Source organism: Scyliorhinus canicula, chromosome 5, assembly GCF_902713615.1.
Source record: "Scyliorhinus canicula chromosome 5, sScyCan1.1, whole genome shotgun sequence".
Taxonomy (NCBI): domain Eukaryota; kingdom Metazoa; phylum Chordata; class Chondrichthyes; order Carcharhiniformes; family Scyliorhinidae; genus Scyliorhinus; species Scyliorhinus canicula.
This window is the reverse complement of record NC_052150.1, coordinates 98,987,762-99,131,940: the sequence shown is the minus strand read 5'-3', so window position 1 is coordinate 99,131,940 and position 144,179 is coordinate 98,987,762. Positions and strand designations below refer to the sequence as shown.

Here is a 144,179-nt window from a genome sequence, read left to right as displayed (position 1 = left end):
TAAAACTGATTCTCCTTTAGCTTCTCTAGAGGCTTTCCTTTGTGCCCATTACTCCACTGTATAGCTTTTCTGCTTCAGGCAGTGCTGAGAGATGATCCCTCTCTAGCTTCCTATCCCCAACTAACTTGATCCAGATAAACAATAAAACTCAAAAGGCCTTCTGTCTAAAAGTGGCCCTTGTTGCTGAACAACATCCCGACCTATAACTTCCTGGTTCCCCAGCATCACACTTAGGGGATGCCCCAATGATGTGTTGGGGAGTCCCTCTAGGAAGTTCCACGTAAGGGTTTACGTGGCAATTGTCCAGAAGCGCTAACTTCCTCTAGAAATTACACTGGGCTGGGAACCATCCGGCAGAAGCCATTTAAATCATTATTTCGGATAGTGCTTCCAGTTCTACCATGGTAGTTACTTTGAAACAGTTAGAGGAAAAAAATCACTTCTAACTCCAAAGCAAATACTTTTTAAATCCAGACCCAGCCTCGCATAAGACCATTAGACATATGAGCAGAATTACGTCACTCGGCCCGTTGAGTCTGATCTGCCATTCAATAATGGCTGATATTTTTCTCATGCCCATTCTCCTGTCTTCTCCCCATAACACCTGATTCCCTTATTAATTAAGAACCTACCTTTCTCTGTCTTAAAGACACTCAGTGATTAGGCCTACACAGCCTTCTGCGGCAAAGAGTTCCACAGATTCACCACCCCCTGGTGGAAGAAATTCCTCCTCATCTCAGATTTAAAGGATCGTCCCTTCAGTGTAAAGTTGTGCCATTTGGTTCTAGTTTTTCCGACCAATTGAAACATCCTCTCCACGTCCACTCTATCCAGGCCTCGGAGTATCCTGTAAGTTTCAATAAGATCCTCCCTCATCCTTCTAAACTCCAACGAGTACAAACCCAGAGTCCTCAACCGCAGGGGACACCCCCCACATACACCACCTCAGGCGGCACATCAAACCACACCCATCACCAAACCGACATGACACTCCCCCTCATGGCTTGACCCCCCCACCCAACCCAACCTGACCATCCCCCCAGCCTGATTCAACCCATCACCTGATCCGACCAACCTGCAGCCCGACTCCCCTCCAGTGAGACCTGGTCCAACCCCATCCTCCCTCCCATTGTGACAAGGTGCAACCCCTCCCCTGCCCGGATTGAAAACTCCACCTCCCATCCCCTCTCCCGAAAAGACCCCATTCCCTCCCGGACTGACTCCCCACTGCTGGCTGACCCCACCCCTCTCCATTGCAACCCCAACGTCTCCCAGACAGATGCCCCCCCAGATTGACCCCCTCTCTCTCAGTCCGATCTCCCCTCCTCCCGGATTGAACCCCCCCTCCCAAATTGAACACCCTCATCCTGGTCCGTTTCCCCCATTCCCCGGAATGATCCCTCCCACCCTCCAGACTGACATCCCTGCCCCTTCCAGGACTGACACTCCTCCGATGACTCCCCCACTCCAGGTCCAACCCATCCCTCTCGGGACTGACAACTTCCTCACTCCAGTCTGACCAGACCACCCCCGCCGCCCCCCCACCACTCTCCAGCCTGACCTGGCCACCCCACCTGGCCACCCCCTTCTCCAGTCCGACCTGACACCCCCTCCCCCAACCTCTGGTGAGACCCCCCACTCCACCCCCCTCTCTTCTCTCTGGTCCGATTCAACCCCACCCCCCCTCCATCTCTCAGGTCCGACCCGCCTCCCTCTTGCCCCCTCTCTGCCCTCCCTCTCTCAGATCTGACACGAATCCCCCTGTCCCCTCGCTGTTGTCTGAACCATTTACCTTTGAATTGTCCCATCAAACACCTCCTTTATGGCAGCTAGTGACATACAAAGGGGGCATTTCTTACTTCTCTGTGCCCTAGTTACTCCACACCGATGCAACCACAGACATTCTTTGATGCTCCTGTCTCACCCAGCCTGAGTTTGGAAGGTTGGGTGAGACAGGGGCTTTGGAATCCCAATGAAGATAAGTCCGTCCAGGGTGGCAATCGATGGAGATTGCAACTCTGCGAAATTTACGGGCCCTCATTCTTTCGCCAAGCTTATGTTTACTTTTCCAGTTGTAAACTCTCTCTCAGCACAATAAAAACACATTTTGAACTGAAACCAAAACACCCATACACGCAAACACTTTTGTTGAAACTTGATTCTAATTAGAGTTTTATTCTTTCTTACACAAATAACTAAGGCCGCGATATTACCGCCGTGTTGTGCTTGAGCAAGAGCGCAATGAGGCTGTTAGATCATGGGAGTGGCCAAAATCAGGAACCGTGCAGGGCGCCGCTAGGTTGCAATCTAACTGGCCAGCTCCCATTGGCAAAATCAGGACCCTGCCATGGCGTGCTGTGAAATCAATAATCATCACTTAAAACAAATCTCCAAATTAACGGGAACGCCCCTCTATCTAACGGTGATCGAAACGCCTCACCGGCATGTGGTCGCACAGGCGGCAATCAGTATATCTTTTTAAATATGTGAAGCTGGTGGAATGGCTGCTGTGGGGATCTGAGCAGGTCTTCGACCCCGGGCAGTGATCCCAGGGGCAGTGGGGTTGCTTCCCCAGTTCTCGGAGCGGGGGAAAGCCACCATGGGGGAAGGCGTCAATCGGGGGCTGGGGGGGAGGTGATCAGGGTGTGTCAGATGGCAGGGAATGAGGAGGGGAGCCATGAGAGAATGCGGGGTTTCGGGCTGGTCACCAGATTGACACAGTCCCCAATTCCTTACAGATATTACACGGGATGGATGATATCTTGGATTGCGTGGAGGCATCCCTCATGGTGCTGTTGTCATCCCAGGCGGCCAGACATCAGAGAAGACCGCGACAGGAACGTTGACAGAGGCTCGAGGCAGCAGCCCATGTGCAGGGCCCGGGAGGACCCAGCCACCCACTAGGCCAGGGAGGGAGCCACAGGGGAGACCGGTGATGGCCCAAGGTGCACAGGCTTCGCTGGTCTTTCAAACAGATGAGGACAGCTCGTGCTGCAGGAAGCTCTGCCTCAACAAGGAGATGGTGAGCATCTGTGCCATGTCCTCGCGAACCTGGCTCCATGTGGAGGAGGAAGGTACCCGATCCCGATGGCCATCAAGGTCACCACAACCTTGAACCTTTACTCCTCAGGTTCATTCCAGGGCTCAAGCGGGAACTTATGCACCATCACAAGCTGCAGCCATGAGGTCATGGATGCCCTGTTTGCCCGGGCAATGAACTATATAAACTTTGACATTGACCAGGTCCACTGATGCACCATCGATTGCACGTGAGGCGAGTGATTTACCAAAGTCAGGCTTTAATTAACTAGAACACAGCCTGGCGATTGTCTACAGTGGAAAGGGACGATCGTCAGGCTTCTGAGCATTTATACCTCGTTGATAGAGGCGTGGTTAACTCAGCCTCTCGGCCAATCGGTCGAGAGACACATGACCGACCAGGGCCAATGGTAAGCCGACGTTCTGGCCCAATGGCAGGTGAGTATGCAGATCATATCATCACATTCACCCCTTACGGAGAAGGAAGGCGGGGGGGGGGTGTGAACGAGACCCGGGGTGGGCGGGGGGGAAGAACTGATGATATGAGTAGCCGTCGGGAGAATAATTTTCTCACCGTACCCTTGTCGTATTTGGGGGCTTGCCACTGGCCCAGACATAACAATATTTACAAAAGGAAGTCCATGGGACCGTAGAACTCTAGAAGGATTCGATCAGTCGTTTGGTGGTCCTTGACGTCCTGGCCGAGCGCCGTAGTGGAGGAGGTGTCGTCGGATCGGCTGATGGTCCTGCTGATGTCCTGGAGTCCGGGAGCGATAGACTTCGAGTAGTCTCCGTCACCTGAGCTGGCCGTGGAGATGCCATGGATGAGGGATGGGGAAGCTGAGTGGGGTGCTGGGGTGAAAAAGGGGAGGGGGGGTCTGTGATGGGGGGGGGCTGCACGCCGGCGGGTGCCAGGTCCCGGAGGGAGACCGTGTCCTGCCGACCGTCGGGGTGCTCCACATACGCGTACTGCGGGTTAGCGTGGAGTAACTGGACATGCTCCACCAACGGGTCGGACTTGTGCACCCGCACATGCTTCCGGAGCAAGATGGGTCCGGGGGTGACCAGCCACGTCGGGAGAGGGGATCCGGAGGACAACTTCCTGGGGGAAACAAGAAGACGTTCATGAGGTGTCTGATTAGTAGCAGTACAGAGCAGTGAGCGGATAGAGTGCAGCGCATCGGGGAGCACCTCTTGCCATCGGGAAATAGGGAGATCTCTGGACCGGAGGGCCAGTAGTATGGTCTTCCAGATGGTACCATTCTCCCGCTCGACCTGTCCGTTACCCCGAGGGTTATAGCTGGTCGTCCTGCTAGAGGCGATGCCCCTGTCGAGCAGGAATTGACGCAGCTCGTCGCTCATAAATGAGGACCCCCGGTCGCTGTGAATGTACTCGGGGTAGTCAAACAGGGAGAAGATGGAGAGGAGGGCCTTAATGACGGTCGATGTGGTCATGTCGGGACAGGGAATGGCAAAGGGGAAGCGGGAGTGTTCGTCGACAACCGCCAGGAAGTAAATGTTGCGGTTGCTAGAGGGAAGGGGCCCCTTGAAGTCAATGCTGAGACGTTCAAAGGGGCGGGATGCTTTGATCAGGTGTGCGCGCTCGGGGCGGTAGAAGGGCGGTTTGCACTCGGCGCAGATGTGGCAGTCACGGGTTACTGACCTGACTTCCTCGATGGAGAAAGGCAGGTTGCGGGTCTTAATGAAGTGGTGTAGGCGGGTCACCCCTGGATGGCAGAGGTCCGCGTGGAGGGAGCGGAGGCGGTCTATCTGCGCGCTGGCGCAGGTACCGTGGGACAGGGCATCAGGAGGCTCATTGAGCTTCCCAGGACGATACAAGATATCATAGTTGTACGTGGACAACTCGATCCGCCACCGTAAAATCTTGTCATTTTTGATCTTGCCCCTTTGTGCATTATCAAACATGAAGGCTACTGACCGTTGGTCTGTGAGGAGGGTAAACCTCCTGCCGGCCAAATAGTGCCTCCAATGTCGCACGGCTTCGACTATGGCCTGGGCTTCCTTTTCCACATAGAGGTGGCGGAGTTCGGAAGCCTGGAGGGTTCTGGAGAAGAAGGCCACGGGTCTGCCCGCTTGGTTCAGGGTGGCCGCCAGAGCTACTTCAGATGCGTCGCTCTCGACCTGGAAGGGGAGGGCCTCGTCGATGGCGCGCATCGTGGCCTTTGCGATGTCCGCTTTGATGCGGCTGAAGGCCTGACAGGCCTCCGTCGACGGCGGGAAGGTCGTGGTTTGCATGAGGGGACGGGCCTTGTCCGCGTAGTTGGGAACCCATTGGGCGTAGTATGCGAAAAACCCCAGGCAGCGTTTGAGAGATTTGGGGATATTGGGGAGAGGGAGTTCCATCAGGGGGCGCATGCGTTCGGGGTTGGGGCCTATCACTCCGTTCCGCACTACATAGCCGAGGATGGCTAGGCGGTCGGTGCTGAACACGCATTTATCCTTATTGTACGTGAGGTTAAGGAGTTTTGCGGTTTGGAGGAATTTCTGGAGGTTGGCGTCATGGTCCTGCAGGTCGTGGCCGCAGATGGTGACATTATCAAGGTACGGGAAGGTAGCCTGTAATCCGTACTTGTCGACCATTCGGTCCATCTCCCGTTGGAAGACCGAGACCCCATTCGTGACACCAAACGGAACCCTAAGGAAGTGGTAGAGGCGCCCGTCAGCCTCGAACGCGGTGTACAGTCGGTCACTCGCGCGGATGGGGAGCTGGTGGTAAGCGGACTTAAGGTCCACAGTTGAGAAGACCTTGTATCTCGCGATCTCGTTTACCATGGTAGAGATACGGGGGAGAGGATACGCGTCCAGTTGCGTAAACCGATTGATGGTTTGGCTGTAATCGATGACCATCCGGTTTTTCTCCCCCGTCCGGACCACCAGCACTTGGGCTCGCCAGGGACTGTTGCTGGCCTCGATGACCCCTTCCGTCAGCAACCTATGGACCTCAGACCTGATGAAGGATCGGTCCTGGGCGCTGTACCGTCTGCTCCGTGTGGCGACGGGTTTGCAATCGGGGGTGAGGTTAGCAAACAGGGAGGGAGGGTCCACTTTGAGGGACGCGAGGCTGCAGACAGTGAGGGGGGGTATAGGGCCGCCAAATTGAAAAGTCAAGCTCTGCAGGTTGCACTGGAAGTCCAGTCCTAGGAGTGCCGGTGCGCAAAGGTCAGGGAGGACAAGGAATTTATAATTTTTAAAAACCTTCCCTTGGACCGTGAGGTCCGCGATGCAGCACCCGGTGATGTGGACGGAGTGCGAACCTGAGGCTAAACCGATTTTGCGTGTTACGGGATGGACAGGGAGCGCGCAGCGTCTTACTGTGTCAGGGTGAACGAAGCTTTCCGTGCTCCCGGAGTCCAGCAGGCAGTCCGTCTTGTGGCCGTTGAGGTGGATCAGCGTAGTCGTTTTGGCGAGCGTGCGTGGATGAGACTGGTCGAGCTGAACGGCCGCGAGCCGTGGAGAAAATTCGTCGTCGCTGTCCGATTCCATGCTGGAGGGACCTTGCGTGGCAGATGTGGAAGTCGGTGGCCAGGATCCATATGTGAGGTCTGTTCCCCAAGATAGCGGCGCCCAGGACCCGCACGTGGGGTCGGGGCCCCAAGATGACGGCGCCCAGGACCCGCACGTGGGGTCGGCACCCCAAGATGGCGGCGCCCAGGAAGCCCTCGTGGCCACTGGAGGCGGAGCTAGCGTTGCCGGCGCTGTGAGCGGAGAGGCGCGCAGGCCGGCTCCAGGACGCCGGCTAGGTGCATCAGCTGTGGGAGGAGGTAAGGCGCGCGGGCCGGGTGCGGGGGGCCGGGGGCGGGGGGAGCCGAGTCGCGCTGCGGGCAGGCAGGGACCGGGGGGGCCCGGAGAGGCGAGCCGGTCGGCCGCCGGGGCCCGGGGGTGGGGGGAGCCGGGGTCCGGGAGCGGGGGAAGCAGGGCCTCTGCGGGCAGGCAGGGACCAGGGGGGCCCGGAGAGGCGAGCCGGTCGGGCGCCGGGGCCCGGGGGCGGGGGGGAGAAACGTGCGCGGCGGGCAGGCAGAGGCCTGGAGGGGCCGGGGAGGTGCGCATGTCGGCCGGCGGGGCGCGAGTCGGGAGCGGCTGGAGGGGCCCTGGAGGAGAGAGAGAGGCACACAGGCCGTTTGCAGAGGCCTGGGAGAGGGGGGGAGAGTGCTGTGCAGCTTCCAGAAACGCTGCAGCCAGCGTTTTGGCCTGGCAGACCGTGGAGTAGTGGCCCTTCTTCCCGCAGCTCTTACAGAGGGCGGAGCGGGCTGGGCAGCGCGAGCGAGGGTGCTTAGCGTACCCACAAAAGCGGGGCCCCGCGGATTTATCGGGTCGCCCCGCGGCACAAGCCTGAGGGAGGCCGGGAGCGGTGGGTAGCTGGTGGGAAGCATGCCAGGAGGCGGCCTGGCCAGGGTCATAGGTGCGAGCGCTTAGATCTGCGACCTCCAGGGAGGCGGAGAGAGTCAGCGTCTCCGTTAAACTGAGTTCGTCTCTTTCCAGCATCCGCTGACGGATCACGGGAGACAGCATCCCAGCCACGTAAGTGTCTCTGACGAGTAGCTCCATGTGCTCTGTAGCGGACACCGCTTCACAGGCGCAACCTCTCCCCAGGGCACAGAGGGCCCGGGCGTATTGGTCTAGAGACTCACCGGGGACCTGCTTTCTGGTGGCCAGCAGATGTCGAGCGAATACCCTGTTGGTCGGTTTGATGAATTGTCCTTTTAGCTTTTGTATAGCGTCATCATAATCTGTTTCGTCTTCGATTATTGAGTAAGCGTCAATACCCACGCTGGAGTGGAGGACGTGCAGCTTCTGTGCCCCGGTGGGGGGGGTGGTTGTAGATGCCAGGAACCCTTCGAGGCAAGTCAGCCAGAGTTTGAAAAGTTCTGTAGAGTTCGGAGTTTGCGGGCTGATGCGAAGGCATTCGGGCTTGATGCGGAACTCCATCTTCAAAGTTGTAGTTAATTAAATTGATGCACCATCGATTGCACGTGAGGCGAGTGATTTACCAAAGTCAGGCTTTAATTAACTAGAACACAGCCTGGCGATCGTCTACAGTGGAAAGGGACGATCGTCAGGCTTCTGAGCATTTATACCTCGTTGATAGAGGCGTGGTTAACTCAGCCTCTCGGCCAATCGGTCGAGAGGCACATGACCGACCAGGGCCAATGGTAAGCCGACGTTCTGGCCCAATGGCAGACGAGTATGCAGATCATATCATCACATCCACCAAGATGCCTGGGCAGCGGGCTTCTCCGCCATCGACAGGATGCCCCAGGTCCAGGGGCTAACAGATGGCACCCATGTTTCCTTGCACATGCCATGTGTCAGGGAGTGCCATACACCAACAAGAAGGAGTTCCACGCCCTGAACATCCAGCTCATGTGCGGCCAGCACATGAAGGTCCTGCACATGTGTGCATGTTTCCCGGGGAATGTACATGACAACTACATCCTGGGGCAGTTGGACAACCCCGGCCTCTTTAAGGAATACCCCAGTTAGACCGGTTGACTCTCAGAGGATAGGCGGTATGCGCACAGCACCTGACCAATGACGCCAGTACGGAAGCTGGTGACTGATGTGAAAGCCCATGCAGCCAACTAGTCTATAATTGAGCGGTGCATCGGATTCCTCAAAATGCAGTTCCATTGGCTGGACCGCTCTAGTGGTGCACTCCAGTACAAGCCCCAGAGGGTCATCCACTTCCTGGTGGTCTGGTATGCTCTCCACAACTTGGCACAGCAGCAGGGCGACGTGTTGGAGGTGAAGTGGGAGGCTCATGCGGCCACCGCCAAGAAGGAGGATGATGAGCCACCAGATCAGAGGGGCTGGAGGACGTGCCCGGGGAGGACCTGCAGGACCAGTCGGAGGTGACAGCAGCGAGGACCCAGCAAGCTTGGAAGGCCAGGGAGACCCTCATCCTCTCCCACTTCACACAGGATGTGGCATTGTCTGACATCTCGCCCTCTACCCCACCCCCACCACTCTGTTCCACCCTCCCAGATTCTATGTAACTTCACCCCAGGGTGATGGGACATTGTCTGCACTGTCAATAAGTCATTGTTGAAGGCAGGGAGGGTAATGATAAACCCCTGGGAGCTGAGAGCTAGCACTCCTCAATATATGCCATAGTCTGTGTCCTGCCTGTCTGGTGACCCCTTCCTCCCTCACCCCCCTATCCGCTTCCCCCTGTGCCCGCCCAGTCATCCTTGACCTGCTCAGACTTCTGTGCTCTACCACTGCGTCCAGGTATGTCACCATGATGCATATCAGGGGTAGAAGCAGCCTGCTGCTTACTGCATCCCGTAGCCTTTGATGCCCCTGGTGGGAGTCCTCTGGGAATCCTGGGGCCAGAGGGCCCCGGCCCACGTGCCAGCCCACATGCCTCACCGCGTCACCCTGTTCGGGGGTCGACTCCGAGACGTGCCGTTGTCAGGGGGAGGATCTTGGGAGAACTAGTGGTCACTATCGCCATTCCATAGGATAGCTCCAGGTTGGCACCCAGCACCCTCCTCCTCCCGGTTGGTGCCCATCAGGTCATAGAACATACAGTGCAGAAGGAGGCCATTCGGCCCATCAAGTCTCAACCGACCCACCTCAGCCCTCACTTCCGCCCTATCCCCGTGACCCAACAACCCTTCCTAACCTTTTTGGTCACAAAGGGAAATTTAACCTGGCCAATCCACCTAGCCTGCACGTCTTTGGACTGTGGGAGGAAACCGGAGCACCCGGAGGAAACCAATGGCGACATGGGAGGAACATGCAGACTCCGCACAGACAGTGACCCAGCAGGGAATCGAACCTGGGACCCTGGCACTGTGAAGCCACAGTGCTATCCACTTGTGCTACCGTGCTGCCCGTCCTGGAGTTCACCTCGGGACGGAGGGGCAGTGGGACTCAGCCCAGCTGCCACTGCGTCATTTGGCTCTGCCAGCCCTGGCGGTTCCCCTATGTCTGCACCAAGATGTCGACACTCTCGGCAATGCTCCTCAGTGACTGGGACATGCTCTGGAGTACCCCAGCAAGGTCCACCTGTGACAAGAACAAATCCTCTACCAACTGGGGTATGCTTTGGAGTGCCTCAGCAATGCTCACCTGAGACTGGGGCATGCTGCACAGCATCTCAGAAAGGCCCACCTGGGACTGGGACACGTCCCCCAGCGAGTCGGACAAGCTGCCGAGGCACTTAGCTTCGGCTGTCACTGACTGAGCCACGCCTTGGACGCCACCCCTCATGCTGCTGACGTTGTGCACCAGGCTCTCCACATGTGGTACTGGTGGCCGTACTGTAATTAGATTTCCAGAAGACATTTGATAAGGTGCTATATCAAAGGTTATTGAGTAAAATAAAAGCTCATGGTGTCGGGGATAACATATTGACATGGTTAGAGGATGGGCTAGCTAATGAGAATGGCATAAATGGGTCATTTTCTGGTTGGCAGGATGTAACAAGTGGTGCGCCACAGGGATCAGTGCTGAGGCCTCAACTTTGTACAATTTAGGGCAGCACGATGGCGCAGTGGTAGCACTGCAGTCTCACGGCGCCGAGGTCCTAAGTTCGGTCCCAGCTCTGGGTCACTGTCCGTGTGGAGTTTGCACATTCTCCCCGTGTTTACGTGGGTTTCGCCCCCACAACCCAAAGATGTGCAAGGTCGGTGGATTGAACACGCTAAATTGCCCCTTAATTGGAAAAAATGAATTGGGTACTCTAAATATATTTTTTAAACTTTGTACAATTTATTTGGATTACTTGGATGAAGGCATGGTTGCTAAATTTGCTGATGACACAAAGATAGGTAGGAAAGTGATTTATGAAGAGGACCTAAGGAGGCTAGAAAGAGACATCGATAGGTTAGGTATGTGGGCAAAAATCAGGCAAATGGAGTATAATGTGGGTAATGTGAAATGGTCCATTTTAGCAAGAAGAATAAAAATAAACTTATTGGGCTGGATTCACTGGTGCCCCAGCTGCATGTTTTTGGCAGGGCACCATTCGCTGGTGGAAGGATTCTCTACTCCTGCTGCTCGTCAATGGGATTTCCCATTGTGACCACCCCACACTGCAAGGAAACCCACGGCGGGGGGCTGCTGCCGGCAGCAATAGAGAATCCCAACAGCCAGAAAGTTCCAGTCATTATCTAAATGGTGAGAGATCACAGAGCTCTGAGGTGCAGAGGGATCTGGGTGCCCTTGTGCATGAATCACAAAAAGTAAGTATACAGGTACAAAAAATAATTCGAAAATCTAATAGAATATTATTATTTATTGTGAGGGGTACTGATTAGGGAGGTTATGCTCAGTTGTACAGGGCATTGTTGAGACCACACCTGGAGTATTGGGTTGGATTCTCCCGCCCCGCCCGCTGCAAAAACACCACGGGCAGACGGATACAATGGAAAAATCCATTGATCTCGGGTGGGATTCTTCGGTCGCCGGATGCACGTGGCCTGAGAATCCCATCCACTGTGTACAATATTTCTCATCTTATTTAGGGAAATATGTAAATGGTGTTAGAAATAGTTCAGGGAAGGTTTACTAGACTATTACAGGGATGGGCAGGTTATCTTATGAGTGTGATGAATGGTTACTGTACCCTTAACACCATGGAGGGGATGCCCCTTTAAGACCGGGTTTGGAACCCTGGGGGCTCCGCCCACCAGGGAGCCGTATATAAGGTGACACCCTGTAGGCAGCACTCAGTAAGCACACATCTCGGTAACTGGCTAGTTCTCTGCTTATTGAAGCCTTCATTTACCATTCCACACACTCTTGTGTTGTTATTGAGGGTACTACAATGAGGAAAGGTTGTAGAGGATTGGTTTGTAGCAACTGGGATTTAGAGGAGTACGAGGCAACTTGATCGAAGCTTATAAGATCCGGAAGTGTACGGACAGGGTAGATGTGGAGAAGATGTTTCCTCTTGTCATAGAACCTGGAACTAGGAGGTTACTGCTTAAAAATAAGGGGTCAGTTATTTAAGACAGAGATGAGGAGAATGTTTTCCTTCACAGAGTCCTGAGTCTCTGGAACTCTCTACCACAAAAGGCAGTGGAAAGGAAGCAGAGTCTTTTAATATTTTTAAGGCAGAGCTAGGTAGATTCCTGGGCTGGTGTCCGGAGGGTCGTATGACCATGCGTTCCCGATTGTGGGAAGCAGTGCCCAATGGCCACAACGGCTTTTTAAAATGTCAGTTGCGATCAGCTTTACAAAATGTCGGTTGCGACCGGCTTTCAGAATGTTGGCCGTGCCACGCATGCCTGCCGCTTATCAGTGCGCAGGCCTGGAGCCCAGTGGGAAAGACCCCCTTCTCCTGACATCAGTGCACTGACCCAGGAGAAGATTTTTTTTAAAAATTTGATGCAGACTTCCTGCCTGAAGCGATGGCAGAGAGCAGGTCAGGTGCTCTGAACACTGACATCACATGCTCTGGGCACGATTACAATTACTCCATTTTGTTAGGAGCAAGCAAGCAACAGGACTGTAAAATTTAAAATGGATTGTTTTGTCATAAGGAAGGGAGGGCCAGAGACACAAACAGGCCAGGATCTCACAATTAAACCTGCTGGAGAGAGTGGCTCAGGCGAATCCACAGCAGGACAAAGCAGTGTTGGTGTGAGCTGTTCAGGAGGGTCCACACCAGGCCAAAGCAGTGCTGGTGTGAGCTGTTCAGGAAAGTCCACAACAAGACAGAGCAGTGCTGGTGTGAGCTCCAGGACCTCTGATGAGCAACCCATACAGAAATGTAATATTGAATAACAAAGCAACTGAGGTTGTGTGGACCGAGCAGGCTCATCTGTCGCATTAAAGTTAAGCGAAAATGGTGGGCCGAGAAGGTCGGCCGGCGTAGGACGCGAAGGTTGGTTGGTTGATAAAAACGCGTCTCCAGAAAAAAAGTTTGAAAAACACTGTTGTAGGCGGAGGCAAAGACTCCACAAGAGGCCAGGTTGACAGGCTACAACTCTCTTTATTCTCACATCAAACACGTCAATCACTCCTCTACACTCCCCGCAGTGTCACCTTCCCCAAACTGCTTCCAAGTTGAAGTTTATGTCCTGTGGTGGTGGGGGGGGGGGGGGGGGGGTCCTCCAATTGGGAGTAAGCTCCACCCTCTAGTCACCTGGTTAGCTCATACTCCGAGGTGTTAGAGGGGAATCGGATGCAGTGCAAGTTCTGTCCCCGTAGGGGGTCGTAACAGTAGGTTTGAGATTGCAATCAGAGCAGCCTTGAACTTGTTGAATGGTGGAGCAGACTCTTGGGGCTGAATGACCTGCTCCTAATTCATATGTAGCTGCTAAAACAGTGATTTTAGTTGAAATGGCACACAAACTGTTCTGCTTTGTTTTAAATGCACAGCACTGAAGTGACAAAAGACAAAATAGCCCTGAGTGGATTGGAGGTAACCTCAGGTCAGTCAGACAATGTACCTGATTTTATCTTGTCCCACGCATTGCTGCAGTTCAGCGGAGTAAGCCAATATCAACTATGTCATATCTTGCAACACCTTAGATTATCATGTACTTTCATTGACTCTTAACACTTTCTGTGTATTAGACATTGACTAACCACATCAGCAATTTGCATAGCCATATGGGACATTACTGGCAAGCTATTTCACATCTTTATTTTCCTAGTGTCTTCGATGTATTTTTTTATCGATTTAAGCCCTTTCTGATAGGCTGAAGAATTTTGGAATGGTTGAAAATAACTCCCTGTTCAGTAACGAGTTAATCTCTGTCAGTTTCAGGATTGTCAGAACTCAAAGTCAGCTTTAGGTTTTAACATCACTTTTCTGCTTTAAGCTGAGGCGGCAAGCAGGATGGAAATTGCAGTCAAAATTCCACTAATTTTCCAAATTGATTTCATGGTTAAAATTTCTGATCAAACTCATTAACACAATCCTACATTTAAATTCATCCCTGAGGCGTTGTTGGTTGGGCAGTGTTATAGAACATAATTTTGTTGCATGAAAAAATATTCCTTGATATTTAAGAACGGTAACCTAGAGCGGTTTTATTGACACAGCTCAAAATGAATTTAGGATAAAAATAGCATTATTAATAAGACTACCTTGTTTTTGGCTCATAGGTCTTTAATTATTCGGCTGCAAGGGCTCTGTCATTAGAGGCGGGCTTACACTTTTGGAGACCCTGCTTCCTCTCTCTTTGCCAGGTTGGGCCAGGTTGTAATTAGTAAATGATAATTGGTCCTCGGGTGTCTGGGTAGGTGGGATCAGGAGGGCATCAATGTCATTGTGGGCGGGGCTTGACATCATTTGGTGCGTGCCACCACCTCACCAGAGGGCGGGGCATGATGAGGGGACCTGACAAAATAAATAATAGTAAAGGACAAATCGGCCCCACCTCCACTCCGCAGCCACCACATAAAATTAAAAGAAATATCTCTCTCACTTCACATTGATTTATAATCATTTGAGCTTTGGGGCCTAGAAGCAAGATACACACAGACACACACAACAAAAAAACCTTGGGGCCAAGCATCTCTGCCACAACAAACAAAAAATAAATAAAAGGCCCAATGTCTATATTTTTCTTTGCATGTATAATATTTAAAATTTGAAAACTCCCACCTGATGACCGAGACAAGTCTTGGTTACCGTCTCACTCTCCATGTAAAAAAAAAATTATAAATGTGTATATATTACATAAACTTTCTGTTGCTTGGCAAGATGCTTCGCCCTTATTTGAAACTGATCCTGTTGTGTTTCTATGTTTTAATATATTTAAATAAATACACATTTGGCACTCAACTCCTGCTCGAGGTGGCAGTTGGTGGTTGCAGCTCTCTTTCCCCCCTGTGTTAATCCACTGGATTAATGTGTAAAAAAAACGAGCTGTTCCAGCCTGTTTGTAGTCTTTTCCTTGACCTCAATCTCACAACAGTTTTGAATCCTCAAGCAGCCATTATTATATGCATCTGTAATTTATAACATTTGACTGTAATTGCACGGAGAGGGTACTCAGTTAAGCATTGATTAATTTCAAAGCTCAAGAACCTGTTTGTAAGACATGTTTTAATGACCATCTAACTTAGGTTTTGAATTTATAATCGGTGGTCAACTGCTTACTTCAAGAGTCACTCAGTCATGATCCAAACTTAGCGACAGCAGAGGCAGACTTACATTGATTGGTGTTCCTACTCCCACACCACAGCCAAGTCTCATAATGGGGCCCTCCCAATGGCTGGGGCCCTGTGCTGCAGCGCTGTGAGTTTCATGATAAGTCCACCTCTGTCCATCATTCTCCACCAGGACATCCTGCCTTATGGCCAAGTGGGGGCTAACAGCTCTGCAGTCCTGCAGCTCGATTGGGAGCAGTTGCCACTGTTGATACTGCAGGAGGGAGTCCTGTGAGGAAAAGAAGTCAGAGATTCCCCAGGACCCTGGCATTAGCAACTATGCATGTCTGGTTTGTCTGGAGGGGCTCCTGGGCCACTGCACATAGATAATACCTCTTCTGGCCTCCACCTCCTGTACGAACCCCCCAGTATAATATTTTATAGTCTTGGAAGCAACTATGCCCCCCACATCAAATCACTTTCAGATTACTTTCACCACCTACTCCAGCCACAATGCATCTCCCCTTTAAGTAGCACAGGCTGACTTGATATTGTTCAGGCTAGCTTTAACTTGTGCTCGCCTCTCTTTGCTTTGTTCCCCTTACTGGTCTTGCAGGCAATCAACAGTGCTGTCATAATATACACCAGTATATCATGGTGCAGACATACACTGATGGACACACACAGGGACCAATCAACATGTACAAACACCGCAGCCAATCACCAGTTAGAAACACACACTATAAAGGCAGAGGGCACCACGGTTCCCGCTCATTCTGGGTGCTGCCTCTGAGTGTAACAGGAATTCATTCAGCCCAGCACAGACTTACAACACGTGCTGAGAGAATCAACTGGTTCGGACAAGGCTTAGGTCTCTAGTTTAAGTTAGCATCATCTAGACCCACAGTCATCGTGTGTTAGTTAGTTAGAAGTAGTTAATAAAATTGATTTGAACCTTCATCAGTGTTGGAAGTGTCTGTTAATCTCTCAAGTCCACACTAGCCAACGCTTCAAGTGCTCTTAGCATTACCTGCATGCTATAATCATGCATACCGTCTGCATTCGGTGGAATGGGCATGGGGTATACTGCACTGAGATCCCCATGTCTGTTTGGGGCCTTGTCCAGTTTCATGACCTTTCTCTTTTGTAATGAATATCAGTTTTCAATTTCTGTTATCATTTCACTTAATCTTGCCTGCAACAATTGAAGCCAGGGTACCATAACACAGCTATTAGTTCACTGCATCTCGAACTTGGATTGCAAATAACTAGTTTTGGCTCAACGCATTGACTTTATCGTGTACCCTATCTTTCAGTCACTACAGTTTTGCAAGTTAAGTAATATGTACTGAGTTCCTGCTGCGGTTTCATGTACTTTTTAAAAATAATTATCTTGAGGTTGAGGATCACCACAAATTTCATGGAAACACATACTGAGAGAAACCTTTTATACCCAATATTGCTCTATAACTGTAGATGCTTTTTTGCTAAGGGCATATGTGCAAATACTCAGGAGGCATTTGCTCAGGGTTATTCTCTACATCACCCACCCCACCCCACACACAGCCAATGATAAGGTTGAGCCCATTCCTGAACTGTAAGTATCAGTGATAATCATCACCAGGTGTTGGAGCTGTTGAAACTCCCACCACGCTCGTCAGCTCTTTGCCACAATATGTACTTTACAAGTAGCTTTCTCAGCAGATTGCCGGGTCTGACAGCTCAGCCTCAAACTTGCCTCAAAAGTTTAAGGCAAGAAACTATTTGTGATCTTTTCCTCATTTTTCTTCACATATGTTTGACTGACTTCACCTTTTACAGCAGCCTGGAGACTTCTGTTTGGAAATCTAAATCCAATATAAATGTCAGATTACACATAGAATATTCAAATTCACATTCAGGTTAAAAATGTGTTCTGCCTACAAAACAAAACAGCTTGTTTTCGTATTGCTCCTTCAAACAAATAAAACATGCCAATTGGTGCTTCACAGACGCATTATAAATTCAAATATGACACAGTGGGTGCAATCTATCGGCTGCACTGTGCCTGAAAGGCAGCGCGGCACAGCCAGTAGATACCAGGAGATTTCTATTCCAGGATATACCTGGTTCATCATTCCTCCCGATATCTAATGCAAACTCGCGAGACTGAATCCCGCACATTTTGGAATTTTGCTAAGCTGCATTTTCAAGTGAGACAGATAGTCTCACAATAATATGCTCTCCCATCATGTACCCAATGTGTTGAGATCGAACCCCTTCACCTTGGAGACCTCAGGTGAGTGCTGTTCAGTGCTACTCCTCGCAAACGCGGATTGGACGGAACAGCAGAAGTCTCACAGAGGATTAGAGATTCCCAGATGCTTGCTCTCTGGGCAGGGTGGCACTGCTGGTGCTACCTGGGTACCTTGGCACAACCAGCCTGGCATCCTGGCAGTGCCACCTTTGTCCCAGAATGGCATTGCCAGGGTGTCAGATTGGCAGTGCCAAACTGGCATTTTTCCTGCGATGGGTATTGGCACTGGGAGTGCCCTGCCCAGATGAGGTTAGATGTGCCCAGAGGTGGAAAAAGCAATCCTGGTATGTAGCCAGATGATCATCTCATGGTTGCATATGAAGCCAATGTTGCAAAAATTCTGATTCAGCCTTCTGTAGTTGCAAGAGAGAGGGATGGAGTCAGTGGCTAGAGATCATAGTTTGTAGCGGAAACCAACGACAATGGGCAAGATTTTCTGGCCCTTCCGGCAGGTGGGATTTTCCGGGTCTGCTGAGGTCAGCCCCCCAAGGTAGATTCCCCAGCAGTGGGACCAGCGAACCATGCATATTGTCATTAACTTTGGCAGGATCAAAAGATCCCAACAACGGCCAACTGCTTGGCCGACTCCACCACAAGAAAACCTGCCGTGAGTGAGGGGCAGGAGAGGGAGGGGGAGGACGATTTCTGGTCAATGGTTTTGGGCTTACCAATATTCAGTGGTTGGAAATGTACACTCATTCAGTACTGGATATTGGGAAAGTGGTATTATAATATTGAGACATGGAGGAGTCAAGAAAGGTGGTGGTGAGGTAGAACTAAGTGTCATCAGAGTAAATGTAGAAATTGATGCTGCAATTTCAGAGAATGTCGATCAGCTACAACATATTTTTACAGATAAAAATAGGAGAAGGCAAAGGGTAGACCCTTTCGTCATGCAGAGGTAATGGCACAAGGGCAGGAAGAGAATTCAGTGCAGGTGATTCTCTGGCTATGATTAGATATCTACGAATAGAGACAGGCAACTACAGTCCCATCCAGCTGGAATACAGTGGAGAGGCCTTGATTTGTGGCTATCTGTTCAACCCTGCATCTCTTAGATTTGGTGAACATGGGGCTGGCACCTGGAAAATCACCAGGGAGGGAGAGCATAATTGTTTTAATGAGGACGAGTGCATTGAAAGTGGAGGTGTGCCTGATACCCAGGTGGCGTGTATGATGCATACATCTTGGCGCACCTGTTGGTTCCTGGTGCATTCGAGGCCCTCCCTCGGGTGACGGGTTGACGCTTGGGTGACAAGGGGTACCTGCTGAGGCCTTGGCTAATGACACTTGTCCTATGGCCCGAGACCAAAGTGGAGAACCGGTATAACTAGGTCCATGCTGCAATCAGGAGCATCATTGAGTGGTGCATCGGTATCCTCAAGATGTGCCTCCGAAGCCTGGAATGCTCCGTGGGCCTCGCCAATATAGCCCCGGGGGGGAGGGGGGGTCTCTAACATTGTGCTGGCCTGCTGCTTCCTGCACAACATTGCACAGCAGGGGGGGAAACATGCTGGAGGAGGAGGACGAACACCAGGCCTCATCTGACGAGGAGGATGAGAAGAATAGCCAGGAAGAACTAGGCATGGAGCCTGGGCTGGCATGGCAGGCTGCCCAATGTGTGCTCCAGGGCTGCCACACACTCATCACATCCAACTCGGAGCCTTGTCCTTCAGCACCTCCATCACCCTGTCCCACCTCTCCATTCTCTCACCACCTCCCCCACCAGCTTCCAAGTGGTGCCCCCTTCTGTATAGCAACTCACATCCCTCATTTTCCCTCCTCCCTTCACTCCCTCCCACCACCCCAGCTCCCCCTTCCCCTTCCGAAGATGCTACCAGTATCACTACAGGGTGTTGGCCCTTGGTAGGCAGTCTCAGCGGGTCTTGCCCATGGGACGAAGAATGGTGATGACTCATTGTGAGATGAGCTCTAGAGCTCCTTATCGTTTGACAAAGTCTGACTCCCGTCTTCAGGATCACTTTCTACTGTCCGCCTGGGTGATCCCTGCGTGTGTGCTGGCCATTCCATCTCATAGATCCATATATTCTTTGGGGTGGTGGGAGGGTGGTGGTAGGGGATGCGGTTATGGAAATAGTGAGCGGTGGTGGGTCACTCACTTGGTAAGCTGTCCTACAAGGCGGATTCACACTTCTGGCCCCATTCCCTGTGACCTCTGAGGGTAACCCCAGGTGGAACGTTCAATTATCCTAGGGGCCCTACCCCTTGCCATTCTCCATCAACTACACCCCACACCACCAACCTCCCACACTCCCCACCCGGTAGAACCTCTACATCCAGCTCAGCCTTTCCCTCACACCCTTCAGACAGAGGATTGAGGTAGGTCGGAATGTTGGTGAAAAGATGTTTAATCATGAACATACGCAAATGTTGTGCCCTGCCCCCTCCCTCTAACCCATGTGCTGTCCCCCTGCCAACTTAACTGATGTCTAACTTCCTTATTTTACATGGCCTACTGCTCCTCCTAGGTGTGATCGCAGACAGCATATCTGACGTGGAGGCAGCCTGCTGCATATCTCACACTGTGACCTGAATGCCTTTGGCAGCCGTGCTCTGGAGGGCCTGGACCTGGATTGGCCCGGCCGACTTTAGGGTGTCAAGATGCCACCCTGTTCTGCCTGCTGCGCATGAGATGCACCAGTGTCATGTGGAAGGGGTTCAGAAGCGCTGAGGTGTTCCGGCACCACGCCTGCGGGAGGCACCGGCATGGGCTCCCTCACTTCCTCCTCCCTTGGAGTGCTCGATGGCCCCAGGGTTACTCCATGGGGCAGAGGTGAACTCCAGAGGTCCAACATCACCTGGTGCTGCCAGTCCTCCTGGAGGCCCGCTCTCGTCTCAACCAAGCTGCCCTAAGGAGGTTGTTCATCTTCTTGCAGCACTGCGTGGCAGTCACCTGGTAAGGCTCACAGCCCCAACTGCCTTGGCCACCTCTGCCCTGGCCCAGTTGACGACCGTGGGTGGAAGTCTCCTGCTCACCCACACCCACCTCTCCTCTGCAACATCCAATATGGTATCGAGCGCAGCATCCATGAAGTGTGGTGCTGCTCTTCTCTGGGTCATCTTCTTGGCTGGAATGAAAGTCTGTGGGGAGTGGAATGCACATGGGGAGTGCAATGCTTATAAGCAGCTCCAGCTTGTCAAGCAGTGGTTAGCACTGCTGCCTCATGGTATCGAGGACTCGGGTTCGATCCCAGCCCCAGGTCACTGCCCGTGTGGAATTTGCACATTCTCCCAGTGTCTACATGGCTCTCACCCCCACAATCCAAAGGTGTGCAGGCTAGGTAGATTGACCATGCTAAATTGCCCCTTAACTGGAAAAAAAAAGAATTGTAACACAAAAGAAAGGAATGAGAATAACTCTAGATTGACGTGGGCAGAGTGTTGGCCCATTAGCCTGTCCTGAATTGCTCCAGAAATAGCATCTCCAATGGGAACGTGAACCACATGCAATTCAGCTTTGGTGTCAACACTTAGGGAAAAAAAGAGTCGTGTTTTGGTCCTGCAGCGCCGAAAACGACCCTGCTTTCCAACAGGACTCTGTTTTTTGGCCTCAGCGAGGACGGCTCCGCCGAGGCCACACTTACCTTCGCGATAAGCTCAGCTTGTCAGTGCAGGAAGAGATCGAGGTGCCAACTTTAAATGCCAATCCCTCGCCCCCCCACCATGGGTCCCGAAGCCCCCTCAGTGCCCCAATCTTATCTTTACGGGGTCCTCGAGGCCCATCTTCACCCCACCTTCTACGGGCATGGCACCTCCGGGCCCAATCCCCAGCATGGGCAAGGGCACCCGGGCACTTTGGCACTGCCCGTCTGACAACCTGGCAGTGTCCCTTACAGCCTGACAGCACTACCCAGGCACCATGGCAATGCCAGGTGCCCCGGTGGTAGCGCCAAGATGCAGACTGGCAGTGCCAAGGAGACCAGGTGGCAACGGGGATGCCAGGGCCCCGTCCTACCCAGAGCCGACTACCCAAAGGCCTCCAATGGCCAGGGAGACCTCCAGGTGCTGTTATGTCTAGTCCACGTTTGTGTGGACCAGTGCTAAACAGCACTATCATGCCCTTAGTCTCCCAAACGGAGAATTTCGCCCAAAATTTATTAACTGCTTGAATTCTCATAGTTTACAATATAATCCTCCTTGATGACAGCATTATTTTGGCCCTTTTCCAGGTTTTAGCAATTCTGTGAGTTCTCACCAAAACAATATTACTATATTGAATTGTAACATTGTATTAATAGTTAATAAGCAAAGGTCATGCATGTTTAAATATAAACAGCATGTCAGCACACCATAAAGCTGAAAATCTATTTTCAATTACACAATCAGTCATCCAATAAATGTATGTATAAACTGTTCCAAGTCAGAATGGATTTAGGGTCTATTGTGATGTACAATATTTTAATTGACATTAACTACAAACCACAGGATCTGCTGTTCCAGTACTCTTTCAGGTTTACTTTAGTTTAAGTTTAGGAGAAAATTCACCTGATCAGTTATGTGGAACAACTGCTGATAACCAATTATTATTCTGATTAAGACACTAATGGGTTGCAGCAATTACTTCAAATAGAATTTTTAATTGAGTCATAATTCTTAGCTAGTGATGTGCAAATAGCTGGATCTTTCCTGGATTAGGAGATTTAGATATCTCAGACAGAAATATTGATTTTGTCTGTACACATAATAGTTACCTGATTCTGTGAGCCTTCGTGATGAATGTGAGTTTGAAAAAATTTAACAAATGTTGTCTACTTAAGAGATTGAGTTTATCTTAGATAAACTTAAGTTGGTACAGTACAATGAATAAAATCTCTAAAAGTTGAAAGGCCATTTTTACAGCTTAATATTATCCAATACCAGCTCTTACTTTATTTCAGCATTTAACTCAAACACTCATGGGCAGTTTCTCAAGAAAACTGTGGGAGGACAAGAATTAGACCAGAAAATAAATTGTTCTGTCGCCGCTACTATTAAAAGTCAACCATCCTCTCATTAAGCTACACTCACTTTCTTGTCAACATTATTATGGATTGACCACTTTACAAAAAACCTACTTTCCATTCATCTGGTATTGTCAGCACTGATTTCAGTGAGCATTTTTTTACCCTGTGAACTAGCCAATTTTTATGTAACCAAGAACAAAGTAATCCTACAGCCCTAAACAAAAGTGTTTAATTTGCCTCAAGAGATAGCAGCTCTATCCTATCTTTCTCCAAATGAGCCAGAACAATAACAAAGATTCAGCTGAGCAGATATTGAGAAATTACTTTTTTACTAGGCAGTGGAAAACAAGATATCACCTCAGCAGATTTTGCCGAACGAACAGCAAGTTTTCTCCCAGTACTAACTTAGAATGGTATCCCTCTTGGATTTTTTTTAAACGGTGATTTTTTGTAATAGTCAATTTAAGAGCACCACCGCAAAGGAATAAAACATTTCAAACGCGATTGGTGAATGCATGGCTTCCTCTCCAGGAGCGGGGGCTGGGGTTGGGGGGTTGTCATTTTGTGCAGCAGCGTCTCACTTCAGGGGCTGGATTCTCCCCTACCCGGCGGGGCAGGGGGTCCCGGCGGGATGGAGTGGCGTGAACCACTCCGGCGTCGGGCCGCCCCAAATCCGCCCCAGGATTTCTCCGCACCTTTAGAGGCCAAGCCCTAACCTTGAGGGGCGAGGCCCGCGGCGGAGTGGTTGGCGCCCCGCCGGCCGGCGGGAAAGGCCTTTGGTGCCACGCCAGCTGGGGCCGAAGGGACTTTGCCGGCTGGCAGACGTCCGCGCATGCGCCGGAGCGTCAGCGGCTGCAGGGGAGGGGGTCACTTCCTTGTCGGCCATCATGAAAGCTATGGCCAACGCGGAAGGAAAAGAGTGCCCCCACGGCACAGGCCCGCTCGCCCATCAGTGGGCCCCAATCGAGGGCCAGGCCACCGTGGGGGCGCCCCCCGGGGCCAGATCACCCCCCCAGGACCCCGGAGCCCGCCCGCGCCGCCAGTCCCGCTGGTAAGGGAGGTGTTTTGACTCACGCCGGCGGGACTGCCATTACAGCAGCGGGACTTGGCCCATCGCGGGCCGGAGAATCGCCGGGGGGGGGGGGGGGGGGGGGGGGGGGTGGGCGCCACCGACAGGCGTGGCGTGATTCCCGTCCCCGCCAAATTTCTGGTGCCGGAGACTTCAGGAGACGGCGGGGGCGGGATTCACGCCACCCCCTTGTGATTCTCCGACCCGGCGGGGGGGTCGGAGAATCCAGCCCCAGGTGTCTGAGGGTGGAAGTGGCCTGGGACGGGCCAGGCCTTCGGAAGTTTAATTTCTCTAGCTTGGTGGGGAGGATGAAGGCTGGCTGGTCCTTTGTAGGAATCTGTAGGATTCCTCTGTCGTTGGTGGGTCAGGTGCAGGTGGTGAACATTCCACCATGATTTTTGTTTTGATTTCAGTGCCTGCCGGTCGTTTTGCCTGAAGAGTTTTTCAAGGTGGTGGACAGACTGATCTCTTCATTTGTGTGGGAGGAACGGTGACCAGGATAAGGAAGGTTTTGCTGCAGAGGGGGTTGGGGGTGGGCTTGGCCTCCAGAATCTGATGTATTATTATTGGGTGGCGAATGCAGAGAGATTCAGGAATGGAATAAGGAAGCGGAGGCTTTGTGGGCAAGGATGGAGGCCAGCTCATTTAGGGGATCGGGGTTGCAGGTGTTGGCAACTGCGGCGCTCCCGTTGGTCCCAGGGACGTGTTCAGTGAGTCTGGAGGTGGTAGCCACGCTGAAGATTTGGAAGCAGTTTCGGCAGCATTTAAGGTTGGGAGCAAGGTCTGGGGAAGCCAATCAGGGAAATCATGGATATGAGCTGGGGAGAATGGATGCGAGGTTTCGGAGATGGGAGGAGAAGGTAACTAGGGGGATGAAGGATTTGTTTCTGAGAGGATGGTTTGTGAGCTTGGAGGAGTTGAATGAGAAGTTTGGGCTGGAGCGGGAGGAGAATCTCCGGTACATGCAAGTGCGGGACTTTGCGCGGAAGGTCTTCCTGACCTTCCTGATAGCACCTGCCTCCTAGTGGTGTTGGACCGGCTGGAGTTGCAGATAGGTGCAGGGGCAGATGTCTTAGCCTTCGCCTCGCTGATTGCTTGTAGGCGGGTCTCGTTGAGGGTGGAGGTCAGCTTCTCCACCCTGTGCCTAGATATGATGGGAGGGGGACCTGCTGGAGTTCTTAACCCTGGGAGAAGGTGAAATTTGCTCTTAGCGGCGGCGAGTGATGGGTTCCACAAAAGTTGGGGTTTGTTCATTCTGCATTTAGAGAGTTGGTTACTGTTGACTGCTGAGGGAGGGGTGGGGCAGAGGGCAGGAGGGAGGGGTGAGGTTAGGGTGGGTAGGAGGTTTAATGTGTTGGGTGGATTTGTTGTTGTCGCAAAATGTAACAAGTTGAAAATTTGGAATAATAATACTTTCAAAAAATATATTTATGTCTTTGAAAGTTTGTCCACTACCTGATCAGAGACTGTGACCTTTCTGCACCAGAGTGCAATATTTGCAATTCTCCAGTCCTGTGGCACCACCCCCATATCTTATAAGTACATAAGTTCATAAGGTATAGGAGCAGTTAGGCCATTTGGCCCATCGAGTCTGTTCCGCCATTCTATCATGGCTGATATGTTCCTCATCTGTTGCCTACAGTGCTACAGACCAAGAGCTGGATTGCAAAATCAGCCAGAGCATCTCCTTCCGAGAACATAGAACATAGAACATAGAACAGTACAGCACAGAACAGGCCCTTCGGCCCTCAATGTTGTGCCAAGCCATGATCACCCTACTCAAACCCACGTATCCACCCTATACCCGTAACCCAACAACCCCCCCCTTAACCTTACTTTAATTAGGATACTACGGGCAATTTAGCATGGCCAATCCACCTAACCCGCACATCTTTGGACTGTGGGAGGAAACCGGAGCACCCGGAGGAAACCCACGCACACAGGGGGAGGACGTGCAGACTCCACACAGACAGTGACCCAGCCGGGAATCGAACCTGGGAAGCTGGAGCTGTGAAGCATTTACGCTAACCACCATGCTACCCTGCTACCCACATGACCTCTGAGCAGGAGCAGGCAATTTAGCCTCCCGAGCCTAAACACCTTCAATTTGATCATGGCTGGTCCCATCCTGGCCTCAACTCCACTGTCCTGCCTGTTCTCCATAACTTTGCAACCCAATACCAATTAAAAATCTGTCTAACTTCTGTTGAATTTACTCACTGCCCCTGCATCCACCGAACTCTGGGCTAGCGAATTCCACAGACTCACAAACCTTAGGATTGGTGACGGAGACAGGGAATGGGTGACCAAAAGGCAGAGAAAGAGCAGGAAGGCAGTGCAGGTGTCCCCTGCGGTCATCTCCCTCCAAAACAGGTATACCGTTTTGGATACTGTTGGGGGAGATGACTCACCAGGGGAAGGCAGTAGTAGCCAGGCTCATGGCACCGTGGCTAGCTCTGCTGCACAGACGGGCGGGAAAAAGACTGGCAGGGCTATAGTCATAGGGGATTCAATTGTAAGGGGAGTAGACAGGCGTTTCAGTGGTCGGAAACGAGACTCCCGAATGGTATGTTGCCTCCCGGGTGCTCGGTTCAGGGATGTCTCCGATCGGCTGCAGGACATACTGAAGGGGGAGGGTGAACAGCCAGTTGTCGTGGTGCATATAGGCACCAACGATATAGGTAAAAAAAGAGATGAGGTCCTACAATCAGAATTTAGGGAGTTAGGAGATAAGTTAAAAAGTAGTATCTCAAATGTAGTAATCTCAGGATTGCTACCAGTGCCACGGGACAGTCAGAGTAGAAATTCAAGAATAGTCAGAATGAATACGTGGCTTGAGAGAGGTGCAGGAGGGAGGGGTTCAGATTTTTGGGATATTGGAACTGGTTCTGGCGGCGGTGGGACCATTACAAACCGGATGGTCTACACCTGGGCAGGACTGGAACCAATGTCCTAGGGGGTGCTTTTGCTAACACTGTTGGGGAGGTTTTAAACTAATGTGGCAGGGAGATGGGAACCAGATTAGGAAGTTAGAGGTCAGTAAAGAAGCAGCAACAAAAGCCAGTAAGGTACGAGACAGTAAACTCAATGTGACTAAGGGGAAGAGTAGACAGGGAAGAGATGATGAACGCAAAGGTGATCTGAGGTGCATTTGTTTTAATGCAAGAAGTGTAGCAGATAAGGCAGATGAATTTAGGGCTTGGATCAGTACCTGGGAATATGATGCTATTGGTATTACCGAGACTTGGTTGAGGGAAGGGCAGGACTGGCAACTGAATATCCCAGGGTATAGATGCTTCAGGAGGGATAGAGAGGGAGGTAGAAGGGGTGGAGGAGTTGCATTACTCGTCAGAGATGATATCACAGTTGTGATTAAGGAGGGCACGATGGAGGATTCGAGCACTGAGGCAATATGGGTGGAGCTGAGAAATAGGAAGGGTGCAGTAACATTGTTGGGACTTTACTACAGGCCTCCCAAAAGCGAGCATGAAGTAGAGGTACAAATATGCAGACAGATTATAGAAAAATGTAGGAGCAATAGGGTGGTTGTGATGGGAGATTTTAACTTCCCCAACATTGAATGGGATTCGTGTTGTTTTGGAGGCGTAGATGGAGCAGAGTTTGTAAGGAGCATCCAGGAGAGTTTTTTAGAGCAGTATGTAAATAGTCCAACTCGGGAAGGGGCCATACTGGACCTGGTATTGGGGAATGATCCCGGCCAGGTGGTTGATGTTTCAGTCGGTGATTACTTTGGGAATAGCGATCACAGTTCCGTAAGTTTTAGAATACTCATGGACAAGGACAGGAGGGGTCCGAAAGGAAGAGTGCTAAATTGGGGAAAGGCAGAGTATAACAAAATTCGGCAGGAGCTAGGGAATGTGGATTGGGAGCAGCTGTTTAAGGGTAAATCCACATTTGAAATGTGGAAGTCTTTTAAGGAAAGGTTGATTAGAGTGCAGGACAGACATGTTCCTGTGAAAATGAAAGATAGAAATGGCAAGATTAGGGAACCATGGATGACGGGTGAAATTGTGAGACTAGCTAAGATGAAAAAGGAAGCATACATAGGATCGAGGCAACACAAAACTGATGAAGCTTTGGAGGAATATCGGGAAAGTAGGACGAATCTCAAACGCGCAATAAAGAGGGCTAAAAGGGTTCATGAAATATCTTTGGCTAACAGGGTTAAGGAAAATCCCAAAGCATTTTATTCGTATGTAAGGAGCAAGAGGGTAACTAGAGAAAGGATAGGCCCACTTAAAGACAAAAGAGGGAATTTATGCGTGGACTCAGAGGAAATGGGTGAGATTCTTAATGAGTACTTTGCATCGGTATTCACAAAGGAGAGGGACAAGACGGATGTTGAGGCTAGGGATGGATGTTTAAATACTCTCGGTCAAGTTGTCATACGGAAGGGGGAAGTTTTGGGTATTCTAAAAGACATTAAGGTGGACAAGTCCCCAGGACCGGATGGGATCTGGTTACTGAGGGAAGCGAGGGTCGAAATAGCTGGGGCCTTAACAGATATCTTTGCAGCATCCTTGAGCACAGGTGAGGTCCCGGAGGACTGGAGAATTGCTAATGTTGTCCCTTTGTTTAAGAAGGGTAGCAGTGATAATCCAGGGAATTATAGACCTGTGAGCTTGACGTCAGTGGTAGGCAAACTGTTGGAGAAGATACTGAGGGATAGGATCTATTCACATCTGGAAGAAAATAGACTTATCAGTGATAGGCAGCATGGTTTTGTGCAGGGAAGGTCATGTCTTACAAACCTAATAGAATTCTTTGAGGAAGTGACAAAGTTAATTGATGAGGGAAGGGCTGTAGATGTCGTATATATGGACTTTAGTAAGGCGTTTGATAAGGTTTCCCATGGCAGGTTGATGGAAAAAGTGAAGTCGTATGGGGTTCAGGGTGTACCAGCTAGATGGATAAAGAACTGGCTGGGCAACAGGAGACAGAGAGTAGTGGTGGAAATGAGTGTCTCAAAATGGAGAAGGGTGACTAGTGGTATTCCACAGGGATCCGTGCTCGGACCACTGTTGTTTGTGATCTACATAAAGGACCTGGAGGAAGGTATAGGTGGTCTGATTAGCAAGTTTGCAGATTATACTAAGATTGGTGGAGTTGCAGATAGCGAGGAGGACTGTCAGAGAAAACAACAAAATATAGATAGATTGGAGATTTGGGCAGAGAAATGGCAGATGGAGTTCAATCCAGGCAAATGCGAGGTGATACATTTTGGAAGATCAAATTCAAGAGCGGACTATATGGTCAATGGAAGGGTCTTGGGGAAAATTGATGTGCAGAGAGATCTGGGAGTTCAGGTCCATTGTACCCTGAAGGTGGCAACGCAGGTTGATAGAGTGGTCAAGAAAGCATCAGCATGCTTGCCTTCATCGGACGGGGTATTGAGTACAAGAGTTGGCAGGTCATGTTACAGTTGTATAGGACTTTGGTTCGGCCACATTTGGAATACTGCGTGCAGTTCTGGTCGCCACATTACCAGAAGGATGTGGATGCCTTGGAGAGGGTGCAGGGGAGGTTCACCAGGATGTTGCCTGGTATGAAGGGTGCTAGCTATGAAGAAAGGTTGAGTAGATTAGGATTGTTTTCGTTGGAAAGATGGAGGTTGAGGGGGGACCTGATTGAGGTCTACAAAATTATGAGAGGTATGGACAGGGTGGATAGCAACAAGCTTTTCCCAAGAGTGGGGGTGTCAGTTACAAGGGGTCACGATTTCAAGGTGAGAGGGGGAAAGTTTAAGGGAGATGTGCATGGAAAAACTTTTATGCAGAGGGTGGTGGGTGCCTGGAACGCTTTACCAGCGGAGGTGGTAGAGGCGGGCACGATAGCATCATTTTAGAAGCATCTAGACAGGTATATGAATGGGCGGGAACAGAGGGAAGTAGACCTTGGAAAATAGGAGACAGGTTTAGATAGAGGATCTGGATCAGCGCAGGCTGGGAGGGCCGAAGGGCCTGTTCCTGTGCTGTAATTTTCTTTGTTCTTTTTTCTTTGGGAGAAGTAGTTTCTCCTCAAATCTGTTTTAAATTTGCTACTTTTAATTCTAAGATTATGACCCCTCATTTTAGAATGCTCCACAAGTGGAGGCACCCACTCCACATCTACTTTATTCATAGCTTTTAGCTTCTTGTATATATCGCTTTGATCTTCCCTCATTCTTCTAAACTCTAGAGAGTATAGGCCTAACTGTTCATCTATTCGTCATAAGGCAAACCCCTCAGTTCTGGAATAAATCTAGTGAACCTCCTTTAAACTGCCTCCAACGCCACTATATCTTTTCTCAAACTAGGGGACCAAAACTGTGCACAGTACTCCAGGTGCGTTCTTACCAATGCCTTGTATAGTTGTAACAATATTTCCTTGACTTTATACTCAACTCCTTTTGCTAGGAATGCCAACATCTATTTGCTTTCCTTATTACCTGCTGTGCCTTCTACAAAGAAGAAACTTAACTTGGGAACAAAGCAATATACCGATAATTTCTTGAGGTAAGATTTTGCCAATTGTGCCAATGCAAATAAGGATACAAAGCCCTGATATGTTACATGCAGCGAAGTACTGGCAAATGAGAGAAGAAGTTTCAGATTTTAAAAGAGAGGTGGTGGATGAAAAACTTACTGAGTTTGACACCCCAGAGTCAGTTATTAATTTATAGCTGACTCCAAACGAAAAGACGGATTTGCTGCACCTGACCTGTGACAATACATAAAAAATAATATGCCAAAAGTCCATGAGACTGTCAGCATTCTGGAGAAGTATCTCCCAGGAGTAAGTGCTAACCAAACCAAGCATTTTGTTGCTCTTCACAATGACCTACATGTGTGAAGTTGGTTTTTCCGTTCTCATAAAGGTGAAGACAGCACAAAGGAAATGACTGAACTCTGCACCTGATATGTGCATTGCCCTCGCCCCCTGTGAAACTGATTAGAGTGAGATTGTGAGGATGAAGCAGGCTCCCAATTCATATTAAAGGTAAGTGAACGTGGCATGTGTTGCGAACGTCAGCCTGTGTGGGTCTCGGTGATTGGCTGCCATGGTTCCCAAAGGTCAGTTGGTTGGCAAAAGTGGGTTCCGGGAAACAAAGTTTGAAAAAAACTGGCCTAAGGGATTAATAGCTAGGAAGGTAATATATTAAAACAGCAGGTGCGCTTAGTTAGCTGGAGAATTGGAGACACGGGCTGGAATTTTCCACCCCCTCCATGGCATGTTTTCCACTTTTGCCAACTGTTGGCGCTTCTCCTGCAACCGATCGCTCCACGACCCTCTGACTCCTGCCCGTGACCCACTCCTGGATTTCAATCAGCAGTTTGAAAAGCCTTGCCATGGTCAACATGCTCACAACTTTTCCAGTATAATTGTCTTCAAGCTGCTTTAGTTAGATTTATCCCACTTTCAACAGTTAATCATGTACCTTTACAGAACAAAAACAACGCTCTGAAATATTACTATGAATAATGAATTATGTATTTATAACAGTCCCTCATCAGTCCCACCTTTTTATTGACTATTTATATATTTACAAAGACCTTGCTTTCCCTGTGATGTTACCCATTAACTATTATCATATATTCTCTTCACCCCCACTTTATTCAATTTCAGTTCTCTTTACTTTCTGTGTTCTGTATGGTTCTCTATGAATTCTGAGTCTGACATTTACTCAAAGCTTTCTTTTTTTTTAACCTTTATCTCTTCAGTCATCTAAAGAATTCTAATTTTGATTGCTCTTCCTTTCCTCCTTGTGGGAATGTATTTACTCTGTATCTCTTTTTTGAAAGGTCCCATTGTCTATTTACTGTTTTTATTCATCAGTGGCCAAGGACAGTATTTATTGCCCGTCCCTAATTACTGTGGTCAAGGTTGTGATGAGTTGCCTTCCGAAATACAACTGGAAGGCGTGCGAGGTCATTTCAGAGGGCAGTTAAGAGTCACCCATTATCAGTCTGGAGTCAGGTCTAGGCCAAACCAGATAAGGACAGCAAATTCCCTTCCCGAAAGGATATTCATTAATTTGTTGAGTTTTTACAACAATTCCATAGAATTATAGAATAATTGAATTTACAGTTCAGAACAAGGCCATTTAGCCCATTGAGTCTGCACCAGCACTTGGAAAGAGCACCCTACTTAAGGCTTTGCCTCCACCCTATCCCCATAACCCAGTAACTCGACCTAACCTTTTAGACACTGAGGCGCAATTTATCATGGCCAATCCATCTAACCTGCACATCTTTGGACTATGGGAGGAAACCGGAGCACCCGGGGGAAACCCACGCAGACACAGGGAGATCGTCCAAACTTCACACAGCCAGTCATCCGAGGCAGGATTTGAACCCGAGTTTGTGGAGCTGTGAGGCAGCAGTGCTAACCACTTTGCCGTGTGCCGCTCCAGTCACTATGGGCGGCATGATGAAATAGTGGTTAGCATTTCTGCCTCACAGTGCCAGGAACCTGGGTTCAATTCTGGCTTGAGTCACTGTCTGTATGGAGTTGGAACGTTCTCCCTGTGTCTGCGTGGGTTTCCTCTGGGTGCTCCGGTTTCCTTGCACAGTTGAAAGATGTGAAGGTTCGGTGGATCAGCCATGATAAATTGTCCCTTAGTGTCCAGGGATGTGCAGCTTAGGTTATGGGTTTACGGGAATAGAGGGAAGTGGGTATGGGTCGAGTGCTTATTTGAAGGGTCATTGCAATTTTGATAGGCCGAATGGTCTTCCTCTGCAGTGTAGCGATTCTATGATTACTTGGACTAGCTTGTTAATTCCAGGTGTATTTATGTAATTTTAATTCTCCAGCTGTTATGATGGGATTTGAACTCATGTCTCTGGGAGATTAGTCCAGTAAAATAACCACTATGTTGCCAGACCCCTTTTACCTACTAGAACATAGAACAGTAGAGCACAGAACAGGCCCTTCGGCCCTCAATGTTGTGCCGAGCAGTGATCACCCTACTCAAACCCACGTATCCACCCTATACCCGTAACCCAACAACCCCCCCATACCTTACTTTTTTTAAAAAGACACTACGGGCAATTTAGCATGGCCAATCCACCTAACCCGCTGAATCCACTGAACCATGAGTCTAAATTACCCGGACCAGATTCCTTTTTAACTTTTGAACTGAGAACACGCACGAACAGACTCAAAAACAGCTTCTTCCCCACTGTCACCAGACTCCTAAATGACCCTCTTATTGACTGACCTCATTAACACTACATCCTGTACGCTTCAACCGATGCCAATGCTTATGTAGTTACATTGTATATCTTGTGTTGCCCTATTATGTATTCTCATGTATTTTCTTGAATTGTTTAATTCCCTTTTCTTCCATGTACTGAATTATCTGTTGAGCTGCTTGCAGAAAAATACTTTTCACTGTACCTCGGTACACGTGACAATAAACAAATCCAAATCCAAAATCCAAATCAACCCTCTTCTAGCGAATTTTTCCCATTTGAATCTTCCCTATCCTACTCTAAAACTAATGATATTATGATCACTCTTTCCTAAATGTTTACCCACTGTAACATGTTCCACGTCCATGGCTTCATTCTCCCAGAACGAGATTCAGCTTGATCCCTCACTGAGCTAGAAACATACTGATCAAGAAAATGTTCTTGTGGGAATTCCTCCCCACATTTGAGGGTTATGGAGATACTGATAAATTAATTTGATTGGTATGATGGTAGGAAAAAGCATAGAAGATATCCACGATTATGAATTGGTTTGAAAGGACAAATTACGTTTAGTATTCCAATTTTTCAAGGCTTTTTTTTCAAATTAAAGACTTTAATTTTGGAAGCAGTTTGAACGGAAGAAACAGTTCATTGAATAAAGATTTTTTTTAACACAAATCATATAATCAAAACCTTGGTCTCCTGCTCCTTTTAACCATTCTGTAGTAAACGGTTATGGGTAGCACGATAGCACAGTGGTTAGCACAGTTGTTTCACAGCTTCAGGGTCCCAGGTTCAATTCCCGGCTTGGGTCACTGTCTGAGCGGAGTCTGCATGTTCTCCCTGTGTCTGCGTGGGTTTCCTACGGGTGCTCCGGTGTCCTCCCACCGTCCAAAGGTGTGCAGGTTGGGTGGATTGGCTATGCTAAATTGTCCTTAGTGTCTAAGAAAAGGTTAGTGGAGGTTACGGATAGGGTGGGGATATGGGCTTAGGTAGGGTGCTCTTTCCGAGGGCCGGTGCAGACTCGATGGCCTCCTTCTCCACTCTAAATTCTATGATTTTATGATTCTATAAAAACATTTGGTTTACGACATGAAGCATTCCTCGTTCCAAGAATAATAATTGCCCTTAAAGGTAAATAATACCACTGTTTTTTAAAGAAGAATTTATCTGAGAGGTGCCAGACGTGTGTTCTGAAAACGTATCGAATAGGCACAGAGGAACAGTCTGATTCACAAAGGTGTAAGCGGTGAGGTCCTTCTGCACCTTTAAGGAAACTATCGTCGAGCACAGGCTCTGCTCCGCGTTTCTGTGGCAACAATGAATTGGGCTTCAGAGAATCTGAAAGGCTGAGTGAACGTGTCTGGAGAAGCTGCGGCTTCAGACGTCGCGGGGGCCGCTCTCTGAATGCGCTGTTACAACTTTGCATTTTTCAATTCATTCATCTGCTTGCTGAAACAAAAATAAACGGTTGTCTCTCCGTCCTTCGTGTGAGAAAACTTCTGAGGAGGGATCACAAGAGTGTGTTGTATGGGCTGCGGGGGGAGTAGTTTGTTCTCTTTCTGACGTCCCCTCGACTTACGATAGGCTTTCTCGGTGAATGAGTGGGTGATTAAAGGGATTTCCAGGGCTCAGTGCACAATAGACAGAGAGGGAGAGAGAGCAGGAGGAGAGCTCCGTCCCTGGGCAGCTTGTGCTGTGCGCGCCTGGTGCTCTGGGGATGCTCCATTCCTGCGGCCGGAGCGCGCCTCTCTGCAGCCCGACGCCTCGCTCGTCCGCTTTGCCCGGCTACTTCTTTACGCCATGAAGCAGCGCGTATTTGTCATCGCAACCGGCTCCTTTCCAAAACCTAGGCACTTCCCGGCGAAAACATTTTTAAGCGTCGTTCATATTTTGACCATCGCAGTTGCAGCCGGCAAGACAGGTGGTGAGTGCGAGCCTTGATGTAAGGTTTTATTTTGCGGTGGGTTGCCGTTTTAATTGTCTTTCAGAAAGGATTGATGGTTCAAGAGCTGTTTGCGTGTTCAGTTTAAATAGATGAGCATTGTAAATTGTGCACTTTGGCCTTCGTCAAAACACGCGAGCCTGTGATTGATTGTCAGAACTCCCAAAATGAATTAAAGTGCAACGTTTTAATTGTTCACATTTTTCTCATATTCCAGTAAGGAACAAATGCACTACTGATAAAACAAACCGATGCACCGAGTGCCTCCGCCTGGGTCCTGAATGTGGATGGTGTTTTCAAAAGGTGACTTGATGGTTCATATATTGTTCTTGATGCAAAATTTTTACAATAACTTTTCCAGTCCTTCCTAGAATCAGCTCAGGCTATAATGATCCAGAGCAGGAATAATCAGATTCAAGCTCATTCCAGTTTATTACTGAGATGCAAAACATAAAGAAGTTGAATATTTAATCTTGCATAACCTTTACACTTCAACAATAAATAGCTTTGAACAATAAAACAGTTCTACTATGCTGAAGCTTCATAGCAAATGGTTATTCTGTGTTACTTCATATTGATTTGATTAGCTTCAATGCCAGATTTCCCATTTACACTGAGGCACCCAATTTACCTCACTGTGATCTCTTCACTGGTTCTGATTTATCATGCTTTTTTTTGACATACAGTAGTTGAAGAGGAGAAATTTCTTCCAATTAAATATTGGGAAGAGCAAAGCTACTTTCTTTGATCACTGCTGCAAACACATATTACTGGCCACCCTTGCTGCTGTATTGGGGCAGAACAATATTGTTGGCAATCCTGGCCACCTATTTGATCCTGAGCTGAGCTTTCGACCCTACATCCTTTCCATCATCAAGATTTCTAGCTTTCACTTCCATCACATTGCCACTTGTGTTCACTCCTCATCTCATGCATCTGCTGCTGACACCCTCATCTATACCTTTGTTCCTCTCACCTTTCAGTGCATTCCTGCCTGTCCCCGCATCCCACAAATGTGATCTCATCCAAGACCCTGCTGCTTGCATTCCACATTGCATAAAGGCATGTTCACCCATCATCCCATGCTTTCTTTATGCATCGGATGCCACACTTTATTTTCCTGCATTGTCCTTGCTTTCAAATGCTAGCATGACCGTACTCCTTTCTATCTCTTTTCACAAAATAAATTTAGAGTACCCAATTCATTTTTTAAAATTAGGGGATAATTTAGCATGACCAATTCACCTACCCTGCACATCTTTGGGTTGTGAGAGCAAAACCCACGCAAACACGGGGAGAATGTGTAAACTCCACACGGACAGTGACCCGGGGCCGGGATTGAACCTGGGACCTCGGTTCCGTGATGCAACAGTGCTAACCACTGGGCCTACTCCTCTCTATCTCTGCAATCTCTTCGAGGCTCACATCCCTCTAAACACCTCTGTGCTCCTCTGACTCTTGTCCCTTGCATATTCTCAATTTTCTTTGTTCCCTGGCTGGCAGCTGCGTTTTCAGCTGTCTCGGCCCTTCCCTAAACTCTGGAATTACCCGACTAGACCTCTTCCCCTCTTTTAAGGCACTGATTAGCTCTTTGGTCAAGCTTTTGGTTCCAGATCCTTATGTGACTGGGTATCAAATACCAGTTGATAATTGCTTCTGTGAAACACCTTGGGATGTTGTTGACTTCATTTTGGAGCAGCTCCAGTAAAGTTCATGAAGTTGGATTAGTGAATAGAAAAATTCAAACCAAAGTAGTCGCCATTTATGTGCATTCAATTGTAATTAATTTTCGATTTTCAGTTGTGCTGCATTTATAATATATAAAATTTTGCATACTAGGATTTTCCAGATGCGTTGCTGCATAGGTGTGACTTGATTACCAATCTAATTCAAAAAGGCTGCAATTCAGATTTCATTGAGTTTCTTGAAGTCAAAAAAATCATGGAAGAAGAATCACAAAGTTCCCAACTGAGCCCAAGCAAAGTCTCTTTACAGCTACAACCAGGTTTGATTCTAACTCTTTTTTCCTAATAATGTATAAGGTATTTATAAAGTAGCTGAACACATTTTACATGCTGCTTAATATTGCCGATATAGCTTGCGCTAGTCTTGAATTCAGTGAGCTTTCCTACTGAAAATCTTTAATATGTAAGAGTAGTCCAAACAATGTGAAGAGAATTTCATATTTTCAATGTTATAAAATGTTGTAGCCAGTTACATGTTCTAGAAAATTCTATGAATGATGGGATGGTTTAGTAATTCCATTGAATAATTAGTTCCTTGCAATTTCACAAAGTTTGGCATTCAATGTTCACTTGTGTTTTCCAAAGCATGTCATGTTCTGTCTTGTTACTGGTTTTCATCAGTGTCGTTGCATCAACTACAAATAGTTACCAAATAGAAAAGAAATACCATTGCATTTTCAAGTATATAGAAGAACACTATTACTCTTATTCAAAATATTATATCATGCTGCTAAAAGATCTTCTTGGCACCTTTTTTTATGGACACAAAGATTATGCAAATGCAATTCTGTTTTTGGGGAAGTAAATGGGTGATGTTCTCACACCGCCCGCTCAATCTGCCTCTGGATTGCCCTCAGCCATTTTAACGTCTGGTCCTCATTTCCATAATCCAACAAGATGTTAACACAGATTGGACAAGTTTTACACATCCCAGAAGCACCAGGGAACATTTTACTCTATGAAAAGGCTCTATATAAATGCAAGTTATTGCATTTGTAAGCAGCTCACTGGTCAATGGGAGCATGAATTCCAACAGTTTCATTGCAATGCCAAGGCAGAAATCTTCTCCGAGATGGAAATGGAGGGCTGTCAGTGGAATGGAAGGGTTTTGGAGGACAGGATGAGCTTGAAATCCAGTCTCCACAAAAAATTTGTTTTGAAATCAGCTTGCCTTTTGCTTTAACCCCTTGTTGGAGTACTCAATTGCCGCTATGAATGAACAGAGTGTGCATGGTACATGTGCCAACCATTACAAAGTTACAGTTGCATTGGGGGCATATTTACCTAGTACAAAAAGACACCTACCTGATACAGGCAGCTGCTTTGGCTCCACGGCCTTCCCGGCAAGGATAAATTCCTCCTCATCCCTGTTTTAAAGGAGCATCCCTTTAGTCTGAGATTGTGTCCTCTGGTTCTAGTTTTTCCTACACGTGTAAACATCCTCTCCACTCTATCTAGGCCTCACAGTATCCTGTAAGTTTCAATGAGATCCCCCCTTATCCTTCTAAACTGCAACAGGTACAGATCCAGAGTCCTCAACCGCTCCTCATGCGACAAGCTCTTAATTCCAGGGATCAATCTTTTGTGAACCTCCTCTGGACCCTTAGATATCGAGGAGACTCCAGCTGGACGTTGTTTGGCACTGGTCTAGCACTTTGGGTGGGGGGTCTCCCAGGTGATCGGAGTCCCGATTGGTTGGCCTCTGGGTAGGGTGGCACGCTGGCACTGTCAGCCTGGCACCCCAGCAGTTCACCTGGGCACCCTGGCAATGTCAGGGTTCCCAACTGGCACTACCACATTGGCAGGGTCTGCTAAACCTGCCCAAATGGACACTTTTTTTGTTAGATTGCGCCCATTATCTTTTTTTAAAATTTAGCGCACCCAATTATTATTTTTTTCAATTAGGAGGCAATTTAGCGTGGCCAATCCACCTACCCTGACACATCGTTTTGGGTTGTGGGGGTGAGACCCACACAGACATGAGGACAATGTGCAAACTCCTCACGGACAGTGGGCCGGGGTTGAACCCAGGTCCTTGCCACCTTGAGGCAGCAGTGCTAACCACTGTGCCACCTTGCTGCCCCTTGATTGCGCTCATCACCTTAATAAGTTGAACACGATGGCGGGGACTCTCCAAAATCCCGGCCAAGTGTTGAGGCCAACGTAAACACTAGAGTGGTGTACGTCGGCGTCAATGGGCCTCCTGGCCCAGCAATTCAGCGGTCCTCAGGGGGCCAGCACGGCGCCGGAGTGCTGCACGCTGCTCCGGCCTGTTTAAGGCCTTTGTTCAGCTAATGCTTTAGGGGAGAGGTCAAAATGAGCACATCTAAGATTCATTGGAAGCTAATTTCTGTTCTGGGGCGAGGTTTTCTTTAATAACCTGCACGAGACATATGGTGCGGGGATGATTATTTTCTCCGTGCTCCTTGATGAGTACCAGCTCCCCCGCTAGGGGCTGGGTATCTTACCTGGACTCCTGTAAAAGGTCAGCCAGGAGAGAGTACCTGGTGAGGTTCTATTGGTACTCATGTATATAATTGTTGTGAAATAAATGTTGTTTACTTTTCGCTTACTTTGGATCCCCGTGCCTTATTAGAGTTTCTTTGGATGACACTCATTTTTAATCCCTGCTCAAATCATCAAGAAATAATTTTTTAAAATTATTAGAGTACCAAATTTTTTTTATCCCATTATGGGGCAATTTAGTGTGATCAATTCACTTACCTTGCAAATCCTTTGGGTTGTGGAGATGAGACCCACGCAGACACAGGGAGAATCTGCAAACTCCACACGGACAGCAACCCTGGATCGGGATCAAACCCAGGTCTTTGGCGCCGTGAGGCAACTGTGCCAACCCCTACGCCACCGTGCCACCCCTCATCGGGAAATGATTGATTCACTTTTTATATATTAAAGATGGTTCCGTTGCGGTTGTTTGTTGTTTTTTCAAGTACAACATTTTGGCCAACAAGTTGCAAGTGTGACACATAACAAAGTGGGTCAGATGTACATAAATAGTTTCTATCAATATAAATAAATAACAGATTGAAATAGGTGAATTTATGTAGAATACTTGAAATGTGCATGTTCTAAAGGCGCTATCTTCTGCTTTGAAATGTATAATTTCTGCAAGTGATCTGTTAATGAGTCAGGACTTTTATTAGAATCTAAGGTAGCCTGAAAATGTCTTCGCAAGCTGCAGTGAGAATTGACTGTATGTAGACTATTGCTTAATTTGCCATGGAGTTCAGAAAGAACACATATACATCTTCCACAAGGCTATCATTTGCAGACAAACTTAAATACATGAGCATTAGAAAAAGCTTTTATAAAATAAAGGCAATTTTAAATTTGACAGACTGTTATTTCTGGCACATTTCTGATAATTACTTAGTAGCAGTTTTAGCATGGTGATCAGCAGTTGCTTAATAAAGAGGTCAGAAATTTTTGATTTTTTCATACCAATATTGTTGCTAGAATGGGCTTTTCTTTCAGATTACTGCAACTTTCCCTCCCCAAAAAACATCACCAGAAAATGTCGGTGAACTGGTCGTTCAGCTCACTTGATGTTTGTGAGACATTGTTATGTAGAATTAGCATGCCGTTTGCCTACATGACAATAATTTACAGCATGTAAAATACTTGGGCTGGTCTGAAAATGTGTTAATGAATACAAATTCACTCTCGTAAGTAAACACACACATATACCGTCTTCTACTGAAACAAAATCAATAAATTAAACAAAGATCTGGAAATGAGGGGGTGACAGCCCTAGTGGGACACTGTAACTAAAACAAAAATTTGAAAGGAGATTTAACTGATGCAACCAAAATCTATTTCTCGGAGGTGATGATGCACCCCACCCCCTGCTCACATATATATGTCTTTGAATTATTGAATTTAGCTTAGGGGGAAAAGGTGGCTTGTGTGCAAGCTCCTGTAGACAAGGTCATAGACTTGGATGAGCACTGGCATGGGGTGGCAGATAGGAGAACACGGAAGATGATGCATGCTGAGATACTTGAGACCTTGACAAAACTGTCGGACAGCCTTCATTCACAATCTAGGAATACGGAGGAGTCTGGCTCAAATGTGGCACAGGCAATTGCATAGAAATTGGAGCACATTCTTTCCACTGTGGAAATGGTGACCAACTCAATGAGAGCATGGGTAGACCAACCCATGATGAAGAATCTCGTGACATCTGTTTGATATTCCTCTCCAGCACAGGCAGAAGCTCAGTTAGATGTCATGAGATCCATGCTTGTTGCCATGCAACCTCAAACTGATGCCATTTTGGCTGCAGATCTCCACGCTCAAAGGGACTTATAGATTTTCACAGCAGCCCACCGACCTGTGCTACTGTAGATTGCGAGGATTGATTGCTGAGAGGAATGGCAGTGGTATGTGTAAAGCATAAACCCATTGCCTGTTCTTAAGGTGAAAGGTTGGCTGTTATTTAAATAACAGTTCATGTAATAAGGCTGAGTACATAAATTCCTTTTGGCAGCTTGTATCAGGAAATCACGGGACACTCCAATGGTAATGATGCATCATAATGGACAGATAATTGTCTGGGACTTGCAGCATACCACTCAAATTTTCACTGTTTGTTCCGCTCATATGAAATCAGGAGTACTAATTTGTAAAATCTAGACATGTATTTTTTTTGATGTTCCATTATCTCTGTAACCAATCATTCTCGCTGAGCTGGACGCCAAAATGTAAATACAAAAGGTGTAACAGAGACTCACCTTGATGACTCAGCACCTCACTGAAATGTAGCCAGGTGCTCTTCAGCTCTTGGCTATTAGGAAAGTACAGGTGAACAGTGAGAGGGGATGGGCCACATGGCAATAGGGACTCAGCAGCACTCCCACTTCTCAGTGCTTGCATCTCTCTTCCTCAGACAGAGACCAAATGCTGCCTTGTATCCTGCTTATTTAGGCTGTCCCTGGGCAGGTGTAGGCCAGGTGGTCTTTGGCGACGCCCTCACTGCCTCCAAAATCCAGAGGTTGTTTATGATGGGCATCTCCTGTGTCAGAGCAGGGAAACAAACGGACTGCCTCTAGCTCAGCTGAAGTCATAGGAGTTGCACCATGTGGGAGTATTAGAAAATGGATGAGAAAGAAATAATAGTTGCACAAGACAATTCATTAGGGTGTGGATAGCCATTTTGTATAGGAAAAGATGCTAGACAATAAGACCATAAGACCATAAGACATAGGAGCGGAAGTAAGGCCATTCGGCCCATCGAGTCCACTCCACCATTCAATCATGGTTGATTTCAACTCCATTTACCCGCTCTCTCCCCTATGCCCTTAATTCCTCGAGAAATCAAGAATTTATCAATTTCTGTCTTAAAGACACTCAACGTCCCGGCCTCCACCGCCCTCTGTGGCAATGAATTCCACAGACCTACCACTCTCTGGCTGAAGAAATTTCTCCTCATCTCTGTTCTAAAGTGGGCGGCACGGTGGCACAGTGGTTAGCATTGCTGCCTGCGGCGCTGAGGACCCGGGTTCGAATCCCGGCCCTGGGTCACTGTCTGTGAGGAGTTTGCACATTCTCCCCGTGTCTGCGTGGGTTTCACCCCCACAATCCAAAGATGTGCAGGCTAGGTGGATTGGCCACGTTAAATTGCCCCTTAATTGGAAAAAATGAATTGGATATTCTAAATTTATTTAAATAAAAAAAATAAAAAATAATCTCTGTTCTAAAGTGTCTCCCTTTTATTCTAAGGCTGTGCCCCCGCGTCCTAGTCTCCCCTGCTAATGGAAACAACTTCCCTACGTCCATCCTATCCAAGCCATTCATTATCTTGTAAGTTTCTATTAGATCTCCCCTCAACCTCCTAAACTCCAATGAATATAATCCCACGATCCTCAGACGTTCATCGTATGTTAGGCCTACCATTCCTGGGATCATCCGTGTGAATCTCCGCTGGACCCGCTCCAGTGCCAGTATGTCCTTCCTGAGGTGTGGGGCCCAAAATTGCTCACAGTATTCTAAATGGGGCCTAACTAGTGCTTTATAAAGCCTCAGAAGTACATCCCTGCTTTTATATTCCAAGCCTCTTGAGATAAATGACAACATTATATTTGCTTTCTTAATTACGGACTCAACCTGCAAGTTTACCTTTAGAGAATCCTGGACTAGGACTCCCAAGTCCCTTTGCACTTTAGCATTATGAATTTTGTCACCGTTTAGAAAATAGTCCATGCCTCTATTCTTTTTTCCAAAGTGCAAGGCCTCGCACTTGCCCACGTTGAATTTCATCAGCCACTTCTTGGACCATTCTCCTAAACTGTCTAAATCTTTCTGCAGCCTCCCCACCCCCTCAATACTACCTGCCCCTCCACCTATCTTTGTATCATCGGCAAACTTGGCCAGAATGCCCCCAGTCCCGTCATCTAGATTGTTAATATATAAAGAGAACAGCTGTGCCCCAGTAAGAAGCAATTACATTGTCCTCTAATGGTTTCAGGAGCTTACACGAAGCTCCAATTGCCTATTTGGACCACTTCTCCATGAGAAATACTTGAACAATGATCTTAACAGAATAGATTAGGTTTACACTAAATAGCACAACTATATACTCCAGTCTCAGGCTCCCTCTGCAGAAAATCCGGCCTGATTTTTCTAGCTGTTCCCACCGGCAGGACCTTCCGGTCATGCCAACAGTGGCCCCCACTGTGTGTTCCGGGTGATGGAGGGGGCGATCAACGCGAAAGCCCATTGACAAAGGCGGGACTGGAAGATCCCACCACCGGCTAATGGTGGGGTGCCTCTGCTGCTACAATACATGCCACCGGGGGATGGGGGGGGAGGGGGGGGGGGGGTTGATCCTGCTGCGAGATCTACGAGCATAACTATAGCTTTATAGATGTTAAGGAATGTGCATAAAATTGAAATTCTGATAGAAATGTGACGGTAAATTCCTATGGTTTATCTTTTTCTGTCTCATTAATATCGACAGTATATCTAACATATAATTCAGGTTCCATCTGAACAGAGAAAATTGATTGTCTTATCAATTTTAAGATACTAACTGCATTTTCAGACTTTGTTTACCTTTCAGATTCTCAGCATTTACATTTTTTAAATTTTCTCTCACAAATAATGTCTGTATGCCTGATGCTAAATGTGCTCTTTTTTTCATACCTTTTGTCAAACAGGCAGTGAGGCAAGCTTTGTAGTGAAAGTTCGGCAACTGAGCGACTATCCGGTGGACCTCTATCTTTTGGTTGACACATCAGCATCAATGGTGGCTAATTTAGAAAGATTACACTCCATGGGACATTCTCTGTCACAAAAGATGGCTAAATATTCCAGTGATTTCCGATTTGGGTTTGGATCATTTGTTGATAAGCCAGTGTCACCATTTATTAACATTCATCCAGACAAGCTTATCAATCCATGCAGGTAATTATTGCTGACAGTTATGTGTTCAATATCATTTTTGATTATTATCAAAGTGTCTGTTTTATTTAATTTTCCTTTAAATGCAGTATTTACGAAACATCCTGTCTGCCGGCACATGGGTTCATGCATGTGTTATCTCTGACTGATAATATAACTGAATTCAAAAATGCAGTGGAGAAACAAAGAATTTCTGGAAATGAGGACACACCCGAGGGAGGGTTGGATGCATTGCTCCAAGTTGCCGTTTGTGAGGTGAGCTTTGTTGTACACAGCCAAAAAATTGATATTAAAATGTTTTATTTTGCCGAAGAAGCTCAATTATAGCTAATACGAGGAACCAGTTTATAGTCAGTTACATGTAAGAAGTGGATTTTAACTCCTTCATGCTGACCTTCATCCAGGAAAGCCTCCCTGTTATCAGACTGGAAACCACCTAAACATGAATTTCATGGAAACTTGCAGTAATCACATACAAGATTACGGTTCTTCCAAGGACATAGAGCTGGATGGATTTTAAAAAATTGCTGTAGCTGAATTTCTAAAATTGAATCATATTACTGCAAAGACCAAACAATACATCTTACTTGTTATTTATATTTGACCCTTTTAAAAAAATATTTTGAACTACATTGTTGCAGTATTTGCTCTGAATCTAATGTTAGTTTTCTTCCAGCAGTCTGCTAAGTTGTTTAGGATTTCTTGGCTTGAAAATTATTATTTTTTTGGCATATTGGGGCATGAACATGCAATGTGTTCTTAAAAATAAACAGGTTTGAACTACTATTTAAAGATAAAGGAATGTTATCTGCTGTAATTGTTTGTATGCTAATAATACAAGTAGCATTTTCTAGTTCCTTGAACCTTAGATGTAGCACATTATCTCATAATTGTGTCCTTCCCATTTTGGAGAACTACCATTGAATTATGAGAGAGTGGAAGGAAAATGTCTTGATTTCATTTCCAAGCATGCGTATCTGTTTCTAATATTGGCTACATGCAGTACACTTATGCCCAGGAAAATTTTATTGAGAGAAATGTACAGCATAGAAGAAAACCATAGCATAGAGGGGTGCAAGAAGAGAATTGGGAATAGCATAGTGAAGACCAATCAGCCTCATCTATTTCTGCCCACTATCTAGAAAGATCTATCCCATAATCCCATTTTTTTGTCCTTTTCCCCTTTTCAAGTATTTATCCACCTTTTAAAAACTATTCGGATCTGGCAGCAGTTTTGGAAACCAACTCCAATCTTGAGCTAAAATTCTCCTACTTTCTTGTCCTTTTTGGTGATAATCTTTGATTTATGCTCTTGAGTTACTGACCCATTGACCAGTAAATGGCCTATTGAAAAATTTGAACACCTAAATGGGAATTCTTAACAATCTTTTCTCGAATGAAAATTCTCTGCCGTTTCTAGTCTCTGTGAGTAAAACATTTTATCCCTGGATTAACCACTTCTCTGACTCCCCGTGGTCTTTTCATTCCTCCTCAAGTACAGTACCGAAAATGGATTACCCCTTTCATTTTGCATTCTATATCCCTACCTATTAAACATATATGCAGCATTGTTATCTTGTTCTGAGTTCCATGTCCTCCTATTCCTCTGTTTATTTCAAAGATTTCTCATTGAGCATATATTAACCTTCCATGTTCTTCTTTTCAAAATATACCAAGTTTCTCTACATTGAGTAACTAAACCACAGTTGAAGTTTAATCTATTAATCTGTCAATGCCCATCTCAAGTCGCTTACAAATTGCAGTTAATTTAAAAAATACATTAAATATGTGCTGTGATTGCTGTTTCTTGTATTTTCCCCTACCCTTCCTTTCTTCAATTAGTTTTTGCAACTAAATTCAACATGTTTTCTTGTTGAACTAAAAATGTGTATGGAGGATCACATTGTATAGAAGCCCTTCTTTCCCACTCGCATTACTCGAACCATAGTTTGTCTTTGGATAATTAAATTCACTCATTGTATGATCCTGTTCTTTTCCCTAATGTTCCTAAATATGTTTTCCTCCATCTCCTTTTCACTGTTTGGTGGCCTGTGACATTTTCCAAATAGAGGAGCAGCTCCCTTACTACTTCTTTTATCTTGTCAAAGAAATCTAACTTTCATGCTACTGCCTATATCTTCCTTATATCCTGGTGGAAGAATTGGCGTAATCACACATCCTTAATTTACTCATGTCCGGATATGTAAGGGCTTGGCTCCAATCCATTGCAAAGTTGCTGTCATACTGTCATGCAGGAGTTGCAAGATAGTAACAAATTTTATTAGCCATCCAAAGACATGCAAAGGTTTTGCACTTGGAGTCTAAGACCAATAAAGGCCATGCAAAGCACTTACTGTAGCTGAAGACCTTTTTCTTGGGTTTGTTACACTTCAAAGATTGTTTCTATGATTCCTCTGAATGGCTGGAAACCACATTGAGTATCTGGAACAATGCCTTTCCTCACGGGTAGGAGGCAGTGCAGGAGGAATTGTATGAGAATCTTTTCCACATGGACAAAAAGGATATCATCTGTAGTTCCCAAATATTGATTTATCACAGTTCTTGAATGATGGGATTACAGAAGTTGGCAGGCAGTATTTCTTTCTCCCTGATTTTGGGATACGTTTTGAGAGTTTGAGTGACATTTCATGACCACCAGCTTTATAAATCGCTGCAAGAACGTTGTCCGGACCACATGCCTTGTTATTCTTCATCTGTTAGATAGCCTATTGTGCCTCAGCAAGTGCTGGCAGCATCCCCAAAGTTGATCTCTCAAGCTGTTGAGGAATTGTTTTGATGGTTTTGACTGATATTGTTAACCCCCGATTTCAGAAGATTCTGTTGTTGCTCCACCAACTGTCTTGGAAAGCTGCATTGTCTTTGAGAAGAGTATTGCCATCCTCAACTTGGGGTCAGGGAGGGAACACTTGTTTTTGGTCCATTGATAGTCTTGGTGGTTTGGAAGAATCTACACATTATATGCAGGTCTGCGTAGCATGGATTTAATTGGTCTTCTCGACCCACCACAAATTTCTGATGACACATATAATTGAGATTTGAGCAAGGCTATGTGATTGTGGCAACTCTCTTCACTATCTCTCTCAGCCGAGTCAAGTAACTCAACTTCCACAAGTGGTCATGAGTAAGTCTTCTCTCGACAGGAAGCTTTTCAATCTCAACAGGCTGAGAGCCAAGAGTAAGGTGACTCTACAGCATATCCACAACTTACAACATGCTGATGACTGCGAAGTTGGGGCCCACGCTGTAGCGACATTCAGACTGCACTCAAACTTTCTAACTCTATATACAAAAGGGATGGTCTCTCCAGTGCTCCCCGGACAGGTACCTATCTCTGCAGCTAGTGTTATTGATGGAGAGACTTTAGAAGTCATTGAACACTTTCCATCTCTCAGCAGCTACCTTCCTCAAATGGCCACTATTGAAGAGGAGATCCAGCATAGAATCAGCTCTACCAGTGCAGCCTTCCCAAAACTTGATAACTGGGTCTTCAACTTCATAAGAGGACAGGCAGCACGGTGGCACAGTGGTTAGCATTGCTGCCTCATGGCGCCGAGGTCGCAAGTTCGATCCTGGCCCTGGGTCATTGTCCATGTGGAGTTTGCACATTCTCCCCGTGGATTTCACCCCCACAACCCAATGATGTGCAGGGTAGGTGGATAGGCCACTCTAAATTGCCCCTTGATTGGAAAAAATGAATTGGGTACACTAAATTAAAATAAATAAATAAATAAAAACTTCATAAGAGGACAAAGCCTGCAATGCTGTTGTTGTCAAAACCTTTCTATCTGGCTGTGAGACATAGTCACCTATTAATGGCACTTCCGACCACTGAAGAATTTCCACCAGTGGTTTCTCTGGAGGATACACAAAGTCAAGTGGGAAGGCAGGCTAATAAACTCCAGCGCTCTCACTGAAGCCAGTTCCTTCATCATCGAAACCATAATTATGTGAAATCTGCTCTGCTGGTCTGGACACTGCTTCCTCATAGCAAATAATCCACTTCTGAAGCAGTTTCTCTTTTCACAACCTATGGAGGCACTTAAGCTCAGAAGAATGCAGAGAAAATGTTTCATGGACACTGAAGGCTTAATGGAAAAGGGGACAAATTGGCATCAAGTGCGTGGGAGGAACCTGGAGATGTTAAGATTAAAAACAGAGGTAAAAAAACCAACATAAGTGTACTTTACCTGAATGCTCATAGTATTCGGAATAAAGTAAATGAGTTGATGGCACAAATCATCGTGAATGACTATGATTTAGTGGTCATTACTGAAACATGGTTAAAGGATGGTCACGACTGGGAGTTAAATATCCGAGGGTATCAAACTATTCGGAAGGACAGAGTGGATGGTAAGGGAGGTGGTGTTGCTCTGTTATTTAAGGATGACATCCGGGCAATAGTAAGGGATGACATCGGTGCTATGAAGGATAAGGTTGAATCCATTTGGGTGGAAATCAGGAATAGTAAGGCGAAAAAGTCACTGATAGGAGTAGTCTATTGGCCACCAAATAGTAACGTTATGGTGGGGCAGGCAAAAACAAAGAAATAACTGATGCATGTAGAAATGGTACAGCAGTTATCATGGGGGATTTTAATCTACATGTCGATTGGTTTAACCAGGTCGGTCAAGGCAACCTTGAGGAGGAGTTTATAGAATGTATCCGCAATAGTTTCCTAGAACAGTATGTAATGGAACCTATGAGGGAACAAGCCATCCTAGATCTTGTCCTGTGTAATGAGACAGGTTTGATTCATGATCTCATAGTTAGGGATCCTCTCGGAAGGAGCGATCACAATATGGTGGAATTTAAAATACAGATGGAGGGTGAGAAAGTAAAATCAAATACCAGTGTTTTGTGTTTAAACAAAGGAGATTACAATGGGATGAGAGAAGAACTAGCTAAGGTAGATTGGGAGCAAAGACTTTATGGTGGAACAGTTGAGGAACAGTGGAGAACCTTCCAAGCGATTTTTCACAGTGCTCAGCAAAGGTTTATACCAACAAAAAGGAAGGACGGTAGAAAGAGGGAAAAGCGACCGTGGATATCTAAGGAAATAAGGGAGAGTATCAAATAGAAGGAAAAAGCATATAAAGTGGCAAAGATTGGTGGGAGACTAGAGGACTGGGAAATCTTTAGGGGGCAACAGAAAGCTACTACAAAAGCTATAAAGAAGAGTAAGATAGAGTATGAGAGTAAACTTGCTCAGAATATAAAAACAGACAGTAAAAGTTTTTACAAATATATAAAACAAAAAAGAGTGGCTAAGGTAAATATTGGTCCTTTAGAGGATGAGAAGGGAGTTTTAATAATGGGAGATGAGGACATGGCTAAGGAACTGAACAGGTTTTTTGGGTCGGTCTTCACAGTGGAAGACACAAATAACATGCCAGCGACTGATCGAAATAAGGCTATGACAGGTGAGGACCTTGAGAGGATTGTTATCACTAAGGAGGTAGTGATGGGCAAGCTAATAGGGCTAAAGGTAGACAAGTCTCCTGGCCCTGATGGAATGCATCCCAGAGTGCTAAAAGAGATGGCTAGGGAAATTGCAGATGCAGTAATGATGATTTACCAAAATTCACTAGACTCTGTGGTGGTCCCGGTGGATTGGAAATTAGCAAACGTGACACCACTGTTTAAAAAAGGAGGTAGGCAGAGAGCAGGAAATTATAGGCCAGTGAGCTTAACTTCGGTAGTAGGGAAGATGCTGGAATTTACCATCAAGGAAGAAATAGCGAGGCATCTGGATAGAAATTGTCCCATTGGGCAGACGCAGCATGGGTTCATAACGGGCAGGTCGTGCCTAACTAATTTAGTGGAATTTTTTGAGGACATTACCAGTGCAGTAGATAACGGGGAGCCAATGGATGTGGTATATCTGGATTTCCAGAAAGCTTTGACAAGGTGCCACACAAAAGGTTGCTGCATCAAATAAAGATGCATGGCATTAAGGGTAAAGCAGTAGCATGGATAGAGGATTGGTTAATTAATAGAAAGCAGAGTGGGGATTAATGGGTGAAATGAAAAAATGAAAATCGCTTATTGTCACGAGTAGGCTTCAATGAAGTTACTGTGAAAAGCCCCTAGTCGCCACATTCCGGCGCCTGTCCGGGGAGGTGGTACGGGAATCGAACCGTGCTGCTGGCCTGCTTGGTCCGCTTTAAAAGCCAGCGATTTAGCTGAGTGAGCTAAACCAGCCCCTCTGTTTCTCTGGTTGGCAATCAGTAGCTAGTGGTGTCCCTCAGGGATCAGTGTTGGGCCCACAATTGTTCACAATTTACATAGATGATTTGGAGTTGGGGACCAAGGGCAATGTGTCCAAGTTTGCAGATGACACTAAGATGAGTGGTAAAGCGAAAAGTGCAGAGGATACTGGAAGTCTGCAGAGGGATTTGGATAGGTTAAGTGAATGGGCTAGGGTCTGGCAGATGGAATAGAATGTTGACAAATGTGAGGTTATCCATTTTGGTAGGAATAACAGCAAACGGGATTATTATTTAAACGATAAAATATTAAAGCATGCCGCTGTGCAGAGAGACCTGGGTGTGCTAGTGCATGAGTCACAGAAAGTTGGTTTACAGGTGCAACAGGTGATTAAGAAGGCAAATGAAATGTTGTCCCTCATTGCTAGAGGGATGGAGTTTAAGACTAGGGAGGTTATGTTGCAATTGTATAAGGTGTTAGTGAGGCCACACCTGGAGTATTGTGTTCAGTTTTGGTCTCCTTACTTGAGAAAGGACATACTAGCACTGGAGGGTGTGCAGAGGAGATTCACTAGGTTAATCCCAGAGCTGAAGGGGTTGGATTATGAAGAAAGGTTGAGTAGACTGGGACTGTACTCGTTAGAATTTAGAAGGATGAGGGGGGATCTTATAGAAACATTTAAAATTATGAAGTGAATAGATAGGATAGATGCGGGCAGGTTGTTTCCACTGGCGGGTGAAAGCAGAACTAGGGGACATAGCCTCAAAATAAGGGGAAGTAGATTTAGGACTGAGTTTAGGAGGAACTTCTTCACCCAAAGGGTTGTGAATCTATGGAATTCCTTGCCCAGTGAAGCAGTTGAGGCTCCTTCATTAAATATTTTTAAGGTAAAGATAGATAGTTTTTTGAAGAATAAAGGGGTTAAGGGTTATGGTGTTTGGGCCGGAAAGTGGAGCTGAGTCCACAAAAGATCAGCCATGGCAGAGCAGGCTCGAGGGGCCAGATGGCCTACTCCTGCTCCTAGTTCTTATGTTCTTATGTTCTTATGTTACATCCAGAAAGCTGCAACACAACCAGAAACTGACCATAGAACATAGAACAGTACAGCACAGAACAGGCCCTTCGGCCCTCGATGTTGTGCCGAGCCATGATCACCCTACTCAAACCCACATAAAGACCACATAAACTCTGTTGCAGTGAGACAACAAAATAGGAGTGAGAGAGCAGAACCATGGCTCAAGGATACCCTTTCCTCAGTGCAACTCTTGTCAAAAGACCTGCGACTCCAAGATAGGCCTGCTCAGATACCTGAGGACACAATGCATGAAGCCTGCCAGATGTTATGTTCGATTTGAAGGACTAATGACTATCCTGGTATCTTAGTGCTACAATGGAATTTCTAATTTATCGCCAGCCTACCTTTTTTCAAATTCATTCCTCACAAATACATTGTGACCTGGAATATTTAACTCCCAATCTTGCCCTAGCCTAAGCTATTTGTCCGATTGTTGTCCTTGTATTCCCTTGGCATAGAAATTTATGTTCCCAGTGAGACCACTAGCCCCAGCCTTTTTAGATTAACCCCATTCATTCTGTGTAGATCATTCCTATTTCAGAACTGGTTTGCCTGTCTTGGGAATACAAACTTTCCCTCCTGAACCACTTCTCCAGCCATTGCCATGTGCATTTTGCACCAGATGCAGAGGTGGACGTACACTTTTGGGGCACTTTAAATTATGACAACAAGACTGTAATTTGACACAGTTGATCACATCATCAATGGCTTCACCTCCCATTCCTACAGTTACCTTTGTTGCCTCCTACGAAGCTATCTGTGGTCTCTTCCAATTTCTCACCTTGTTATCTTGTCACCCCAACTGACCTTTGCCAACAACATCCAGAAACACAGCAAAAGTTTCTGCATGTACGACACCGAGCTATACCTCACCATACCTCCCCTTCGCCACCACCTCTCTCACATTCTCCACTGTCTCCAAGTTGTCAAGCTACTAATCCAACGTCTATTACGCGATGAGCTGCAATTTGTTCCAATTAAATAGTGATAAGACTGAAACAATTATCTTCACTACAAACTCCGCTCCTTCAGTATTTTATCACTCTCCTTGGCAACAGTCTGAAATTAACCCAGGCTATGTTATTTTGACACTGAGATGAGCTTCCAGCCACAAATTTGTGCCATCACTAAGACTACCTAGTTTCACCAATGTAACATTGCTCATCACTGCCCTGCTACAGCTATTCTGCTGCTGAAACCCTCATTCATGCCTTTGTTAGCTCATGGCTTGACTTTTCCAATATGCTCTTGGCTGGTCTCCCACATTCTACCCTGCATATGCTTGAGGTAATTCAAAACCATGCCCGACCGCTGCTCTAACTCGTAACCAAATCTTGTTCACTTATTTCCTCTCTGTGCTTGCTGAACTACATTGGCTCCCATTTAAGCAACACCTTGGTTTTAAAATTTTCATCCTTGTTTTCAAACCCTTCCATCGCTTGCCTCTCCCTTTCTCTGCAATGTCCTCATGCCCCATAACTCTGAGACATTTGCACTCATTTAATTCCAAACAGTAGCGTCAACTGTGGCTCAGTTGGAAGCATTCTTGGCTCTGCATCAGAAGGTTATGGGTTCAAGTCACGCTCCAGGACGAGTACAAAAATCAATAGCAACACTCCAGTGCTGCACTGGCAGAGGTTCTGTCTTTCGGATTGGGTGTTGAACAGAGACCCTTTTGCCCTCTCAGATGGACACAAACAATCCTATGGCACTATCAAACAAGAGCAGGGGAGTATTATCCTGGTGTCCTGGCTAAAATTACCCCTCATGCAGAAGAAAAAGCAATCATTCCTGTATTGCAAGAGCTTGCCGGGCAACATTTTTGTCTGCTTTTCTTGCGTTACAACTGTGACTACACTTTAAAGAGTATTTCATTGACTGTAAAGTGCTTTGAGACATCTGGTGGTTGCGAAGGTGATTTATAAATTCAGTTCTTTTTCCCATGAGCGTCCCCAATTTTAATCACTTCACTACTGGAGTTGTGTCTTCAGCAACCTAGGCTCTAAGCTCTGGAATTCCCCCCTTGAACCTCTTCACTTCTCCACATTATTTGTAAGTCTCTTCTTTGAACAAACTTTTGATCATCCAATCTTATATCTATTTTTGTTTTATAATGCCTCAGCAAATTACTTTGGGATTAGGGCACGATATAAATACATGTTATTAATTTACAGATTTGGAATTAAAACTGAAACAACTTTTGTGTTTAGCTTTCGTAAATTTTGAAATCAGAAACAAAAAAACATTTGAAAGTTGCATCAGCTGCTGTATAGTTTGGATTGGAAATTATATTTTGCTCAACTTTTTAAAAATAAATTTAGAGTACCCAATTATTTTTTCGAATTAAGGGGCAATTTAGTGTGGCCAATCCACCTACCCTGCACATCTTTTGGTTGTGGGGGCGAAACCCATGCAAACACGGGGAGAATGTGCAAACTCCACACGGACAGTGATCCAGAGCCGGGATCGAACCTGGGCCGTGAGGCAGCATGGCTAACCCACCGCGCCACTGTGCTGCCCCTATTTTGCTCATCTTTTTGATGAGCTCTAGTCTTCTTCCTGCTTATAATTTATTCAACCTATGCAAGATATTTGATTTCCCGTGAGGAAACATAAACATACAATTGATTGTCTCATTAATTCATCTGTTTAATGTGCCCCTGAATTCAGTGCTGTTCAGCTGATTTAAATGTCAATCATTGGTGGGTTGGGTGTTTAAATTTGGGCTCTGTGTGTGCTGGCAGCCCTTCCCCACCAGCTGAAGCACTGAAACAATTAATATAGCAATTGCACCAAAGTCCATATTGAACGGATCTTCTATCAAAGAGTTTGGTTGTTCCCTCCAACATAGCGAGTGAGCTCATTTTTGTTTAGTTTTAATTTATTTGGTTAGGAAACTGATGTACAATACTCTAATCTCATTTATAAGACTTACAGGTCTTTACATAGAAAGGGAAATGTTTGCAATTTCTGCTTATCTCCACCTCCCGGGCCAATCTCTGTCATTGTTACCATTAAACGATAGCAGAAAATACCCTTCATTTTTGTGGCAGATTTGAGATAGCTTTACTCCGTATCTGAACAATGCTGTCCCTGTTGTTGGAATGTTGGCTGCAAACATGTTTAATACCCAAGCATTCACATCATTATGGAAAAATAATTTGCAGAATGGGGATGTGGCTTTGTGTTGTTACCACTTTTTGCCCCGAGGCTCAAGTTCAGTTTCGGCCTGAGAGTCCTGTGATGAATGAGGCCACATTACAATGTAAGACATACAAACAGTTTCTGTGTACTACTTGGTTTATTCAATTTGGCCTTTTCTTTGCTTTAGAGTGAAATAGGATGGCGTAAGGACGCAAAACATTTGCTGCTGCTGATAACTGATCAGCTATCGCACTTGGCACTTGACAGCAAATTGGGTGGTATTGTCCTTCCGAATGATGGGAACTGCCACCTGAAAGACAATATGTACACTCATTCAACTATTATGGTAAGGTAACTTGAGTGCCTCTTACTGCTGTAGCCTAACAAAGCAAAAACATGGTACATTTAACAAATGAATGTAGAAGATTCCTTCCTCCCCATCCCCAACTCTAATTAAGGAGCAGTACAGGGCAGCACGGTGGCGCAGTGGTAGCACTGCAGTCTCACAGCGCTGAGGTCCCAGGTTCGATCCTGGCTCTGGGTCACTGTCCATGTGGAGTTTGTACATTCTCCCCGTGTTTGAGTGGGTTTTGTCCCCACAACCCAAAGATGTGCAGGGTAGGTGGATTGAACATGCTAAAATTGCCCCTTAATTGGAAAAAGTGAATTGGGTACTCGAAATTTATTTTAAAAAATTAAGGAGCAGTACAACAATATAATATGAAAGTGTCTACTTTCTGCTTTTAGCGGAGGAGGAACATTAATTTTTTTCCGAAGATCATGGCACAAAGTCAGTACGATCTAAGTGTTAACTTGGGAAAATTGGGTAGTGAACTGGATTGGAACATTATCTTTTCACCCCTGGATTTGAATTCAGTCCAGTCTGATGAGGTAAAGTTTATTTTGGTTACGTTCCCTGAATAACATGACTTGAACAGTTTCATCCCAGTGACTGGCAGATGAATTGCTATAAGAAAAAGCACCATTAATTTCCTAGATGTCACTTGTGCAGAAATTACACTGAAATTTGTACTGGTTTTTGCCCTGTACTTAGGGTAACTAGCCAGACCCCTTTGTGAAGCATGCTGGGCGATGTCCACACTTACACTTGTGACATCATCATGTACAAGCATAACGTCATCCTGTTTTTGAGATTCCGCACCTTTTAGGAGAGACCACGGGGTTGGGGACAAGGGTGAAAAAAGTATCAAAAAATATAAAACCTACCTGATTCTGGTGCCTCATCCCATCGCATGGCTGCAGATGAAAGAAAGTAGAGGCCCCTGCTGGTGCTTCACTAAGATAAGTAAACTATGGATTAAAATACCAGATGTGAAGCCATCCGGTCCCTGACAGTAGCCAGGCATGCAAAAAAATCTAACTGTCCAGTACAAAACTGGAATCTGGCTGCCCCAGCTGTATTGCCAATGAAACTAATATTTTCTGCAGAGCTAATTTGCCCATGACAGAACTTCATAAACAACATCAAATAAGTGCCAATACAGCACTATCAATAAGATGTAATAGAGAGTGGGTTGCTGTCCTCTGTCGTGGCACCTCACTCTTAAGGGCCTAATTTTCTCAGAGTCAGACTGACTTCAGAAGACTTCAGAAGTCATGGGTGGGACCCAATTCTGGGATTCCTGCCCAACATCCCCTCCCCCGCACTAGCTGGCAATTTTCATCAAATATTAATGATATTTGGGGATTGTGCAATGAGACCTGCGTGTCCGAGCATATCAGTCACTGAAAGTAAACATGCAGGTGCAGCAGGTGGTAAAGAAGGCACATGGTATGTTGGCCTTCATAGCGAGAGGATTCGAGTATAGAAGCAGGGATATCATACTGCAATTAGACTGAACTTAATTCTTCACCTGAAGAAGGAGCCGTGCTCCGAAAGCTCGTGTTTGAAACAAACCTGTTGGACTTTAACCTGGTGTTGTAAGACTTCTTACTGTGCTCACCCCAGTCCAACGCCGGCATCTCCACATCATGGCAATTAGACTGAGCCTTGGTGAGATCACACCTGGAATATTATGTACAGTTTTGGTCTCCTTACCTGAGGAAAGATGTTCTTGCTATAGACAGAGTGCAGCACGTCTATCAGACTGATTCCTAGGATTGCGGGACTGACGTATGAGAGATTGTGTCGGTTAGGATTATATTTTGCTGGAATTTAGAGAAATGAGCGGGTGTCTCATAGAAAACTATAAAATTCTAACAGGACTAGAAAGGGTAGGTGCAGGAAGGATATTCTAAATGGCAGAGGAGTCCAGAGCCAGGGGTCACAGTCTAAGGATATGGGGTAAACCATTTAGAACTGAGATGAGGAGAAATTTCTTCACCCCAATCTCTAAGTGAACTTGTAGGCTCCCCACACCCCCCAGCCATGGGCATTGTTATCCCCTACACATACGGGCACCACCCCACAGCCCCCAAGTAAGGACACCTCACTATGGGGTCCCTGGGTTTCCCCATGCACATTTACAGACCCTCACCTTCCAGGACCACCACACGTCACCCCACTCAAGCTTCCAGAGGTTCCTACTTACCTACCCTGCATGCCGCCACCCTTCAAACCCGCCCCGACCTTTCTGTCACGGGCATGGCCCTGCTTGGGCCTGGCACCGAAGCAATGCTCCTGTCAGATTTGCAGTGCCATCTGGGCACCTTGGCAGTACCAAGATGCCAGCTGGGAAGTGGCAAGCTGCTAATTTTCCAGTGGAAGGGCCAGGGAGCCACCCTGCACTGACCACCCAGTGTCTCTGATGCCCCAGGAGACTCCCTGGGTGCCAGCCTGCCTGGTTGTGTTTGTGTGGACCAGTGCTGAACGGTACCCGTCTGTGGCCTCGCTGTGGAGGCCAGTGGATCCCGCAATGCCGGTGGATCCCGGGTAAGTTTTCAGATGTTGGTTCAAAACCGGCTTTGGTGCGCGCGGTTGATCCCACCCCTTGTGGGCGGTATCCTGACTCGGATGCCTTACGGGACTTGGGTGAATCCACGAGGCGTGAAGTCTGCCAGGAAGCCGCGAGAGGGCTCTCTCAGCATTCACCGGCTACGTCGAGCGAGAGTGCAGTGCGGCCGGTGGATCGTCCCCTGCATGTTTTCAAGAAGAAGTTAGATATACCCCTTGGGGCTAAAGGGATCAAAGGATATGTGGGGAAAGTGACAACAGGTTACTGAGTTGGATGATCAGCCGATAACATAATGAATGGCGGAGCAGGCTCGAAGGACCTATTCCTGCTTTTATTTTCTATGTTTCTTTAATAAGGCCATGTGAAGAAACAACTGTCTGCCCACCTGTTTCTGTTGATCTAGTTCACAAATTACCTCATTGTGAATGCCTGGCTGAGTTCTAAGACTTATTAGTGGATTAGTTCAAGAGAGATCTGTATTCACAGGTGAAAGTGGAGTGGCTGCTTTGATTTATTGACATCTTTATGCGGTTATGCGAAGTTATTAGTTCCTTCCCTTTTTCTTTCAATATTTGTATCTTTATTTGAACAAGATGAAGAGGTTTGAAGTGAGGTAAAGATTCTGTTATTGGTACTATAGGGGATTTTCACAGTAACTTCATTGCAGTGTTAATGTGAGCCCACTTGTGATACTAATAAAGGTTATTATTAACAGCTCTGTCTGATTGATTTGATTGACTCATTTATAGGGTTGTGAGAGCAGCAATTTTTCAAAACAGATTTTGAATGTATAAGGGCATTTCAAGACTTGCTAGTGTAGTTATATCATTCAGTGCATACTGGGTGAGTGGGCATGGAAAATACAGGAAGACCAAGTAAAAGGCAAGGGGAGGCTATGGGGGAAGCATGAGAGTTATGAAAGGGCCATGGATGTTCTGGTTGCGGGGGGATGGAGGGGGGGGGGGGGGGTGGCGGTGGGGGGTTGCTGAGGGAGTGGGGGGAAAAGGCTAGAGGGCCAAACGGCTTGAATACACCTGGGCCGAAATCTCAGAGAACCAATGTAGACTTTCTAACCACACTGACTCGCCACTCACATGTTTGTGGCTGCATCCAAGGTACTCCCAGGGCTGGTGGACCCAACTCGATCCCTTCCCACTCCCCTGAGCAAAAGTAGTGTGGGCAGAGGCATTTTACATAGAGACAAGAAATTTCCTGATCAAAGCTTCCCGCCTTAATGGTGAAAACCAGCCCTACATGTCTTGGATGTGTTGCTTCTCTTCCTCTCACACTATGATGCGGAGCAGGGCTATGCCCATTGCGAAGGCCATTCCTGTTACTGAGTACTGTTTCCAACTAATTTCAGGTGCAGGATACTTTTTGTTTAACTATATTGTAAATCGTTGTAAGAACATTTCAAATAAAAGCACAAAGAAAATTAACATTAACCGCCAAAGAACTTGCACTGATGTAGAGTGACTGTGGGCTGTGCGGTATGTAGATTTTCAGGTGTACTCTTCCAACTATTTACTTAAATTTAGGAAAGCTGTTCCTTTGTTTGGTGTAGGGCTTCATAAATGAACAGCAGGTGTTCAATAAATATATCTCGGAAGCAATGCAAATGATGGAGGGAATTTGTGCAGCATTGGTTATGCATGTACTCCTTCCGATTAAACAGGAAAATGCCACACTTATGCCATAACTATTCCAGAACTTCCCGGGAAATTGCAGATCAATGATTTAGCATGTAGCTTTTTATTTCCGATTGCTTCATTTGGCTCTTAAGTTGTTTCACACAAATTGACACAGTTTATAAACATTCAATGACAATTTGGATACTAATAGAAACCGAAGGACTCAGCTTACTTTCTAAGAACTATAGATTTTGTGTGTTATTATTAACAGGTATTTTATTAATGACTTCAACACAGTCATGGATAATGAAACATGAATATCTGTATGTCTATTCCTGGTTCAATTATTAAGCTCACAGTGCAAATTGCTGCAATAGTGCACACAGATTATATTTTCCAGCACCCTGTTGGGAAACAGTGCACAAAAAGGATGAAATTTAATGGAGTCCACCAAAGCAGAATTACTCGGGAATGAGTGAATCAGATTCCTGATGGCAGAAACTGATGGAGGAATTAGAATAATAATAATCGCTTATTGTCACAAGTAGGCTTCAATGAAGTTACTGTAAAAAGCCCCTCATCATCATATTCTGGAGCCTGTTCGGGGAGGCCGGTACGGGAATTGAACCCGCACTGCTGGCCTTGTTCTGCTTTACAAGCCAGCTGTTTCACCCACTGTGCTAAACCAGACCCTGAGTAGCCAGCAGGAAGGCTGAAAAATGGTGATCCTACATGAATGCAGTGGAAGCCAATTAAGGTTGTGAAGCAGATCGTTAAGTACCATTTTCATGCTGTTGGATGCTATCAAATGGACCTTTCGGAATTAAGCAAGTGGTGACCAGGTGATGTGACCATCAATTCACACGACACGTAGTTGGAAATGAACAGAGGTTTTAATGATCTTACAATGGAGCCTGCCTGTGCCGAGATGAACTGGCAGGCAGGCTCAGACTGCCAGGCTTTATACTTCTGGTTAGTGGGAGGAGCCATAGGCGGAGCCATGGGCGGAGCCAAGGGTGGAGGCCAGTACAAACTCCTCATCTCTCCCTAGGGGCAGAGCTGTGCAACTGCTCGTATACCGAGCTTACACAGACACAGTACATCATATATAATAACAGTGTGAATTACACGGACTGTGATTCACCACACCAGGGTTAATGGGTCGTGAGATGTAAGCATCAATCCTTGCCAGGAATATTGCCAGGAACACAAGTAGGAGTCTGCCTTTTTCAGTTATATTTGCCAAGACTGAGTCTGGAATTTGCTGGCCACTCACGCTAGTAAGATCTACTGGTCCCGCTGACTTTGGGGGGTGAGGGAATGGCGGGCTACCTCCCACTGCCGCGAAACACATCGCAGGGAGCGTGGGACATTCTCTCTCCACCCCCCGCATTGAGATTTTGCTCAGAAAGAAAGTGCAAGATGGTCAGTTGCACAATCTGCAACACAGAGGATAGTAAACTAGATTATAATGTGATTAAAAGGCCTGCAAGCTTTATTGAACCATTACTACATTTGGATACATAGCCCTGAGTGAACTTTCACAATTGTTGTTTTGCTTGGCTTCTTTGTTGGGAGCAGTACTGCACCCAGTGACATTGAGCTGTATAGTCTGTGCAGTATGAATTACAGCGTGGTTACTTATGCACTTCAGTAATGGGAAACTGGAGAGCATTTCTTATCATTAAAAGCATTTAATACGGTGTTCCACAGAGTGCATGAAAAATATGTTCCACTGAAAGGAAAAAGCAAGTAAACATTTAGTGGGACTTTCCATGGATGAATAAAGTTTTAAAGGAACAGTTGAACATTAGGAAAGGGGCATCTCTTAAGCGTATAGACACAGAGGAGTGCATGTTAAGAAAGAATACATTGAGATTAGGAGAGAAGTCAAAAAAACAATTATGAAGACTAAAAGGAACTGCAAAATTAAATTATCAAGGAACATAAAACAAAGCTGTACAAGGACAGGGAAGACAAACTATGTCATTATATTCCTATATTCCTGCATTTTATTGTTAGTTTTGTGTGATATATCTTCTAACATTATCGGTGTAACACTAATAACAAATTCTTGCAAATTTGGAATTACTTTCAGGTAGTATACTGCACAATGTAATTTCATTGTATTCATGGATCCCTTTTATATGGTTACCCACAGGGTGAAAGGAGCAGGTCAGAACTGTGTCAGGTTAGTGTCATGTGAGAGTACCTTTAGGAAATGAGTGTTTATAAATGGGTGTGTATATAAATATCTGTAGTGCGAGTACCTTTAAGAAATAGGTGTCTACTATTGCAGTGATGTCAGAGAGTGGGTGGAACTGGGCTGTCTGTCAGCTTTTTACTTTTGTTTTTGAGCAGGATGCAGGGTGTGTTTTAGTTTAGTTTTGAGTGTTGGAGCTGAAGCCAGACAGAGCAGGTGTACTGTTGATCTATTTGCCATGAAAAGACTATCCCTTGATCATTTGGTGAATTCAGAATTATAAATGTTTTCAGTAGTGACTTTAACCTGATGTGCTCCTGTTAAAGATTTTGTTTTTAAGCTGTATGGATGTTAAAAGGAAAGCTTAAAGGATTATTTAGTGTTGTAGTTTTTGGGGGTTGTATCTGAATTGATGGTTGCTAAGATGTTCACTGTATTTTTTAAAAAGGTTAACTTGAGTTCGTAGAATAAACATTGTTTTGCTTTAAAAATACTTTTCCACTTCTGCCCTACCACACCTGTAGAGTGGGCCGTGTGCTCCCCATACCACAATCTAGTAAGAGTTGTGGGTCAGGTGAACTCCATGATACACTTTGGGGTTCTCTAAACCCTGGCCCATAACACTAGACCAGGTGTGAAGTAATTTGGTTTTGTTAAAGTCCAGAGTTGAGATGAAACATGGGGGTTTGTTCTGGATTAACATTTGGTTGAAGTAATGGGGGTTAGGTGCTGGGTAAAAGAGTAGATTAGGAAAAAAGAGATAAAAAATAAAGTTAAACCTAGGGAGACAGCTGAATCAGCCTTCTTCATAGCTTGCTTTCCCACCTAGCTTTGTTTTGACAGCATTCTTAGATATATTAATCTTGGTCTCTTCATCTACATCATGACATAGACAGTGTAACTCCTGCCACTCTCTGGAAAGGAATTGGATAGTTAATCATAGAGCTAGGAGCTCTTAATCACAGAGCCATTGTGTCAAGCCATATGTTATATTTTAAATTTATTTTTCTTCATTTTTAGCAGTTGTGGTGAATAAATAATAATCGCTTATTGTCACAAGTAGGCTTCAATGAAGTTACTGTGAAAAGCCCCTAGTCACCACATTCCGGCGCCTGTTCTGGGACGTCACTATGGGAATTGAACCCATGCTGCTGGTCTTACTCTGCATTACAAGGCAGCTGTTTAGCCCACTGTGCTAAACCGGCCAAGGCTCTTGTCACAGGTACCACAATTATAACGAGTGAACAGGGGCTTTGTGGGAGAGCCCTGCTACAAACGAATACATCTATTTTAGAGAAGTATTTTTGTGAGCATCTGCAAAAGGCCTATTTGAAAAAAAATCCCAAAGTATTTCTGATGTGAATTTTGCTAATGACTGGCAAATGAAGAGACCATTTTGGGTAGCAGCCAACCTGAAGTTGATGCTATTTCAATTTACTCCCTAATATCACATTTCACTTTGCATCTCAGATCTTAATTTAGGATGTCTGTCTAGTAGCATATAATAAAGTGAGTTATGAGACATCAACTGTACTTAAATGCATCTCACTTTCTGCAACTGGCAATGCCTCCACACATGTGCAGGAAATGCTCCCCCTAGTGTTCCAGCATAGAAAAATTCAGCCAAACAAATAAATTGTATCCACTGACTCCCCTTCATCTACACTGCTCGTTACATCCGTAAAATATTCCATTAGGATTGCCAAACACAATTTCCCTTGAATAAAAGCAGGTTGATTCTGCCGACTGATATTATGGCTTTATATATGCATTCTATCATAATGGATAACAGCATTTTCTGATGACAGATATCTGACTAACTAGCCTGTGGTTCCCTATTTTCTCACTCCCATTCTTAAATAGCCGTGTTTTACGAACTACCATCCTGTTCAATGGGACCATTCCAGAATTAAGGGGATTTTGGAAAATCACAACCGGTGCATCCACTATCTCCATAGTCATCTCTTTTACAACTCGGATGCCGGCCACTAAGTCTGGGGAATTTGTTGGCTTTTAGATGCTTTAATTTCTTTAATACTATTCCTTTATGAATATTCATTGTATTAAGTTCCTCACTGTCATTAGACGATTGACCACTCCCTATTTCTGGGTAATTTTTATTTTGTGTCATCTACTGTGAAGGGAAAAAAAGAACAGAATCTTGTGCATTGTAAATAATAATCACAGGTTGGGGACATTTCAACCCCATATCTTATTGGCTGCCTTATTGGCAAATCTTCCTGGAGGCTTCAAATTAATGGGCTGTATTCAGGTCCAAAGGTTGGGGATGGGGGAGAGGGAGTGGGGGGGGGGGGGGGGGGGGGGGGGGGGGCGGTAGAAGAGGAGGTGATCCTGAGGTTCCAGGCCACATTAAAGCACTTGTAACTTTGGGAGGATAGCAGCCCGTCTGACCGAAGTGGGTGTTGCTGCTGCAGGAGGGGATCATCAAGAGCTATGCACCATCTGAAGAGATATTCAATTTAATAAAATAACATTGAGAAATTCTTCCACAGGATGACTGGCGACCATACCTGTGAACCACTGATGGCTGCGGCTGCAGTGTGGGCGTAAGTGTGGGAGGCCTCGGAGGCTTCCTAGGCCAGCCACCAGCATGTCAGCTCTGGGAACCTGCCAAGCTTGGGCTTGGCCCACAGTAAGGATTCCCTCCATCACTGGGAAGATCCCAATTAGCTCACAGATGGGCAGTTAGTTGTGCAGGTTGGTTACTTGTCGCTGCCGGGCGGGGAACCTCTGCAAATGATGACCCGCCTCTGGGAAGATCGCCCTGAGTGGGGGGGGTTGCTCTGGCTGGCTGACCCAGAGCCAAGGTTTGTGAATTTCTTCCCAGTACTTCCGTCAAGTCCATCCCCACAAGACCAGGAAGACTCCAACCAAAATACTTTGTTATCATGGTTGCCATGTCCTTATACCCATGATCATTTTTCCTGTCTCAGTCTGTAAGGAACCCATGTTCATTGCACAGTACTCTTCTGATGTATTTGTGGTTTCAGAAAAGGGCTTGGTATAGTATATGCAAATATGTGGTTTACTAAATAGGTTTTACAGAGAAGATGAAATTGCATTATCTGGACCATAATATGAAAAACTACAATGTATTACTTTCTAAAGCATTCTCGTCTTCATTATCTTTGCTCTTAAACATCAGCTCAGTGAGTTATTTTGACTGAGTCCTCAACATTGAAATAAATTGGATTTGAACAGTGGTCCATGGCGTTTTATGGCCTTCCCATTGATTATATCACCTATAATAGGGATCCTTAAATGTACTTTTTGTTTACCAGCCTTCCCTTCCATCCTGAACATGTCAATTCCTTGTTGTGGTTGTTCCACAGGTACTCATTGTTCTCCAAAATGTTTTTCAAGTGGTTCCTCATCATGTGCAAGACTGGTTATTTGACACTGGGAATATCATAGCTGAGCCCTATCCTATCCTATACCAGTATCTACCCAGTCTAAAACAAAGATCAGGACCTCTGTCTGTTTTTCCTCCCCAGCTAAGCTGTACAGAGGTCATTTGTAGTTCCGTCTGCAACATTGCAAGAAGTCTTACAACACCAGGTTAAAGTCCTCAGGTGAGTGAAGGAGCTGTGCTCCGAAAGCTAGTGATTCCAAATAAACCTGTTGGACTTTAACCTAGTGTTGTAAGACTTCTTACTCTGCCCACTCCAGTCCAACACCGGCATCTCCACATCATGCTGCAACATTGGCAACTCCGCACAGACCAGGGATTTCTCATGCCTTTGTGGCTCAATATTTATTGATAATTTAGCAGAATCATTGAGAAACATTTGAAACTCAGTTTTGCAGTCAAAACCAAAATTCATTTATCTTCTGAGTATCAGTGGATACTTGTTTTCAAAAGGAATAGAGCAAAACTGAATAAAACTACCATAAAGGTCTGAAAGCGATTTGTTTTAGCCTGCCTTAAATTGTCTCCCAGAACGGCAATGATACCCCTACTTTCGTTAGCAATCTGACCACCTTACGTTTTGGAATATGCCTGCAGTAGTAAATATTCCAGCCATCCGATACTGTAAACCAGGGTGTTAGATACTGGGTGGCTCTCGTTAATTGTATGGAAATGGGGCTTAAGTGGTGATAATTGGTTTCTTGCCACCCTATGGAGAGATCCTAATTTTTGCCTGCAGCAGCAGGCCCCTTTCACGCAGTTTGCCGCCTGCCGCAGTATTAATCTCGCTCAAGCAAGAGCACAATGAGGCGCTCTCCTCCCTTGTACCTTTTGCAAGTGATGTCCTGTGCACTTCTCCAATATTTTCCCAGCTTCACTGAGACAAAGAGGGTTTTCAGAGTTCCTTACTGGTCTCATTTTTTCCCCAATTTATTTTTATTTTCCGAAATGGTCATAACAACAACAACTACAGTAATCTGTGTACATGGCACTTAATGAATCCCCATTAGTAGCTGTTCCAATTCAATACAAAATCCAATAAACCAAAACCCCTTTCAAGGACGTGGCCCAGCACACTAATCTCACTTGAATGAGACTGGTCCTTTCCCTGAGATTCTGATCTAGTTCCAACCAGCAGATTCAAAACTCCTTCCGGAAAGCAACTGTATCTTTAAAGTTACGAAGGCAGTTTGCCATACCCAATGTGCTTTTAGTTCTCCGGATCAGTTTTAAAATAAAAATATGGAAACAGTGCATCTCTTCTGCAGTCCAAAGCAACAAACGGAAACTGAAACCCAAAAACCTAAACCCCCTCTACCTGACAGCCACAGCCCAGCTCCATCCACAAATTACATCAATGAAACCATGCGACAAGTCATGTGGTAAGACTAAACTTTTCCTAAAGGGTCACTCACATAACAATTTGTATGATTCTATTCAATGTCACAACAATCACTTAACTTTCTTGCTGTCTTGTCAGCCATTTTAACTTTAAAACATTTTTTTTTTAATTTTTCACATTTTCTCCCAAATTTACACCCAACAATAAACAATAATCAGTAACGAATGTAATGTCAATCCCTATATCAATAACAACGATCCCATCCTCCCACCAAACCCCAGACATTGGCCCGCATGTTAACATAAACAAATGACAAAAAGGAATCAGGAATCACCCATAGTCACCATTAACACATACAGTCCCCCTCCCCCAACCCTCCCAGCCCCCAACCCCCTTCATGTTCGATGTGATCCAATTCTCGAAAGTGCATAACGAATAATGCCCATGAATTGTAGAACCCCTCCATCCTTCCCCTCAGTTCAAATTTGACTTTTTCAAGTGTTAAGAATTCCAGCAGGTCCCCCTGCCACGCCAGGGCACAGGGTGGAGTGGTTGATTGCCATCCTAACAGGATCCGTATTCGGGCGATCAACGAGGCGAAGGCTACGACATCTGCCTCCGTGCCCGTTTCCAATGCCGGCTGGTCTGACACCCCGAAAATGGCTTCCCGAGGGCCCGGTTCTGTTGCACATGCACCATTTTAGAGATTACCGTCCTTCCAGTAATCTTCCAGCTTTGGACAGGACCAAAACATATGAATGTGGTTTGCAGGGCCCCCCCAGCAATGTTCACAGACATCTTGTACCCCCTCAAAGAGCCGGCTCATTCTCGCCCTTGCAAGGTGCGCTCTATACACCACCTTCAGCTGTATCAGCCCCAACCTCGCACACGAGGTGGAGGCGTTCACCCTCCGGAGCACCTCACACCAGAACCCCTCCTCCATACCCTCTCCAAACTCTTCCTCCCACTTTGCTTCGATCTCTTCTAGTGGCGCCTTCTCCTTCTCCAAAACAGCCCCATAAACCGCCGATACTACCCCCTTCTCCAGCCCCCCTGTCGTCAGCACCTCCTCCAGCAATGTGGAAGCCGGCTGTACTGGGAAGCTCTGTATCTCCTTTCTGGCAAAGTCTCGAACCTGCATGTATCTAAATATTTCCTCCTGCTCCAGTCCAATCTTCGCTCCCAGCTCCTTCAATCCCGCAAAACGACCCCCAAGAAATTAATCTTTTAGTGTTCTGATTACTTTATCCTCCCATCTCCGAAAATTTCCATCCCACTTCCCAGGCTCAAATCTATGGGGCGTGATTCTCCGAGCCCCGTGCTGGGCCGGACATTTGCTGCAACCACGCCACACTGCCCCGACACGGTACGCGATTTTCCGAGGTGTGGAGAATCGGCGCCATTTGCGCCGGCGCGTTTGGCGCGGCGCTAGTTGCGGGCCACTGTCTGCGGTTGGGCCGCCGATTCTCCGGACCGGATGGGCTGAGCGGCCGTGCGGAAACGGGAGAGTCCCGCCTGCGCTGTTCACCTCTGGTTGTTGCCGGCGGGAACTCTGCACAAGGGGTCGGGGCTGCCTGTGGGGTGGGGGGGTTGGTGGGGGACTCCGTCCCCGGGGGGGGGCTTCCGATGCGGTCTGGCCCGCGATGGGGGCCCACCAGTCGGCGGGCCGGCTTCTACCTCCCCCCCCGCCTACTTTGTTGCGCGGCCGGACCCTGAACCCCCACGCCATGTTGCGTAGGGGTAGGCGCGCTGAAGAAGTCCCCCGCACATGCGCAGGTTGGCGCGGCCCAACTGCGCATATGCGGGTTGGCGAGTGCCCATTTGGCGCCGGGAAGGGAGGTTGGAGCGGCGTGAACCGCTCCAGCGCTGTGCTGGCTCCCTGTGGCGTTCACTACGGCGCGAACACTTAGTCTCCATTTTGGAGAATCGTGCTCATGGTTCCCCCGAATTGGCATTTCCCTTGACCCTGAGTCATTTATAAGTCTTTAATTAGGCCTTTATGTTTCTTTAATATTTCCTTTATTTGTATCTTTTTTAAAGTCTTCTGTAACATTTTCTCTATTTTGAATTAAAATGTATTCTACATTTTGCACTATTTCTAGTGCTACCAGCACGGTAGCATGGTGGTTAGCATAAATGCTTCACAGCTCCAGGGTCCCAGGTTCGGTTGCCGGCTGGGTCACTGTCTGTGCGGAGTCTGCACGTCCTCCCCGTGTGTGCGTGGGTTTCCTCCGGGCGCTCCGGTTTCCTCCCACACTCCAAAGATGTGCAGGTTAGGTGGATTGGCCATGCTAAATTGCCCGTAATGTCCTAAAAAGTAAGGTTAAGGGGGGGTTGTTGGGTTACGGGTATAGGGTGGATACGTGGGCTTGAGTAGGGTGATCATTGCTCGGCACAACATCGAGGGCCGAAGGGCCTGTTCTGTGCTGTACTGTTCTATTCTATAAACTGCAGTGCGGCAAATAAAACCTTTCCTTCTCTGCGGAAGCGAGTGTACGTGAGGGAGAGAGATGCGTGTGTCCAACATTAGAATTAGTTTTCGTGCAAGCCAGCCACCAGACTCCTTTAAACCAAGGGGCGCCATGACACGAAGAGAAGGAAAGGCCTCCGAGCGACAACCCCCCCCCCCCCCCTCTCCCCCCCCTCCTCCGAGCGACAACCCCCCCCCCAAACAAGGTGGAGATCCAGAACCCCGCACCCGCCACCCCAGCCCGCGTTGGTCCCCCACATCCTCTCCATTGACCCCTCTGTGACTGGCAACAAGAAGGTAAGGGTGCCCTGAGCTCTCATTTCCAATATTCCCTTCGGAGGTGAGGCTGCCAGGTTCACGTTTTCATAAAGCTGCTCCAGAGCTTGTTGAATACTCAGTGAGGGGATAAGTCCTGGAGTTGAGTGCTCGCTAATAACATGCTAATGTATTATAATGTGTTTGTGGCTCCTGTGACTCAGTGGTAGCATGCTGCCTCACGGCGCCAGGGATCTGGGTTCGATTCCAACCTTGGGTGACTGTGTGGAGTCTGCACAATCTCACCTTGTCTGTGTGGGTTTCCTCCTGATGCTCCAGTTTCCCCTCACAGTTCATAGATGTGCCCATTAGGTGGATTGGTCAATTGAAACAAATCTGGGGCGGGATTCTTCCCTACCCGTCGGGGGTGGGGGGAAGGGGTGTCCCGGTGGGATGGAGTGGCGTGGACCACTCCAGCGTCGGGCCGCCCCTTGATGTCCATGTTGCCAGTGGCTAGTCGAAACAGTTCATGTTTAGTGTTTAGTGGGTGTTGGAATGCATCATAACTATGCTGTAAAAGATTGTTCTGTAAGCATCTGATGAGTTGAGAGAAAGTGTAGAAATAAAAATAAGCAATGCTTTTGTCTTGATGAGACTTTTTGGGATCTTTCTGATGACTGCACTGTCAAGAAAGTTCACAGTTTAACTTTAAAATGGATTTCTTACTTCCAACCAGATTCTTTAGTAACTATTAATTGAACCCTTAACAGTTATCTCCCAACATTAAATCTCACAAAAGATATTCCTTACGCTAACACCAAGGGCGCAATCCAACGGTCAGGCTGCGCCGGAAAAGCAGCTCACCGCGGGACAGCGTGGACACTGAAAGCCAGGAGACCCTGCTCCCAGGATCTAACCAGTTTGCCACGCCTCGTAAAATTTAATGAAATCTTGCGAGACATTGCAATGTGAACCAGTCTGTCATGATATGCAAACATGCAACCAATGAACACTCAGAATAGGACACAACCAGTGGGCAGTCAGGACACTCAGAGGTGGCATCACCACAAGGGCGCATGACATAAACACTATAAAAAGGATGAGGCACTCACACCCTGCCTCATTCCACAGACAGACATCTAGAGAGTTAGACAGGGTTGATCAGCAGCAACACACCCCAGCGCATGGCTTATAGCAAGCTCGTATAGTTAGACTGAGTTACTTCTGTTAGATTAGTAGAGAGTCAAACTCATTTGATAATTGTGCTAATAGTTCAATAAACACGTTGAACTCATTTCAGAATCTGGAGCATCATTTAGTTAAGACTGCACCAAGTAGCAGCCTGTGTTATCCAAAGCAGCATAATACAACACAGTGCACAATGGGTGGAATCACCTTTTGGCAAATGTGCATATGAGGCTGACTGCCTCACTCTACTGTGCAGATTCCCGAGGTACCTGAGGCTTTGGAATTCAATCCCCTCGCCCCTCAGAGATCTCGGGCAAGTGCCGTTCAGTACTGGCCCCTACTAACAGGGAGCAGATGGAACGGCAGTCATGGGGGTCTCTCGGGATCGGAGGCCCCCAGCTGCATGCACTTTGGGCTGGGTGGTGCACTGACACTGCTGGTGCCACCTGGGTCCCCTAACCGTGTCAGCCTGGCACCCTGGCAAGCCACCTGGGTGCTAGCCTGGCACTGCCTAGGTGCCCAGGAGGCACTGCCAGCTGGAACGGGCACTGCCAGAGTGCCAGGTTGGCACTGCCAAGGTGCCAAGATGGCATTTTTATCACTGCGCAATCAGGCCGGGGTTGCCCGGCATGGGTGTTGGAGGGTTGTGGGTGGCAGGGGTTGGGGACCCTCCCATATTGCGTTCGGGCTGGGGAGGTTGGGGATTGTTTCGGCAGCCTTGGAGCCTCTCGCTACAATTAGGGGTTATGGCGAGCGGAGCTCCCCACTGTTCAAAACGTGGCTATGTGCAGCCTCGGCCGCACGTTCCATGTTCAGGCCCCTTATTCAATGCAAGTCACGTTGAATAGCCATCTGTTTCTTGGCACTGTGAGTGCTGGGAAACAAACTCGCCAGGGGACATTGTTCCTTTTTGGGAGAATCGCGGCCAATATCTACAATATTACTGTTATTGACATTGTCACAAAGGTTCAAGGACTTTGTTCCTGAGTATGAGGTAGGCATTTCAAGCCAGGATATTGCAGTCAGATATCTTGGGCGGGATTCTCCGGGAATCGGCGGGGCGGGCAGAAACGGCGCAGTGGAGTGGCGGGAACCACTCCAGCGTTGGGCCGCCCCAAAGGTGCGGAATCCTCCACATGTTCAGGGGCTAGGCCGGCACCGAAGTGGTTTGCGTCCCACCAGCCGGCGTTGAAGGCCTTTGGCGCCGCGCCAGCCGGGGCCGAAGGGACTCCGCCAGCCGGCGCGGGAGCGTCAGCAGCTGCTGACATCATCCCCGTGCATGTGCAGGGGGGGTTCACCTTTGTACTGGCCATTGCGGAGGCTGACACGGCCGGCGCGGAGGAATAGAGTGCCCCCACGGCACAGGCCCACCTGTGGATCGCGGGCCAGGCCACTGTGGGGGCACTCCCCGGGGCCAGACCGCCCCGTGCCCCCCCCCTCCCCCCGAGGACCCCGGAGCTCGCCAGGTCCCGCTGGTAAGGGACCTACTCCAATTCATGCTGGCGGGACCTGCATAGAACGGGCGGGACTTCGGCCCATCGCGGGCCGGAGAATCGCCGGGGGGACCCCGCCGACTGGCGCGGCGCGATTCCCGCCCCCTCCAAATCTCCGGCAACGGAGAATTCAACAGAGGCGGAGGCGGGATTCACACCGCCATCTGCCGATTCTCCGACCCAGCGGGGGGGGGGGGTCTGAGAATCCTGCCCCTTGTTAATTTCAGTGAATAGATGGAAAATCACAGCGGTCGATTTTAAGCACCGGGCTGGTGAACAAGTTATAAATGGACGGGCTTTCTCCCCTGATCATGACCCTTTCCTGGGCTGTGCAGGTTTATGAGGGCTCACCTGTAGCAGGCAGGGGGCTAGTGGAACTCTGAACTCCAGGTTCCTATTACATGAAAAGGATTTGATTTAACTCGGGCCTGATAGGGAAGACACATGTCAGGCTGAATGTCAAGATGGTCTGCAGACTCAAGAGGCCACCCAGGGGTAAATATAAAACTTAGCACTGTGGAGGAGTGCTCCTCTGGGTCCTACAAGAAGTGTCACAACTGCTCAAGCCAAACTTCACACAACGCATCCCCTCCCCCTTCCTAAATCTTCCTAAATCTCTCTGCATGTTACCAGCTTTCTGGCAAGTGGCTTCTGGCTGCCCGGACATTCCTTTTTATCTCCTCATGGGAGGCAACTGAGACATTAACATAAGTAGGGCCTCATTCGCATGACCCAAAACATGCTTGGGGTTAAAAGCAACTGTTCCTGCAATCAGTCAACCTGAGCTGCCTGTTAATAATGTTGGTTTGGGAATCAGCCCTATCATCCCTATTATAGTGAAATATGATTGTATCAATTTTTACTGGTGTCACTATTACGGCAGCAGGAGTAATGTGTGTACATGCATTCACCTGTTTCATAATGGTGGCTGGAACAACGCTGCTTAATCTTTCTCTGTCCTTCTACATCAGCTGAACCACTTGCCCAGCTAGCAGTGGCTCCTTGGATTTTGCAGGTCTGTAGATTTCACTGATGTAGGTCTGAAAACCAGTTACTGCGGCAGCTCGAAACTAAGATCAGAGACAAACTGCTGTGTTCATTCCTCCCAGATTCATATTCATAAATAATGTCTATTTTAAAAATGACATGAATAAAGAACGAAAGTTAAATACATAAATCGTTTACTGAATTTCCCAAGACATTCTTCATGTTATGCTAATAGTTCTGAATGACCCCCTCTACTCTGTGGTAACATTATATATGCTTGTGTCCTGACTTCTAACAGGAGCATCCATCCGTGGGTTTGCTGGTGGATAAGCTGCTGGAAAATAATATCCATGCCATTTTTGCAGTTCAGGGCTCATGCATCAGCTGGTACAAGGTAAGATTTATGCTGTTAATACTAAACTGAATGAGACATAGGGACATCGGAATTAAGAGCAGAAATAGGCAATTCAGCCCTTCGAGCCTACTCCTCCATTCAATCAGATCATGGCTGACCTCTTCCTGGCCTTAAATCCACCCCCCACCTGTTCTTTATATCACTTTCACCCATTAAAAAAAAAATCAGAAATATATCTATCTCTGTTTTGAAATAATTTAATGACTCAGACTCCACTGCACTATGAGGCAGCGAGTTCCACAAATTCACCACCTTCTGCGAGAAGTAGTTCCTTCTCATCTCAGTTCTAAATCTACCGCCTCTCAACCTATATCTGTGAAATCTCGTTCTAGATTGCCCCACAAGGGGGAACATTTTGTCTACATTTACTTTATCAATCCCTTTTAGTATTTTATGTACCTCAATTAGATCCCCTCTCATTCTTCTAAACTCTTCTAAATTCCAGCGGGTTTTGGTCCAAACTGTTTAATCTCTCCTCATGCATCATCCTTTTCATCCCCGGAATCAATCGGGGGAACCTCCTCAAAACTGCCTCCAAAGACACCACATCCTTCCTCAAATAAGGAGACCAAAACTGGACACAGTACTCCAGATGTAGTCTCACCAACACAAGTGTTAGGCTTTCTGAAAAAGTGAATTTGGTTGCGTGTTATTAATTTATACTTAATCACATCTGAAATGTTGTTAAAGTCTAATCATATTTTAGGTTTCTGCTAACATTAATTGAAAGTAAATTCCAATACCAGGTAAACTGGTTGCATTTTATGGTGCTGATTATCTTTCACCACTCAGATTGATTTAGGAGATACCATTCTCATGCGACTGTTACTTTCAAGATATCTGTGGTGTTTTAAATATGCTCAAGCAAACAATAACTTTCACTTGTAAAGATTAGATTTGAACCAATACAACAATTGATGTTAGTGCTTCTAAGGCATACATTTAAGGTTTATTTATTTTTAAGATTATTCATTATCATGACCATCACTCCGAAGAAGACTTGTAAAAAAAGTTTAATTGAGAAAATTATCTGCCTTTTATTTTAAAGGATCTTCTCCCATTGATGCCAGGTGCAGTTGCAAAGCAGTTGAATGCAGAATTCTCCAATCTCTCTGAGCTATTGGAAGGTGCCTACAAGGTATTGTGCTATTTTTGCTATCTCTTTATTGTGCTGCGATAGTCAGAGTTCATTCAATAAACACTTAAACCTTTCATCTGTCACGTTCAGAGTCAGAGGTTGATTCAGTTAAAGAAACAATTCTGCTTTACTATTGTCTGATTCATATATAAGAATCATTTTAACCTTTTTTCGAACCAAACCTTTAATCAGTGAAGATGACATCTTCAGCAAACCATTATCTGCAAGCTACTTCTTGCTAATGGCTATTTACGCCTGCCTAAAATGTATATAATTGTTAAATTTCCATTCTGTTTTAAAAATCACACTTCAACATCTTTGAATAGTTGTGAGGCGGGATTCTCCCGAATCGACGCGTTGGCCTGACGCTGCTGTAAAAAACGGCGTGAAACGCTCCGGCGTCGGGCTGACCGGAAGTTGCGGAATTCTCTGTGCTTCCTGGGGCTAGGCCGGCGCCGGAAGGGTTGGCGCCACACCAGCCGGCGCCGAAGGGACTGCACGGGTTTGCGCATGCGCAGTACCGCCGGCGTGGTTCAGCGCATGCGCAGACCAGCCGGCATATTCTGGCGCATGCGCAGGGGGGGGTGTCTTATCCGCGCCGGCCATGGCGGAGCCCTACAGGGGCCGGCGCGGAAGGAAGGAGTGCCCCCACAGCACAGGCCTGTCTGTAGATCGGTGGGCCCTGCTCATGGGCCAGGCCACCGTGCCCCCCCCCCCTCGTCCACCGTCCACCGTCCACCCATCCACCCGAGGACCGCACCAGCAAACGTACCTGCCAGGTCCCGCCGTGTGGGACCAAGTCCAAAACACTTCGGCGGGACTGGCCAGAAACCTCGGGGCCTGGAGAATTGCCAGGAGGGGGCCGCTGCCAACTGCCCTGACCGGCGTGGCGTGATCCCCGCCCGAAAACTGGCGGCGGAGAATAGGGCAGCCGGCGTTGGAGCAGCATGGCGGGATTCATGCCGTCCCCCCCGGGATTCTCCGACCCGGCGGGGGTGTCGGAGAATCCCGCCCGTGAATACTCATCAGTTTAGTCCTTACATTCATGCTATTTTTGTGTTGTTGATGTTCACTGTGACACAGTATTACAATAATAGCAAAGAATACCGTCAAAGTTGTCAAAGTTCAGGTATGTGATGCGGGTTAAATCTCAGATTGAACTAAGAGAAATAGCATGATCAAAAAGGTGCAGATTATAATAAAATTTGAATACTTTGTATTCAGAATTAGCAAAATAGTTTGCTCCTTTTCCCATGTATGTAAGATTATAATTTGAGCATGCAAAATTCAGTCTTTTGATTTGTCTTTAAATTGGTCAAACTGCTTACTGTATAACAGGGCTAATTTCTGTTGCTTCATTATACTTTGAACTTTGTGACTATCTTTTCGCAGCTTTCTCAGTAGAGAGTTGTTGGGCAAGCAAAAGCTATTTTTTTCTTCTAATTGCGTTTTGTGAAAAAGGTGCGCTGTCCCTCTTGTTTAAATAGATTTTGATGGTATTCTGAACTGCTGGACTTGGAAAATTGGTGAATTAAATTTGGTTTCAAGTTTGGCTAATTTATCATGAGATTTTCAAATGATACACACTCACACAAAGAACAAAATGTTGTTTTATGACTGTTAGGAAAATCAGATAATAGTGCACATCATGGTTATTTGATCATGTAAGTCTGGGTCAGACAGTTAGCAGCTCAGACATTTAGCCGTGATATTCACAGAAAGGGAGCAGGGGCACATGTTTACAGGGTCGAAGAATACCACCATGAATCTCATTATCACATATGGCGTAATCGAATGACCTCGTTGCGCCTAACTCGGTGATGCGTTAAAACCCGAGAGAAGCTTCTTGCGAGACTTGCGACAGGTGGAATGCCTTGTGAGATCTTTTATTTTAATTTTAGAGTACCCAATTCATTTTTTCCAATTAAGGGGCAATTTAGCGTGGCCAGTCCACCTACCCTGCACACCTTTGTGTTGTGAGGGCGAAACCCACACAAACACAGGGAGAATGTGCAAACTCCACACGGGCAGTGACCCAGATCCGGGATCGAACCTGGAACCTCAGCGCCGTGCCTTGTGAGATCTAACGAGGGGCAAGACACTGCAATCTGGATCTTGCCTACACTGAGGCTCGGGACCGAACGCAGTGGCTGGGAGACTTCACAACAGCGCTGTTTAGCACTGGTCCACACAAACATGGACCAGATGTAACGGCACCAGGGGGAGTCTCCCAGGCTATGGAAAGCCCTGAATGGTCAGGCTCTAGGCAGGCTGGTACCTTGGCACTCCCGCTGGCACATGGGCACCCTGACAGTGCCACCCTGACACTGCCAGGGTATTACTGCCAGGCTGGCAGGGGTATTGCCAAACTAGCAGCGCCACAATGCCCGGGTGCCTGGTTGCCCTTGCTAGGGATCGTGCCTGGTGGAGTGCCTATAGGTGGGGTGAGGGGGGCTTGAGGACCCTTGAAAGGTAAGATGGGGCAGTAGAGGATCTGGAGGCCGCAATGGGGTGTCAGAGGGGGTTGAGAGATTGGGCAGCATTTAAAAATGGTGAGGTAAGTGCAGCCTTGATGGGATTTTCCCGACCAAAGTCAGAAAAAAGGTTTGACAGAGAGGTCAGGACCCCACTTTACATGCCCAAAACGGGACTGTTGTTTGCGCAAACGTAGTTGCTCCTTTTTTCACCCAGCAGCTGGCCAGACTGTCTGGCTATGGAAGAGAAAGCTGGAGGTAGAAGGCTGCAGTCAGAGACCATTGGAAGTTGGAGAAAGTCTCCGGAAACATCATTGGAGTGCGATTCTCCGCAAATGCGGCGAGTCGTAAAGGCTGCCGTGAAACTGGCCGTGTTTCACGGCAGCCTCCGTGCCCCCTCCCGGGACCCGATTCTCCCCCCCGGGCGGGGCTAGCAGTGCGGCCCCGTGAAGCACGGCATCGCGGGCTTAGCGACCGTCACTAAGCCCGCGCGCCAAGCGTCATGGCGGCTGACGCGCATGCGCGGGGTTGGACGGCTCCAACCCGAGCATGCGCGGATGACATCATCATGCATATGCGTCAAACCCCTGCATGCGCGGGCCGTCATGCCCCTCAGCCGCCCCGCGGACTGATCCTGCGAGGCGGCGGAGGAACAAATAGTGCACGGGTATCGGACCCGCTGCCCGCGATCAGTGCCCACCGATCGCAGGCCCATGCCACCCTTGGCACAGCCGTGGTGCAGCCGTGCCAATCGGTGCCATGGTTGTCCGGGACAGCACTTTGCGGCCGTTTTCACGAACGGTGAGAGCAGGTGTGTTTGCGTTCGTGAAAACGGCCGTAAAGACCTGGGAACTCGGCCCATCGGCCTGGGGAGATTCGCTGTTCGCCGTAAAAACGGCGAGCAGTGATTCATGTCGTGGGGCGGCCGTGGGGGGGGAGAATAGTGGGAGGTCGGGAAAAATGTCGGGATGGCCCTCCCGCTATTCTCCGACCCGTCGTGGGCAGCGGAGAATCGCGCCACATGGGTTGATGGGAGGGTGGAAGTTGGACTGGCAACCAGGGATCACCGGTTTGGGGGAATGCAGGAGGGGAGCTGGCTGATCTTGGCAGAAGATTTGCTTGAGGGACCAAGGGAAAGCAGTCCTACTATTCGTTGCCAGCAAGTTCTGCTTTTAAGTAACACTTAACTGCTGGATTCATCTGCTCTGGTTTCCTGAGCCCTGGGAAACCCAGCTGGCCAATGTTAAATTCAAATGACTGCTCAAATCTGAGGTATGGACCCTCACTAACGTATTATAATAATGGACCTTGCTCTCTGGAGAGGGTTATTCAGCTGTGTTTAAATCGAATGAATGTTTTTACAGCAGGTTGGGACCAGTTTTCAGTTTAAAAGCATTGGCTGGGGATAGGGGTCAAATGTCCCCCAATAAAGTTAGTCTTAAAAAGCCAAATTCATTTATAAATTTCTATTGTTTAAGATGAAATAGGTCTGCTCTAATAGCATAGAAAGAGGTACAAGTGGATTTGCAGCCCATTTTCCATTCATGTCAATGAAAAGAAAATCGGGCTCAACATAAACTGGGCTATTGATTTGCAATTGCCCATTTCCCTGTTGTTGGCTCAGACCAATCTCTCTCCACTTGTCACCTAAAGGCACTGACTGTTGTTGGGTCCAGTGGATCCATTGGTTTGCACTTGTCCTCCTTTGGCACAAGCGGCTGTTCTTCATTCAGACTTCTTCTGAATTTGGCCACTTTGTACTCGGATTTTTTTTTTAATGATGTCATTATAATTGGCACTGGACAGAATTTTTGACTGTCCAGTATTAATCTCTGGTTTGCTCAGATCATGGTGACCTAGAAATGCTGGCAGTTAAATGCCCACCCTTTTATCCTGAAGGGGAAGAGAAGACATTTTAATTGTCTCAGTAAACCATTCAATTACAACATAGCCCTGAGGCTAACCCTGATCACGGGAAAGACTAGGTTATAGTTTCAGTGGTGGGCTGTGCAAACCCAAACTCCGTGGATTCCATGGGGCTGGATCGTTTACATATTTAAAATATGCTCATTGCATATTTTCCACAAGCACAGGGACCTCCTAGCTAGCTGTTTGGCAGGGCACTCAGAGTGCAACAATCTTAAAAGCTTCTTCCATTTAAAGTAGAATGTGTTTTTAAGTGTTGTATTGCTGTGTCTCACTAAAGCCATTTATTACAGTTATGTTGACTCATGTCCCTTTGTGACTTGCTACTCCCTACAAAATAACTTTATCCCTCACTTACTTAATGTCATCTGTAAAGTTGGATGTGCTACTCTTTATTACTTCATCCAAGTCATTAATGTACATGGCAATAGTTAAGGCCTAGTACAGATTCCTAGCGAACACCACTTTTCACATCACACCAAAATGAGCACATTCCTGCTATCCCTACCCGTTGTTACTTCCTCCATAGCCAGCTAGCAACAAGATTATGTACAATTCTGCACACTGTCATAGTTTAGTAACACATGGAAACAAGTGAGGAAAGGTTTACTGGAGCAATAAAGAGCAGTAGTTCAGGGGTGATGGAAGCAGCTCAACTCTGGTAATGTTGAAGAGGACCAGCAGCATGCTGCAGTATTTTTGTGGGGTGGCACAAACTGCCACTGCTTTCCCTGGGTCAGTAAAGAATTTCTTTTTGAGGAGCAGCAACCAGTGGTTCATTTAGGCTGGTCGCCACCCGTAGAACTGGATTTTATCTATTTGTATCTGAACGTTGTGAACATTCAGACAGGCAAGTAGCTGCGTGTACATTTACGGATTTACCTGGGAGTTGCACCAGGCAGTGGTTTGGGTTTCTGTGGTGTGGCTCTGCTACTTCCTCCTGATTTTCGATTGCCGGCTGCTCATTTTCAGGTTAAAAGTGAATATCCTGAAGTTCAAAGTCGTCCCCTGTTTCTTTAAGATTGTCTGTGCTGTGCATCCATTCCTCCACTCTGTAAGAATCCCTACTTCTCCAAAACTCAGTTGTCTGTATCCTGTTCAGTACTAAATTCTGCTCAATCGACATACCCATCCTTGCTGACCTACATTGCCTCTTGACCCCACCCCCCAATGCATTACATTTAATATTTTCTATGGCCGATCCTCGCCCTTTCTCTGCAACCTTATTTTCAGCCTTTTACACTTCAGTACACCATCTCTGCCCATTTACCCATCTTGTCTTATATTTGCCGCTACCATCACACTGCCTTTTCTTGCCTCTGCACAATCCCTTTCCATACATCACTCTGTATCATTATTTTACTCTCCATCTTTTAATAACCTTTCAATGCATTTTTTAAAAAAGGCTTGTTTTTAGTCACCTCTTTCAGAGCTCTCAGAGTTCAGTAATTTCTCACGCTCTTGCACTTCGAAAACTTTTCTATATTTCAGCTGCTCTTCTTCAGTTCTCTGTACAAAGGCAGGTCAGACTCACAATGCCATGACCTCCACCACGGGTAGGGCAAGAAGGCAGCTCCCACCTCAGCCGGAACAGGAGTTGAACCTTGTGCTTTTGGCTCCAGTCTGATCCACACAGTCCATCCAACCCTACCAGTCCTCTAAGGACTCTCTTTTATATGCATGAGCTGTGAATTGTGATGGTAGAGGCTCTAATATTTTTCCAGGCTGACCAGGAATCTGTCCCACTCTTACACCGCCTACCATTAGTGTATTTTGGAAGCATTTGCAGGTTGATACTCAACATGTTTGACCATGTTGTGACAACACCTTCCTTGGTTATCATGTCCTGGGGTGGGACTTGAAACTGAAAATCCTGGCTCAGAGGCAGGCACGCTACCCACAACTGTACAATTAAAGTTGTTACATTAACCCAATATTTTATTAATGTTTGTTTCAAACAAATTGAACTTTGAACGTGTAGTGGAATGATTGGCAAAGAGGTTGGAGAATATTGTCTCAGACTTGTAGCTGGGTGCAAAATTAGATTAGTAAGAATGTAGGTCAGAAGGCTAAGAACCTGGGGCGGAATTCTCCGACCCCTGCCGGGTCCGAGAATCGGCACGGCGCCGTACGAATCGCACCACACTGCCCCGACGCCGGGATGCAATTCTTTACAGAGCGGAGAATCGGTGCCATCGGCGCCAGCGTGGTCGGCACAGCACTGGTCGGTTTTCTCCATCCCGGGCCGGCACGCCAGATTCTCCGGCCCGAATGGGCCAAGTGGCCATCACAAAAAATCCGAGTCCCGCCGGCGCTGTTCTAAGACCCTCTGAGCCAGTGGGACTTTGCCGTTGAAGGGTCTGGGGGCGGCCTGTGGGGGCGGTGGGGGGTCAGAACCTAGGGTGAGCCTCTGTAGCGGCCTGGCCTGCAATCGGGGCCCACCGATCGGCGCCCACCGATTGGCGGGCTGACCTCTCTGGCTGGGGGCCTCCTTTCCTCCGCGCAAGCTCCTGTAGCTTAGCGCCATTTGGCGTCGGGGCCGGCGCGCGGATGAAGGCCACTGCGCATGCGCTAGTTGGCGCCAGCCCAATTGCGCATGCGCAAACCCCGTGGCGCCGGGTTCACACCGGGATCAGCAGCTGGAGCGGCGTGGGCCGCTCCAGCATCATGCTAGCCCCCTGTGGGCCGGAGATTGGGGTTCCGGAACGGGCGCCGACGCTGGAGTAAAACACTCCCGTTTTTACGCTGGCGTCGACGCTTAGCCGCCCGATGGGAAAATCCTGCCCCCGATTTTTGCTACAGAGGCGTGTAGCTCAAGACAGGAAATTTTATGACTCAGCAGATCTGTCTTAGTTTGAAGGCCCAGTTAGACCCAATTTTCACTCTTGAGGAGGCAGTGGCAGAATAGAGTCTGGCTCACTGACCCTGGAAACAGACCTTGCGTGACCACAGGTGTGGGCAAGTGCTGTGGCGGAATGGTTAGAACACCCGCCTTGGTTCTCTGGGTCTTTATCCTCTGATTTAGATACTATTAAGGCCTCTGGCCCTTACCCCTCGCTTCCCCTCACCCATACAAGCACTCCCATGTCCCATCATACCTCCATGCCAATTCATGCTCCATCCCCTACCAAATATCCCATTCTCCCTTATAACATCCACTCCATAGCTACTCACCCGGTATCCACCTTGGGCAGACTTCGGGAGCCATGTGGAGGTGAAAAATAAACTTAAATAATCTAATACAACTCTCACTCATGCACACTTGATAGTGAAAAAACTTCATTCAAGAAATCCATTCAAAGCTTTTAAATCTCTTCAAACACCGTAATCTCTTAAATAACCTTTTAGGACTGAGGTGACAAGAAATTTCTTTACCCAGAGAATAGTAAATCAGTGGAATTCACTGCCACAAAAAGTAGTTGAGGCGAAAGCATTGTGTAATTTCAAGAAGGAATTAGATATAGTTCTTGGGGCTAAGGGGATGAATAGATATGGGGGGAAGGCGGGATCAGGGTATTGAACTTGATCATAATGAATGGTGGGGCAAGCTCAAAGGGCCGAATGGCCTCCTCCTGCTTCTATTTTCTATGTATCTTTCTATGTAAATCAGTACAGCAGAGAGTTTATAATCTCACTGGCCGCTTTAGCCTGTTTTCTATGTTTAATGATTAGGGGATTTATAAAAACTCAGAGAAAAGTTGCCTTAACTTCCATGTAGAAACCATAACTAAGGGTAACAGGTACCCATACAGGCTCCCTGGACAGGCGCTGGAATGTGGCAACTTGGGGCTTTTCACAGTAACTTCATTGAAGCCTACTCGTGACAATAAGCGATTATCATTATCATGTGATGAAGACTGGAGAATAGCGATCAAAGTCTAGAGATTAGCTGGCTGGTTAGAAAGTAGAGCTGTTTGAATAGCAGAACGGATGCTGATTGGCAATCAGGTACCTGACCTTACTCTAGTTTAACTTCCCTTTTCCTCTTTTTGTTGCCTTGGTGCCTTTGTTTTTGTTCGATGTTTCTGTAATGCTGTCTTATTCCTGTGATCTCTGGATACCCTGACTCTGCTGCTCTTTGGGGTTTTGTTACATCCTGGGCCGGATTCTCCGTTTCTGGGACTAAGTACCGACGCAAACGGAGAATCCGTGGATGGTTAACGACATGAAAATCAGCACGATCCCCTCACCGATTCTGGTGCTGGTGAGGGACTAGCATCATCGCCGTGTGAAACTCCCACAGATCATGCCGAAAACTACCAGGTCCCGGGTCATGCATGCGCAGGGCTGACGACCTGCACCGGTTGCGTCGTACAACATGGCGCCAGTTGTGCCTGAACCCTAACCCAACATCTGCGACACTACATCCCACCCCCCACCAGCCGCCCAGCCCTAGCAGAAGCCCCTGCAGCTAGTGGCATGGATCCTGGACAAATGTGCTGGTGCTGGAACTTGGCCCATTGGGGATGGAGCTTCGAGGGCGGGCCAGCCGATGATGCGCCAATGGCATTGAAACGGCGCGCGGTGCGTGTCACGATGACACCGGTTTGGAGGGGGCAGAGAATGGCAGGCCGGCGTTAAACTGGCACAGGCCCCAATTCCAGCGTCGGAATCAATTCTCGGCCCGATCGCCGATCACGATTTTGGCATCGGGCTACGGAGAATCCAGACCCCTGTTTCCATATATATTATGAGCATTAAGGAGTCCCAACAGAAAAGCTGGGCTGGTTGAGAACAGAGACAGCAATCTAAACTGAAATCTGAGTTGTATTCTGAAGCTGGACTGGCCAGAGGACAATAGTCATGGGGACTAAACTCAAGTATGTACAGATGGTTGATGATTTTTAACAGGGAAGTGCTTAGCATTGATTCACCGTTGATGAGGTGACTTCGTCATTAAATTCTCTGATCAACTCCAGCACCACTTCAGAAGAACAGTGTTGCAGTTACTATTTTCAAGTCAGGTAGCTATCATAAATTTAGGAGGTCGTATGAGGAAGGCCGCTTGAACCAGCTTAGTTTATTTATCCAAAATATATCTGCAGTGGCCCCATCACAACATCCAGCTGCATCTTAAATCACTGCAATGTTTTTGCCTCCTGTACCCAGAAACCATTTCTGAGTAGCATTCAATCTTTGCATGAAGAAGAATTTCTTGGCATTAGCTCTAAAATTGCTTCTTGCCAGTTTGAATCTTTGTTCTCTTGGCCTGTTGCCTTATGTCAGTTATGCCTTGTTGCTCAAAATATAATCACATTATACTAATTAAACTTGTGTTATCACATTGATAATGAATAATTTTACAGAACTGCACTTCCAGCAGTAAGTTGTTACAGAAATTCAGATGTGTGGAAAATTATGGACTGTGCATATTCAAATACCTGATCCCTGTTTCCTGTGGCCGGGGCTCTGGGCCAGGATTGCAAGTTCACACAATTAGCCTTACAATGTCCACAGTTTCTCTGTAGTCATGAGTCACATACATTAGTGTGTGGGTGGAATGTTTGCCCACCGTCCGTAACAGATATTACTGCACATTTTTGGTAATGTAGGGGCATTGAGTAATTCTGTTGTGCTATTTTTAACATTCTGGTTTACTCTGTAATCTTTTAACAAAGCCACTGAACCACTTATCAATAACAATTTTCAACATATGGATACAAAAACATTCAAAGGTGCTTCAGAGACATGGGACGAGATTTTACACTGAGGGTGGGCTCCCTGCACCCTCGGGTAAATGCCTGGGGCGATCTGCCTCTACTTAGCTTGCTCATCCTCCTTTTTCTTTCATAAATTTATAGTACCCAATTCATTTTTTGCAATTAAGGGATAAATTAGCATGGCCAATCGCCTACCCTGCACACCTTTGGGTTGTGGGGGCGAAACAAACGCAAGCACGGGGAGAATGTGCAAACTCCACATGGACAGTGTCCCAGAACTGGAATCGAACCTGGGATCTCGGCACCGTGAGGCAGCAATGCTAACCACTGTGCCACCATGCTGCCCTGCTCATGCTGCTTTAACATTTTGAGCGATGGCACTTTAATTAGTATGAAGCAGGACTTCCCCTACCTCCAGGAGGAGGTCCAGCCTCATAAAACTGCTGGCCAATCAGAAGCCAACAGTTCTGTTCTCCTGCAGTGCCAAGCATAAGCAGTTGCCACAGCTAGTGCTGCAGGGAGGGCAGGAAGTGGTGTTCAACAGTGTACCCGGATATTGGAGGTAAATCCAAGATCTCTCCAGAACCAGGCTGATGGGTCCCAAAGAGGAGGGGTGGACTTGGCCGGGGTGGCCAAACAATGGCGACATTTTGGAATTGCCTGGGGTGGGAAGCGAGGTGGTGGGGTGGGGGAGCGTTGGAGAGATGTGTGCATGTTGGACTTGGCTGGGGCGGGGACGTGGGGAGGGAAAAGCTTGGACAGTGAGGAAGGAAGTAGAACTAGTAAGATTATTTCCCAGCCCAGTTAGCTGAAAGCAGTTACCAGTGGTTAGGCTAAGGAGGGATGACACACAAGAGGCTGCAGTCACAGTAAGAGGTACGCGTTTCGTGATGGAGGCTGAGGTCTTAGACAAATTTTGATCTGATGGACAAAGTGAATGAGGGGCTGTGGGAGCAGCTGAATGAATGGCGATGAAGAAGTCTATGAATTCATTGGGCGGGATTCTCTGATCCTCTGCGCCGGGCCCCTGTATGTCTCCGCCATGTTACGTGGAGACGGCAATGCACGCACATGCGCAGACCGTGCCGGCCGTGGCGCGCATGCGCGGACCTGCGCCGGCTGTGCTGGGGCCCATATCGGCAGCTGGAGCTGCGTGAAGCGCTCTAGCACTGTGCTGGCCCCCTGTGGGTTGGGGGATCGCTGCTCCTGCGTTTACGATGGCGTCAACACTGCCGCTAAAACGGAGAATCACGCTCATTGTGCTCATTGTTTTTTTTAATAAAATTTAGAGTACCCAATTTATTTTTTCCAATTAAGGGGCAATTTAGCATGGTCAATCCACCTAGCCTGCACATCTTTTGGGTTGTGACGGCGAAACCCACACAAACACAGGGAAGATGTGCAAACTCTACACAGACAGTGACCCAGAGCCAGGATCGAACCTGGGACCTCAGCGCCATGAGGCAGCAGTGCTACTCACTGCGCCACTGTGCTGCCCTCATTGTGCTCATTTTTGACAATGTGGGGGAGATTTAAGAGATAATTGGTAGTGTACAAAAAAAGCTGAGGATTATCTTTGCTCTTGTGTGGACTGTACTGCCAGCAGAGGTGGTGGAGTCAGAATTATTAGGTACATTTAAGCGACTCTTTGACGGGCACATGGACAGCAGTAAATGAAGGTTAGGTTGATCTTAGATTTTGATAAATGGTCGGCACAACATCGTGGGCTGAAGGGCCTGTACTGTGCTGTACTGTTCTATGTTCAATTTAGTGTAATGGATAGTTTGGGCAAAGGATACTTAGGCCCAATGGAACCTGACATTGCTCTGACAGCAATTGTAGTAGGCAGCTAAACACGTTGTGTACCACAGAAAGGATGTGATCCCTTTGTTTCTAGAATTTGTTGAACAGAAGATAACTCAGGTCCGTGGTGATGGTTTGTGTTTCTTTACCTTTACCTCATTGTCGGAACTTCTTATCTCAGTAATTTCATGAACAAAGTCTTTCTTATTCCAACTATCATAAGCACTCTAATTTTTTAAAAAAACCTTCCTCCGCAGTCCACAAAATCACAAATCTATTATCCTCAGACGCTGCACACAATAAAATACTCCCTTTATCAAATGCCTAGTTTGTTAAAGAAGCTCAATAGCAGGAACTGAAATCTTTTTGTTTAACAACTGTTCTAAAATTGCGGAAGCAAATGAAGAAAATAACATGGTTGATGTTTACAGTAATGGGATCTTTCCAATGACACAAGAATGAAATAATTGGCAGCACACATGCAGATTTCATCTGCAAGTTTACTAGAAAAGAAATGCCCTCCAAACATTTAGAAATCTGGTTCATGGCTCCTCTATCAGTAAGAACTACAGTCCAAACCCTGTGTCCTGAAATGTTTCAAAAATAAAAATAAAATAACAAATGGAGAAATTCAACCAAAAAAAACATCCATTTCAGCTTTACTTATTTGGCAGGAATCTTGCTTCTAAACTGGGACATTGAGAGTTCAAACACCATTCTGGGGTGGACTGAAATTGTTGGTTAAGGTAGTGATGATTCAGGAATGTGTTGGGGGTTCAGCCTTGAGTTTGTCTGGCTGGAGGTGCTGTCAGCCTACCTCGTGAGTCATCCAATCGTGTGGTGGGAGGCTGTGAAACAGGCGCTGTTTTTTGGGAGGTGGTGAAGGTGTGCATGGGAAAACGCTCTCCACGCCCATAAAATCACTGCTGAATCCAGCCATGTGCAACCATGAAATCTACATTTTAAGCCATGCACCTAAATTAGCATTTAGGCTGGGCGGCAGCTCAATTTAATGTTAGGGTGCAAGGTTAAAATTTCCCAGTAGACTTTTTCAGCCATTTTGACCCATTTACTGGTGACCCAAAGGAACTTAGTTAATTGCAGTCATCCTTTACCATGTAATGTGTTGCGCTTTCTTTTCTGAAATATTGGGCTGGATTTAATGCAGTCCGTTGCAGCAGGAAACATTGTGGCCTGGCCTATTCATTTGAAGAGATGTCCCACTTCAGTCTCCCTATGACAGCTAAATGATCCCCCATTAAGTCAGAGAGCAGCAGTGGCCGATACGGGATTGCCAGTCACTTCCAGTGGGATGCCAATTAGGTTAACTAATGAGCCAATTGACTCCCATTATCCCTGAGCCCATTGCTATTTAGTGGTGGTTTTGGGATTAATTGGAGGCAGAACAGCTTTCCTGCTCCCTCTGGAGGGTGCTTCGCAAATCCTGCCAGATTTGCCAGTGGCCCGTCATAGTCAAGCACTCTGTACCTGAATGAGGGACCCAGCAACGGAAAGGCAGTATCCACTGAAAGCCACTTTCCCCCGGCCTCCTGCCCCCCCCCCCCCCCCCCCCCCCCCCCCCCCTCTCCGGGGACCCCCATCTTGTGGTTTCCATCCTGCATTCGTTCAACTTTGTTCTGGAGCCCCTCAATGATCCAGACTTCTGGTGGATGAATTACCGCGAGCAGCCACCACTCCTGTTGGCACCAGCAGCAGTGAGCAGCTGCCGTCCTGTGATTGGTTGACATCTCTCCGTGGAAGGGAATTCCGCAGCCTGGGATCTCAATTATGAGGAATGCTGGACAGTGGCCACTTACCCGCCTGAAGGGCATTTGTTGTTGTCAGACCTTCCATCTTTTAGTGATGTCTGAAATTTAACCCCACCATCATCTACTCCTTGACATCATTTTCAACATGCGCATTTGATCTCCTCTTAACTCTCTGTGGTATAATTACAAAAGGTTAGTTTATTCTGTACCTCTATGCTTTCAACAATCTTGGATAATAGGTGGAATGCACACCCATGAAAATTCTAACCGTACATCTCTGCATGAAATCCATAAATCTGTGAATATATTTGAAAGATCATTGTCTAATGTTCTGTTTTGAACTTTGTTGTGTGCAATTCATTGTCCTATTTACCTATAGAACAATGACTTCTCTTGAAAAGTAATTGGGTGGTTGAAAAGTTCCAAATGATGTTTTGGGAGGGTGATGAAGGACAAGGGTCCCAGTCTAACCAAATGGGAACAGAGTGCATAGCGAGCGTGTTTAGCCGCGTGTTTCCCGGTGCTCGCAGTGCCGACTTTCAGGTACAAAGTGGCCAGTAGATTGAGCCCAATACAAATGCAGAGCTTTTTCTCTCTGATTAGGCAACTGAGAAAATGTATCTTTCCTGCCGAATTAACAGTGTAGAATTATTTAAGAAATATGATTGTAGAAATTTCTTCTGGAAGTATGAAGTGGAAAGAATCTCCCTAACAAATTGGAAGAATAATTGCTGCTGATATTTTTCACTGGTAATTCACTGGTACCAAATTCTTCTCTGCATAATTTTAGCACAGATTTTGATCCATTTGTTTTACATGAGTTTGCACACTGCATTTTAATAGCACCAAGATTAATTGGGTGTAGGTGTATTAAAGAATGATGCAAGAACAGTGCCATTCCTAATATTTATTTTGCGATCAGGAGAAATATCACTTTCTGAATGGGAAGTTATGGGGTTATAAATTCCATATATTTGCACCCAGTTGAGTGTAAAACATGCACAATGATGGCAAAATTACCATTTAGTCAGATTGGACCAGAATTATAAGTGTTCAATTCAGCCAGATTTTTTTGATCAGGTGGTTCTGGTGCCCACCTGATATGAGGCTCCTACACCCTTTACAACAACTATTCCAGAAATAGTTGGAAAGTAGTGAAAGCTTGTGCTTCCATAAGCTCCAAATACCTTTACCAACTTTACAGCCATCTAACCATTTCAGAGATTGGAAGCAGCCTGTAGGGTAGTTGCTTTTAGCAAGTACAGCTGTAGCTGAAAACTGTGCTTACGTAACCACATCCCTGCTGATTGCCTCACCCATCCCTGGACATGACTGTGTGCCTCAGCCAGATTCCGGCAGACTTCAACATGAACCCACAGCTTGTCGCAGTAACATGATGATGTGGTTTGACGGCAAATTTAGGATGTGCCCTTGGGTTTTTCTGCTCTTGTGTGACTCAAACGTGGGCAGAACAGGTCATGCCTGTTTCAGCAGGTAATTAATTTGCATTCCATTTTTAAAAATGCTTTCTTTACACCTGAGATTATTTATATCCCATCAATTATTCATCTGTTTCAACAGAGTTTTTATTGAACATTGGAAGCAAATTATAATGATCTCTCTATATTTGCGTGTATACACAAAAGTTTTCATTTAATTACGTACCAATCATTGTGACATTAGGAATATATATCTGTGAAAGTTCTGAAAAACCTTGATATGTATTATTCTGATATTTAGATAAACTAGAAAAATATTTATTTTAGCAAAATGCCAAATGAGGCCCCATATCCGCCGGCCCACTTGTTGAAAAGTCTGTGGAATTTAAAAAAGACATTTCTTCCTCTGCACCATAAAGTACTTCCTTGAATGAATAAGTTAAATCAGATGAAGCAGGATGGTGGTGGTTAGGAACTGACTGGGTTCCAAGGAAGAAGTGAAGAGCTCTTAAACCAATCTGAGGGGGATGAAAGTGCAAGCATGATGAAAAGAAGACAGTTAAGGCCAGAAACTTTTACACCGCTAAAGTGACGGCGAATATTGGCAGAGTCACAGATGCAGATCGGTAAAGAATGGATAAGGGGAGAAGAATTAAGGGCTGAAAGGAATGCCATCAGTTCAGTAGAGTAGGAACACGCTGAAACAATGAGTCTACCAGGGCAGTCCTGTTTGTAGGTCCTGCAAAAGAGGGGCTGGATTATCCAGTCCCCCAAGCCACGCATTTCTTGGCGGTGCGGCGTTCGCTGGCGACAAGATTCTCTGTTCCTGCCGCTATCAATGGGTTCCCATTGCACCCACCCTACACTACAGGGAAACCCACATTTGAGGATGCGCTGCCAGGATTACAGAGTATCCCCGTGCCAGCGAACGGTCGGAAAACTCCAGCCGAGGTAAAAGTGGGCTGTTCGGAGTTGGGGACGATAGGTCAGAAGCCAGGCAGGGGAGACCTCCAGAGGCCCTGAGTCAGTTACATGTCTGGAAACCATGAACTGATGTTTGATGGTGGGATTATGGTCCAGGGGAAGAAAGAGAAAGTGTCAGAAAGTTGGTGTGCTCTGCAGAATAGAGGTCAGTTCATCAGGCAGCAACAGCACCATTCTTGTCAGCAGGCTTGATGATAATATTTGTGTTGGACCTAAGCCACAAGTTCGGAGAGAGACAGGTTAGAATGAGTAAGGGAGCAGATAAATTGAGACAGCTTATGTTGCCAGCAATTCTCAATAAAAAGATCAAAAAAGAGTACGAGGCCAGGGAGAGGAGTCCAGGGGGAGGATGAATACTGGATGAAGGTAAGAGGGCTTGCTGTGTAAGGAGAAGACCCCTATCTAAATGTGTGGTGGCGAAGATGACTGAAGGGTAACTTGATCTTCTGCTGAGTTAAAATTCATTGAGGTGGGAGCACAAAGGAATGAAGCTGAGACATTTTCTATGGACAAGTGATTTAGGGCCAGAGAGTGGAATGTCAGAGGGGATCATGGATACACAGATCAGATTACAAGAAAGAATGGGACCAGAGGGAAGTGATGGGGAAGAAAGATCTGGAGGAGTATGAGTATCATTGAGTGTCAGCTGTGGGACAGCTGATCGGAGTCTCGCCTCTGAAACACAAGATTCAGGTTCTGGTCCCAACTGGGGCTGACACTGTAGTACAGTACTGAAGGAGCACTGCGCTGTTGGAGGTATTGGATTTCAGATGAGATGTTAATCAAAGGTCCCCTATGCCTGCCCAAGTGGATGTAAAAGATCCAATGGTATCAGTTTGAATAAGAGCAGGGGATTACACCAGTGTCCTGACCAATATCTACCTCTCAAACAACGGCGCAAAAAAACAGTTTACTTAGTCATTGTTATATTTATTTTAAAACTGTTTGCGGAATATAGATGTTAGTCTGTGTTGCTGGCACAACCAAAGCAGAAGCATAATGTACTGTAGAAGCTTGTGATTCTTTACACCTGAAAGTGTTAAAGGAATTTCTTTGTGCTTTTACCTTAATTGGCTGCATGCATTTTCTTTTTCTTTGTTCCTTTCCGGGGATAGAAAGCTGTGAGCAGACGGGCCTCATGATATTTTACCACTTTTCCTCGAATATGATTTTGCATGCTTCATACATTAAGTGTCTCAAATTTAGATTGCAAAGTTTATATCTGTAGTGCCTTAGGAATGCCTGTTGGGCATTAAGATGTCTGTCTGATTTCTGATGTGCACCACCAGTCTGTGATGTTCTGGGCGATCAGTGATAAGAACTAAAACTTATCCCTGAGTTCTACTTGGAACTTACCTGAACTGTGTTTGAAAAAGCATTAACAGAATATTCCTTCCACTTCCTGTTTCAAATACAACAAGCCATTGATCATTTATACTTATACTTTGGGCAGCACGGTAGCATTGTGGATAGCACAATCGCTTCACAGCTCCAGGGTCCCAGGTTCGATTCCGGCTTGGGTCACTGTCTGTGCGGAGTCTGCACATCCTCCCCGTGTGCGCGTGGGTTTCCTCCGGGTGCTCCGGTTTCCTCCCTCAGTCCAAAGATGGGCAGGTTAGGTGGATTGGCCATGATAAATTTCCCTTAGTGTCCAAAAGAAAAATTGCCCTTAGTGTTGGGTGGCGTTACTGGGTTATGGGGTTATGGTGTTAACGTTAGGTAGGGTGCTCTTTCCAGGAGCCGGTGCAGACTCGATGGGCCGAATGGCCTCCTTCTGCACTGTAAATTCTATGAAATTATACTGAAGTTCCAGAGAGCATTGCAGATATAATACAAATGTGGTAATTATTCATCTTTGTCATGTTTCCTGTGAAGCACAACAGCGTTGCATTTTAAGAAGGATTTATTTGTGTCACAAAGCTTTTGCTAGCTGAGTCATTCAGTTTGTTTTACAGTGATAAAAGCACAAAATTACAGTTAGTGGGTAATTGAGTGATTTTTCTTTTTTTGTGTTTTGTTTTTTTATACAGACACTGCTTTCTGAAATAGAACTGCAGGTGGACAATCTTATCAATGGGGTCTATGTGAACATTACTGCAATCTGTCCTGATGGAACTGAACATCCCGGCCACAATAAGTGCAAAAATGTGAAAGCCAGTGATATAGTAAGCTTTGTATTCAAAGAGAAACTCCACACAATGCTATATACTGTTGATTTATATTTATACTCCTTTGGGGTATACAATGCATGCCATATTTTCCAGATTATTACATAATGGTTGTTGTCTTTGGTCCTTTGTACCTCCCGAAGGAATCCACCAAACACTTTGACTTGTTCAAACCAAAATCTTTTATTGAGTCTCATGTGGTAAGATAGCTATCTGATACAGGGCACGTTATCATGGAGTCTGCTAACTACTCCTCTGGAACTTTCACCTAGCACTGACCATTCACATGTATGTCTTATTACCCTCTCAATCTTCTTCTTCAGATGGCTGGATGTGCTTCCCCTTCTAGTGGACTCACAGGTCACATGACCTTGGTCTAGAGACAGCATGGTGTGTTTGTACTGCCATCTGCTGGTTGGAGGTCGCACACCATCCATCTATGATATAGCCCATAGGCATATCACCACAATAATCATTGTCTAGAGGTAATGTTGGGTTGGATTCTCTGGTCCTGCCCATTGAAGCTACCCCATGCTGCCCGGAAACCAACCGGTGAGGGTGCGTTGCCGATGGGAACAGAGAATCCCTACAGCTGAAGAATTCCAGACTTTACTTTACTTGAAAGCTTGTTTCTGCTCTCCCTATCCATTTACAGCAGCTATTCACAGACGTGATCGAACAGAAAAGTTTCTAAGTGAAGTAGCGAGTGGGAATTGCCGGGTGTTTCCCGACAGCCAACCCGATGAGTCTGGCACCGGTATCTAACGTGGATTACGGCAGCTAATGATGCCCGATGGGCTTCATGCTGAAAGTGACTTTCCCGCCAGCTGATTTGCCTGGACCGTGCCCAACTGCTGTCCGCTAACAAGAGATCCCACAGAGCAAACCCCAGACGGCGTGCAGCCATGCCACCAAGGAGACCTGAACCACAATTCGGAAATGCTGACCTGGCAAGACTATTGGACTTGGTGGAGTCCAGATGGTATACCCTGTTCCCCCAAGACAATCATGGGGTATGCCATAGGGCAGCCAATGCTGCCTGGGAGGCAGTGGCAACGGCCATCAATGCGGGGAGTGTCACCAAGAGGACCACCACCCAGTACCGTAAGAAGCTCAACAACCTCCACCAGGCCACATGGGTGAGTTGGCATTGGCCCCCTAGCACCGGTCCTACCTGCCACCCCTGCATCCCCACCCCAAAACCTGCACTGCACCCCCCCCCCCCCCCCCGCCCCCCGGACAGCCCTGCAATTGAAACCGCCCCCAGCACAATACTGCACTTGTGCCCCAGCAAACCCTGGCAACCACTTGCGCACCCCACCCATCACCAGCAATGATGCCCAAGTCTGTTTCCACCCCAACATGCATGAAGCGTACGGCCCTCTTTTTGTCCCTGCAGGAGAAGTTGGCCCACAACAGGCGGAAAAGGGTCAAGTGGTACGGTGCCAGATATAGAGTCCTCACCCCCTACGAGGAATGGGACCCAGAGGTCACGGTGTGACCGAGGAAATATCGATCACCGACGTCGAGATTGGTCTGCACCGCAAAGTTGAGGGTGGCATGGTAGCACAGTGGTTAGCACTGTTGCTTCACAGCTCCAGGACACATGTTCAGTTCCTGGCTTGGGCCACTTTCTGTACAGAGTCTGCACGCTTTCCCTGTGTCTGCATGGGTTTCCTCCGGGTGCTCCGGTTTCCTCCCACAAGTCCAGAAAGATGTGCTTGTTGGGTGATTTGGACATTCTGAATTCTCTCACTATGTTCCCGAACAGGCGCCGCAGGGTGGTGACTAGGGGATTTTCACAGTAACTTCATTGCAGTGTCACATGTAAGCCTACTTGTGACACTAATGAAGATTATTTATCCACTGGCCCCCTCCCATATGACGCGTCACACGTGTATTGATCATGCCAGACATAATGATCCTTCCCTCTCACTGACCATATGTTCATTATCCTGTAGGATCTCCGTCTGATGGTGTCGGCCGATGTGGGGTGGTGCCCACCTGCCTCCCAAGAGAACACCTCGGATGAAAGCTCCGAGGATGCCATAGTTGAGGCTACACAGTTATCATCCCCACCTTTCACCAGCGCAGAGATATACACCTCAAATGGGCGAAAGTAGTGGACATGCTTCTGGGGCACAATCTGGTGAGCACCATACAGTTGCTGATACACATCAGGCGGAGGCAGGAATGTTCAGAGTGACAGCAGTCAGAGGTCTGCTGGATCCCATGACTCAGCTGGGTCCAGTCAGATGCTGAGTCTCTGGAACAGGTTATCCACGAACTGATGAAGATGCCAGGATGTGGCCGTGATATTCAGAGGGGGTTGTCAGTGACACTCCAGTGGGTCCATAGCTGATTGGAGGAGTCCCAAAGGCTACGGGCGCAGGAGATGGCGCCATAAATGCCTGGCACCGAAGCTAACACTGCTAGAGTGGTGACAGCAGTGGAAAGCCGTGAGAGCAATGTCGTGGTGTCCAAGATGTTGCTCAGTCAGTGACCAACATGGCTAGGGGCCTTCACAGCATGTTCCAGTCGCTGGGGGATGTGACCCAATCGCAGGTGGGCATTGCCGAGGTGCTCTAGAATATGCCCAGGTGCTGAGGACCGTGTCCCAGATGCAGGTGAACATCGTTGAGGCAATGCAGAGCCTGGCATGGTCACAGAGGGGTACTGCTTAGGGCATCAATACCTTGGTGCAGATAATGGGAAGTCGCTAAGTCTGGCAGAGCCAGATGACGCAGGGGCCTCTGGAGCTCAATAAAGCTGGCCCTCCATTCCAAGGTGATTCCAGGCCTTACAGGCACTGACCGGGAGGAGGGAGTGCTCAAGGTCACCCCGGAGCCCTCCTACAGGGAGACAACAGCGATCACCAGCTCTCTTCAGTCCCCTCCCTTCTGACAACAGCATGTCTTGGGGTCAAAGGGTGGAACAGGGTGGCACAGCGAGGCACCGGCAAGTGGGCTGGTGCCTTCTGGCCCCAGACCCTCCGGCCCCAGGCACTCCAGTTGTTAGATGTTTAGCTGCTGTTGTATAAAGAGTCAAAAGTTCTGCTCCTTTTCACCAACACCTTTATTTCACTTCAACAGACTCTGCACAAAACTCTAACATCACATCACCTAACGCAAAGGCCACCTGAAGCCCCTTTACATACCAGTGTCAATTATTGGATACTTAACATAAATGAGACAACTCTTAAGCCATTACTTAAGGGTAAAGTAGTAGCATGGATAGAGGATTGGTTAATTAATAGAAAGCAAAGAGTTGGGATAAATGGGTGTTTCTCTGGTTGGCAATCAGTAGCTAGTGGTGTTGGGGACCAAGGGCAATGTGTCCAAGTTTGCAGATGACACTAAGATGAGTGGTAAAGCGAAAAGTGCAGAGGATACTGGAAGTCTGCAGAGGGATTTGGATAGGTTAAGTGAATGGGCTCGGGTCTGGCAGATGGAATACAATGTTGACAAATGTGAGGTTATCCATTTTGGTAGGAATAACAGCAAACGGGATTATTATTTAAACGATAAAATATTAAAGCATGCCGCTGTTCAGAGAGACTTGGGTGTGCTAGTGCATGAGTCACAGAAGGTTGGTTTACAAGTGCAACAGGTGATTAAGAAGGCAAATGGAATTTTGTCCTTCATTGCTAGAGGGATGGAGTTTAAGACTAGGGAGGTTATGTTGCAATTGTATAAGGTGTTAGTGCGGCCACACCTGGAGTATTGTGTTCAGTTTTGGTCTCCTTACTTGAGAAAGGACGTACTGGCGCTGGAGGGTGTGCAGAGGAGATTCACTAGGTTAATCCCAGAGCTGAAGGGGTTGGATTATGAGGAGAGGTTGAGTAGACGGGGACTGTACTCATTGGAATTTAGAAGGATGAGGGGGGATCATATAGAAACATTTAAAATTATGAAGGGAATAGATAGGATAGATGCGGGCAGGTTGTTTCCACTGGCGGGTGAAAGCAGAACTAGGGGACATAGCCTCAAAATAAGGGGAAGTAGATTTAGGACTGAGTTTAGGAGGAACTTCTTCACCCAAAGGGTTGTGAATCTATGGAATTCCTTGCCCAGTGAAGCAGTTGAGGCTCCTTCATTACATGTTTTTAAGGTAAAGATAGATAGTTTTTTGAAGAATAAAGGGATTAAGGGTTATGGTGTTCGGGCCGGAAAGTGGAGCTGAGTCCACAAAAGATCAGCCATGATCTAATTGAATGGCGGAGCAGGCTCGAGGGGCCAGATGGCCTACTCCTGCTCCTAGTTCTTATGTTCTTATGTTCTTATGTTCTTATTAACAGCCATTACCCTACAAAATAATTAGGTGAAAACAAAATTTCAAGAAACTCAAAAACACACACGCAATTTCCCCCCGTCTTTTTTTTCTTTGGAAGAAAGAAAACAGTCACAGAAACAGGCGCCTTCATTAACAATATCCAAAAGTTTCTGTGAACTAGCCACTCTTTTTGGAAAACAGTCTGACAATTGATAGCTGCTGTTGACCCATTGTGCATCCTGGGGACCCACCTAGACGTGGCGACAGATCACAGAGGGCAAAGAAAATTGAGGATCACTGAGAAGGCACTGGGGGGTGAGTGAGAGTGGCACCATCGACAGCTGGGGACAGTTAGGGCCATGACTGTAGACCATTAAAACACATTACACCCAAGACACGTGAAACCACTGCCACGTCACTCGCACTGCGGGCTGGCCTGCAGCCCCTCCACCCAGCCCCCAGGGCACGTTGGTCCTAGATCTGGCTCACACCCAAGGCATATCATGTGCAGGTGATGGGTGTGAGTGCCCTGTCAGCAGACAGAAAGGAGTCAGACTAAGGCGTAGATTGAGGAGCACGAGAGCTCAGCTCACAGCGGGTTATCATCACTCCTGTCTTGTACATTAACCCACTAACAGTGCTGATGCAGACCCTGGGAAGGTGGAACTGGATGATTGGGGGCGGAAAATAGTGGGGGCGGGGGCAAGGGAGCGGCGGATCAGTTGGGGGGATGGTGGGTGGGATGGGGAGAGGGGATGGCATAGAGGATAAAGCTATGTCCAGTGAGAAGCGGGAGAGGATGAGGGCCTCCCTGGCATCGGATCCGCATTTTCAACAATCCGATGCACCACTCAGTGACAGCCTAGGTGGCCACATGGCCTCGTTATATTGGGTCTCCGCATTGGCACCAGCCTCTGCAATGGGGTCATTAGCCAGGACCTAAGCAGGCAGCGCTTATGCCCCTCGAGCCAACCGGTCATCCTGGGGCATCCCTAGTAGATGCCGGGGATCTTTGACTGTCCCAGGATATAGCTTTCATGCACACTCTGTGAAGCACACAATCCTGAGGTGGTGGTTGCACACAAATTGAGCATTGAGGGAGTGGAGCCCCTTCCTGTTAATGAATGGTGCTCCCGGACTGCCCGGTGTGCGCAAAGCGACATGCGTGCCATCTATTACCCCAAGACCTGGGGCATCTTGGTGGCGGAGAATCCTGCTGCCTGGATGGGCGTGGTCCAGCTCAAAGGTTACAGAGTTAGCTGCCCGAGCAAACAGGGCATCCGTGAATTTACGGATGCACTTTTGGGATGATAGTTGTGATGTGCCGCACAAGTCCCCACTCGAACCCTGGAATGAACCCAAGGCATAAAGGTTCAGAGCTGCAGTGACCTTGATGGCCACCAGGAGCAGGTAACCTCCTCCTCCACGTGGTGCCAAGTCTGCAAGGACATGGCACAGATACCGCAGCGCCATCTCCTTGTTGAGGCGGACCCTCCTGCGGCACGTGCTCCCTTAAACTGAAGTAATTGCCTGAGGTGAAACTTTGTTGCAAAGATGATTCTGTAATATTTTTTTAGGATTTGCCCAAGTCCAATTGCTTCATTGAAATGCATTCATCTCTGGAAACAACAATGTTGTTTTCTTTAAGGATTCCCTTTCACTTCTCTTACGGAAGAAGAAAAGCAACTCCCTCAAGGCACAATATCTATGATGGACTAAATGTTTGCCTCAGACTTGGAGCATCTCCACCAGAGCAATGTATTGAGCAAGGTATTGACTATAATAGTTTCCATTGTTTTCTGGAACTGAGTGGTTCATCGTCCTCCTTACGAATATGGTTCCTTCGTAAGAGAGCTGTCCAATTTTACAATGCGGCGGGATTCCACATGTGCAAGTGATCATTGATACTGTGCACAGCACTAAATATGTCCCCAAAATATTACCAACTTCCTGAGCACAAAGGCTGTGCCCCTTTAAGAAGATGCTGCGACCAGTACAGTGCTGTAACAGCTATGGATTTCCCTCCCTCAAAGGGTTGTACCCAATAAAATGCATAGGTATCTCTGGGGACCTACTACCAAGAATTTGAACCAGGAAATAGGACTGGGGTCACATCTGTGGGAAGAACTGCCACCCAAATGCACTTCTAGTAATGGAATACTATGTAAGCATAGCCTATGACTTATGCAAGTTCCTGTTTGACACTTGCATGTTTATTGCTGCAAACACAAATCGTTGGAATAGTTGAGTTTCTTAAGTTTGTTTGACGTCAGCTAGTATGGAATTAGATGACTGCATTTATATAATAGCATGACAAAATCCTACAGAGATAAAAATGGAACTAATAGTGTGTAACCACAACTGACACAAGTTATTACAGAAAACTGGAGGGTCTTGTGTTCAGATTCAGGGAAGTAGAAATTTTAAGACCAGTAAAAATTTTTATTTTGCTGAACTAGCAAACAGTGCTTCAGGAACTCTTTTGGGGAGTCAATTTTTGTCGGTGGCAAATAGGCAACAGTGTGGCACTTACCACTCTATTTCCACCAGCATCCAGGATATCACCATTTTGGGAGGTTGAAGTACAATGACACCCACTTCCACCAGAGTCTTGCAAGTAATCCTCATTGGCCAGTACAAATCAGAGTGTGCAATGAAAATAGAATCACCGTAGTTTTGATGTACCAGCATGTGGAGTGTACACCACACAAGCAGTTATTCCTTAGTGTAGGTTGGCTTTCCCACAAGTCTCTAATGTTCTTCTTGACACCCCAAAAGTCAACCTTTCTATGCGACATTCTCTGCAGGCCTCTCTTTTGATTTCGTTCCCCTGCCCCTTTAACCTGTACAACTGGCTGACATTTTCCATCTTCCCTAATTGGTTAGTAGTTCCAAATATTCGCTCTAAAGTTGTTCACTCAAATGAGGCAGGAAAATGAAGGTGCCAAGCGCTTCTGACAATTTCCATCAGGAGGATAATGTGTTAGTTCCAGACATCTTGGGCCAGATTCTCCGATTTGAAGACTAAGTGCTGACGCCGGCGTTGGAACAGTGGAGTTTTATGCCAGAATAAAATGGCGCAAAAGCTGCACGATTCTACATCTGGTGGGGGGGTTAGCAGACACGCAGGATCAGGCTTTACCTGCAGATACAGCCGGCTGACTGTTTTGGTGAGGAGTGATCCGGGGCGGGATTCTCCCCTACCCGGCGTGATGGAGGGTGCCGGCGTAGGGGAGTAGCGCCAACCACTCAGGGGTCGGGCCTCCCCAAAGGTGGGGAATTCTCCCCACCTTTGGGGGCCAGCCCCGCGCCGGAGCGGTTTGCACCAGAAGACTGGCGCAAAAAATCGGCGCCCCCGGCAGCGGGGCTGGCCGAAAGGCTTTCGCCGGTCGGCGCATGCGCCGACAGTGATGTCAGCGGCCCGCTGATGTCACTGCCGGCGCATGCGCGAAGTGGGGTTCTCTTCCGGAGGCTGTGGCAGACGCGGGGGAAAATAGTGCACCCAGGGCACTGGCCCGGAGTCTGAGCGGGGGGCCCCGATCGCGGGCCAGGCCACCGTGGGGGCACCCCCCGGGGTTCGATCGCCCCCCGCCCCCCCTCAGGACCCCGGGGCCCGCTCGCTCTGCTGATCCCGCCGTTCCAGAGGCGGTTTAAACCTCGGCGGCGGGAGAGGCCTCCCAGCAGCAGGACTTCGGCCCATCCGGGCCGGAGAATCACCGCAGGGGCCTCTCCGATCGGAGTGGCGAGATTCCTGCCGCCGCCACTTCCCGGGTGGCGGAGAATCTCTGCCACGGCGGGGGCGGGATTTCCGGCGGCCTCAGGCGATTCTCCGACTCTGCTGGGGGTCGGAGAATTTCACCCCATGTTAGAGCCTTAGTTGTTGGAAGGAAAAAGAAGTCTTGAATAAACAAACTTCTATGATACTGTCTTTTGGACTAGATTTTAAAACTATAGCCCTGACTGCCATCTGATGAGGATGTCAAAGAGCAAATAATATTATTCAACCAGGAGCAGGGAGTTCTCCTGTTGTCCTACCCAACATCTATTCCTCAGCCAACGACAGTAAACAGATTATTTCATCATTCATTTCTTTCTCTGTTTGTTGGATCTTGTTGTGCAAAGAATGACTGCGGCATTTGCCGGCATTACAAGAGTGACTACACATCACTTGCTTCTTGATTTGTGAAACATATTATCGTGTTCTGTGGTTATGAAAGGCTCTATGTAAATGCAAATTTGAAGTCCGCTGTGGTGTAATAGATGACCCTGTCACACAAGCACTTCTCAAACATTTTGATGCGAGACTGATTGGTAACATGAGGCAGAGACAAAATGATAAGTGGCTTTATTTCACAAGAATCAAGACCACATATGTAGCAACAGCCTCAGCAAATTTCTCTTATTGAGAAGTAATTTCCTGTTAAACCCCCACAAGACCCATGAGGATGACTCGAACCATCTTCCCGTGGGGCTTGTACAATACCAGATCCCCACTGAGAGGCGGAGGACCAACTGCGGGGCTCATTAATTCACCGAGATAAAAACCGGCCCAAGAGGGAGCCACAATCTCGGGATGGAACCTGCTGGGTCTTAGAGAGTCGCTTAGTTGCTGTATTTCCTAATTGTGAGTAGGAAATAAAGTACTTTTAACTTACCTTTTCGGGTCTCCTCATTAACTGCAATATTTCCACAGGGAGTTGCTGAGGCAAATAGCAGAAATTTGTTTAAGATGAAGCTACTGAAACATATTGGGGGGAGGGGGCAAAGCATGGTGGTTACACTGATAGGATCAGATGAAGAGGAGGTGGGAGGAACCCGTGTGGAACATAAATACCGGCATGGTGTGTGGCAATGTGGAGCAGTGGTTGGCACGGCTGCCTCACGGCGCCGAGGACCCAGGTTCGATCTCAGGCCTGGGTCACTGTCCGTGTGGAGTTTACACATTCTCTCCGTGTCAAAGAACAAAGAAAAGTACAGCACAGGAACAGGCCCTTCGGCCCTCCAAGCCTGCACCGACCATGCTGCCTGTCTAAACTAAAATCCACTACACTTCCGGTGTTCGTATCCCTCTATTCCCATCCTATTCATGTATTTGTCAAGATGCTCCTTAAACGTCACTATCGTTCCTGCTTCCACCATCTCCTCCGGCAGTGAGTTTCAGGCACACACTACCCTCTGTGTAAAAAAACTTTCCTCGTACATCTTGTCTAAACCTTGCCCCTCGCACCTTAAACCTATGCCCCTAGTAATTGACCCCTCTACTATGGGAAAAAGTCTCTAACTATCCACTCTGTCTATGCCCCTCTTAATTTTATAGACCTCTATCAGGTCGCCCCTCAACCTCCTTCGTTCCAGTGAGAACAAACCGAGTTTATTCAGCCTCTCTGCGTGTCTGCGTGAATCTCACCCCCACAACCCAAAGATGTGCTGGGTAGGTGGGTTGGCTATGCCAAATTGCCCCTTAATTGGAAAAATAGAATTGGGTATTCTAAATTCATACATACACATGCATGCTCCTGTGCTGTGCATTCTATGTGATATCTAAATGTAATTCAATCTCTGCTCTTCTCAAAAAAGGGCGGGAAAATAAACCCTTTATGGAGCCACAGCATGATCTCCCCAGTACATGTTAAATAATTATCTTCATTATTTTTTATTTTATAATTATTAACTTTTAATTACTCTGACATTTTACTATTCATTAATTTGAATTAATCAAATATTGCCTCCATTATCTGTTTTATTGATGTGATAAAATGGGTGCTCAACTTTATTTTTGGCAAGAATGATTGTTTCTAAGGCAGGTTTGAAAGGGCAGATGAAACAAAGTGTGGTATGCGAAAAACAAAAAGGATAATTCTTCCAATATAAATTTATAATACAATGTATTTACAAATTACTCTGCTCCTTTACCAGCACTAACTTTCACATTTTTCTTGGTTTAGGTTTCTTTTAATATAACAGTTGGAATGACGGATTGTTACGAGGGAGACAAGTACATAATTTTAAAACCCGTTGGATATAATGAAACAACTGTTATTTCTGTAAGCAGCACTTGTGCTTGTCAGTGCAAAGGGCCTAAAGGTTATACTGCTGGAAGATGCTTCAATAAAGAGCTTGACCCAGATTGTAGACTTTGCCAGTGTGAAGACAAAGTTACTAATTCTTCCTGCAATGAACAATGTCTCATTGAAAATTGTCGGCAATACAAAGAACAGCCTGCATGCAGTAATCGAGGGATCTGCAACTGTGGAAAATGCTTATGCTACCAGACTAGGCTAGGTAGAGTGTTTGGAAGATATTGTGAGCTGGATAACTTTTCTTGTCCTTATCACCAAGGCCGCCTATGTGCTGGTAAGATAACAAATTAATCAAAATCACTAACTACTCCAGTTCGCTGTTTACCAGTAACTGTTTAAATGTTATGGTTTTTCATTGACTATTGTTGAATCCAACAATAATGTGAACGTTTTGATGTTTTCAGTGGTGATTTTTTAACCTACATATATAGTATCTTCAGAATTCTCTTAAAATAATGAATTTCCAAGTATAGGGACCTGGCCTCGACAGTAAGTCATCCACCGACACGCAGACTCTAAAAAGACCCTTGTGTATTATCTGCATTCTGAGAAGTGCCAAAGGCAATACTGTGGGTACCAAAACGTTTCTTAGTGTGGTAATGAGCGGTAACTGCTGCAAGGTTCCCGATGCTCGGCCCAGCGAGGCCGTCACTGCTAGAAAAAGTTAATGGGTCCACTTAATGAAGCCCCACGCCACAAATAGTGGTCCTGCCCGTTGATTCGCTAGGACCTTGCTCACCAGACCCCACACCCTGTACCCCAGACACCCGCGCACAATGTTACCTGGACCAGGCAGTCGTCCCCTCCTCGATGCATGCATCCACCCTCTGGTTGCCGAAATGTACTCGGTGCTGGGGCCCAGCGCCCAGGTGTTCAGATGTTGGCCACTGCGTCCCTGCTGTTGCCTCTGACAGTGTTCAGGCACAATGTCCAGGTATCGCAGTCTGATTGGAATGCTGGCCAATGACGCTCACATGCTACATGGAAACTTACCCATGGTGATCTACTTGGGAGTGTGAAGTGCACATTTAACTACGATTGCCAATTCCCAATTAGCCTTCAGTTTCACGGCCAGAGTCCTCCGCAGTCAGTAGGAGTTATAGGTGGTTGGTGGGGTAGTTGGGCAGGGGCTGGGGTTGCCCCCAGAACATGAGCACATGATCCAGGGTTTTGCATGGCAGTCCCATGGGCACTGAGGCACCATCTGCCACCCTCCCCGCCCAACCTAGGCCATGGGCAGCAACCCTCCCCCTTGCTGCCTAATCCCCACCCCGCCGGTGGCAGCCCACCCCGACCAAGGCTGGTTCCCGAGCTCATTGCCCAGGTTTGAAGATGGCTACTCAAGTCTCTGCAGCAGCCTTTCCACCAGCTTAACGTTTTAAAAAAGGAGTGTTCATTGGCACATGTGTGGCCACTCGCTGGGGAGGCCGTTAGATCATGGGGATCCGTTAGATGGAGGGTCGCTCCCATTAATTGTGTGGAGATTAGGTTTGTGTGATGATTCTTGGTTTCATGCCACATTGATTTTGCCACCTGGCGGGGGCCAGTTAGATTGCAAACAAATCGGTGCATGGCGTGGTTATCAATTTTTGCCTTTCCCGCAATTTAACGGCTTGTTGCGCTCTCGCTTAAGCGTACGCTACCATTAATTCGGTCCTGTGACTCTCGAAGCAGAAAGTCTGCCAACAAACTAACCAACTTCCATTATTAGCCTTCCAGCAAGCCAATTTTATATCTCCCAGCATCTTAGTACGTACTGGGAACAAACTATTACACACTAATTAACTACACTTATCTGCTTTCTAAATTGCTGTAAGTTTGCTACTTAGCTCTGAATTTGCTGAAAACGTGTACTCTAGTAATGGCATGTCTGCAGCGTGTGCCATTATTTTGACACAGAAAATTTAGCAAATTATGGAGTCATGACTTACGGCATTGACATGCCACAACTTGCTGGGACTTTGCTACTCAAGCAATACCCCTCATTGAAAACATAATTATAAATCAGTGGTAATTGGTGAATTTGCCGCAGTGCAGCCTTGGATTGAAAAATAATTTCACTGGAGATCTGCAAATGGCAGGCTTTATAAATTTGTACTTGCATTTATCAAGGTTTGGGAGTCTTTGTGGGGTTCAGTACCAGACACAGATGAACTCTTGCCTATTGACCCATGTTGTAATGTAGTGAACATTATTGGAAAATGATCTTCTAAGCAATTCGGATCACTCTCTTAATCAATACAAAGCTATCGACTTTGTAATTAACTTGATATATTCACATTTTCTGGCTTTGTGAATGCAGCAAAGCCCCTCTAGGTGTTCACTTTTATGTTGGCATACTGTTAAAACATTGCACTGGCTAAATGGCTCGATTTGTTACATGACCCAACATGTGGCAGAGGTACCTGAAATTAAACGTCCACAGAAATAAATGTTTACTTTGAATAGGAATTCTGATGTTAGTCCAATCAAGATTCTCTAACAGTAGGGAAACCCTATTTTAATGTAATAACAATTTCCAGAGGTTGGGAGGTTGCCAAATTTCATTTATACACTTTGTTCATAAACTATTATGAACAATCAGTGCACTTACTGAAAATAAATTGTTCTTCACATTTTCCCTAGCAATTGAAATTTCAAATGAGCAGCGGGATTCTCCCCCCACGCCGGCGGTAGAACCGGCGCCAACCACTGTGGCGTCAACAGCACTCCAAAGTGCGTAATTCTCCCTACTTCCGGGGCTAGATGGAGACCGGAGGGGTTGGCGTCGCTCCAGCCGGCAGCGAAGGGACTGCGTCAGTTCGCACATGCGCCGAAGGGCCGGCGTGGTTCCGCACATGCGCATGCGCAGACTGGCCGGCGTATTTTGGCGGGGGGTCGGAGAATCCCGCCTCTTCGAACAAATTCCCTTAATTGTTTTATAATAATATATTTAACTGAGTCAGTTGAATTGTTGAGCTTTTATTGTACCATTATTGCTTGCACTTGACGACTTGAGTAGACTCTCCCAGACAAAACCCAGTAATAGAATAGATATTTTGTTTCTTGAGTAACTTTGCTTCAGCTGAAGGCAAGTATCACTGCTTCAGTGTGTGAAAATGCACGATTTCCTGGGACACATTAATAGCATTGAAACTAGCATTGAAATTGCACGGCATCATTGGGAAAAGCGAAAGGTGGATGAGTTTGCCTCCTCATCAACTCCTCCTGATGCTCAGACATGGCGACCCTGGTAGTTACTGCTCCCGGACCTGAAATACCTGACTGTGAAGTGCCACCCATACTACCTTCCATGGGAGTTCACTTCTGCCATCATCTTGGCGGTCTACATCTAACCCCAGGCGGAAGTGAAGCAAGCACTTGATGAATTGTAAACTGCTATAAATTACAGTGAGACAGAATACCTGGAGGCCTTGTTCATCTTGGCCAAGGTCTGAGACATTCAAGACAGGTGACCCTAACCTACACAAGAAATCCAGGTACGATCTCTGCAAAGCCGTCGGGGATACCAAAAGACAATACCAGACTAAGCTAGAGTTACAGACTAACGACAGGGACTCTCATCGGTTGTGGCAAGGCTTAAACAATGGGCTGCAAAGCCAAGGCGTGTAGAACCTCCGGCAGCAGTGCACCCCTCCCCAATGAACTCAGTGCATTCTATGCTCGTTTTGAGCAGGAAACTATCAAACCATTATCCATGGCTCCATCAGCCTCAGACACACCCATACCTACTGTCACAGCTTCCAATGTCAGATTGGCCTTCTTGAAAATGATCCCTCGGAAAGCAACGGGTCCTGATGGAGTCCCTGGTCGTACATCCAGATCCTGCGTGGACCAACTGGAAGGCGTTTGTGCGGACATCTTCAACCTCTCCCTACACCGCTCCGATATTTCCACCTGATTCAGGAAGACGTCTATCATACCGGTGCTAAAGAAGAAACTGGTAACGTGCCTCAATGATTACCATCCAGTGGTCTTGACATCGATCATTATGAAGTGCTTAGAGAGGTTGGTCATGAGACACATCAACTCCATACTCCCAGAATGCCTTGATCCACTGCAATTCGTATACCGTGCAACCGGTCCATGGCAGACACCATCTCCCTGGCCCTACACTCATCCCTGTAGCATCTCAACAACAAGGACTCCTACGTCAGACTCCTATAATTGACTACACCGCCTTCAACCCCATAATCTCAGCTAAGCTCATTTCAAAACTCCAGAAACTAGGACTTGGACTTGATAGACCACAATCAGTAAGTATAAACAACAACATCTCCTCCACAATAGTCCTCAATAGCGGGGCCCCACAAGGCTGCATTTTTAGCCCCCATGATACCCTCTATACACACACAACTTTGTGGCAAAATTTGGCTCCAACTCCATCTACAAGTATGCTGACAACACGACCGTAGTGGGTCGGATCTCAAACAACAATGAGTCACAGTACAGGAGGGAGATAGAGAACCTAGTGAAGTGATGTAATGATAACAATCTCTCCCTCAATATCAGCAAACTCAGGAGCTGGTTATTAATTTCAGGAAGCAAAATGCAAATACCCACTCCTGTCTGCATCAGTGGTGCCGAGGTAGAGATGGTTGACATCTTCAGATTCCTAGGTGTGCACATCACCAACAATCTGCCCTGGTCCACTCACAGCGACGCTACTACCAAGAAAGCACAACAGCGCCTATACTTCCTCAGGAAACTAAGGAAATTCGGCATGTCCACATTAACTCTTACCAACGTTTGCAGATGCACCATAGAAAGCATCCTATCTGGCTGCATCACAGCCTGGTATGGCAACTGCTCGGCCCAAGATCGTAAGAAACTACAGATAGTCATGAACACAGCCCAGTCCATCACACGAACCTGCCTCCCACCCGTTGACTCTGTCTACACCCCTTGCTGCCTTGGGAAGGCGGGCAGCATAATCAAATACCCCTCCCACCCAGATTATTCTCTCTTCCAACCACTTCCATTGGGCAGGAGATACAAAACTCTGAACACGCACTAACAAGTTCAAAAACAGCTTCTTCCACCTGTTACCAGACTCCTGAATGACCCTCTTATGGACTGAAGTGATCTATGCACACACCTTCTCTACTGAGTAGTACTACTCTGCATATACTTCACCCGATGCCTGTGTCTATGTATTTACATTGTGTATTTATTGCAGGTTCTATGTTGTTTTCATGTATGGAATGTTCTGTCTGGACTGTACGCAGAACAATACGTTTCACTGTAGTTCGGTACACGTGACAATAGATCAAATCAATCAACTATCCAAATGATAGAATTCTCTAACAAAATATCTTGAGTTATCTTTCAATGCTTTTGAAGAAATGCTAAGAAAAACATTTCAAAAAGCTTATTTAGGTAAAATTTGTATTGATATTCTCTTAAAATAGAGAGACTTTATGGTCTGAAGGTGATTTATAGAAGAAAGTTTAAAAAGAAAATACAGCATGTACGAATTAGTCACCATTTGCAGCTTTAGTTTGTGTTTGAATTATACTTTGGACTTCAGAGGAAAGAAGATGATGTGACCATCAATTCACTCGAGACACGATTGGAAGTAAACTGTGGTTTTAATAGACTTACAACTGAGCCTGCCTGCGACCAGAAGAACTGAGGGCAGGCTCAAAAGGCTGCAGCACGTTATACTTCCGGTAGTGGGAGGGGCCATTGGCGGAGCCACGGGTGGAGCCACGGGCGGAGCCGAGGGTGGAGCCCTGTACAAGCTCCTCATCTCCCCCTGTGGGCAGAGCCGCGCAACGGCTCACAGACAGAGCCCACAAGGACACAATGCTATACAGTGTGAATTACATGAAGTACATCACCACAGAAGACCAGACACAAAGACATAAAAATTCTCGTGCAGATCATGGGAAAATCAGCTGACATTATAAGGCATTTTTCATTTGATTCTACTCTTGTTGAATGTTGCTGTCTGACCAGGAGACGGTTTAAACCTCACACATTTGGTCCTAATTTTTGTATTTCCTTGATAAATTCCTATGTCACCATTTATAATGAAAATTGGCTGTGTAAACTTATGCTTTAATTATATTCCCCTGCCAGTTTTGGCACTTCTCTTATTCAGTCATGGTAAACCCGTGGTCTAGATATAATTCCTTACACTTCCGAAACATCAAGTAAAGAGAATAATGCCACTGATGAAATACTTAACAAGCCAAGAATTCCTGACATTATTTCCTTATTTGGTCAAAGGAAAAACGGAAGGCAAAGCAAGATAGCAATTAGATACTATTGTATCGCAAGTCAAGTCATAATACAACTGTGCAGTGGCAATCAGTGGGAAAGGTAGAAATTAAATTACATAAACTGATGAAGAATGTCACAAGATAAAAACTTTGTTTTAAATGTTGGCAAAATTCTGAAGTAAGCTTATCAAAAGATAAGGACTAAAATAAAACCTTGTCAGTGACTCATGACAGTGGAATTACTCTTTGTTAACTGCTCTAGGGCACCAAGGGATTCTCTCCAGAAGGTTCTGAACATTAAAAGTTAGCCATAATGATTTCCACTGAATATAGCAAAAGTAAATGTGAAATATTGTTTGTTTAAATTTTGGAAAATTCTTGTGTACCCGTTTTCCTGTCTCAGCTTTTTGTGATCCCGAAAGAGCCTCCAATTTGTTCCAATCCCCATAGAGACTGCTAACTTTTAAAACAAAGGAATCCTCTTGAAGCCAACATTTTAAAGTGTGAAATCTTGCCCAGCGGTTTTGTCTTTTTGTTCACTTCATGAGAATTCATAATCCGTCTCCATGGTGATTGTTTGTCCTCACTGGTTTCCCATATTGGATGCAGTCTAGCAGCTTGCTGGGGAACTTCAGAAGTAGTTAAAAGTCAGTCACATGAAAATGAAATGAAAAGGAAAATTGCTTATTGTCACAAGTAGGCTTCAAATGAAGTTACTGTGGAAAGCCCCTAGTCGCCACATTCCGGTGCCTGTTCGGGGAGGCTGTTACATTGGTTTTAAGCTTGAAGTCACATATAGCAGACTGGTTAAGGACAGCATACTGACTTCCTTAAAGGACATTGTTGAACCGGTTGAATTTGACAGCAACTGCAGACTTTGGTATTTTTTTTTCTAAAAATATTTTATTGAGGCATTTATATATTTTCACATCAAACACAATCACAAAACAAAATAAGCCAACAGGGCTGCAAATAACCAATCAACTGAATGCCTAACACCTTACCATCCCGTCCCCACTCCCCCAGCTCTCCTACATCCCAATTTTATTTCTTCCCCGCCCCCCCAGCTGCTGACATCTTAACTGTTCTCAAACAAGGTGATGAGCGGCTACTATCTCCAGGCAAACCCCTCCACACACCCTCTCAAGGCGATTTGTGTATTTTTTTTACCGAAATTCAAATTCTCAAGCATGGGAACGTTTGCACTCACAGGTTTAGAAATGTGTTTATGCGGTGCTGGTTTCTTAGGCACTAAATGGTCTGCTAACTCACCAATATGGCAAACAAAAGTGCATGAAGTGAAAAATGTAGATACATTCAAGATACATTCTTCCATTATACCACCACTCAACCACAAGAAAATGGTTCAAAAGAGAAGCACCTTTTAAGAGTTGCTGGTGCCTTTAATCTCCAACCAATATATGCATCAAATCACTCTTCTGTATAGATTGTATTTGGAATTAGGTCACAGATCAGCCATGATCCCATTGTATGACCAAACAGGTTCAACCAAAGGACTCCTTGTGTTGCAAAAAACATGTGGGTCATATGATAATTATTGACTTCACCAAATCCAGTGAGTTTACATCCTATGCTATAAGCATTGTTCCTGTGCCATTTTTGTGTTATTGTGGAATGGCCTATGATTTTTGAAGTGAAGTACTTTCTTTATAAACTAGAAGTTTGCAGCACAGGAAGTGGAAATAGGGTTAATTATATTTGCCTACATTTCTGGTTTTGCTACAGTGGAAATGTTATTGCTGTCTCAGTTTCAAAACAGCATACTGACTTGTTACATGATGTGATGACAATCAGTCTTAAAATATAATCTAATTAAGTGTAGGGTGCTCAGCAGTGAGTGACTATATAGGAAAATGCTGAGATGGTGTCGGAGACCTTTTTCAGGTAATTCTGTAATGAAGCCGAATTCTTACTGCCTAATGAATGTGTCACAACATTGTTTCACATCTTAGAGCCAGACACATTTGAAATCTGTTCACGATCTCCCTTGCCATTTAATGCACAACTGGAGTGCTTAATTGACTGACATGGGATGTGGAAGTGTGTGAAGCATTTTGCCACAGAATAGAAACAGGAATAGGCCATTTAGCCCCTCGACTCTGCTCCGCCATTCAATTAGATCATGGTTGCTCTGTGGCCTAACTTTATATTTTGCCTTGAGCCCTTATCCCTTAATACCGTTCCTCAACAAAATTTATCTATCTCAGATTTAAAATTAACAACTGATCTAGCATCAGTTACCATCTGTGGGAGTGAGTTCCAAATCCCAACAACTCTTTGCGTGAAAAAGGTCTTCCTAACATCTCTCCAGAACGGTCCTAATTTTTAGACTTACTTCTAGAATCTCCAACCAATGAAAACAGTTTATTGTTTTTTTTTTTACCAATTTAGAGTATCTAATTCTTTTTTTGTTCCAATTAAGGGGCAATTTAGTGTGGCCAACTCACCTACTCTGCGCATCTTTTTGGGTTGTGGGCGTGAGCCCCATGCAGACACGGAGAATGTGCAAACTGCACATGGACAGTGACCCGGAGCCGGGATCGAACTCAGAGCCGGGATCGGACCCAGGTCCTCGGCGCTGTGAAGCAGCAGTGTGCCACTGTGCCGCCCAAAAACAGTTTATCTTTATCTATCCTATCTTTTCCTGTTAATATCTTGAAGACTTCAATCAGATCACCCCTTAACTTTCTACATTCTAGAGGAAACAGACCTAATTTGTGTAATCTCTCCTCGTAACGTAACCCTTGAAGTCCAGGTATCATTCTTATAAACTTACATTGCACTCTCTCCAAGGCCAATATATTTTTCCTAAGGTGTGGAGCCCAGATCTGCTCACCTTACTCGAAATGGGGTCTAACCAGGTGTTTTATATAGTTGCAGCATAACATCTCTGCGTCCTTCTACTCCAATCCTCTAGATATAAATCCTAGCATTCCATTAGCCTTCTTGATTACTTTCTTCACTTGTTCATGGCATTTTAAATATCTGCACACCTGAAGCCCAGTCTCTTTGGACATCCAGTGAATTTAGCTTCATACCATCTAGAAAGTACCATGATTTAACCTTTTTTGGTCCAAAATAGATAACCTCACATTTGCTTATATTGAAATCCATCTGCCACAGTTTTGTCTATTCACCGAGTCTATCAATATCCCTTTGTAATTTTATGCTGTCATCTACACTGTCTATAATGCCACCCAAATTGTGTCATCAACAAATTTGGATATATGACTTCCTATGCCACTATCAAAGTTGTGTTCACATAAATAATGTGAACAATTGAGGCCTGAGCACAGATCCCTTTGGGACATTACTCGTCACATTTTGCCAATTTGAGTACCTACCCATTATCCCTGCTTTCTGTCTGCTACTCATCCAATTTTCCAGCCATGTCAATAATTTACCCTCAATTTTGTGGGTTCCTACCTTAGTTAGTAGTTCCTTATATGGGACTTTGTCAAATTCTGGAAGTCCATATAAGCAACATCCATAGACATTCCCCTGTCCACTACCTTAGTCACCTCTTCAAAAAATTCAGTGAGGTGTGTCAGGCATGACCTACCTGTCATGAATCCATGCTGGCTCTCCCTGATTAACTGAAAATATTTGAGGTGTTCAGATCCTATCCTTGATTATAGACTCCAACAATTTCCCCATCACAGATGTTAGGCTAGCTGGTCTCTAATTCTCTGGTTTTCCTTTTTCACCCTTCTTAAAAAGCGAAGTGACATGAGCAATTTTCCATTCAAGGGGGACCATGGCTCTCAGGGACCAAAATATAATCTTTACATTAATTCCCTAGATTGTGTGCAAAGACTTGCCAAAATGGTGATAGTTATTTTCACATTTTACATGGGTGACAAATTGATGGCTGCAGATTGTTTTCTTGTTACATACTTTGCCTGACTTTCCCTTCAGTTGAAGTCAATTGACATTAACATCACACAGGCCAGTATATGACAAGCAACCACTCCACAATTGGTGGCTTTGTGTCCACACCTAAAGTGAAAATTAGCCCCAGTATCTCTGTCAACAGTAATGAGCATGTGATTACTAAAGGCTCATCAATCTTTAATACCACTAGGACCAATGGAGTCCAGGCATCTCTTAACCTCAGTGTTACTTGGATGCATTTCGAAGAAAATGCATCAAGTGACATTTTTTTTCCATATTTGCACAATTCGCAAGTGCAACAGAAATTTTGAAGCAGGAAAGGGGACATGGACTTACTCTGGGTGTGTGTCCCTCAATTTCTGCATCAAACCACTCAAATTAATGTTCTATCTGCAAATCTTTTTTCAGAAAAGTGTTTCCAGAATCGTTCTACATTGGTGAGTTGGACCCTGCTGTTAACGAGGCTTTTTGAGAATGGCACGTAGCACATGCTCTTTCCGCAGTCTTCACTTTGCTGATCTCCTGAACAGCACTCTGCACAATACTGGTGTCCTGCTCTATTTTCCACATCCTTTCTCTACTTCCCATTATTCAGGACTCCTCCATTTTATACTTAGTAGATCAGGACACCAGTATTATTATAATAATCTTTATTGTCACACGTATGCTTACATTAACACTGCAATGAAGTTACTGTGAAAATCCTCTAGTCGCCACATTCTGACGCCTGTTCGGGTACACAAAGGGAGAATTCAGAATGTCCAATTCACCTAACAGCACGTCTTTCGGGACTTGTGGGAGGAAACCGGAGCATCCAGAGGAAACCCAAGCAGACACTGGGAGAACATGCAGATTCCGCACAGACCGTGACCCAAGCCGGGAATCGAACCTGGAACCCTGGGGATGTGAAACAACATAGCTAACCACTGTGCTACTGTGCGGCATGATGAACAAGAGATCAGCACAGTGGAGATTGGGGGCAAGAGAATGCACGATGGTCTACTGCAGCAATTTATGCTTCACTGAAATTCTGCTCTACTTTTCATTTTGCTATTACTTCTCTTCAGTCTGATCACCGTATAATAGGTCAAAACTAGCTGGAGTGAGGCATCTCTGTGTACTCTGTGTACATGAATTAATCAGCTCGCGTGGACATTTTCAACTCATATCATGGGGGGATTCTCCGACTCCGGGCCGGGTCTGAGAATCCCCGCGGGGCGGCACGAATCCCGCCCCGACACCTGCTGCCGTATTCTCCGCCACGCCGGTCGGGGGCTGTTGGCAGCAGCTGCCCAGCAATTCTCCGGGCCCCGATGGGCCGAGCGGCCGTCCGTTTTTGGCCAGTCCCACCATCGTGGGTTACGCATGGTCCCATACGGCGGGACCTGGCAGGTAAGTCGGCAGGGCGGTCCTCGGGGAAGCGCAGGGGATCCGACCCCGGGGAGGGGGGGGGGGGGCACGGTGGCCTAGCCCGCGATCGGGGCCCACCGATCTGTGGCCGCAACTGTTCTGTGGGGCACTTCTTCCTTCCGCGGCGGTCCTGGTCGGGCTCTGCCATGGCCGGTGCAGAGCAGAGAAGCCCCGCGCATGCACCAAAATACGCCGGTTGGCCTGCGCATGCGCGAGATCACGCCATCCCTTCGACGCCAGCTGAAGCAGCGCCAACCACTCCATCGTCCACCTAGCCCCCAAAAGTGCAGAGAATACCAAGGGCCGGCGTAGAATCGGTGGGCCGAATGGTCTCCTTCTGCACTCCTTCTGCACTGTTGACACCGGAGTGTTTGGCGCCAGTTCTCCCGCCGGCGTGGGGACTTAATCCCCAGAAGGGAGAATCCCGCTGCATATCTCTTCATCCTCTGAACCAGCTAGCAAACAAAGGCGCATGAGGTGAAAAATGTAGACACATTCAAGGTGCTTCTTGCATGACACCACCACTTGACCATGATAAAATGCTTCAAAAGAGAAGCACCTTCTCAGAGTTTCTGGTGCCTTTAATCGGCAACCAATCTAGACAGCGAATTACTCTTCTGTACAGACCGTATGGAAATTAGGTCACAGATCAATCATGATCCCATTGATTTACCAAACAGGTTCAAGGAGGTTAATGTGCGCCATGGACACAAGGTAATATTTCCAGGAAGATTAACACTTTGTTGACTAGTGTGTTGGCTGTTGTTGCATTTGATTTTTCTTGCACTTTGTATGGTTTTCATCAGAAGGACAGCACGGTAGCACAATGGTTAGCACAGTTGCTTCACAGCTCCAGAGTCCCAGGTTCGATTCCCGGCTTGGGTCACTGTCTGTGCTGAGTCTGCACGTTCTCCCCGTGCCTGCGTGGGTTTCCTCCGGGTGCTCCGGTTTCCTCCCACAGTCCAAAGGTGTGCAGGTTAGGTGGATTGGCCATGTTAAGTTTCCCTTTGTGTCCAAAAAGGTTAAGTGAGGTTACGGTGATAGGGTGGAGACATTGGTTTAGGTAGGGTGGTCTTTCCAAGGGCCTGTGTAGAGTCGGTGGGTGGAATGGTCTCCTTCTGCACTGTAAATTCCATGATAAAATCACTGTGGTCAACTTAAGCTCTACAGTTATATTATAAAACTTCCCACATTTTCTACTCCAAAAGCTTTGGAAATAACGAAGTTTTAATGAATGGAAAATTATATGATGCACATGCTTAAGATTCTAATCTTCATGACTTCCAGGCGGTGCTCCGCATAGCAATTCAAATTCACAAAATGACCTCTACATTATGAATGTGTGTATGGTCTGTATCAAAATGTTAATGCAGTGCTGTTTATATCTATGCTGTTTATATCGGTATCATATATTAAGTGGTTTCCCCCTGGTGGTTAGAAAGGGTAATTTACTAATAATCTGGACTCCAGTGCAGGAAAATACATGGGGCGGAATTCTCCGCAAGGCCCGACCCCATCATGAAACCTGGAGAGGTACACGACGGCGTCGGAAGCCTCTCCCGGCCCCCTATTCTCCCCTACCCGGGGGGATAGGCGGGCCGTACTGGGAAACTCGGCAGCCGGGCCTTGTCCCTGGCTTCAAGGCCCGGTGCGCCAAGAATGACGCCGCGGCGGAGCCTAATGACGTCAGCCGCGCATGCGCGGGTTGGACAGCTCAAACCCACGCATTCGCGGTTGCCGTCATTCCCCTCAGCCGTCCCGCAAGACGTGGCGGTTTGATCTTGTGGGGCGGCAGAGGGGAATGAGTGCGTCCCCTTGAGACGCCGGCCCGATGATCGGTGGGCACCGATCGTGGACCAGTCCCCTCCCGAGCATGGTCGTGGTGCTTGATCCCCGATCCGCCCCCCCTAGGCCCCACACTTACCTGGCGCGCCATGTTCACGATGGCAGCGACCAGGTGTGGTTGCCGCTGTCGTGAACAGGTCGGGAACGGCAGGCCGCTCGGCCCATCCGGGTCGGAGAATCGCGGGCCGCCGTGAAAAACGCCGGCCCGCATTTCTCCGAGCGGCGTGTCAGAAAACCAGACCTGCCATTTTGGGGGGTGGGGTGGGAGAATAGCGGGAGGTGCGGGAGTGGACCTCCCGCTATTCTGCCACCCATCGTGGTTGCGGAGAATCGCGGCAATGATTTCTAAAGCAAATTGGTTTCATCAGTAATTACATAACTGACATTTGACTAATTATAGGCAGGGTACAGTACCTATTTGTACAAACTGTAACTAAATATGGAATTTGCACTTTCGCCCCTGTCTGTGTGGGTTTCCTCCGGGTGTTCCGGTTTCCTCCCACAGTCCAAAGATGTGCAGGTTAGGTAGATTGGCAGGGCTAAATTGCCCTTGGTGTCCAAAGGTTGGATGGGGATACAGGGCTAGAGCAGGGGTTGGGCCTGGGTAGGGTGCTCTTTCGAAGGGTCAGCGCAGGCTCGATGGGCTGAATGTCTCCTTCTGCACTGTAGGGATTCTATGATTCTATAAATAATAGAAAGAAAAAATGTGTTATACGCTATTAACAAGGAAATTGGTAATTTCCTTCTTTTGTTAAAAACATGCAGATTGCTACGATCACTATCCTTCATCTTAGTTCCTGCAAATAAGAAAGTGTGAATGAGAAATCCAAGTGCACTGGATCACAAATAGAAAATTGGCAGAAATCAACCAAAAATGAATTGTTTGCTAAGTTTCAAATTTCTGTTTTTGAACTAAGTAATGATGGAAACATTGGATCATGGCTATGTCTTACTTTATAAAATGAAGGACAAAAATGTGTTTAAAACTTCCGCAGACTCTGATGACAGGAGATCATTTCAGCTTGGATGTGCACCTGTCACTGTGAGCCCCGACAACCATCACTCAAAATCCTTGGAATTAAATCATTTAAATATTTGGAGCAGTTACTTTGGGCTAGATCTTCATGGAGGGAGTGGGAAGGATGAATTGGTAAAATTTCCCACCTGGCAGACCTGCCTCCTTGAATGTCCGCCCTCAAACCTTCAACCTCCCTCACCCCATACGCACCCTCCATGCTCCCTTATTTCCCTATGGCCCTCAGTTGCAATAGCAAAGTTGGGAAAATCTAAACAGTGGAGTGTGTTGAAACCAAATACAGTGATTTTATTTCCCTCTCAGCTAAACCAAATGTACTGACAATCAAAACAGTCCAGGAGGATTTTCTTTTCTCGATATGAAAGCTGGTGAATGTTTCTTTTTTTTTAATTGAAAGAATTCTGGCCTTTTAAATCACATTCAAATGATTATTACACAAGAGTTTCTAAGCCGTGTTTTTTTACGTTTTGAATGCATACGAGCACTTCTGCTAATGGTCAAAGTATTCCAATGCATTTCAACACTTAAACAATGCTGATCAACATAGTTGTCACCTTACTTTTGCAGGACAGAGCCCTATAATCAATCGCTGCCGTTAAAAAAACCTAACTTATGATACAGAATCTAATTATCGAAACAGCAAGAATCTTTTTTTGTATATCAAACCTGTCAATGATAGAATTTCACAAAAAGGTGGCTGAATTTTTTGTTTTGACTCGCCACTTGGGACTGGGGTTCCTCTATGGTTCATGACTCCTCTGAGGTGCCATGAATTGGGTTTCTGGAGAAAACAGGTCTGACTCCATGAATATGGTAGGTGGTCCAAAATTCCCACATCTGCAATAGAGTAAGTAAGCAAGGGCAGGATAGCTGAGTGTGAGCATGCTATCCACACTCTTATCCCGGGACCAGAAAAATCCCACATAACTAGAATGGGGATGGGAATCAGGTCCCACTTTTCCTTTAAAATCTCCTCCTTCTCTGTTTCAACACAGAGAGATGTATGAAAATCTGGGCCCCTAAATCTCTAAAGGCCCAACAGAGGCAGAAACCCTTCCCTCCTGGTGGAAACTCAGAGCAAGGCGCTGCTGTTCTGAGAACCTGAGCCCAAGAGCGTGAGATAAACCAAAGGTTTTCACCCCACTTCTAAATGTAATCGGTTCTTTTGAAATTGATTGCCTTTTGGCTTTATAATAATAATAATCTTTATTGTCACAAGTAGGCTTACATTAACACTGCAATGAAGTTATTGTAAAAAGCCCCTAGTCGCCACATTCCGGCGAATTCAGAATGTCCAAATTACCTAACAGCTCTGTTGCCCCTACTTAAGGGGCAGAATGACATCTACACCTCTTCTCTCAGCAGATGGAAGTCCAGTTGGGCTAATAAATAGGTCTTATCTTGAAGAGAACCTGGGAATACACTCTGAAATGTCACAGGCCTCTTGAGAGGCCATTAGATGTGCAGCAAAATCAGCTGCCACTTTGAAATTAACTTTAGAGGGAAACTTTAGAGTGCCAGAGAACTGATAAGTTTAGATTCACTCCAAATTGTAACCTCCATGAATCCCCAATTCTGTCAGAGCTCTTCCCCAGATTTGTGCCCTGTGTTAATAGCTCTTTTGGCTCAAATTCATTTGAAGGATAATCACCTCCTTTCCACAACCCCCCCCCCCCCCCCCCCCCCCCCCCCACCCCACACCTCTCACCACACTCCCTCACCAAAAAAATAAACCTGAGCAATAATTCTGAAAATTGCTATCAGCAGATATATATTGTGGAGTGTTTTGTCTACAGTTCGGTATCAACACTTGTACTGTAATTTACTGATTATTACCTGTTATTTATTGATAGTTTTCTTGTAAGTGTTTATGTAGTATACCTGACTACTCTCACCATGGTGGGTTTATGTGATCGATCAAGCATTTTCCTAGTGTTGGCTCAACTCGTGCACAAAAGATACTTTCCCATAACAGTATTCCTGGTGCCTGAGGTTGATTGGGTCTTCTGTTTTTAGCTGCTAGTTCCAAACTTAAGTCTTTAAGTGAATTGCTGATCCTCACAGCATCATAAATGGTATAAGTAGCAGTAAATTATGTTGTTAATGGAATTCAAGAATGTTTATGGGAAATCCTGTTGCTTAATGCAACATAATATCTGTGCGAAAATCTTGCCCAATAGAAGTTAGCAAGATAGTTCCACTGTACTGTTTTTGTGTGATTTTTATAGGATATTTTGGCTTCGACTTGGTCTTTATCATACCTGCTCTGTCCATACAATATAGTTTGTACCACATTTTAAACAGTATTCCCATAGCGCCACCAACTGAGTTAGGGTGGTAGTGAAGGATTTAGGTTCAATAAAAGGGCCACCAAAGCCCAGGAATAACTAGTGTCAGGATTTAATGTGAGAAGTGCTGTCCAATATTAGTCCTATGATTAGCACGTTTAGCACCTTTAACATCATTAGCAATGCGGGGAATCAAGCAAGATGTCGCTTTCTTCATGTTCAGTGATGTTAAGGACAGTGGAAAGGGGCTTTAAATTTTTGATATAAGAGTGACTGATTCCATTAGGCCCAATGTCTTTTTCAGATGTTAGAAGTTATACTAATTTCAGTGAAGATTATCACAGAGAACCTATTTTTTTTAAAAAGCTTTACTCAACCGGATCCCAAAATCTCTCGAGCTATGCTCCCCAGAGTTGAAAAATCCAGATCATTTCTTCTTTCTATCTATTGCTTTGATTTTTATGTTGAGATGATGTAACTGTTTATTGACTCCTCTTGCTGCTTTCTCCACCATTGATGTAAATCTGTTGCACCGCCTTTGTTCATCTTTTCTGGTTGAAAAACCATGGATCACAGACCTACCTTCCATTCAGAGTTGGAAGGGAAGGGGCATAGCAATTCAGGCTGATGAAATCAGACTCTAATAGTTGAGAAGGAACCTTTGCAGTTGCTATGTCACTGAAGGAGCTACCTCAATATAGAGCATGTTATCATTAACAAGTTGCTCTCAGGCAGATTTGCCAAATGCTGCAGGAGGTGCTACTGTTCCACCTATTTGTATTCACACCAATGTTACCTGTCACCACTGTCCTCAGTATTTTCAATACTTGTACCTTTCAGTTCCTCACAAGTAATGGGTGTGATCTAATGGTCGTGTCGCACGGGGCGAGAATCCGCGTGAGCAGGTTAGTTCGCGGGAGTGGCAGAAATTGGGAACCATGCTGATCGGTTTCCAATCTAACCGGCCCACTCCCGTTGTGAGATTCATATTCAGCGTGGGGAGAAACCAATAATCACCAATTAAGGCCAATCTCCATCCCATTAACGGGAAGGACCCCCCGCTCGACCAGCCTCTCGTAATCTAACCTGCTCCCCAGTGAACGGTCACACGGGCGCTGTTTAGTACATCTATTTAAAAATGTGCAGTTAGCGCAATGGTTGCTGTGAGGACCAGAGGATGTGACTGGCCATCTTGGTAAATGGTTAGTCAGCTGGGAGCACTGGGGATGCTATCCCAGTGCTCAGGGTGGGTGGGGGGTGATGGGATGGGGGGAGGTCAGGAGGGTCAGCCATCATCAGTGGGGGTTCGCTCCTCAGTGTCCCAGCGTCTATTGGTCCAGCATGCCACCCCCCGGATCATGTATATCCATAATGGGACAACACCAGCTGCTACCTGTCCATTCTACCGAACAGGATAGAGACCTGTCTGGTAATGTGGTGAAGGTCACTTCAACCCCTGCTGACCGTGACTGAAGGCTATTGCTAATAGGGAATTGGCAATTCTAGTATTGTGAGCACTTCACAGCTTCCAAGTGGTTTCCCGTGGGTAGGCGTGCCAGGTTACATGCACGTGTTACTGCCTAAGCAGACTGTGAAGCCTGGGCATACCTGAACTCCGGAGACGTCCACACCACATAGGCATCAGTCAACATTCAAACACCCAAGCGTTGGACGACAGCACCAGGGACATCCCCGTGACCAGAGAGTGTGGGTGTGTGTGTGGACCGGAGTGGGAGCCAGCACTGGATCCAGGTAACGTTACCAGCGGATGTCTGGTGCCCAGGCACCCTTTCTGTGACCGGGTGTGTGTGTGCAGGATGTGTTGGCTAGCACCCTGAGGGATGGCAGGGGATGTGACGATGGGGAGGCATGGGGGACCCACGGGTCCTGGGGTGGAAGGCATAACTGATTGGTGATCTTTCACCCTCTCCAGTTGCTTACAGATATTACAATATGGATGATACCATGGCCCCGCAGGATCTGCCATTTTGTTGCCGTTGGCAGTGCAGGTGGCCTGACACCGGAGAAGGCAGCGGAAGGAATGTTAACGACGGCTTGGCATGGCGGCCCATGTGTAGGGCCCTAACCCACACCCTGAGAGCCGGCCACGCATCAGGCTAGGGAGACACCCACAGGGGGGAGGCAGGAGCTTGCCCACTACTTTCACCCGGGCGGGAGGCCCCAGACAGGCCCGCACCACCGGCTGGAGATCCTGTTGGAGAATGGTCATGTGGTCTGTGGGAGGACAGGATCATCATAAGGGAGGGAGTGGCTTCGTGGCAATATTGCTGGACTAGTAATCCAGAGATCTGGAGTAATGCTCTGGGGACCCAGGTTTGAATCCTAACATAGCAGATGGTGAAATTTGAATTCAATTAAAATCTGGTTTAAAATCTAAAAGGTGACCATGAAACCATTGTCGATTTTCGTAAAAACCTATCTGGTTCACTAATGTCAATTAGGGAGAGAAATTTGTTGTATCTACCTGGTCTGGCCTACATGTTGTCTTGTTATGCTCTTGACGTAGCATAAACTGCTTCCTTGATATGCACGCTGACAAAGGAAGGTTCAGACGTGGAGATAGCTTCAACACGTTTATTGAACTATTAACAATTCTCCTACTTGGATTAGACTCTACTGTTAATCCTTCTATAGCTACTCAGACTGATGAACCAGTCTGCTACAATCCACGTGGTGGGTGTGATGTTCAATCAACCCTGTGTCTGTACTCACTGAGTATCTCCACTGGAAAGAGGAAGATCATGTGTGCTGTGTCCTTTTTATATGGGTTGGTGTAATGGGTTGGTGGTGTCACTTCTGTGTGTATCGTGACTGCCCATTGGTCGTGTCCTATCATACTGACCTATTGGATGAGTGTCTGTGTGTGATGTCTCTGGTGCTCCCTCTAGTGTCTAGCTAGTCTACGTGTACTTACATTAACCCCTTGTGTATCTACAGTGATGCATATCACCACACATGTGATTCCGGATCCACAGCAATGTGGTTGATTCTTGAGTGCGCTCAGGAATTGGAATAAATGCTGGCTCCACTAGCGACGCCCACATCCCATGAATAATTTTTTTAAATGTTTTGTTTTAAATCACGCAGGCATGAACAACACACATGTGACATATCAGGAGAGTGGGGGCTGGTGGATGCTCACCTCTGCAGTGCAGGCCAATCTCAACGTCGGTGACCAATCTGTCCTCAGCCATCCTCGCAACCGTTCCTCATAAGGGGGTGAGGACTCTGATGTCTGGCACCCCACCGCCACCTGGGCCCTCTCCCATCTGTTATTGATCAACATCTTCTACAGAGGCACAGAGGGGGCATCGCAGCTGCACGTGCAAGCTGTGTGGGTGTATGGTGGGGGACAGGCGTGGGCACCACCGCTGTGCAGTGATGTGTACCAGGGTGCACTGGGGCACGGGCATGGTATTGTACTGGGCTGGGGGAGGGAAATGAAATGAAATGAAAATCGCTTATTGTCAATAGTGGGCTTCAATGAAGTTACTGTGAAAAGCCCCTACTCGCCACATTCCGGCGCCTGTTCGGGGAGGTTGGTACGGGAATTGAACCGTGCTGCTGGCCTGCCTTGGTCTGCTTTAAAAGCCAGCGATTTAGCCCAGTGTGCTAAACCACCCCTAAGCCAATCGCAGGGTTGTCGGGGGCGGGGGAGTAGCAGGTAGGACGGGTGTCATGGGGCCGATGCCAACTCACCCGTGTGGCCGGGTAGAGGTCATTTAACTTGTGGCATGGGTGGTGGTTCTCCTGGTGACACTCCATGAACTGACGGCCACTGCCTCCCAGGCGGCACTGGCTCTCCCGTGGCTGACCCTCCAAGTCCCTCAGCGAAATAGGTTCTCCCGTCTGGACTCCCATCGTGTCTATCAGTCTGGTATCCCCGAATGGTGGAGCTGGTCTGCGCAGTGGCATTGCTGCATGCAGTTCGGGGTTTGCTCTGTGGGATCGGTTAAGAGCTGCCACCCCCCCCCCCCCCCCCCCCCCCCCCCCCCCCCCCGTCCCTCGTTAGTGGGGACCCCTGCTGAGTGTGGCCAGGCAAATCAGCTGGCGAGACAGTCTTTTCCGGCATGGAGCCTAAGGGCATCATTAAGTGACCTAATTAATGTTAGATACCGGTGATCGCCTCACCAGTTCGTCCATTGAGAAACACACAACTGTTCCTGCTCGCTACCATACTTAGAAACATTTCTGTTGGATCGCACACAATATCGGTCTTTTAAGAATGGGATTAGGAGAATTTCTTTCTCTGAGGGTTGTTAGTCTGTGAAATTGCCTTCCCCAGAGAGCAGTTGGAAGCAAGGTCATTAAATTTACTCAAGACAGAGTTAGACAGATCTTTGATAGACAAGGGAGTCAAGGGTTATGGAAGGCAGACAGGAAACTGAGACCACATCAGGTCAGCCATGGGTGGTGGAGCACGCTCAAGGGGCCAAATGGCCTGCTCCTGCTCCTATGTCCTATGTCCCTATTATGTCACCTCCACAACATCAAGGAAGCTTCTGGCAACCAATTCGGTCACATAGCCACTTACATCAACAGGCGCCAGAGCTACAGCAACACACTCATTTTTATCACACATCTGGCCTCCTCATGGTGCAGGTGCACCAATGCAGACATCCATGTCTCAGCTGCGATTCCATTTCCCCAGCGCACTGGTGGTCTGCTACCATCAGTAGTACATCATGCATGTTTGTGTCTGGTTCTCTCGCAGTTCACATGACACCTTCATTTTGTGCTAGTTTTGCAAGCTGCTTCTTTCAAATTGAGATTACAAGATTGAAGGATGGCCCATGGGGAACTAGGGTTTTACCGTGGATCATTGTTTGCCTGAGAAACTCCCATACTGAATGATGAATTTGTAAAACAATGTATATATTAGAGTTGCTGACCTCCATTGTTATTAATGGGTACATTAAAAGAACATTTATCTCAGATAGTCAGTGTGTGATACTTAATAATCCCAGTAACTTGGATTCAATTCTCATACCAGCTGAGGTGGTTTTTGTGGTCTGTTCCTCCCACTTGCCCCAGTGTGACATCATGGCATCATTGAGGTATAATTAACAACCCTCAGACAACGGGTACACTACATGAAGACAGAGAAACAGACAAGGATTTAATCATCAAACTGAGACTAAGTAGCATTATGAAGAGAATTTCCAGTTTTGACTCCCTCCACATACTCAATGCCAGTTGTTCTCATAATGAATTTCTGTCAGGAAATAAGAACTGATCTATGCTGCTTCCAATTGTTCTCCACTGTTCTTTTCAAAGAAAGTTTGTATACTTTAAATTAGAATATTATATCATACGCTGTGGTAGCATGCAAAAAGACTTAAATAATAACGTGAGTAACTCAGATATATTAGTGCTACCAAGGTAATTTTAATTGCTCAAAGCAAATTGGAGGAACAGCACCACATCTTCCGATTAGGCACGTCACAGCCTCTGGACTCAGCATTGAGTTCAGAAACTTTAAACCATGAACTCTTTCTTCCACCTTGACCCCTTTTTAAAATGTAAAACCTTTTTTGTCCCAACACATCCCCACACCAACAGAATCATCTGTCTTTTGTCCTTTTGTTTTGCTTTCACAGAGTGCTGACCCTTCTTCTGCGATTAAAATGTTCTACTATCCTCTATGCCACCATCAGCACCTTCATTAGTCCTTAACAATACCATTAACATTTCCTTTGTCTTGTGCCCAAAAATTTCTTGTCCAATCTCTCATAGCACTCACCTATCCCTGACCCTATATTGTTTTGGAGCTTATTTCTCAAGGGAACTTTGAAATTGAAACAGAATAAGTACTTTGAATGCTTGATGACTTGCAGCTAGTTTCAGAGTCTGGTTCCCGGACTGGCTGACAACGGATGGCTCTTGAAAGGAAAAAATGATGATACCTTTTCAAATGTGTCTGTGTCTTCAGTGTTTGATTCTGCAGGTGACCCTGGTCTCTCTCAGCTTTTAGATAAAATTCATCATCACAAGCTACTTTTGATCACATGACCAATATTGGCACAATCCAACCAGAGTTGGACAGGAGATAGACTATGGGTGATTTTTCACATTTAACTTGTGGATAACTGATCTCATCAACTTTCTTTTGTTGAATTGTAAGCCTGGGGACATAAGGTCCATTGCCTCTTTGTTTTCAATAAGCTTAGAACAATGGTCGGCTTGAATCCCACAGAGGGACGCTGTCTGGAAATGTCCATTCCAGGGTGAGATTCCCCACCCAGTGATTCCATTAGAACTTTTCTGAAGCTTGATAGTCTGTGTTGAATAAGCAAATGTCACCTGACCCTTTGGCCGCCATCTTTATAGTTCATCAGTGTCCATTTTAAACAAATAATAGTTCCAGAAATTTCCATATGAGCACTGTCAGTGTGTGAATTTCTAAAAATGACATGCCTTTATTGGGCATGACAATCTGTTTGGAAATTTTCCTCTGAAGCACTGCCTTCTTTATGTATGAATAGGCATTTATGCTTAAGTGATCTGTGGATAGTCTCTGGGTTAAGTTAGGTTTTGTAATAATATGTGGTTGATAAAACCTTTGCTTATCTTTTGATAACTGATATGCATCAGTGACAAGAAACTCACTCAGCCATTAGAACTTACTGGGAAACCACAGACAGATATTTTCTTTACATTTTGGCAGTGGACAGGGTTAATCACTGGTGTGGGGTGCCCGGGATATTTAAGGTCACGGCCTGTTTTTTCGTGACTGGACCATGCTTAGATTGCTGGAACTTTGCCTTTGTTGCCCCGTCCCACCACAGATATGTTCCGTGCACCCACTCATGCATAGAGCACGATGCTCTGTGAGTGGATCTTGCTGTGTATTTTGAGGTCACTCCTGGATATGGCAATGTACGCTCATTGCCGTTATTGTTACAATCCCACTGTTGCTATGATTCAACTGCACATTTTACCCTGGAATGCCCATTGGGAGTTTTAATTGGATGCATCACTTCCAACAAATATTAAGAACCAAGTCTGGAGGGCAGCACGGTAGCGCAGTGGTTAGTAGATTCGCTGTGCTAAATTGCCCCTTAACTGGAAAAAATTAATTGGGTACTCTAAATTTAACAAAATAAAAAGACCAAGTCTGGGAAACATTTAATTTCATGTGTTTTTGCCAGTACCCCCCTTCACAGCTTTGAATAATGACAGCATATGCCAATAAGTTAAATATGGGAAACAGGATTTGGGGTTTTAGCGTACAGATTCATCATCACAGAGGATACCAATAATTATTCCACTTACTTGACATACATTTTGTGCAACTCTCAAATATATTGAGAATTCTCCAGGCGGGTTTCTCCATCCCGCCACACCGATTTCTGGTGCGGCATGCCGTCGGGATTCTCCGTTTTTCCGGCTGGTCAATGGCGGGGCTGGATTCTCCGCCCCGTCGTGCCACATTTCTATTTCACCCCGCTGGCGGGATGTTCAGTTATATCGGCCGGCAATGGGGTTTCCCATTGTGGGGCTGCCCAACACCGTCGGGAACCCCACGGACTGCCGGGAAAACGGAGCATCCCACCGGAGGAGAATCCAGCCCAGGGTGTCCCATTGTGGGGCAGCCCCACGCCGTCAGGACACCCCCGGGCTGCCGGCAGAATGGAGTACCCCAACAGCGGAGAATTCAGTCCTGTGTGTTTGATCTCAGTAACACAGAACCCAATAACATGAATGTCCTGAACAGCTGGTATGACAATGACAGTGTGGGAATTCTTTGTCTCAGGATAGCTGGCATCGCGCAAATGCTATATCTAGAAATTTTGAGGGATCAGAGCAGGCAGAAGAGGAAATTAACAAAGATTGAACTTTTCCATAAGAGTCACTTTCTTTACAGGAGCTACCTGTTTTGTGACTGGCTTCTGCAAGAAAACCAATCAGAGTCTGATGGGCCCCACTTCTGCCTTCCTGAAAGTTAAGGATGCTTGCTGCATGTACATTTGAGAGAGGGGGGGGGGTGATGGGGGGGCTTGGATTTGGCTGGCTGGAATTCCCACTGAGAACCTCATCCTCCAGCCTTACCTTCAACAGAAATTATAATTTCAAAGAAAATCCACAGGAACTGAAGCATGAACAACTTATTTATTTAGAGCCTTTATTTGGAGCAATAATATGTCCTGAGGTGATTCACATGTGCATTATAAATGAACTATATTGGGCAGCACGGTGGCGCAGTGGGTTAGCCCTGTTGCCTCACGGCGCTGAGGTCCCAGGTTCAATCCCGGCTCTGGGTCACTGCCGTGTGGCGTTTGCTCGTTCTCCCCGTGTTTGCGTGGGTTTCGCCCCCACAACCCAAAGATGTGCAGGCTAGGTGGATTGGCCACGCTAAATTGCCCCTTAATTGGAAAAAATGAATTGGGCACTCTAAGTTTAAAAAAAAAAATAAATGAACTATATAGTTGCCTGCCAGGAAAACATTTGATAATTTGGTAACATATCCACAATGATGGTTTCAAACGAAGTAGCTGCGTTTGTAAATGTTTTACATAAAAATATGATTTTACCATAATCCAATAAATAAAATTTCAAGTGCCGATATTTCACAAAATTTGTTTTCATGGTGTTTTCACACAGTCTCCTGGGAAATGTAACTATATCTGAAACCTGACACTGTCATTAAATCAGAGTGAATGTCTATGAGGTGACCTATGAATGAAGTTGATTCTGGTGAATTTGTGTGTTTGACTACAGCCAACAAATTAAGATCTGGCATGCCTGTTTAATCAGTGTTCTGGAACTTTAATGTGTCTCTTAATTGTTTCAGGCAATGGTGAGTGTAAAGGAGGGGAATGCCAATGCTACGCCGGCTGGGAAGGTGAAAGCTGTAACTGTTCATCATCCCTCATGCCCTGCAGGACAGGGCAGGGTCAAATCTGCAGTGGAAGAGGGGCATGTATCTGTGGTAGATGTCATTGCACTGAATCCAGAGCATCTGGCCATTTGTGTGAAGTTTGCCCTACATGTGAAAATTCCTGTGAAAACAGCTGGTATGCTTGTGCAATTCATTCATACACATCATTTTTTTTTTTCACATTTAACAGTTGCTTAAATGAATCAAAATGAATAGCTTGCTTGTCACATCAGCAGAGGTGGTCCAAACACAATATATCATAGTGGACCATACATTTTGGATTGTTTTACGATAAAACTATATAGCACTAACTTTTTCAGTAAAATCTTTCATCTTTTATCTCAAAAATATTTAAAAAGATGTGTTTTTTAAATGTTATCTTTCACATCAGTGCCTATGTAATGAATGCCACCAAAAAGGGATTTTAAAAATGTGTTCATTGTATATAGGCATTGCCAGCTTCTCCAGCATTTAGTGCCCATTTCTGATTGAACTTGAGAAGGTTTATGTAATGTTTCATATAATGTTTATATAATTGTGAGGATCCTCTGATATACCATTAGCTCTGTGTGTGTCTGTATTAGTGCCAGGGGGGCAGTTTAGCTCGGTGGCCTGGGCAACCATTTCGTGATGCAGAGCAAGGGCAACATCGTGAGTTTAATTCCCGTACTGGCTGAGGTTATTCATGAAGGCCCTGCCTTCTCAACCTTGTCCCTTGCCTGAGGCGTGGTGATCCTTCAGTTAAATCACCACCAGTCAGCTCTTCCCCTCAAAGGGGCAGCCTATGGGACCACGATCATCTGGGACCATGGTGACTTTACCTTTCCTCTAAACCTCTACTCCACTGCTGTAACTTCTACCACTCACAGCTCCCACTCACCACATTGTTGTTCCCAATTCTGCCAACCTCAATCTCTCCCTCTCCTATCTGAGTTCTAATCGCCCCAATCTCCGATTCTTCAACTCTCAAGCCCCAATGGCCCTTGATGCCATCCACATTCCATAGTCCTTCTCGCCGACTGTCCTCAGTCTATTTTCTTTCTTTCCTGCCCACTTGCAATATCAAGTGTTAGATGTGTCGCAGTTGGCTCCTGTCTAACACCAGTAACACAGAAACCATTGTAATTAGTCCCCATCACAAAATCTTTATCACAACCATCCTCATACCCAGCCACTCTCTCAAACTGATCCAAACGCTTTGCAACCTCGGACTCTGACTTCACCCTGTCGGAAATTCTGACCGAATGCCCTCTCTTTCACAAAGACATACTTCTTATTTCCCTATAGCATCGAATGCAGATGATTTTGGCTGAAACCCTCATGCATGCGATGCAGGAAAAATGAGAGGAAGACATTTTTTACGCAGCCAATGTTAATGACCTGCAACTCGCTGCTCACATGGGTGATGATGTGGAGATGCCGGCGTTGGACTGGGGTCAATCACCAGGCAGGAATGTTCCCTTCCAGTCGGGGAACACTTCAGCAGTCAAGGGCATTCAGCCTCTGATCTCCGGGTAAGCGTTCTCCAAGGCGGTCTTCAGGACACGCGACAACGCAGAATTGCCGAGCAAAAATTTCTAGCTAAGTTCCGCACGCATGAGTGCGGCCTCAACAGGGATCTTGGATTCATGTTGCATTACATTCACCCCTCACCATCTGGCCTGGACTTGCAAAATCCTACCAACTGTCCTGGCTTGAGACAATTCACACCTCTTTAACCTGGGATTATCCCTCTCTCTGGATCTGCAATGATTTGATTACCCGCAAATGCTTGCATTCCAAGCATTGTCCGGCATCTCTGACTTTGTCTATATAAATGTTTCTGGAACATACCTCTCCATTCACCTGAGGAAGGAGCAGTGCTCCGAAAGCTTGTGTTTGAAACAAACCTGTTGGACTTTAACCTGGTGTTGTAAGACTTCTTACTGTGCTCACATGGGTGATGGAAGTGAAAACAATTCATGATTTCAAAAGGAAATTAGATGGGCATTTGAAGGAAATAAACTTACAGGAGGATCGGACGGTGGAATTGGTCTGACTGGATTGCTCTGTGGGGATCTGACATGGACTCAGTAAGCCAAATGATCTTCCGTGCCATAAATGACTCAGTGACATCTATATCACTCTTCTTTATGACTCTGTTTAAACCCAATTGTTTTACCAGATTCTTGGTCACCTCTCCTACTCTGTCCTTCTACTGTTTGGTGTTAATTTTTGATTATATCACTAGAAGTGCCTCGAGATGTCTTCTACTTTAAAGGCACTGCATAAATTGAATTTGTTGTACATTGTGAACTTCCATGACTAACAGAAGGTTAGTATAGTATATATCAGCAACACCATTGTCAACCTAGCACATTCAAACCATGATACAAATGTAGGCAAGAACATAAGCCAAAGGTGTGTGGCTCTTCCAGCTGGCGGAACCTTCCAGTCCCGTCAATGTAGGCACCCCGGCGGCAGAGATGCGGGGCACACGAAAACCTATTGACATCATTGGGACCGGAAGATCCCTCCACCGGCCAATGGCAGGATGCATTTGCCACCAGGAAATACAGTCCAGGGGAGGCTGGAAAGTCCTGCCCATAGGAACAGGAATAGACAGCCTCTGAAGCCTGTTCCGTCATTCAGTTAATGACTGAACTGTACTTCAATTTCTATTATTTACCGTTGCTCCATATTTCTTTAAACAAATCTATAAAGCAAGGTTTTGAAAGTTTCAATTGACCCACCATCCACAGGCTTTTTGGTGACACTCATCTGGATTTCCATGGCCTGAGGTGAAAAAGTGCTTCCGGATTTCACTGCTAAATGACATAGTCACAACTCCACTGAAGACTGCCAAATACAGCAGCCTCAATCTAAGCCAATTTCTGCAAGGGGCTGAAAAATTTATCTTCGGCCTCTCCTTTACATATGTAAGCAGCCTCTTCTGGCAGCTGCCCAGGACAACTGAAAAGTTACCTTTACCAATATGGTGGCAGTTGTAACAGAGATGCAGATTGAACATGAGATATTGCTTACTGAAACTGGTCCTTTTTGCCCGTGGTTTCCACTTGCAAATGAGGATCAAATGTGCAACCCAAACTTGTTTTAGTTTCTTAAAAACATATTTTTAAATGGTTCCTTTTACAACCCTCAATGTATATCAGTGATCTTGATATTTGGCTCAAATAATGGTCAAGGATCTTAAACTAACAAAAAATGTACAAATGTTCACATATTTGGTATGAATATCTAAATGCACTGAAGTGAAATATGTATATTACTTTAACATTACTAAAGATTTATGTGACTTTATTTATAGGAAGTGTGTGCAGTGCCATGTGTTAAACTACTGGGCAGTGTCTCCTGCTAATTGTACCATTTCATGTTCTCAAATGGTGCTAGTGGACCATCTTTCAGGTATCTGTTTCTCTTTGGATTCTGCTAGTTCATTTTTTGTGCTGTGTATTTCACACTGATCGGCAGGGTGGATCAAGGTTGTCAGAATAGAGAAAACCTCCAAAATCTGTCCGACAAGTACATTACAGCCCTTGGGATCTCTGCTTCAATCTAATCCTATTCCCTACTCTCAATCCTGGCTGTTAGGAGTTTTCCCACGTAAATTTTGACACCATATTCAGATTTGGCTTTTGAAGTAATACCACTCTTTTCTGACACTGTAAAGGAGCAATTGGCTCACAATGCTTGAATGATATCACCATGGAGCAGTAGTTCAAGCAGTTCAGCATAACTGTACACACACTGAATAAACAGGATGTTCATTCAATTAGCTTTGCGATATCACTCATTATTGGAAAAAAAGCTTGTACAAAATCTCCTGATCAGATAGCCAATGCATTTTCTAGAATCTGTAGAACATTGAAAAGAGGTAAAGAACAAAAGACAGAAGTCACCTTTGGCAGTATTGAGAAACAAGCGATATTGGATTCTGCCGTCCATTCCGTCACACACTCTGTCCGATTGCCTTTCCGTTTTATTTTCCTTTCATCTCATTGAATTCAGTCAGCTGAGATGTAAATTGGCTGCCTGATCTAACATTTTCCCGGTTTACCACATGATTGATATTGAAGCTTCTGGCACATGTCTAAATGTCTTATTTGTTTTGGAAGAAAATAACTTAAATAGTCTTCAAATTACTCCTGCAAACTATGTAACTATTTAACTGAAACATCTGGATGTTTTCCTTTTAAAATGGACAAAATGCCTGAATATTTTGGATGATTATTGGTCAGTTATTGAAGCTCCCAGAATTTTGAGCTTTTTTGTTCTATTTGGGAAAAGATACACCGTTCTAACACTGAACTCTGTCAAGTGAAAGTGGAGAAATGTGCAGAATTATTTTTAGAATTCTTATAATAAAGCAGGGAACAATAATTTTTAAAAATAGGATTGTCACAACGGGTGAATTAGATTGTTAAATAAGGGCCTTTTTGGTTTTAGGTCAGAAACTCTAACTAGTGACATTCCGAGATGATTATCTTTAGATATTTTGATTGACTGAATTTCCTTGACTTTTTTACTTTAACTACAGCTGAAGAGTGGCAGTGAAGCATCTAGGTCCCAAGGAAATAGCTGAATAACTGATTTATACTGGTTTGATATTGAAACTTCCGTATCTGCAAATTTCCTCAATTATTTCTCTGCGTATGAGTTACATATGCAAAAATCCTTCAGTTCATTTTCATAGCCCACCCCACTCAAAAGAACAGCTTATGCATTTTCTGGATTTACTCAGATAATGTGCTTGTTTAGATGGAATGTGAGATATGATGTGATATGAAATTTGACATTTTTTACGACTTTCGTACTTATACCTGCACTACACATCGACAAAGCATTATCGGTTTCAGTGTTGCCCTTCCCCAAGCTGCTCTGAAGGGCTCAGCAACTTGAACGGCCAAAGACTGCAACTATATGCTACTATCCCAATTGATAGGGATGTCTTTGGACTTGTTTTGCCTTTTTTGTATTTCCACCATAGGCAAATAAGCTGCTTGGCAATTTGAGCGCAAGTTCATTTGGACAAAGAACCTAAATGTCAGTGTAATTTATGTGTAAATGTGATCCAGGAAAGAGCTACATTATTTGTCTTTAACTAAAACTACTGGGATTTCTTCTAAAGTGGGATAGTATTGAAACATTTGTTTTGTTAATCATGTCATTAAATTATGTTTTGTATCAGAATCAGAGGAAGAAAAAGCCCAATCCTGCATCTTTCAAGCACAAAATAAATGCTTATATAAATTCAAGATGGTAGCAACTGAGACTGAAAAAGAATACCTTTATATATTGAGAAACCCAGGTAAATGTTCTATGTAACTACACAAAAACAAAAACAAAGTAATGTCAGGCAAAGTTCATCCTATTATGTTAATTGTTAATAATAATCCCATTGCACTTTGCTTTCGTTCTCTTGCTTCATAGATTATTTCAGATATTGAACATTCTTTGAGTAAGGACGTTTTTGGATATCTGTCCTCAATTTATTCTTGTTGAATTTCAACATGCCCCTATTTTCTTGGTGCTTTCAAATAATTCTGTGGTTTACCTAATCCATATAGTGTAAGCCTGCTTGTGACAATAAAGATTATTATTATTTTAATAAACAGACCTGAATTTTCGCTGACACATTGGGAACGCAGAGTCAGGACAATTCCCGGCTCCGCAAACCTGACCCAGGAAAAAGGTGCCCTGGATGTTCCAATTTCTGGTTCAGGGTGGTTGAGAGGATGGGTGAAATTGGGAGTTGTGGCAGGTAACCCCAGAAAGAGTTCAGAGGCAGCCTCATTACTCCGGCACATTGTTGAAGATATGAAAAAAATAATTGAAAAAAACAGTCACCCAGCCCTTACCCGCCAGAAATAATGTCCATACCTTATCAATGCCAAACCATGCCACCTCCCCCACCCCAAGTCAGTCATACCCTCTAGGCCAATCTGTGGCTCTTACTAGCCTTTTTTTTATTTGTTCATGGGCTGTGCCAGCATTTATTGCCCATCCCTAACTGCCCTTGAGGAGCAGTTAAGAATCAACCACATTGCTGTGGGTCTGGAGTCACGTATAGGCCCGATTAGGTAATCTAGTCGATTACGTAAGGATGGCAGATTTCCTTCCCGAAAGGACATTAATGAACCAGGTGGCTTTTTACGACAATGGTTTCATGGTAATCACGAGACTTTTAATTCCAGATTTTTAATGAATTCAAACGTCACCATCTGCAGTGGCGGGATTTGAACCTGCGATCCCATAGTACTCTGGATTAATAATCCAGTGACAATACCACTACGCCACCGCTTCCCCAATTTATACCCCTCTATTTATGCCCCTCTATCCACTCCCATGGTCATTAATAGCCCAATGGCAACTTGGGGCCAACCCATGCCCCAGCCAGCTGCTTTTGTCCATAAACCCACTATGGCAACACGACCAGTATGCACCATGGGCAGACCTCAGGAGCCATGTGGAGATTAATTTAAGTTCTTAAGTATCTGTTGATGAATTCATTATTTCAAAACAAAATACTCTCACTGATAAAAACCCATTCATTACATTTCAGTTGCCATGTGTTTACGCACTTATGCACATTCATCTCTACATTTAGCAATTCCAAAGTTTACCTGACCACTCCAAAAGAGCACACTACCTCTCCCAAAAGGTATCCCGGGACCATATGCAAAACGGTATCTTACATTTCCAAAGACTCCAGCAACTTTAACCTTCGCCTACGAGGTCTAAAGTGCACAAGTTGGGTTTTGGATATACCGCTAGCCAAAGTCAGATATGACTGAGGCAGCTGCACATTACCATGTGCAGTTGCCTCCATGAACCATTGATCTGCAATTTAGAATCCTCCCACATTATCGTCGCCCCCCAAGGCTTACAACCCCCTCCACCGAAAATGGTTGGGGGTGGGTTCAGGGGCAGAACTTACAGTTTTGTGACTCTGCTCAGACTGGGGCCTCTCTCTGTGTGAAAATTATTCAGGCCGTACTTCAATAAGGGCCATTTTAAGGGCACTGTTTTTTTCTAGAATTCAGTCTGAAAACCATTTCAACCTTTCCCCACAGCTTATGCTTCTTTAAACTTGAGGGTCAGTCTGGATGTTTTTTTAACATTAATATTTTTTAATATGCCTGTTAAATTGTAATAAAGACGAGATATTTACTTGGACCTGAAATAGGACCAACAGCTGCAATAGATAATATGCCAGAGGACCATGTGTACCTGGTACTTAAGGCAGCATTGTATGTTTGGTATGTGACTCCCTAAGTCGTGCTATTGTTAGAAATGTCCTGATTTCTGCAGTGCAAGCTGACACCCTGATTTTACCTCCTTGCTTTATTGTGCAATGAACATAGAACATACAGTGCAGAAGGAGACCAATCGGCCCATCGAGTCTGTACCGACCCACTTAAGCCCTCACTTCCACCCTATCCCCGTAACCCAATAACCCTTCCTCACCTTTTTGGTCACGAAGGGCAATTTATGATGGCCAGTCCACCTAACCCGCACGTCTTTGGACTGTGGGAGGAAACCATAGCACCCGGAGGAAACCCACGCAGACACGGGGAGAACGTGGAGACTCCGCACAGACAGTGACCCAGCGGGGAATCGAACCTGGGACCCTGGCGCTGAGAATCCACGATGCTATCCACTTGTGCTACCGTGCTGCCCAATGAGGATGGGATGTGTAGGATTAAAGCATCTGCACAGATTAGGTGGATTGGCTGTGCTAAATTTTCCCAAAGTGTCAAAAGATGTGTGGGTTAGGTGGGGTTACGACGGTAGGGTAGGGGAGTGGGCCTAGATAAGGTGCTCTTTCAGAGGGTTGGTGCACTCACTGAAGGGAATTTTATGGGACACGGAGGTCTCAGCCACCATGCTGCCTCCTCCAGGAAACCCATTGCCGTTATCTGCCAATTAGGCAGGTGACAGGTCTCCAGTGGGCCTTCCATATGGTCAGGATTCCAGGGGGTGGAAGTCCCACCTACCAAGAGCTCCTGGCCAGTCAGAGGCTGGCACCTCTTTTGCTCAGCAGCAGGCAGCAATTGGGAGAGCCATGCTAGAACAACACCTAATCGAGGCCCAGGATCACAGAGCGACCCAGAACAAGAGATGGCAGGAGGGGTTTCACAGGGTGGCAGTAGCACTGGAGGAAGGTCTAGGGGAGTCGACAGCAAGGGTAGGGGTGGCTCTCAGCAAAGATCCTACTGTCTGATGTTGGGTCCCTAAATGAGGCATGGATTAATAACGGCAGCAACAACACCCTTAATTTGAGGTCCAAATTAGGCTGTCATAACTTTTTCCTACCATGGACTTAATTGGCAAGGCGATGATGCTGGGGTGGGGAGAACATAAGATTATTTTCTTATTCATTTAAGGGATCTGGTCATTGATGGCTATGTAGGCATTTATTGCCCATCTGTAGTTGGCCGTAAGAAGGTGGTGAGCTGCCTTCTTGAACAGCTGCAGTTCATGGGTGGCACAGTGGTTAGCACTGCTGCCTCACAGAGCCAAGGACCTGAGTTCCAGGTCTCAGGTGACTGTCCGTGTGGCGTTTGCACTTTCTCTCCGTGTCTGCGTGGGATTTCTCCGGGTGCGCCGGTTTCCTCCCACAGTCCAAAGATGTGCAGGTTAGGTGGATTAGCTGTGCTAAATTTTCCCGTAGTGTCCAAAGATGTGCAGGTCAGGTGGGGTTACAACGATAGGATGTGGGAGGGGGCCTAGATAAGGTGCTCTTTCAGAGGGTTGGTGCAGACTCAATAGGTCGAATGGCTTCCTTCTGCACTGTAGGAATTCTGTGTCCTATGTAGTAGGTGCACCCATAGAACTACTAGGGAGGAAGTTTCAGGATTTTGACCCAGGAACAGTAAAGGAATGGCAATATGTTTCCAAGTCAGGGTGGTGAGTGACGTGGAGGGGGACTTCCCGGTGGTGGTGTTTCTAAGTGTATGCTGCCCTTGTCCTTCTAGATGGCAGTGGTCATAGGTTTGTAAGATGCTGTCTTAGGAGCTTTGATGATAGGAGCAATCCATATTTTAGCTGGTACACATGGCTGCCACTGTACATTGGTGGCGGATGGAGTGAATGCTTGTGCATAGGTTGCCAATCAAACAGGCTGCTTTGTCCAGGACGATGTCAACCTTCTTGAGTGTTGTTGGAGCTGCACTCATCGAGGCAAAGGCAGAGTACTCCATCACACTCCTGACTTGTACCTTCTAGATGGTGGACAATCTTTGGGGGGGAGGGTGGGAGGACAGGAGGTGAGTTACTTACTGTAGGATTCCTCACCTCTGACCCGCTCTTGTAGCTACACTAGTTATATGACTAGTCGAGTTCAGTTTCTGATCAATGGTAACCCCCAGGATGTTGATAGTGGGGGGAATTCAGCGATGGTAATGCCATTGAATGTCACGGGGATTAGATCCTCTCTTGTTGAAGAGGGTCATTTCCTGGCACTTGTGTGGCGTGAATGTTGCTCCTTGTTAGCCCAAGCCTGGATATTGTCCAGGTATTGTTGCATTTGGACACGGCTGGTTCAATATCTGAAGAGTTGTGAATGGTACTGAACATTGTGAAATCATCAGCAAACGTCCCCCACTTCTCGCATTGTCATAGAAGGAAGGTCATTGATGAAGTAGCTGAAGAAGTTGGGCCCAGGACACTTTCCTGAGGAACTTCTGCAGTGATATACTGGAGCTGAGATGATTGGCCTCCAACCACCGCAACCATCTTCCTTTGTGGTCAATTTGAGTCACACCAGCGGAGAACTTGCCTCCTGAATTCTGTTGACTTCAGTTTTGCTCGGGTTCCTTGGTGCCATACTTGGCCAAATGCTGTTTTGATGTTAAGGACAGCCATTCTTCCCTCACCTCAGGAATTCAGCTCTTTTGTCCATGTTTGAACCAAGGCTGTACTAAGGTCAGATGCTGAGTGGTTCTGGTAGAACCCAAACTTAGCGTCACTGAGCAGGTTATTGCTGAGTAAGTGCCGCTTGATAGCGCTGTTGATGTTGATGACCCCTTCCATCACTTTACTGATGATCAAGCGCAGACCAATGAGGCAGTAATTGAATGGGTTAGATCTGTCCAGCATTTCAGGACATACCGAGGCAGTTTTCCACATTGCCCTGTAGGTGTAAGTGTTGTCATTGTACTGGAACAGCTTGGCTAGGGGCATGGCAAGTTCTGGAGCACATCGTCTGTCTTATAGCTGAAATATTGTCAGAACCCATCGGGCGGAATTCTCCCCTCCCGCGATAAATCGGGAAGACTGTCGTGAACTCGGCCAAGTTTCACGACGGCATCGGAGGCCACTCCTCGCACCTTATTCACCCCCACCCGGGGGGCTAGGAGCGGCGCTCTGTAACTCTCGGCCGCCGGGCCTTGACGCTTGTGTCAAGGCGGCGCACCAAGAATGACGTGACGGCGGCGCCTAAGTGACGTCAGCCGCGCATGCGCAGGTTGGCATGTGCCGCTGACGTCACGACGGCTGACGGCTCGAACCCGCGCATGCACGGTTGCCGTCTTACCCTCCGCTGCCCGGCAAGACGTGGTGGCTTGATCTTGCGGGGTGGCGGAGGGGAAAGAGTGCGTCACTTTGAGACGCCGGCCCGACGATCGGTGGTCACCGATCGCGAGCCAGTCCGCTCCCGAGCACAGCCGCGGTGCTCACTCCCCTCTCTGCCCCCCACAAGCTTCAAACTAGCATTCGGCGCCTATGTTCACGACGGCAGCGACCAGGTGTGGTTGCCGCCGTCGTGAACCGGTCGGGAACGTCAGGGCGCTCGGCCGGAAAATCGCCGGTCGCCGTGAAAAATAGCGAGCAGCGTTTTTCCGAGCGGGGGGTGGGATGATCGCGGGGGGCGCCAGGGGGGCGTGTCGTGAGTCGCCCGGCCCTCCCGCGATTCCCCCACCCAGCATGGGGAGTGGAGAATTGCGGCCATAACCGTTGCAGTATCCAGTGCCTTCAGCCACTTCTTGATATCACATGAAGTGAATCAAATTGGCTGCAGACTGGCATCTGTGATGCTGGGGAACTCCGGAGGAGGCCAAGATGGAGCATCCACTCGGCACTTCTGACTGAAAATAGCCGTGAACACTTCAGCCTTGTCTTTTGCACTAATATGCTGGGCTCGTCCTCCAATGAGTTGTTTGATTATCTGCCACTATTCACAACTGGATGTGGCAGGACTGCGGTGCTTAGATCTGATTTGTTGGTTGTGGAATCACCTAGCTCCGTCTATTACTTGCTGCTTATGCTGTTTGGCATGCCCTCCTTGCACTCCTCATTGTACCACTGCATATCCGCTGATTTGGTGGTAATGGTAGACTGGGGGATATGGCAGACCATGAGGTTACAGATTATAGTTGAGTACAATTCTGCTGCTACTGATGGCACACTGTGCCTTGGGTTGATAGATGTGTTCGAATTCTATACTATTTAACATGGTGGTAGTGCCACACAACACAACAGAGGTATCTTCAATGTGAACATGAGATGTTGTCTCCAAAATGGCTGTGCGGTAATACTGTCATAGACAGATGCATCTGTGATAGACAGTTTGGTGAGGATGATGTCAGGTGTGTCTTTCACTCTCTCTCTTGAACATAGCCTAGCAGCTATGTTCTTTAGGACTCGGCCAATTTGGTCTGTGGTACTGCTACTGAGCCACTCTTGGTGATGGACATTTTCCCACCCAGAGTACATATTGCGCCCTTGCACAAAAGTGGTGTTCAACATGGAGGCATACTAATTCATCAGCTGAGGGAGCACATTACATGGCAATCAGCTGAACGTTTCCTTAACCATGTTTGGTCTGATGCCATGAGGCTTCTTGAGGTCCAGAGTTAATGTTGAGGATTTCCAGGGCAGCACCCTCCTGACAGTATAACACTGTGCCACCACCTCTGCCGGATCTGTCCTGTCGATAGGACAGGACATAACCAGGTATGGCGATGATGGTGTCTGGGGGCTTTATCTGTAAGAAATGATTCCGTGAGTATGACTGTTAGGCTGTTACTTGACTAGGGATGGCACGGTAGCACAGTGGTTAGCACTGCTGCTTCACAGCACCAGGGACCCGGGTTCGATTCCCGGCTTGGGTCACTGTATGGAGTCTGCACATTCTCTCCATGCCTGAGTGAGTTTCCTCTGGGTGCTCTGGTTTCCTCCCACAAGTCCCGAAAGATGTGCTTATCAGGTGAATTGGACATTCTGAATTCTCCCTCAGTGTACCCGAACAGACGTCGGAGTGTGGCAACTTGGGGATTTTCACAGTAACGTCATTGCAGTGTTAATGTAAGCCTACTTCTGACACTAATAAAGATTATTATTATTAGTCTGTGCGACGACTCTTTGGGTTTTGGCATTAAGGTCCAGACGTTAGAACTGTAGGGCTGGTTTTGTCATTTCCAGTGTCCGTGTCGATACCAGCTGGTTCTCCCATTTCATTCCTTTTTATTGACTTTGGAGCGGTTTGGTACAACTGAGTGGCTTGCTAGGCCATTTCAGAGGACATTAAAGAGTCAATAACATTGTTGTGGGTCTGGATTCAGATGTCGGCCAGATCGGGTAAGGACGGCAGATCATCTTCCCTGAAGGACATGACTGCAGAATGGAGCTATTCTGCAGATTTGTAAACATGTTTGCAAGGAAGTCGGTCCTCCTTGATATTCAAAACATAGACTCTGATAATGCTTGGGGTACGATCTAACGACAACGTCACGCCCCAAGTTGGGCCTCTCGTGCGATTTATCCGGCTTCCTCATGCCTCGCAGGATCTACAGGGATCTTGCAAGATGTCACAAACCTGGCCGGGATCTCTGTTTGGTAAATTTGCATATTAAAGTGAAGAGCCAGTTTCACTTTAATATGAACTTGGTGGATCGATCCAAGGCATTGGGGATCTAGTCCCTTAGTCTTTGGAGACCCCAGGCGAGTGCCATTTAGCACTGGTCTCCACAAACGGGAACGTTTGAAAGACTATCAAGTCATGTGGAGAACGTTTATGTATTCCATGAATTCAACTTAACCTTTTAAATAAACATTGGATCACTCAACACCACTTGAAAATGAAAATGAAAATGAAAATCGCTTATTGTCACGAGTAGGCTTCAATGAAGTTACTGTGACAAGCCCCTAGTCGCCACATTCCGGCGCCTGTCCGGGGAGGCTGGTATGGGAATCGAACCGTGCTGCTGGCCTGCTTGGTCTGCTTTAAAAGCCAGCGATTTAGCCCAGTGAGCTAAACCAGCCCCACTTGGGTGGGTTCTTCCAGGGAATCGGGTGCCTTTAGGTGGCTGGGCTCTGGGAACCCCTGATGCCACCAGGATATGCTGGCAATGTCACCTGGACATACTGGCGATGCCACCCTGGAATTGCCAGGGTGCCCAGATGGAATTTTACGTGTCGCGGGCATTATGCCCAGGGTGCCCTGCCCTTATTAGCTGGGGTGTGAGGGCTTGATGACCCCCTATAGGTGACTTGAGGCATTTGGCGGGGGGGTGGGAGGTCGGGTGTCGCATTGAGGGGGGACTCATCGGGGCGGCATGGTAGCAGAGTGGTTAGCCCTGTTGCTTTACAGCTCCAGGGTCCCCGGTTCGATTCCCAGCTTGGATCACTGTCTGTGCGGAGTCTGAACATTATCCCTGTGTCTGCGTGGGTTTCCTCCGGGTGCTCTGGTTTCCCCCCACAGTCCAAAGATGTGCAGGTTAGGTGGATTGGCCATGCCAAATTGTCTTTATGTTCAGTGGGGTTATTGGGTTGCAGGGATAGGGTGGAGGTGTGGGCTTGAGTGGGGTGCTCTTTCCAAGAGCCAGTGCAGACACGATGGACCGAGTGGCCTCCTTCTGCACTATGTTATGGGAGAGGCGTTTTCAGAACCCCAAAATGTATCATGGAGTTCAACCAACCTCCCCTTTTTATGTATTATTGCTTTTGAAACACACGGCTTGTTCTCCAGGTTTGGTATTACAATTATGGACACGTGGGTTTTTAAACACAAAACAATGTTTATTCCATGAATTCAACTTAACCTTTTAAATAAACATTGGATCACTCAACACCACTTACTTCAAAGATAACTCTGAAAATAATACAACACTAAATAATCCTTCAGTTGTTCCTTTAAACATCCAAGAGACTTAACACCTTTAAACAGAAACGCACCAGGTTAAAGACATTATTATTATGAGTTTAAATCACCCAAATGATTCAGAGATAGTCTTTCATGGCAGAGATCACAGCAGATCCAGCTCACTGCAAACACAGACACACCCAAGCTCTTTTCCTCAAAACTAAAACCAAAAACAGAAGTGAGCTCAGCTCAGCTCCCCCCACCCTCTGACATCACTTCAGTAATATGAGCTGCTACATTTCTTAAAGGTACATTGCTTAAATATCCATTTCTTAAAGATACTCTCATATGACAACTGTAAATTCTATGATTGTATAAGAATTAAAAATGGCACCCCGATGTCTTCCTTCACTGGCAAGTGGAGTTCCTCAGTGCAGGAAATGAGACTAAGTGCGGCCTGTGCAGGGCATTCCTGCTGAGGCCCACAAATAAAACAGAGTCCCATTAGATAGTGGGGTTTATCTAGGTGCTGGGACACAGGATCTCTTTCATTTCCATTAGATTGTGCCCATGGTGTCAACCTTACCAGGAGCACCCAGGATGTTGGATCTGTAGACCTCATTTGACTTGGTGACAGTTTTTAAGTTGAGTTGCACTTCCTGCAGGAAATAAATTAATGGGCCGAATATGATTTTCAACTACGTAACCCATGGTTTTCTGTGCTCAAAGTTTCCTACTTACTCAGCTTTGTTCGCAAAGAAAATTGAATGCTTTATGCCGTAGGAATTGAGAAATTTTAGTAAAATATTATTGAGGGTTTTTTGTATTGTATTAATTTGTATTAGCTAATAACTTTTGAATATAGGTGAGTAGGCTATTAAAGTACATTGTCAAAGTAGGGAAGCCTCAGCTGATAATCTGCAAAAGTGTCTTTTGAATTTTGAGTAAAACTATCATGCAGACTGTGCTTGCCTCATTAATAATCATTGCAAAATCTAATAATTAGAAATTCTGTAATTAGAAATTCTTTACAAATTAACTGATATTTTGAACTGATATTTTAAATTAATTGATTTTTTTTGAGCATTTATGGAATTACAATGATGCACTCTATATAGTCTCACATTGAAGATAATTTTTTCGACTTATTTTTATCATTATTTTTCAGAATACTACTCCAGCAACAATATCCTTGCAATGTTTCTTGTCTTTGCTGCTGGTACGGTTATTACTGGATTAATCATTGTGATTGTAATCAGGCAAATAATGATGCACTGGAATTCAAATGAACCAAATCATCCTGGAAACAATTGCAAAATATCTCCTCCACAAAAGGTAGAACTAATAGGTTATAGATTTACAAGTGGCCAGAAAGTTTAAGAATATTTAGGTTATTTATGGTAATTCATCAAGAGGGAAATATACTGGGAAAAACTATTGAAGGTACAAATTTCTTTTCTTTTTCAAGGGAAAAGTTTCATTACCTATAGTTAGTTCAAAAACTACAGCATACAGGCGTGGCAAACCAGAGGAGCACCATGCGTATTTCAACAAAATGCAAGTAATTCAGAAGCTTGGCTTGTGACAGAAACATTAAAAAAACAACAGAATCCTAAGCTCCTTAATGGGCTCCAGATCAAATGACCAGCTCACAAAATAGACACGGATGAGGGAAGCATGTCAATCCATCCGAGCTCACCCATCCTGAAGAACCAACAGTGCCCATTTTTAGTCATATTTTCCAACAGCTTCTTAATGGATTTGAAAGTTTCCGTTTCCTCACCAGGAAGTCCACTCCAGGAGGGTGAAATTGGTCTTGGGGTGGTAGCAGGTTGCAGGTAGCAGAATTGGAAATGAAAATCAGGCTGCCGCTTCACAAGTTTTATGTTTCTTTTCCGGGCATATTTCTCCTACTGTATGTTGATTACTTTGCATGAAGCAAACTTTAAAACATCAACCTCAAGTTACTCTTTCACTATTTTAAGCCTGTATTCACTTGTCCCATTGTTATGGTTTAACGTCTAGTCGATTTTTTCATTTACCCATTCTACACTTTTTTATTATGAAATCTATGGGGCCCTCCCTCAATCACCTCCGATCAAGGCTGAAGAGCTCAACTTTCTCCAGTCTTTCTTCATAATTCAGTGACACCAGGGATATTATTAAGAAAACTATTTCCACAGCGAGACCTGTTTCCTTCTCTGTTTCCCAATCGATGGCATTTCTTTAATCCCA

At 46.4% G+C, this 144,179-nt stretch overlaps 1 protein-coding gene across 2 annotated transcripts; it reads left to right on the top strand.

The window, feature by feature from the left end:
* Positions 1–33,968: 33,968 nt before the first annotated feature.
* itgb8 (integrin, beta 8) lies at positions 33,969–143,788 on the top strand. 2 transcript variants are annotated; one of them, XM_038797449.1, is made up of 15 exons: positions 33,969–34,564; positions 34,800–34,885; positions 36,422–36,587; positions 43,506–43,752; positions 43,839–44,004; positions 54,384–54,542; positions 72,409–72,504; positions 73,574–73,663; positions 91,749–91,883; positions 102,104–102,512; positions 127,775–127,997; positions 131,169–131,266; positions 133,050–133,169; positions 143,113–143,279; positions 143,413–143,788. In XM_038797449.1, the coding sequence occupies exons 1-15, from the start codon at positions 34,441–34,443 to the stop codon at positions 143,527–143,529; spliced, it is 2,403 nt and encodes an 800-aa protein (XP_038653377.1). In that variant the 5' UTR covers positions 33,969–34,440; the 3' UTR covers positions 143,530–143,788. The 2 variants fall into 2 exon arrangements, with proteins under 2 accessions (XP_038653377.1, XP_038653378.1); XM_038797450.1 differs by having other exon boundaries at positions 143,113–143,788.
* The last annotated feature ends 391 nt before the right edge of the window (positions 143,789–144,179 follow it).

Bases quoted from the DNA above. Each gene is read 5' to 3' on its own strand.
- itgb8 (XM_038797449.1), top strand. From the start codon at position 34,441: ATGAAGCAGCGCGTATTTGTCATCGCAACCGGCTCCTTTCCAAAACCT. The intron at 36,588-43,505 runs GTTTGATTCTAA...TTTGTCAAACAG, and splicing joins CTCTTTACAGCTACAACCAG to GCAGTGAGGCAAGCTTTGTA. The intron at 73,664-91,748 runs GTATTGTGCTAT...TTTTTTATACAG, and splicing joins TATTGGAAGGTGCCTACAAG to ACACTGCTTTCTGAAATAGA.